The sequence below is a fragment of the Lipophrys pholis genome, assembly GCF_963383615.2.
Source record: "Lipophrys pholis genome assembly, chromosome: 18".
NCBI lineage: Eukaryota > Metazoa > Chordata > Actinopteri > Blenniiformes > Blenniidae > Lipophrys > Lipophrys pholis.
This window is the reverse complement of record NC_137646.1, coordinates 8,643,267-8,787,445: the sequence shown is the minus strand read 5'-3', so window position 1 is coordinate 8,787,445 and position 144,179 is coordinate 8,643,267. Positions and strand designations below refer to the sequence as shown.

Sequence of the window (144,179 nt, the reverse complement as noted above, 5' to 3'; positions counted from 1 at the left end):
TGGATGAAACAGAAGGAAGAGTTAATAAAGCGGAAGACAAAATTCGGCAGCTTGAAAAAAAAGTAGCTGAGCTAGCACCCTACAAGCGGCGGTGGAATATGAGGCTGCGTGGGCTGCCAGTTGAAGAGGGAGAAGATGTGAGGATGGCCGTGATAAACATCTGCGGTAATATCGCTCCAGGCTACAAGGACAAGTTTGTAGAAGTCATCGACTCGGTGGACAGGCTGGGGAGACCAAACCCAGCCAAAGCATATGCACGGGAAGTCATCACATAGTTCTCGATGAGGCACTACCGTGATGCCATTTGGAAAATGTCCAAAAAATGCAACTATCTGAAAGAACAGAACCGGCGCTTCAAGGAAGATCCGACGCCCAAGGACTGAGAAAAACAGAATCGTCTGTGGCTACTTGGGACTCGGGGCTCAGGAAGAGAAAAAGATGGCCGACTTCGTCGAAGGAAGAGTTTACATTAACAATAAGGAAAGACACTAGATGTCATGATGCTGCTGGTCATCACTGTTTTATGGGAAGAAGCTCTACCTTCCTTTGTTACTACTCCACCTCAAAGTTAAGAGAGTATTGTTCGGAATTTTTCACTTTTTTGTTCATGCAACTATTTCGTTGTTAAAAGTTAGTTCAGTTAATGCTCGAGGCTGGAGAGACATTACAAAACGCAAGGCTGTCAGACATGAACTTGACATTGTCGCATTGAAAGGACCGATCTTTAAAAAAATGTTTTTGAGACGTAACGCTCATTGTTCTGCAACTTTCTGATTGTTTGGCATATTGAGGTATCTTTGTTTTACCGGCAAACAAATGCTATAGTGCCCATCAACCAGTTTAACTGAATTCGAGACTGACGCCATGAAGCCCTCATCCTCTTTAGATTATCCATGTCGCTCATCTTGTAGGTTTTCAGGGAAATCGACCTTCAGCTGCTTTTCCCAGAGCTCATCCAACCTCGCCACTGCGATGTGATTTACTGTAACATCAGGCTGTAAACATTCATTGTCCATGTGGCAATCCCCTCTGAGCGGACCATTCACCGTCCAACCCAGGATGGTCTTGATGGCATAAGGGGGGGGGGGGCTGCACGTCCACTGCACGAATCACCTGCCAGGGCTCCAGAACATGAGGTACATTGGTGTCAATTAGGAGATTGACATCTGCCGCGACCTCTGGTATTCGTATGTGCCTCAGATGTGGCCAGTTTTGGAGGTCCTTTGTCTGTGGAATGTTTCCCGTGAGGACTGGCATGCTCCTTCATGTGAAGATCTCAGGCAAGTCACAAAAGTTGTTGGATTCCAGACCGGCCACTTCCTAATCTGTCAACATGTAGCTGTCCACAACTTTCTCTTGCCCCATCGTCCTGAGGAGGATTCCAAGTTTCCTCCCTGTGAGGTTGAGCCGGTTCATGAGTCGTTTGGTGCAAAATGAGGCAGTGCTCCCCGGTTCCAAGAACGCATACGAGACAAGAGTCTTTTGTCCCCCTTTGGACTTCACCTGGATGGGCAGTATTGGCAGTGTACAGTCCTGTTTACCAGCCCCAGTTAAGCCACTAGAATGAACAGACACCACAGCACCTTCTCTGGCCCCTTCTGAGCCACCGCTGGCCTGCGCAGAACTTGTTTGCTTTTTTTGGAGTGGATATGCAACAATGTAGGGTGCTTCAGATTGCATATTTTGCACGTCAGACGTCTTTTGCATTCTCTACTTCTGTGCCCAATGCACAAACAACCAAAGCACATCCTGTTTTCCTTCAAAAAAGACATCTTTTCATCTTGCATCTTCTTATCCAACAGAAGGCATACATCCAAAGAATGTCCAGCTCCACAATACAAGCACACCTTTCCAGGTAAGTTCTTACTTTAGTTCACAGGCTCCACTTTCCTCACAGCAGGTGCTACAGTGGTGGCAAAACTACTGCCTCAAGGTTTTATACCAGTCCGGGACATCCCAGCTTAAGACTCTAAAGGAAGAAACCAGTGTTCTGAGTGATCAACACATTAGTTTGCATAGCAGTATAATCCGTTTGTATCTCTTCTGCTCAGAACTGTTAATAACATGACCATATATGTAAGAACCATCCGGTGTGTGAGGCAGAACAATTGAACTATTGAGTCTTAGGAATAAGCAGACAACTGACCTTGGTTCACAGGCAGATAACGCCATGCTGGAGAGGGGAGTTAGGGAATCTTAGAGGAAAACCAGCTGGAGAAGGTAGTAAATCAAGAAGTCCCTATTTTAAAGCCGGGAAGATGTAAAGCCTTGCACCATTATGAGATCACAAATCTTCCCGGGACAGAACAATAGAGATGTGTTCAGTTTCGGTAAAAACAACTTGTGGCATCCACATCATATGTGCAGGGAGGGGTGAAAGAAAATGCTTATAAACCAATGTTTTTGGGGACTCGGGGTTCTTCCACTCTGATGCCTGGTCCTTCCGGACAGTCTGATGGTTGAGCCCGAGATCTCGCTGTATCCCATGTATTCTGCCTGAAGGTAATTATCAATAAACGTATTGTGAACAATATCTTTCTGTTCCTTCATCAATTTAAAGAACACATTAATGATTGCATTTCCTTCAACTCTTTTCTTGCAGTGCCAGGCCAGTCTTGAATATCTCCAAAGAGAGAATCACTTGTGATCTTAACTTGCCACTCGACAAACTCCACAATGTCATGAAATGTAGCACTGTGATTAAACTCTTCCTGCAGATCGCAGGCCACACTTCTCCACCGATCTCGTAACTTATAGGGCAGCTTTTTCACAATGGTCTGCATGCTGGTGGGCACGTTGAGGCCACCCACTAAGTCTCCCATAGAGTTACAGCACTCACGCAGCAATAGACTGTAGGCCTGCAATGCCTTGAGGTCTTCTCCTTTGATTAATGGCCATGAGAGCAACCTGTCCATAAAGCAGAGGCTACCTTGAATGGGTCTCCAAAATGCTCTTGTAACAGTGCTTTCGCCTTCATGTATCCACGAGCAGGTGGCAGGTGTTGACAACTTCGGACTAAATCCTGTGACTGGCCTCGGGTATACTGCTCGAGGTAATACAAACAGTCTTTGTGGCTGGGAGTTCTGTCTTCAATGTTGTGTTCAAAAGCTCTCATGAAAGTTTGATATTCCAGTGGATCTCCATTGAAAACTTGCAGGTCTCGTTTGGGTAACAGGAAAACTGACTGTTGTTCGACCAGTAAAGATGTAACCTCATTCTGCTTCTTCAGCACTGTAATCAAACGCTGATCAGAAGTGTTCTCTGTTATAGGTGCAGTAGTGCCATGCTGGATGCGAGGAATGGTTTGATGTAATTCACCTGCTGGTAATGCCAGCAGACTGACCTCAGTCCTAGCAGAGTGAAGCTCGGTTTGTTGACTTGTTTTAGGCATCACAGCAGCATGGCCTGTAGGCACATCTTCCAAGGTGACCTGGTTCTGTGGTGGCTGGGTGGTATTTTACGCACAGAGTGAATAAACTTCCACAGTCCCAAAACAAACAAATCAGCGTTTCACTTTCTGTAAAAGCACCGCTTAGCAGGGGGAAAGAGCGTGTTGGCCAACAATCCAAAATGTTGATGAAACATGCAGTACTTTTAGTAGAGGCGCTTGTGCTGTTGAGGTGTGTAGGTTCCAGACGTGCATATTTTTGAATGGATGAGCTCCATGTGAAGTCCATGCGCATTCACGTCTATCGTTTACAACTTGCGAGCCCTTTCAAACATCCAGAGTTGCTCTGCACTTTGTTTGAATCCGCGCTTCATCAACTTCCTGTTGACAAGATATTGTGGCGTAAAAAACTAAATATCAATACAAACGCCACGTTGGGCTAAGACGAGGAGGGTGTAACACTGATGACGCTCACGCAGAACAATTGAACAGGCTTCCGCCTTAATTGATCTGATCGCAGATGCAGTTGCCACTTACTTGTTGCCGTTCCATGATTTGCCAGCTCGCAGTTTCACTGTACCGGCCATGTGTACTTAGACTTGCATGGTTTAGTCTTTGAGACAAGCATATGCTACTGGCAGGATCAACCAGGTACATCTCAAGACAGTGCAGACATTTCTTTAGCGACAGCAGTCAACAGAAAGTTTCTCCCCCGAGCTCACCCCACACAGCCATGATGCAGGTCTGACAACACACCGGGACAGGTGAGCATGCGCACTAATACCAAAACACCACTCCCACAGTGCCACCCCCATTCACCGTGGTGCAGAAGCGGATGCACTTCGTGCGCATGCATGTTGCTCGTAAATAAAGGCGAAACAACAAAATCCCTGTGGCTCCTACATCACCTTTTGTAAATTGTATTAAAAAAAAAAAGAAAAAAAGAAGAAAGAATCATTTTTAACCGCATAACTGCGCCAACTGCACTAACTGCACTGTCTGAAAGGAAAAAAGAGGGAGGGATTATAGATATATGTGTATATATATATATATATCCATCCATTTTCTCTTAGCTTATCTGTTTCCGGGTGGCGGGGGTGACAGTCTGAGCACCATCACCCAGATCACATTGCACCAATTAAGAACCTTCCTGCAGGTGGTGAGCCCACGGGAAGGTGGCGCCCTGCGTGGGACATGCACAACTTTGGGCCTAAAACCATTTTTTTTTCTTTTACTTTCCTCTACCTGCAACCTCTGTAAAGGTGACAAATACCCCTTGAAGATCTTTATGGACACAACCAAGGGTGTAGGAATGAGTTTAACATTGGGGGGGGACACATGTTGGAAACCTGACACATCCGTAAATAGTTTAAGCAGAAATGTCAAATATTAACTCCATCGCAAACCACTTTGAACAACTGTTCTTTTTCCACAACAAAATGTCTTGAGACTTAAAGCATAAAGCTTCTGTCATCACAGGACTGTACACTCACTAGCAAGCTAAATATTTCAGTAGAACAAAGACAAATTTAGTAGCACACATAGTTAGTGAAAGGTGTGAGGAGGCTTCCTAAAGGAGTTAGTGAAAGGTGTTAGGAGACATCTTAAAGGTGTTAGTGAAAGGTCTTAGGAGGCTTCCTAAAGGAGTTAGTGAAAGGTGATCACCTTAGTGTGGCAGTTGGACAGCACTTTCACTTTGTGACGTGGGACAAATGCGCAAGTCTCCAATTTTGCTGGGGACATCTCCTCCAATCCCCCCAGGTTCCTACGCCTATGGACAGGGGTGGACTGGGGCAAAAAATCAGTCCTGGCATTTTTGGCTCCAACCAGCCCACAAATCTGCTTAAATAAATAATATATATTTATTAATAAATAATTTTTCCTGCACATATACACTCACTGGCCGTTTCATTAGATACACTTAAATACAATGTAATCCAGTCAAATACATCAGCGCTACCATTGATTCCACATTAACAAAGCTTTATCATTTTCAGTTTTTGTTGAAATTGTTGCAAAGGTTATAGTATTTCGTAGTGTTTGTTATTGAGGTTGTAATGGGTGGTGGTGGCATACTGGAGTGAAATGTATAATTAAGTGTTCCTAATAATTTCTCCCTGTTGATGTATGTTAATGGCTTGAAGTTGGACAAAAGTAAAAGGAACACACAGCTCAATATCATGCACTCAAGTACACCACCCCCATCCACTAAGGCCCTGTTTACACGACAACGTTTCACGTGACAACACCTAATCCGCTAAAAAAAAGGAGTGCGTTTACAGTGCAGCAGCGGAGACAACGATGTAGTTAGTATGCCGGGCCACTGGAGGGCACTGTTGCTTGATTTTGTAATGAAAGTAGACAGACGTGTGTGGAGAAAGCAATACGCTATAAACGTGAAGAAAATGGAGAACCCGACATCCGCATGGACTGATGACACATCAGATGCTACCAGGGGAGAGTCTCAACTATTAAACTACTGATCTGGATGATAAAACTAGAATATGGACCGCGGGTCGTACCGCTACGCAGCCGCCATGTTTGTTTACAACTGAATGAGCAGGAGGGAGGGGGAGAGATGTGCATGCGCAGTAACAGGCTCTGTAGCCTCCATCAGTCTCTGCAGGAGGGATTTCCGCCGTGAAAGAATCTTTCCACTTTGGGAGCCGGATTAAAAACTTTGCGGATACAGTGGATCCGCTAACTGGTGTCGTGTAAACAGACCCCCCCAAAAGTGAAGAAAGTTTTGTGGATACACTTAAATTCGTTGTCGTGTAAAAGGGGCCTAAGACACATGTTTCAAACTCAAGGCCCGTGGGCCAAATGTGGCCCGCGACGTTATTTTATGTTGCCCGCGAGGGCTTAAAGGTCTGATTGTCTTTTAAAAAATACCGTATTGTTTTCAATAGACGCACAGAGCACGCCTTGGGGTGTGCGTCTATTGGAAACATTACGGTAATTACATGTGCCTTTATTGAGGCGGTTCTGAATAGTTCTGAATTTGTGCATATCCAGATTAAGATATTCCCCGCGCCGACCCGTGTTCCACCCAACGAAAGACAACCTCCGTGAGAACCACACGCAGCGGCGAACCCCCGAGTAAAATATAAGTCCACACCTTGACACCAAGTATGGTGGTAAGTATGACAAAGTTAGACTGAACAGAGCAACGAGCAAATACATATTTTTATATCTATGCAAATGCATATGTAATATTTGTAATATGAGTAAGTAATAAAGTCAGAGTTATTTAAAATTGAGGAGCAGTTACATTTATTTTACATTATATTTGTTTACATTAAGTTACATTTATACTGTCTTACAGTTACATTTGGCCCTTTGAGGGCTGCCATGATGCTGATGTGGCCCGTAGTTGTATATGATTGCATTAGATCGCACAGGTACCCAACGCAGTGACTTGTGAGTGTTTATCTACATATAAGGGAATGAATTAATTACTAAATCTATGCTAAAATATTTAAGACTGATAGCATCAGCTTGCAAAAGATTTGACTGGTAACTACATAACTCAGTGACTCCCAAGCTGCACATGACAAAGCAATAGGCCTGTTTGCTCTTTGACATTAATAAATAGTGACACATGAGTAACGTGTCTGCATGCAAAAACACCATTTTTGTTTTTGACCTAAGTGTGTCTTTAAAATGTAGCTCTCTCAGATAACCTCACAAGTAGTGCTGCTTACAGATCTGTCATCTTACACACTGTCTCCTCACCTGACCTCGGCTAACTTGTGGTGTGATTGAAGGTGACTCTGTTAGCCCCGCCCATCCAGCAACTGGGTGATTGACAAGCCCCTGACTGACCAATAACCAATGGGCTGTGCTGTAACACTGTCAGCCCACAGTAGTGCGGGCCGATTGGCCAGCCAATTATGTTAGGTGGGATCTGCTGACCAGCCTGAAACACCGGCCCACAGAGACACCGGCCCACCGGGATTGTGCCCGGTATGCCAGATGGCCAGTCCACCCCTGGACATGTGTTTATGTTTGTGTATGTATGTATGTATGGATATATGAAAGTGTGGGTATGTAGGGGTGTGCATGATATATTAGTATGCATACATATCTTTTATCATCAGTAGTAAATGGGAGAGAAAAGGATAAGGAAATATAAAGAAAGTGACATTTTGGTTGAAGATATGTTTAAGTTTTCATTTGCTTCATGCTTTTGGAACAAAACCAAAAAAAAAGCCATTGTACACCAGTTGTTTGCAAACTTTTGTTTATAAAGTTCAATTATAAAATATAATATAAACATTTTTTTAAATATCAAAACGTGCAGCTTGTTCATGAGATAACGGCTATGCAAATTAGATGGGAGAGGCACCCCATCGTGATCAAAGGCGATCAAAGGAGCTCTAAAATATGTGTATAATGGCCATCACTGTTGGTCACAGTCTAATTTTGCCTGACTTCATCTTTTTTGATGAAATATAGCAAATTATCGGCTCATGTACACAACGCACAACTGACTTCTGGTGTTGTATTACGCCCAGTAACGAGCAACGTGATTGGTCAATTCATACCATGTGGTCTATACCTTTTGAAAGGCCCTCAATGAGGACCCCCTCAGTGAGGAGCCCCTTGATGGTCAATCCCAAGACCTCATCAATGAGGACCCCCTCAGTGAGGAGCCCCTTGATGGTCAATCCCAAGACCTCATCAATGAGGACCCCCTCAACGAGGAGCCCCTCAATGGTCCCTCTCAGGACCCCCTCAATTAGGACCCCCTCAACAAGGAGCCCCTCGATGGTCCCTCTCAGAACCCCCTCAATGAGGACACCCTCAATGAGGAGCCCTTCGATGGTCCTTCCCAGGACCCCCAGGACTCCACCTTGTGCAGTTCTCAGCTCTCGGGGACCCTCCTTGACATCGCCGCTGTCATTTCCATCATACAACAGCGAGTCGATGTCGAGGAGGAAGCTTCTGATTCCTCTGAGGAAGCATCTGAAGCTGAAGACGTCCCTCTGCGATCGACCTCCACCAGTCGGTCCAAGAGAGTGAGAACGACAATCCGGAGAGTTTTTAAGACAATCCGCAACACCTTGTGTTGTTGTCTGAAGCCTCAGATTGAGGAGTGACTCTTGTTTAATCCCTTTTGAAATATATATAAATTATAAACTTCAGGCCTTGTCCCAACATAGGTGGGTCTTAATTAAAAATTTACATAAATACTCTAACTACTATTATAGATATAGATCTTATTTATTTTATGTTTTGTTTGTTTCCTTACCATTGTTGGTATTTTGTTTTTTTACCATTGCTGGTATTGTCTTGTTTATTTTATGTTTTTTTTTGTTTCGTTACCTTTGTTGGTATTTTGTTTTCCTGCCATTGTTGGTACTGTCTTGTTTATTTTATGTATTTTTTTGTTTCTTTACCATTGTTGGTATTTTGTTTTCTTACCATTGCTGGTATTGCTTGTTTATTTTATGTTTTTTTGTTTACTTACCATTGTTGGTATTTTCTTTTCTTACCATTGCTGGTATTGTCTTATTTATTTATTTATTTATTTATTTATTTATTTATTTATTTATTTATTTATTTATTTATATATTTATATATTTATTTATTTATTTCATTTTCTTACCATTGTTGGTATTTTGTTTTCCTACCATTGCTGGTACTGTCTTGTTTATTTTATGTTTTTTTTTTGTTTCCTTACCTTTGTTGGTATTTTTTTTTTTTTTTACCATTGCTGGTATTGTCTTATTTATTTATTTATTCATTTATTTATTTATTTCATTTTCTTACCATTGTTGGTATTTTCTTTTTCTACCATTGCTGGTACTGTCTTGTTTATTTTATGTTTTTTTTGTTTATTTACCATTGTTGGTATTTTGTTTCTTACCATTGCTGGTATTTTCTTGTTTATTTTGTGTGTTTTTTGTTTCTTTACCATTGTTGGTATTTTCTTTTCTTACCATTGCTGGTATTGTCTTATTTATTTATTTATTTATTTATTTATGTTTTTCATTTTCTTACCATTGTTGGTATTTTCTTTTCCTACCATTGCTGGTACTGTCTTGTTTATTTTATGCATTTTGTTGTTTCTTTACCATTGTTGGTATTTTCTTTTCTTACCATTGCTGGTATTGTCTTATTTATTTATTTATTTATTTATGTTTTTCATTTTCTTACCATTGTTGGTATTTTCTTTTCCTACCATTGCTGGTACTGTCTTGTTTATTTTATGCATTTTGTTGTTTCTTTACCATTGTTGGTATTTTGTTTTCTTACCATTGCTGGTATTGCTTGTTTATTTTATGTTTTTTTTCTTTACTTACCATTGTTGGTACTGTCTTGTTTATTTTATGTTTTTTTTTGTTTCCTTACCATTTTTGGTATTTTGTTTTCTTACCATTGCTGGTATGGCTTGTTTATTTTATGGTTTTTTTTGTTTCCTTACCATTGTTGGTATTTTGTTTTCTTACCCTTGCTGGTGTTTTCTTGTTTATTCTTATATTTTCTCTTGCTGTATGATTTATTAAATAATGTGTATCGATGATTGCCATTCAGTTTTGAATCCACACATACAGAAAAATGGAAGATGTAACTGTGATGTTAATTATGTAAATATTAATTGAAAATGGGGGTGGGGTTTAATAAGTTTTCTTCTTCCCGCTCCCTTTCAGGCAAAACTGGAATTTTCTTTCTTTCCTGTTCCAGTTCAGATTTTATGTTAGATGTGAACAGTTAAATTTTTTGGCCTGAAATACAAAAACAACAAACAACAAAAAACAAAAAACGTCAAAGTACATATAGTAGTGGCAGTTTTTTGGGGGTATCGATCGGCAGCAGGAGGCAGGCACAAAAACTTTCCTTTCTAGTTAAGAGTTATTCTTCAATGGACGAAGTCAGAGTTTCAATGATTTATCACCATTTATCATTTCTTCTGCAAAGTGTTAGTAAAATGGAAAGTAGATTCACATATTGAAATATAATGGAGTAAAACTTTTGTAATTAAATACTCGTATAGGAAGATATGAAAATGTTGACAGAATACAACATGGGAAAAAAATGTAACTCAAGTAATGGAGGTATTGATTTGAGAGATAAAGGTGACTGAATAAATAAATAAACAAATGAATGAATGAATGAAAAAGAACATAGAAAACTGCAAAAATTAAATAGACAAATGTATTGATATTAATAACAAGCAATAGGTAACAAAAAAAAAGTTAAAATGAAGAAATAAAGATTTTAATTGTTAGGTTGATTAGGTTTATTTTCATTTTTACAAAGATGTTTTACAATCACACTGGACTGTTTTGCACGTGATGAACCTGCCTAATAAATACATTAATCTAGTGATATGTGAGTTAATGAGTATGTGTAAGGTGGCCTTGGGCTCAGACTGAATGCAGACACATGTTTGAGTCGGCACCCTAATCCCAGACAGACGAGCATGAACACAAGTGCATGAGTGGGTATGTTTGCGTGTGTGTTTTGGGACAGTAAACGTATGTCAGGTGCAGAGACGAGCGTGCATGCATGAATGCATGTATGTGACCTATCCCACAGAACTGTTTCCACAGGGGGACACAGCAGCTGGTGTGTGTATGCGTGTGTGTGCGTGCGTGCAATCAGACAAATGATTTTTTAGAATTAGACATTTTCTAGTTTTTATTTTCATGAATATTTAAGAAAAGGGTTATTCACAGTGGAAGCTAAGTACAACACATTAGTCTCAATTAGTGATGGGAATTGATAAGATTTTTCTGATTCCATTTTCGATTCTGTTTAACGATTCAATTCTTTATCGGTTCTCTTATCGTGTTTTTTTTTTTTTTTTTTTTTTTTAAAGGAGAATAAACATGTAGATTAGTACGGGTGGGAATTGATAAGATTTTATCAATTTCAATGCCATTGTCAATTCTGCTTTTCAGTCCAATTCCTTATCAATTCTCCTAACAATTATTATCGAGTATTTTTTTGAGGGTAAAAAAGTAGTTTTACAGTCATCTACACCAAAAGGAACAATTTTATTTTTTCCAAACATGAAACTTGAATTATAATTTTTCCCTTAAAAAAGAACAGTCAAATGTGTATTTGCCTACATTGTTTGCCCCCTGGAATTTACACTTTTTCAAATTTTGCGCTGTTGACAAGCTAACCCTCTCTGGGAGGTCGGAGACTGGAGAGGAATGAGGAGTGACCTAGGAGAAGGAACTCGTTCTCTCGGTCTGCAGGGAATCCTGTGTTTTCATATTGTGTTGGTGCTTTTTTTGAGGGGATATTCAACCCAGAATGATGGAATACATAGGCATACAGTAGTTATCCTCTACTAGATTGTGTATGTCTACACAGTAGACATACTCTAGTAGATCGTTCTCACTATGATGTGAAAACTAGAGGCTCTAAACCAGTCATTCTCAAAGTGTGGTACGCGTACCACTAGTGGTACTCGGGGCTCCCTCTAGTGGTACGCCAAAGGATCACTGAAATAAATATAAATTTCCACCGGAAAGAACCAGGTGCTGGTTCGGAGCCAGGGCCGGACTTAGCACCAGTTCTTTGTCTTTCCACTGCCAAAGCCCCGGCCAAACAGAGGCTAAACTGCTGCTACGCTGCCCCACTACATTGCTGGGCCAGAGAGGAGCCAGAATGGGACCCGACGTGTCATCAGCTGGGGGCGGAGTTATCTCTGGAGTTATCGCTCCCTAAAAGGCGGAAGCGAGGCTGAACCAGCTTTCTGAAAACTACAGCGAACACGGAGCCCTAGAGTGGTTATAGAGAAAAAAATTTAAAATACGCGCGGAAACGATATAATAAGTCGCTTCCTGAAGTTAATAATACGAGGGAACGGGATCATTTAATCCGCGTTCGCGGAGCCGCGGCTTTCGAGATGCTGCAGAGCTCCACCTGTCAGTCAGCTACGTCGGCTATAATTTAGAAGCAGTTTTCCATTGTCATTTATTTTTCACACTTTTCATGGTGACATTATTAGAACTAACGTCACGTCCAGGTCTTGTTTCACGTTCTGACCGCAGGCTGAGGAGCTGCAGCCGCTGAGCAAGGCAGTGTGAGGCTGCAGGGGGCGCTCCGCTCCACTCCGAGACGCTAAAATATTATTTTATAACCACAGAACTTCTTTATAATAAATACTTTTGGTTCATCAGCAACTAAAAAACAAACTACATACTACTGTAAATGAAAGCTTGGATTTTATAGGCATGAAATGAGCGTTTTAACGGCGCTTCATGTGAAAGAGCTTTAATCAGTGTGTTTACGTAGGTTGCCATTGGAGACAGCTTTTAGAGCTTCGCTCTATCATTCTACACCTCCATTCCACCATGTTGAAGCATTTGATTCAGACACGTCCAGAAATAAAGTGAAAGGAGCAGAAATTCACTATGTAATGCACAAATGTTGAAAAATATGACCCAAACTCAAACACGCGTTATTTTATTCCCCTCTATGTCTAAAACAAGACGGACGTGAACAAACACCAATAGAGAAACGAAGAGACGTAATGTTTTCTGGCTCTTTGGTGCATCTGAGGTTCAGACCAAACTAGATGGAGCGACCCGGACTAAACCGTTGAATACAGTCCGTCTCCTTGTACCTGGATGAGCGCTGTCAGCGCCAAATTGGTGAAATCAGTGACGTATCACGTTTTGGAGTGACACAATGACGTGGCTCTCACTTGGCTCCTCTGACGGTGGAAAAAGAACCGGTTCTTTGGTGGTGCTCATTTAAGTGGTGCTCTGGCACCGGTTCTGAACTAGAACCTGGTTCTTTTTGGTGGAAAAGCCCTACAAACACACACACACACACAGAAAGCAGCCATACAGCAGTGTGTGAAGTTCAGACAGCCTGTTTCGATTTTTTTTTAAATTAAGTACAGTACATTGTTTACTTAACATTTAAATACAGTTTTATTTAATCTTTAAGAACAGTTTTTTGTTCATTTGTTTTTCATTTATTTAAGTACAATGTTTATTTAACTTTTCTGTGCAATATATTTTAACTGAATCATTATTTAAGTACAGTCTTTTATTTTCCTATATTTAAGCGTAGTGTTACTAATCTAACTGTGTAAAATGTTACAATGGTTGACAATATTAAATATACTTCTTTAGGAGTAAAACCTCTGCTTTGTTTTTGATGAATGCTTCGGCTCACTAGGCTACTGTATAGTGTTGGTCATTATGGTGGTACTTGGAGAGCCAAGTATTTTCTGGGTGGTACTTGGTGTAAAAAGTTTGAGAACCACTGGTCTATACAGTGAAGATCTACTAGCATATGTCTACGCTGTCGGCTCGTTGGAGCAGACATTCACTACACGGGACAGATTGACGGCAGAGGTAATTTATTCAAAGTCCCTCATTTGTCCTCCGACAGGACATTTCTTCACTAAATGGACCGTCTTCAGCAGCCACACAGTGCAGCGTTCTGGGGAGGTGATGGAGCTGAGGGTGGAGCTCAGGGAGCCACGGTGCAGGTTGTTTTGACGATGAGAGTAAACCGGAGTACCGGAGGAGAACCAGCACACAGAGAGAGAGAGAACATTAAAACTCCACACAGAAAGGCTCCTGCCGGGATTTGAACCGAGACTTTTTTTTTTAACTGGGACCTTCTGGCTGTGAGGCGAGAGGCTGTGGACTCTGTGGATTCAGGACGTGGTGAGACGAACATGTATTACCATATTGTATTATTTAGTCGTTTATCGTTTCCCACTTTAGACCTTCTTCCTCTCCATGTTTTCTACGTATTCACAAAGCAGCCTAAGGCTAAAAGTAGTACGTAGTGACGTCACTCTTAAGAAAAAGTCGTAGAATTCCTAGAAATTTAAGACTTTTCTTAGAATTTTCCCTTACTAAGATAAAAGTAATTCACAAAGCATCTTAAGCCCTAAAAGTACGGAAGAGTTTAGGGCCACTGAAGAAAAAATTAAATTCGGAGGCTAAAAAAAAATAACCTTTGTGGCCCCAGAAAAAGTCGGAAATCAAATTCGAGATTTATTTTCTTTCACAGAGAGACGTCTATCTATCCCTCATCATTTGCCCGTAGATGTGAAATCACATTAAATCACTTAATTCTGACTATATCGGGTTGCTTACTGCTTATGGACATGTGCGTTTACACAGGATTTCCTTGATTAATAAGAAGACATTTAAATAAGCAGCCCGGGACCCGTGCCTTTGTCCTTCGTATTCGATGAACTTCCACGACAGAACAAGGCAGCAGGCTGCTCTTGTCTCTTCTAGTCCTGATACTGATGATAACTGCACCGTGTTTATGAGCTACATTCTGTCCTGAAGCATCTTTTCATGACTTTATTAAACTGCCTGATATACATTTTGAGGAAGCAGTCACACCCGCTGGCATGTGGATGGACGGACTTTTTTTTCCACCGTGAAAAAACAAAATCTCGACTTTGATTTTCGACTTTTTCTGAGGCCACAAAGGTTTTTTTTTTTTTTTAGCCTCCAAATTTTTTTTTTCTTCAGTGGCCCTAAAACTCTTCCGTACTAAGAGAGCTCCTGAGGCGGAAAACCGCTAAGAGTAGTGAGGAAGACTTTTAAGAAGACCTAAGAGTTTCTTAAACAGACAAGATGACGGAAAGACAAAGAGAAAGGAAAGATGTTCTCCGTTTGTTTAATCAGTGGTACTTTGTGCGTACAATATTTTTGAAGGTGTGAAAAAAGTAAATATTTGAAAGGGGTGTTTGTTTTTGTCTCTGCTTAATGTTTTACACCAGACTTCACCTGCTTTCTTTTGGGCTTTTTAGTTTTGGTCTTTTTTGTTTTTATATTTTCTTGTGTCACCTTGTTGTTGTTTATTGAAGAAAATATGAATAAATGAGGAGTGAGGAGAAAAAAAAAAGGGTATTGGAAAATGGCCTTCGAGTTGGTCATAGTGGCGGCTGGCCAATAGAGGGCGCCAGGGCCTCCCTGCATTCTTGAAGATTTAAAAAAAAAAAAAAATATATATATATATATATATTAATAAAATGCAATTATGTCAAAATATGTTTATGCCGACAAACTAATAATGTTCCCTGAATTGTAGTCGCTTCATTTTCTATAGATAATCTTCAATAAAAGAGAGAATTTCTTGAATTGTGTGTGTGTGTGTGTGTGTGTGTGTGTGTGTGTGTGTGTGTGTGTGTGTGTGTGTGTGTGTGTGTGTGTGTGTGTGTGTGTGTGTGTGTGTGTGTGTGTGTGTGTGTGTGTGTGTGCAGCCAGGGGCGCAGAAAGCCGCCCCAAGGAGGCGGGGTTTAGGAGCGATCTCACCAATGACTGATCAACAATATGAGTGACTGACATGAAATTAAACTGGTCAGCATCATTTCATGTCTGAGACTTTGGGTACTTTTTAAAGCACCTCTCGCCCAGTGATTGGCTTAAAGTCACTTCTGGCTTGTTGTTCTGAGATGTTGGGATGAAGACAACAAGCAGTGAGTCTCTGATAGGGCTTTTCCACCAAAAAGAACCAGGAGCTAGTTCGGGGCCAGTGCCAGAGCCAGTTCTTAAATGAGCACCACCAAAGAACCGGTTCTTTTTCCACGGTTAGCAGAGCCAAGTGAGAGCCACGTCACTGTGTCACTCCAAAACGTGATACGTCACTGATTTCACCAATTTGGCGCTGACAGCGCTCATCCAGGTACAAGGAGACAGACTGTATTCATCGGTTTAGTCCGGGTCGCTCCATCTAGTCTGACCTGAGCCTCAGATGCACCAAAGAGCCAGAAAACATTACGTCTCTTCGTTTCTCTATTGGTGTTTGTTCACGTCCGTCTTGTTTTAGACATAGAGGGGAATAAAATAACGCGTGTTTGAGTTTGGGTCATATTTTTCAACATTTGTGCATTACATAGTGAATTTCTGCTCCTTTCACTTTATTTCTGGACGTGTCTGAATCAAATGCTTCAACATGGAGGAATGGAGGTGTAGAATGATAGAGTGAAGCTCTAAAAGCTGTCTCCAATGGCAACCTACGTAAACACACTGATTAAAGCTCTTTCACATGAAGCGCCGTTAAAACGCTCATTTCATGCCTATAAAATCCAAGCTTTCATTTACAGTAGTATGTAGTTTGTTTTTTAGTTGCTGATGAACCAAAAGTATTTATTATAAAGAAGTTCTGTGGGTTAGAAAATAATATTGGAGCGTCTCGGAGCAGAGCGGAGCGCCCCCTGCAGCCTCACACTGCCTTGCTCAGCGGCTGCAGCTCCTCAGCCTGCGGTCAGAACGTGAAACAAGACCTGGACGTGACGTTAGTTATAATAATGTCACCATGAAAAGTGTGAAAAATAAACGACAATGGAAAACTGCTTGTAAATTATAGCCGACGTAGCTGACTTATAGCGGAGGAGCACGGCAGCGCTCTCGAGAGCCGCAGCTTAAATGATCCCGTTCCCTCGTATTATTAACTTCAGGAAGTGACTTATTATATCATTCCCACGCATTATTTAAATTTTTTTCTCTATAACCACTCTGGGGCTCCGTGTTCGCTGTAGTTTTCAGAAAGCCGGTTCAGCCTCGCTTCCGTCTTGCAGGGAGCGATAACTCCAGAGATAACTCCGCCCCCAGCTGATGACGCGTCGGGCCCCATTCTGGCTCCTCTCTGGTCCAGCAATGAAGTGGGGCCAGCGTAGCAGCAGTTTAGCCTCTGTTTGGAAGTGGAAAGACAAAGAACTGGTGCAAAGTCTGGCCCTGGACCAGAACTAGCACCTGGTTCTTTCTGGTGGAAAAGCCCCCTGATTATTGACTCTGTTACGTCTCTTCTAATTTACTGTTTGAAAGGAGAAATTTGGCTGAAAAGCTGCAGGTCAGGTTCAACTTTCTCCATCATAGTTATTTTTAAATTCACACAAACAGAAATGTGTTCAGGTTTGTTAATGTTTATCTTCGATATGCTCATATTTATTAATGACTGAAAATATAAGAGCTTAAAAAAGCATTTTTTTTTTTTTTTTGCGGTTTCTTGCAAAGTTTTCTAAAATGCTTTGAAAGATGACTTGATGTGTTGTTTGAAAATATACCTGATATACCTTTTGTTTTCCCTAACCTCAGATTAACTGTCATTTCAAGTAAATCAACCACAAAACCCATTTATTTTCTAAAAGAGACGAATGAAGCTTGTATTTCTTTACAAGTATGTTAATAAAAGAGTCTTAATAAGTGTCTCTGTTCACTAGCTGTTTCACAGAACTATAATGTTTCATCACTGGGGGCCTCTCTCAATCTAAAAATGGCAAGATTGTTGTAATGTGGTTAATAAACACACTGTATTTAAATTAAGTTAACAATGGCTGAAATTGAATAATAATGAAGAGCCCCATGTAAGAAATCTATCACCAGCCGCCACACACACACACCGAGAGAGAGAGAGAGAAGAGAGAGAGAGAGAGAGAGAGAGAGAGAGAGAGAGAGAGAGAGAGAGATGAGAGAGAGAGAGAGAGAGAGAGAGAGAGAGAGAGAGAGAGAGAGAGAGAGAGAGAGAGAGAGAGAGAGAGAGAGAGAGAGAGAGAGAGAGAGAGAGAGAGAGAGAGAGAGAGAGAGAGAGAGAGAGAGAGATGGATGATATCTATGTGAAATAGATCTATGATTCTACGTGTAGTGTATCTATGGTGGGTGGTGTTTGTTTACAGGAAGCTGAATGTTCCGGTTTGAAAGTTCTGGTTCTAGATGCTCGAGAAGTTTTGTCGGTAGAACCGTTCTGTCCTCGTGCTGTCGGTAGAAGTTCCGAGCGGTTATCCTGGTGCTCCGGTGCCGCCTCCCATGGGCGCTCCGGGGCTCCTGACCCCGCTGCAGGTGCTCTCTCTCCGGACTCAATGATGGAGTCTCACTGTGAATATTCATGTACTTTCCTGCCGCTCCAATATTCAGCCTGTCGGACGCAGCTCAGTATGCGACTCTTCCCGGAGGAAACACATCTACCTCGGGGAGACCGTGCAGGGTCCTGCTGGTGTTGCGGTCCCGCAGCGGCGGACAGTGCCGGTGCTCCTCCCTGGAAGGGCCCGGCGGGCTCTCTGTCTGCTCTGGCCAGTGTCTGCGACGCCGAAAGCTGGCAGCGGAGCTCCGGCCAGGACCCGCCGGACTTCGAGAGCAGCGGCAGTGAAGACAGCGGGGAGGAGGAGCCGGAGCCCGGGAGCACCGCGGGGACACGGCCCAGAGTGAGCCGAGTTCAGAGCATGTAGCCCGCTGCTCAACACACACAGCCCCGCTGAGGGGCGCTGCTCCAGCCCGGGAGGTGAGACTTTACCGCCCGAACACACGCTAGGGAAGCACCGATCCACGTTGTTTCACTTCCGATCCGATCCGGATCCCCGAATTTGGAGATCTGCCGATACTGATACTACTCAGATACCAGAGCTCTGTTTGCTTTAATATTAATATCATTATTGTTGATTTTATATGAGGCTGTAATAAACGCCTCTCTACAGGCAAGTATGAAATGTTACTAATGTATACATGTATTCTCTCAAAAGACAACTTGAGTTAGGATCAGTACAGAAAAGGAAGCAGTACAAAGTATTTTTGTTCAATTTGGACCATGTGGGGGTCTGTGTGACGTCATCATCTCATAATAAACTAGTTCTATCTTTAAAACCTCAGAATAACTTTATTAATACCTGGAGAAATTCTTTAGCAACGCAGCACAAATGATTGGGGACTATTTTCAGGGAGTTTAGCGTGGAGTAGGGACGCAGCTTCACGGGAGGTGTGAATCACCTGCTACAGCCTGGAGGAGCTGCTCTTCATTGTTTTGATGCCGCGGTCAGCGCCGATCTCCTCGGAGAGCTGGAGTTTTAGAATGGTGACGTCTGGCTGCAGAGCGCCGCCTCTCTGTACTACGGCTTAGCAAACATCCATGCTTTGTGGTGTTTTGAGTGTAAAATCCGTCCAAACAGCAACATGTTGTCATGAAAAGTTGGATAGCACAGTGCTGCTATGCTAGCCTGCTCGCTGGCTGCAAACTGTGGACTGGATTTCCTGACTCATTCCTGACACAGTCCACAGTTTGCAGCCAGCGAGCCGGCAACTTTATTAAATTGAAAGAGTGAAGATTCACCCTCATTTCAGCAACAGTAAAGACAGACGAAGCTCATCGATCAGAAATCTCTGCAGGTTGGATCGGAAATTTACAATCCGTGAAATACGTTGATATTGGAACCCGATACTGGATCGGATTGACCCCATCCCTAACACACGCTGCACAACTTTTCAAGTGATTATGATAACCACAATAATTTCAGAGTGATAAATCATCTGTTTTTAACATGTGTTCATTGTTACTCAAATATAACTCAGGTCATACTTGAAGATCTCTGAACCACACATGCACACAAAGAGTAATTTTGCCTGAAAAGAATTGAGGAATTCTAGAAGTTTCTTAACTTTAAATGTGGCCCTGAATCCCTGAAAGACCTGTTTATTTCACTACTCACAATATTCAGTTAGAGTTGCATCGTCGAAGGAAACCAAACTTCTGTTCGTATTCTATACTACCTCTGCCCGCCCATCCATCCATCCATCCATCCATCTGTCCATCCATCCATCCATCCATCCATCCATCCATCCATCCATCCATCTGCTCAGCCCCCCTTAAGACTTGAGTTGTGAAATTTTGGGGGTCTCTAAAATGTTGGTAAAATGCTGTTTTTCCTATACATTTCTATTTAGTTTTTTGTTTGTTTTCAGTTTTGTCATGATCATTTTTATTTATTTCTATTTGTACATGAGGGTGAATCTTCACTCTTTCACTTTAATAAAGTTGCCGGCCTGCATGCAGTTCTTGTTCTCACCATTGAAGTTTGGGGGCGCTCGTCTTAAACGTCACTTTAAATCAGACAGCCGCTCAATTTCAAACAGGGAAACTGGTAGATTTCTGATTTCCTAATTAAAAATAATGTGGAGGACTCTGAAGAGCAGCAACTTGAGCTGATCCAGGTCTGTGGTGCTTCTGTCTGAAGGTAAAGGCTATAAACTGTATTATTAATATTCAGCACTGGGTTGTATATGATGGTACTGAGACCTTTTTCTTTCTAATTCTGATGGTCATGTGTGTTTGGTGTCAATTGTTGGTTTGTTGATGCCTGTTAAAGTATTTCAGAGGTTATTTTGCACATGTTAATGGGGATTTAATTCCCGGTGGAGTCGCACTTTTTTTTTCCCTAGACGTTCATATGACGAACAGACAAGACGTCCATGCAACGCCCAGGAATATCATACAAAAAACTTTAACTCTGGCCTTTTGTGTCCAATTGTGCCCCCTGGCTGCAGACCTCTGGTCTAGATTCTCTCTGAGAGGAAGTAAACTTTACCTGTTCCCTGAGCAAACAAGAAAGCTCACCCCGTGGCGAGCTCTTGTCTGAGCTTCCTGTTTTCACTGGTGCGTTCTGTAATCTCTCTGCTGTTGAAGCCTGCGGCAGGTCGTGTGTCTGTTTGTAACCTTTCTGCTGCAGATGTGTCCAGACAGGACAGCTGAGTCCTGAGGGCTTTTAAACTGGTTCCAGAGACCGACACAAACTGAAGACACACAGAAGAGACATCTTCTCACACAACCTGACAAAGTGTTTAATAACAGTCAGCCTATATTGGCAGCTGAGTATTTGACCTTCTCTATCCCATTCAGAGAGCTCCTTCTAACCACTTCATATTGTCACTTAACAGGATTAAAAAGCGTTTTTAGAAAAATTGATTTCATCAACTTGAACCTTAAAGTTCATCAGTCTGAATGGCTCTAAAGTTCCCCCGTATAGGCTGTGACTCCTGTGACTTTCAGTTTTGTTGCATTGAAAACAGTCTTTCTAAAGGACTTTTATCTCACAGTTCAAGGTGACAAATGTGAAATCCATCCATCCATCCATCCATCCATCCAGTTTCTCCCTCTTATCCGTTCCCGGGTGGTGGGGGTGTCAGTCTGAGCACTGTCACCCAGATCACATTGCACCCATTAAGAACCTTCCTGCAGGTGGTGAGCCCACGGGAAGGTGGCACCCGGAGTGGGACATGAACCCTCTACCTTGAAATTGCAAGTCTCATGCTCTGCCAACTGAGCTCGCCGGGGCAAATTTGAAATATAAATCCAAAAATGACTGAAATCGTAACATGTGCAGGCTTCTCAGTAAGATACCCAGAAAGAACTGGGTACACACTCATTTTAGTCCAATGCTGGTTGGCCTGGATGATCGATATGTGGAGGAAAATAAGCAAACAAACAAAAACAGTAGATTTAATATCTTCAATGACTAAAATAGACCAAACGTGTTAGTGCCTAAATTGGTTTATAGATACCTGCTGTATATATACAATTATCATAAGCTCATATTGTCTAAAATAACTTCAAACTGGGTAAATCTGCTTAAATGGCTCTCCACGCGGAAACAAAATGTCTTCAGTTCCTAACTCCACTTCTTCAGTTCCATACATGCCCATATGTTCCAGTTTTCAAGCTTTAGCTTCACTTTGAAGGCGTACGACATCTTTCAGCTCCAAATGAATTTTATTTGGTGAAACATATTCTCTGGTCATGGAGGGTATCTAAGGGAGGCTTTTGGACGTTATTAGCACTCTTGAGCTGATTTGTCTGGTACTGAAGCTTTTCCTCCCGTGCTCAGCTCTCAGTGAAGCTGTGTCTCCTCTGTCTCCTGCAGGCAGCGCTGCTTTTGGACGACCAGGCCGTCTTTTGTCTGACTGTGTCTTTGGACAAGCTGCCAGTCAACACACGCAAAGCCAAGGTCAGACCCATGGAATTAGTGGACATGTTAGATCTGTGATTGTAGACTGTCACCTTGACACCCCCCCCCCCCCCCCCCCCCCCCCCCGCCCCCAATCCCCAATCTATCATCAGGTGGTCGTCACTGTGTGGAGGCAGAACGAGGACAGGGGGGAGTTGTTGGAACATGGCTACCTCACACTTCTGCAGTTTCAGAGTCCAACACACACCTTCCAACAGGACCGCAGCGCCTTCAAGACACAGGGTACACACACACACACACACACACACACACACACACACACACACACACACACACACACACACACACACACACACACACACACACACACACACACACACGCAGGATCTGAGCAGTGTTCAGTCTGACCGGTTGTCTTTGTCCTCAGTCAGCACCACCCTGGATGTTCTCCCTCCACCCAGCGTTCATTGTCAGCAGATGACCGTCTCTGGAAAATACCTGACTATCCTCAAAGGTAGGCCACCAATTTTCTCTAACACCGCACACCAGCATATTCACACCTTTATGAGACATTACTCCTATTTAAATCAGTTTCCCTTAAACCTATTGATTGTGAACTATGAACTAAAACAGCCTCTGGTATGAACATCTCCTGCAGCTGCATGGTTTCATGTTCTGTCTGTCACATTACAGAAAAATCAGTTACGGCATATTTGCTGAAGACTGATATTGATAATGGTGCACAGAGAGGCAGAAATATTTGTCAGTACTGGTACCATGTCCATACTTAGGACCAAGTTTCTTAAGGCTGGCGAAGTCAAAGACAGACCGAGAAGTGGGCGTCCCAGGAAGACAACACCCCAGGAAGACCGGTTCCTCATCCCAGCTTAACTGAGGAACCGTAGGCTTTCTTCCAGAGATTTACAGGGAAGATTTGCACAACGGCACCACAGACAGATTTCTGGTCAGACAGTGAGGAACAGACCGCACGTGGCCAGTCTTCCAGGAAGGCTTCACCGTCAGGCCCGTTTGCTCTGGTGTCGACAGCACCGACAGTGGAGCCTAAGAATGTGAGGCGCCATCATGTTCAGTGATGAATCAGGGTTCTGTCTGCAGAAGCTGGATGGCAGGATCAAAGCCTGGATACAGGGTTGACAACGCTATGCAGATTGCTGCACAGATCACGTGACATCTTTCAATGGGGGCAGTGTGATGGTGGGGGGAGGGGTCTCTCTCACGGGCAAAACACAACTTGCCATCATTGAAGGTCAATCTCTGTGCAGTGAGATATCGGAATGAGATTCTGCAGCCAAGGCCAATCCCATATCTCCAGGATGACAACGCTCGTCCCCACAGAGCCAGGATCATCACAGACTACCTCCAGAATTTGGGCGTGTCGAGGAAGGACCAGCCTGCCATGACACATCTTTGCATTCAGCCAAATACTTTCACTCTATCCATGTATCTCTTATCCTTCGCCGCCACAGATTTATTACATCTGCTTTGGTGTTGCTGTGTCAGTCGTGGTCATACAGGCCTGCCTGCCTGTGAGTCTTGTTCACCAGAAGCTCTTAGCCAGAGTCGGGACTCTCCCCCAGGTGCCTGACCTGCATTTGAACTTCATCTACTGTCCTCTCTTCTCACTCTGACTCTCCCCCTCCTCTTGCCTCTGTGCTCAGGCCTGTAGCCTCTGACAGGTTGTAACTCACTTCAGTGGTGGTCACTCTGCTGCATTCTTTTTCTCCTCCACACATCCCACAACAAATTGTGGCTCGGTTGGTGACCAGCATGAGGAGGAGGTGCCAAGCTGTTGTGGCTGTGTGGCTCTTTGTCATGCTATTGAGCTCCCTGACCGTGTAAAATGAATAAAGTGAAAAAATGGCCAATTTGTGTTGTTTTTTCTTTATTGCTGTGGGAGAGTGCGATCATCCAATCCACCAAGCAACTCTTAACAAGAGTAAATACCAGCAGGAGAATATTGCAGGGGAGTTTGGCACATTTTTGGGGAGTGCTACCCACACGTTTGGCTGTATTGCTCATTTAATATTTTATTTAATTCCAAGAAAGCACAATCCTTACAAGTGATACCTTGTTGTAAAGGTGACTAATCAGGCTTTCCAACTATACTTCATAGAAAACTAATATTATTAATGGGGAGAAATAATTGACTAAAATAATGTTTTCAAACTTCTAGTTTCCTCCAGAAAAAACAGTCAATTAGTTCACTTCTTTCTCTCAGCAGCTTTCAACTTGCAGCTCAAGCTTCAGGCTCCTCACTACACAAACTGTCTGATACAATAAGAACACTCATTTCTCATTTTACAACATATTAAATCATTCTCATCTATGAGGGAAATGAACTGAAACACATTCCTCCATCATCTTCACACAGACTTTTAAGTTCAACCCATTCACAGTGTAAGCAAGTTTAATGATCACACCACACACACACACACACACACACACACACACACACACACACACACACACACTATGTGACGGGAGCTGGGCTGATTTCAGAGTTTTTCCTGTATGTTTTTCTTTTTCATCAGTGTTGAACTGCAACTCTCAGGAGGAGATGTATATTCGAGACGTGAAGATCCTCCCAAACTACAACTCGTCCTACCTCCCCATGATGCCTGATGGCTCAGTTCTCATAGTGGACAATGTGTGGTAGGTCCAATTCTACAGGTTTTCTTCTTTATTTTCTTCCTCTTCAGTCGTTAAAGAGTTTGGCAAGCAAGTAGCAATGAAGATAATCTGCCAAACATCTATTTTACAACCTTTTGCCTAGAAATGAATAATATAAATACAAACTAAATGCATGAATGTATAAACTCTATACAACTGTATTTTTTTGGGGAACATTGCACAATACTATACCATTCTTACCATGTGATCCGTGAATCTCGCCCCCCCTTTAGGCCACCCTCCAAACATCAGCTCAATTGAACAAACTTTGTTAGCATGCTGTGATCTACCTGAAAATCACACAGGTTACTCCCCAGGGCCCCCTGACCTGGAATTTGGTCTTATTTCACATGCTAATCAGCTAAGCTAACTAGCATAGCATTAGCATTAAAAACCATGCTCCCTTGGATACTGTGTGCGTGCGTGTGTGCGTGTGTGTGTGAGAGCATTGGCTGGTAAACCATGACATCACATGTCCACTTTATCATAGGAGCACTGTCTGTTACCAGGCAGATTAGGTGCAGCGTTGTGTGTTGCCATGGCTCAGCACTTGTTACTGAGTTGCAGAGTCTGGTTCACATACAGTCACCAAATGTGATGCACGTCTCCCAAACAACTGATTATAGTTCGAGAACTGTGACACTTGGTTGAAAAATTTCTTCGGCGTCAGAAGAAGTTGAAGGACTTAAAGTGAGCTTCACATGTTTTGAAAATGTTCCGTCTCTTCGTGAGGAGTTGAGACAAATGTCTCAAATTTTGGGTTTGAGTGAGAAAATGTCTCACCAAAATACACATGTGCACTTGCTGTCAATTAAGTCTTTTTTTGAGAGAACCATTCATCTCCCAGACAAAAGGGGCCCCTTGTTAGAAGCACAAGGCCTGTAGCTATGTTTTTGTGTGTACTATGATGACAAAGAGGAAGAAATGTGGCCATGGCCATCTTGCCGCCTCTAAGAAGAAGAGTGAAAAGAAAAAACTGTAATCATAGGAAAGTTGTCTGTGTTTAAACTTTCATTGTTGGGACACATTTTGCAGCTTCAGATGAATTCCGTTTGATTGAAAGTGGCCTCTTTTATTCCTAAAAGTTTCCCTCCACTGTTTCAGTTTGGATGTCTTTTTGAAATTGTCCTCACTAACACATTGCTGTACTTCTCTCTGAAAGCCACCAATCAGCTGAAGTCACCATGGCTTCGTTCTGTCGGATCGACAGTGAGTGCTCCCGTTTACCCAGCATGCTCAGCGCCCTGGAAGAGCAGAACTTCCTGTTCCAGCTGCAGCTTCAGGACAAAGTGGACAAGGACTCGAGTGAGGTGACCAGACCTGATGGGACCTGTTTGCTTCCTTTCACTCTGATTCACTTTGTTTTGAATATTAAAATATTTGGACAGAGTTTTTATGTTTTGCATTTATATTTGTCTTAAATATCAGAGTAAAGTTTTCTTGAAAATCTATTGAGCCGACCAAACTAACAAGTGGTGTCCTCACCTATTTCACCTATTTCCAAAACCATTACTTTATTAAAGTAAATGGAAGCACAAACCAAACACCAGACACTGCTGCCTCTTTCAGGCTCCTTTGCGTGTCTTTCTGTTCACTGACGCCTGTCACCTCTTGTGTCCGGGCGGCTCCTCCTTTATGGGCAGAGAGGTGAGGCAGCACACCTGATTCACATCACATCACCTCTCTGCCACAGGGATGTTGTAGAATAACACATTTTTTGTTCTGCTCATAACATTTGCAGTCAGTACAAATGTCAGAACATCACAATCTTCAATCAATTGAACCAAAAACACACGTATGAAGCCATAGTTGTATTCCCATGTTGTGATGTAGGTTATAGAAAATACCAATTGCAGCTCCTTCTGGTCTACATGTATTAAACAGGCCAGTCAGTTGGCTTTTAGAGATAATAGATAATAGCTGTGTGCTTGCTGCTTTTTAATTGAATCTACTGTGATCTTTGTGATATTTGGCTGAAACAACCATGTTTGGTGTTCTAAGTATGGGTTCTAACACAGAGCCCTGTGGAACTCATTGAATAGCTTGAGTTTGAGCTGAAGAACCACAGGTAACTGTGTGATGTTTCTGCAGGGTCTGGAGATGAAGCTGCTGGCTGTGCTACAGTGGTACACTCCCACACTGCCTCTTACCAGGTGAGTGGAATAACACCAACAACTGAGAGAATGCAACACTTCATGTCTGTGAGCACGATCCTACTACACTGCTTTTTCACTTTCGTTTGCTCATTTTGTAGATACATTTCTACGTGTTACACGTTACCCAGTATCTGCTTGGATCGTCCTCGACTGGTGATGACGGCCTCCTGTCCCAGGACTGTCAGGCCTCTGGAGACCTTCTGGGTCAAATACACTCTGATGAATGACCTGCAGGACTTCTTGGCGGTTCGTCTCATCTGGAACTCTAAAAGTGAGGAGCTCTTCACTCCCTACCCTTCACTGTCGTCATGAATCATTTGATCTATCGCGTCTAGTTCAACTGGAACTCACAGTAGTACAGGGAAAATTTGAAGGACATTTCACCTCCTCCAGCTAAAGTTTTGAAAATATTCAGGTGAAATTTATGTTTTGTTACAAATCAGGGAGAGAGTTCCTCTTTCTTCTGCTCTTTTATTTGAACCACAGATGGATAGAATCTCCCTCCGCTGAGCCTGATTTATTATGATCCTATATAACAAATGAGTCAAACATAATTTTATGTGGTCTGAAAGAGCTTAATAAAAGAAATGTCTGTCAAATTATTAAGTGTAATTTAAAGCTGCAAGCAGTGATGAGCAGGCCCTCACACACTCATGCACGTTGGAACCTGGCGCATGCCCAGGTTTGTCAGAGTGCAATGGAAATGTGGACGAACAAAAGAACATCAAAGTGTCAAAAATGTCAAATTCCTGACCAGAATGTGGTGCTATGACTGAATGGACATTAGCCTATGGATGTGATCAGGGTTAGACTTCGATGAAACATTTCAAGTTTTAGGCAGATTGCAGCATGTAGAGCAGAGATACACATCATTTCTTCATTCATGGCAACACCTCGGAAATCCTATCAGTCTGACAAAACGTCCAAGCACCCAGATGTGTACATCTGGGCATGTTCTACAAGCCTCCTAAATTCCATCTTTCAAGGTCAAACCATTGAATTTTCATGAATTATTCAGGTTTTGTAGATGACGCTGTAGAGCCGTTTTGCCTCGCCGATGTCTGAAACTGCTGAAATACATACATTTTCACCCGGCCTGATTTTTGTGCCAAATTTGGTGACTTTTTAAACATGTTCAGCCCCCAAAAAGCCCAGAAGAAGGCAATTTAGCACATCGAAATTCGCAGTGCCACCACAGACACAGCCTGGAATATACGTCAATACGCCATAATCACAGTATGTCATAACTAAAGGTCTATAAAGGTAAAGACTGTCCTTATTATATCTGAGTCTGCCTGGCTGAAAGTATAAAACAAGTATACAACAAGACATTTCCTTTTCTTTTGCCATTTGGTGGCGCTATCAACCATCGAAACATATCTCCATATGGATGGGTAATGACATTTGTCCTGTGTTCTCCAAAAGGAGCTTCTGGAACTGTGAGATCCTGCTTGCTGGGGAAAGAGCAGAAAGAGTTTGTGAATTGTGGTCTTCCTGATTCGGCTCCCGGGGGAAAACTGGGCTTGTTCTTACCTGGTGTTGTGGCCAGATTTTGGGTGCTGGACTCTGTAGTCTTGGCAGGGTCAGGAGAGGAGCACCTGAGCTGCTGAGGTTGCAGGCCGATGAGCAGTGAGTAGGAGAGGGAGTATCCGCCAAAGGCTTTTGTTAAGGTTGGGGGCAGTCAAAGATGTCAGCCCCTGGGAGGTCTGACCAATCACTTCCAGTGACTGGCTTCATGACATTGTGATGCCTTGAGGTTAGAGAGAGGGGAGGAGTCAGACCCCTGAGATGATTTTTTGCAGCCAGATGTTGAGACACACACATGATCTTAACATCATAAACAATGAAGATCATCTGTGTCTGGTGAAATCTCAACATCGGATCCATGTCATAATCTCTGACAAATGTCATTAGCACAGACCAGTGCTAGTTACAAACCAGCGTACGTCAACAATAAATACACAATCACCAGGAATCGTTTAGTTCAGCTAACCAGCGTTTATTAACCAAAATGTATTAATTCAAAATGTATTAATGTTTTATTTAATAAAATATACATCTCGAATATACATCTCCTCCTGAGAGTTGCAGTTCAACACTGATGAAAAAGAAAAACATACAGGAAAAACTCTGAAATCAGTCCAGCTCCCGTCACGTGTGTGTGTGTGTGTGTGTGTGTGTGTGTGTGTGTGTGTGTGTGTGTGTGTGTGTGTGTGTGTGTGTGTGTGTGTGTGTGTGTGGGTGTGTGGGTGTGTGGGTGTGGGTGTGGGGGTGGGGGTGGGGGTGGGGGTGGGGGTGGGTGTGGGGGTGGGGGTGTGGGTGTGGGTGTGTGGGGGTGGGGGTGTGTGTGGGTGTGCGGTGCTTTGAGTGTAAAATCCGTCCAAACAGCAACATGTTGTCATAAAAAGTTGGATAGCACAGTGCTACTTCCCTAGCCTGCTTGCTGGCTGCAAACTGTGGACTGGATTTCCTGACTCATTACTCCACGTCTCATTGAGACCCGCCTCCCAATTGTATTTTAATTATTAATTAATTAATTCTCCATTAAGTCACCTGAAAATGATACTAAACTGCTACTGTACAAACATACAGACCTGTACACCCAGCAGTGTTCCGTTAATGGCTCTGCTGTTTTATGAAGAAGACAGCGTATTACCAGGGATCACCATGGCCTTTTTTCAGACTTCTCTGTCCACAGACCAACACACACACAACTCCGCCCGGAGTAAAATGTTCATATGTGTATATATAATATAATCTGCTTAATGCACCTTTTTATTGGACATCAATACACGAGTATTGTCGGACAATAGGCTGAAAGTGAGGGGTAGCGGAAAAGCGTCCACCTTTGGAGCAGTATTTTCTGGAAAATCCCAAATTCTTATGGTGGAAACCCGAACCGTAACAGACTATAACAGTCCATTCCCGCACCTTTTGTGCGGTGGATACACGCCTTTAGTATTCTCAGTCTTAGAGTCAGCATGAGGCGAGTCTACAACCAACACAAGTTGCTCAGGTTGAGCAGCTCACCCAAGATGGAACATCAATGTGAGCTGTGGCAAGAAGGTCTGCTGTGTCTCCCAGCACACTGTCCAGAGCATGGAGGAGACACCAGGAGACAGGCCAGTACACCAGGAGACATGGAGGGGGGCGTAGGAGGGCAACAAGCCAACAGCAGGACCGCTACCTCCTCATTTGAGCAAAAAGGAACAGGAGGAGCACTGCAAGAGCCCTGCAAGATGACCTCCAACAGGTCACTAATGTGATGTTTCTGCTCAGACTGTCAGAAACAGACTTCACCAGGGTGTGATGAGGGCCCACGTCCACAAGGGGGGGCTGTTCTTACAGCCCAACACCCCGCAGGGCCATTGGCATTAGCACCAGAGAACATCAATATTGGCAGATTGGCCATTGGCGCCCTGTGCTCTTCAGATGAGAGCAGCTCCACACTGAGCACATGTAAAAGATGTGACAGAGTCTGGAGAACGTGGAGAACATTCTGCTGCAGCAACATCCTCCAGAATGAGTGGTTTGGAGGGTGGGTCAGTAATGGTGTGGGGAGGCATTTCTTCGGATGGCCCTCAGCCCTCCATGTGCTAGAGGTACCGTGACTGCCATGAGGTACCAGGATGAGATCCTCAGACCCATCGTGAGACCAGATGCTGGTGCAGTGGTTCCTGGGTTCCTTCTGATGCAGGACAATGCCAGGCCTCATGTGGCTGAAGTGTGTCAAAGGTTCTTCCACGATGAAGGTATTGATGCTCTGGACTGGCCTGCCCGTTCCCCAGACCTGAACCCAACTGAGCACATCTGGACATCATGTCTGGTTCCATCCTCCAACCACACGTTGACCACAGACTGTCCAGGAGTTGACTGATGCTTTGTTCCAAGTCTGGGAGGCCATCCCTCAGGAGGTCATCCCTCAGGAGAACATCCCTCAGGAGAACTTCCCTCAGGAGAACTTCCCTCAGGAGAACGTCCCTCAGGAGAACGCCCCTCAGGAGAACATCCCTCAGGAGAACATCCACAGCCTAATAAGAACCATGCCCAGGCGTTGTAGGGAGGTCCTACAGGCAGGTGGAGGCCACACACACTACTGAGCCTCATTTTGACTTGTCTGGAGGAATTATACCTGACGTTGGATCAGCCTGCAATGTGATTCTCGACTTTTATTTTGATAGGATTCCAAACCCAGACCTCCATTGGATAATAATTTTGATTTACATTGATCATTTTTATGTTATTTTGTTCTTAACGCACTCTACTATATATTGAATAAAGACTTTTAACTGCAATATTTCATTCATTGAGATTGAGGATGTGTTGTTTTAGTCTTCCCTTTATTTTTTGGAGGTCCATTCAATATATTCAAAGATTAATTTCCTAAACGGCATGCCATATGCCATTTAATTGTGTGTGGAAAAGGGCAATTTAGTGAAAGTGAAAATTATTTATTTATTTATTTTGTAATTAACTTTTTTATTGCTTTTTGAACATTGATAACCATACAAAACATATAGATAACAAAGAACAGAAATAATGATAATAAATATATTAACATAAAATGCCAGCTTTTAAACAAATAATTTTTTTATAAATAAATTCCACAGGGTAAGCATTGGTGATGTCTATCATATCTCAGCTGTCACACATTGGCAATGTCCTTCATATTTACTTTCATCTTAACCTCCTTTCACATTTGGCTTTAGAATCTTTATCATAGTCATCGTGATTTTCATATATTACATACCATTCCCATATAAATATATACACATGCATATATACCCATATACAGTATATACATCCACATACATACATACATACACACGTGTTGCGATAACCATATCCACTTCCTATCAACCATTAAGTGCTCTGTTCATAAAAGGGCCCCATATTTTCGAAAATACCTCTTGTGTATTGCTCAGTTTAGAAATTAATTGCTCGTAACTAGCTATTTTGGTTATTTCTGCCAGCCATTCACTAAATGGAATGATAGTTTTTGTTTTCCAATGTCTGAGAATAATCCTACAACCTGTGGTCAGGGCCAGTCTGCACTCTGCATGTTGGGTATAATCACAGAAGGAGTGGCTTTATCCACTCAACAAAGTGCAGGGCTCTGGACCAAGTTTGTTCCGAGTATTTTGTTAGGAATAAAAATGATGTTTTCCCATAACATCTGTGTCAATTAGTATTCATATAGCATATGTATAAATGTACCTCTGTCGTTTTCAAATCTCCAACACATATTCGATTCCCTCAATTTGAGTTCAGCGATCTTACAGGGAGTCCAGTAGCTTCTATGAATACTCTTGTAGTTTAGAAGTCTCGTCTGTGCCTCCCGTGATGTCTTACACCAGGACCCCGCAAATTCCTTCCACTTGTCTTCAGTTATCATCCCTCCAAGATCGTCTTCCCATGCTCCTTTGAGACCTTCCAGCTTTGGTGGGAGACATTGTCTCATAAGACTATAGAACTTCGATGCTCTTCCCCTAACCAGCTGACTTCCCAGAAAAAGCTCCTATATTGCTGTGTACAATGTTATTGGGAGTTTTTTTTTAGTAAAGATAGACTACAGCTTCTTAGTTGTAGAGATTTCCAAAAGCCTTTTTTAGGGATATTGTATTTGGCCATCACCTCTTCAAAAGACATAAAATTATCACGCTCAAAAACATCCTCAATAAATATCATCCCCACCTCGACCCATGTCTTCCAGTAGAAAGTTTTTTTACCCACCTTCAATAACTTGTTATGCCAAAGAGAAGACTTATTAGTGAAGGAGGGTTTTTCTTTTACAATCTGGTGTGATGTTCTCCAAGTTTCCAACAGTGGATTCTTGAATGGGATTTCACCCCGTTTGTGAAATCAAAGCCTGAACTGGTAGGGGATTAGTGAGTTCCCTTTCAGTTTAAACCCATCCTGGAGCTTTATCCTCTGTAATATTTATTTTGCATAGCTGATTGAGAGAGAAAGCGTAGTGGTACCAGTCCACCCTTGGCAGACTCAGACCTCCATCTTTTTAGCGGCACATAATTTTGTTCTATTAAAAAGAGTTCTTTTGCCTGCCAATAGAAACTTGTCTATTTCCTAATTCAACCTCTTCAGTAGCCTAATAAATAAATAAATAAAGGTAAATAAAGGTAAATAAATTTCACCTAATAAAGATAAGCCAAGTTTGGTCCAATTCTCAAAGGTACTTTGAATTTTCTCTATAAGGGGGAGGAGGTTTTCTCGCATTATAATTTTAGGCCTGGGGTAACTTTGATGCCCAAATACACTATACCTGACGGAAGCCACTCAAACCTCCAATATTTTCTAATATCAGGTGCATTGCTTCTGGCTTACCCCAATTTATTCTACGTATACCCAGAGATAAGGGAGAAAGAGTCAATTAATGTTAGTATATCAGGTACAGCTGGTCAGTAATAATATATATCGTCGGCATATAAAAGTAATTTGTGTTCCATCTTTCCTGCCTGTATATCTTTAACATTCTTTTCATTCCTAATTGCAGCAGCTAAAGGTTCTAGTGCCAGAGCAAAGATGAGTAGGCTCAGGGGACATCTCTGTCTTGTACCCAGAGACAGGGGGAAGGATGGGGACTTTTTCCCATTTCTTAATACTGATGCTCTGGGATTACAATACAACAGTTAGGCTTAGTCAGCATGCAGCAAGCCGGTTGTCATCTTCTCACTGCCCCTGCCAGCAGTTTCTTCTTCAGGATTCTACACGTGTGATCAAGAGATTGACGTTTATCAAATTGAAGTTTATCAGATCTGCAAGTTTCACTTCATGCAGTGTCCCATTGTTTTTGGATTTCAGGTTAACCTCTCTAGAGACTTTGTTCTAGTTGTTTCTGTCTTTGTTGTTGAGGCATACAGTACTCATTGAATATCTGATGTGTATCCTGCTCTGATCCTCCTCCTCTCATTCATTCCTTCATCCTGTTCCCTGCAGAGGGTCAGGAGGACCCTGGTGGGCCAGCAGTGGTGTGCAGGTCTCCCCTCAATAACCTGGGCCAGTGCAGGAAGGGTTCGAGCCTGTCCATCACCGTCACCTTCCAGATCCTCCGCACAGGACTTTATGAGGTACCAAAGAAATGGGGCCTTCTTTCTTCTATTTTTCCTTTTGTTTCTCTCCTGCTCTCTTTTTGTGTGTCATTTTTTTTCTTTCTCTTTCTGAATCTCAATTTCTGTTTCAAACACTGGAGAGTACATTTAAAGAGCTTATGACACCGAAACATTTTTGAAAAAAAGCTAAATAAAATTATTTTCATAATAAAACATTGTTGTCATACTGCCGTCATCCGCTAGTGAACAACTATGAAAGACCATCGAAATTAATTTGTGATTCTCGATCGCTGCAGAGCGAGCTTTCTCATCCTCCTCCAACTTGCTGTGACGTCAGAGGAGTAACAGACTCCAGCAGTAACAGGCTCCAGCAGTAACAGGCTCCAGCAGTAACAGGCTCCAGCAGTAACAGACTCCAGCAGTAACAGACTCCAGCAGTAACAGGCTCCAGCAGTAACAGGCCCCAGCAGTAAAATACTCCAGCAGTAACAGACTCCAGCAGTAACAGGCTCCAGCAGTAACAGGCCCCAGCAGTAAAATACTCCAGCAGTAACAGACTCCAGCAGTAACAGACTCCAGCAGTAACAGGCTCCAGCAGTAAAATACTCCAGCTGTAACAGGCCCCAGCAGTAACAGACTCCAGCAGTAACAGGCCCCAGCAGTAAAATACTCCAGCAGTAACAGACTCCAGCAGTAACAGGCTCCAGCAGTAAAAGACTCCAGCAGTAAAAGACTCCAGCAGTAACATGCTCCAGCAGTAACAGGCTCCAGCAGTAACAGACTCCAGCAGTAACAGGCTCCAGCAGTAACAGGCTCCAGCAGTAACAGGCTCCAGCAGTAAAAGACTCCAGCAGTAACAGTCTCCAGCAGTAACATGCTCCAGCAGTAACAGGCTCCAGCAGTAACAGGCTCCAGCAGTAAAAGACTCCAGCAGTAACATGCTCCAGCAGTAACAGTCTCCAGCAGTAACAGGCTCCAGCAGTAACAGGCTCAACGCGGTGTCGGACACACAGAAAAGTGAAGAAACGGAAATATTTTGTGACATTTCACACCGTTCAGTGGTAGTTGAAGACTTTTAAAGAAGAGTTAGAGAGAGTGATGGAGGAGCGTTGGAGGTCAGACCCAATCGATTTGGGGGAATTTTGACGATCAACCCAGCAACAGATTCAGACAGTCTGAAGACAAGACGCCAACAACGATCATCAAGGCAACGTGATTGAGTTTATATCAGTTACCGTGGAGACGACAGAATAAAGACTGTAGATCTGATGTGATAATACATGTTCCACTCTCCACATCCTGAATCCACATCGCCTCACAGCCACAACGTCCCATAGAAACAAAAGAAAAAGAAAAAAAGGTCCCAGTTCAAATCCCTGCAGGAGCCTTTCTGGGTGGAGTTTTCATGTTCTCTCCGTGTGTGTGCAGGTTTCCTTTGGTACTCTGGTTTACTTCCACAGTCTAAACAACCTCCACTGTGACTCCCTAAGCAAGACCCTCGACCCCCATTACCTCCCCTTGAGCGCCACGCTGAGTGGCTGCTGCCAACGGTCCGTTTGGTGAAGAAATTTCCCGCCAGAAGACTAATGAGGGACTAATATTAAATTAACTCAGCTCCAACAAGCCTACAGTGTAGACATATGCTAGTAGATCATTCCTCTAGAGCCTCTAGTCTGCACAGGCTATAATAACGTTCTACTAGAGTATGTCTACTGTGTAGACATCCACATTCTAGTAGAGTTCTACTACAATATGTCTATGTATTAGGTCCTTCTGTGTTGGAAACCCCCCCCCCCCAAAAAAGCAGCACAACAATATGAAAATGCAGCATTCTCTGCATGACCGGGAGAAAGCGCTCCTCCCGCGACCTCACTTCCGCATTCCTCTCCAGGCTCCGCCCTCCTGGACAGGGTTTGCTTGTCAACAGTGCAAAATTCAATAAAGGGTTAATGTGTCAACATTCCAGGGGCCATTTGATAAAGGTAATTTTGCCTTTCACTGTTTTTTTTAAAGGCGAAATGAATTCAATCAACATGGATTTCGGTGTCATAACCTCTTTAAACATTGACTTAATGTAGAGAAATCAAACATAAGGCCATGGGCCAGAACCGGTATGTCTGAGGGTCTGGTTTGGCCTGCTGAATGACAAATGTAAGAATTACATGAACACTTGGACCTGAAGGGAAGAAAACATTTCTGAAGTAAGACAGATTGCCGCCTTGAAGCTACCTTATTGCTCGCTAAATGGCTTTAGCATGGAAGCCATACTGTGAGAGTGAGCTCTGAAAAGATGTTTTGAAAATAATGTAGAGATTGTCTTTTTTGCTGTGACCTCTGACCTGGGCTGTGTGGTCAGATAATAAATCGTGTCAAAGATGGATGAAAGTACGTTCATCTCTTTCTGCAGTTGAGTCAGCACATGAAGATGAAGCTGCAGTTCACAGCGTCTGTGTGCGCTCCTGCCGTGGTTCCCCCGTCCAGCCCTGCAGTCAGAGAGCTGCTGGACTCTGCTCACAGCTTCTCCCACCAGCAGACATCCAGGTCGCAACGCTTCAGGTACGGAGGCTGACCGTGCTGCAGGAGGTAGATTAACGCGCCACGAAAGACAAAAGTTGGGGCTTCTGATCTGGTTTAATTAATTAACTCTTGAAACAGCAGGCATCAGAACTTTGTTTTGAAATCTTTCAGTTTTCAATCGTTGGGCAGTGTTGGTCACTGGGCGTTGAAATGATTTAATGTGCATATAAATCACAATGATGGACAGTGTGGTCTCACTGAAGACCATGACTATGTTGTACGTGGCACTATAGAAATAAAATTGAAAGAATGTAAAAGTGTTGTACTTGGGACATGGGATCACATAAAACATTTAATGTACAAAGTAATCTCAGACACTCCAGCTATTCACAGTCCACAGATGGACCAAACTAGTCCGTGGTTACTCGATAGAGAAGCAGTTGTCCTGCCAAGTTAGCGTCACAAAAAACAGTCAGTGAAGTTAAAACAAAGCAAACGGATCCTCAAGCGGTCATTATTTCCTGGCTCCTTATCCGTTTCCCTGCCACTGTTCAATATCTGTAATCAATGGCATTAAATATCAGAAGAGTTTTTGTATCACAGTGAGTACATTGTGTTTGTCTATTCCTGTGGGACTGGTGCAGATCAGACAACATCTGGGACATTTTCTTTCCTGCCAGTAAGTAAACACAACAGCTCATTCCTGTCTGCTTCAGGTCTGGCAGCATGATGGAGGACGGCGGGTCTGTCCTGTGTCCTGAACATCCAACTATTCCAATGGGGAAAGTAGCTAAGAGAGAGTGTAAAGTGTTGGTGTTGGAGCCAGTCCAAGAGACACCCAGCAGGTAGGCAAACAGCTTGTACAGCTCCTCAGGATCTACTTTGGTTATCTAAGCTTGTAAATGTCAATATGTGATGATCCTGTCATGCTGGGAGTGTTGTTAAACTGGGTCAAATAGGAGTGGGATTTTAATCCCTTCTTTCTGCTTTCTTTTTAACTTTAAGTTCAACTTTATTATTTATCCATTGAAGGGCCATTTGTTGTGCAGCAGTTACTACAAATGTAAAAAATGTAAAAGTAAAAATGGCACACACAGTAAAAACACAGTAATATCACACAAAACACAGCAATCTTGGTCCTTTAGGCAGGTGCAGTTTAGTGCAAACAGTTGTTAAGATGTGTTCACGCATAACGATGACAAGTCGGGAATGGCATGGATCTTAATTCCTCACCGCGGATCACGGACTTGTGAGCGGAATTATATGATTCGGGGCCGAGGCGTCACACGCCGTTACGGACAGTCGCGACATGTTATCATCCATTGCAAGGAAGAGCAGGAAACGGTGGCGGATCATCAGGAGTCGTTGCGCACGGCCACCAACGTTGTTCCACCATTGTCGCTTCCTCTCGCCAATCTGTCAGGAATGTGGCGAATCGGGAGGATTGAGCAGCCGGTCAGGGTGCGATCTGTGAAGGGGTGCATGGTGTTCACCCGGGGCGTAAAACAAGCCAGGTTCACCACTGAGTATATACGTATGTGACTCCACACACCCCAGTCATTCTACACTCAGCTGCTGAACACTTCACATAGTCCACATCGCTCTACATCGCACCACATCGCTCCAGATCAATCTACATCGCTCCACATTAATCCAGATCGCTCCACATCGCTCCAGATCATTCCTTATCGCTCCAGATCGCTCCTTATCGCTCCAGATCGCTCCGCATCGCACCACATCGCTCCAGATCGTTCCTTATCGCTCCAGATCGCTCCTTATCGCTCTACATCGCTCCGCATCGCACCACATCGCTCCAGATCGCACCACATCCCTCCAGATCGCTCCGCATCGCTCCACATTAATCCAGATCGCTCCGCATCGCTCCAGATCGCTCCACATTAATCCAGATCGCTCCACATCGCTCCAGATCGCACCACATCGCTCCACAATAATCCAGATCGCTCCACATCGCTCCACATTAATCCAGATCGCACCACATCGCTCCACATTAATCCAGATCGCTCCACATCGCTCCACATCGCACCACATCGCTCCAGATTGCTCCAGATCGCACCACATCGCTCCAAATCGCACCACATCACTCCACATTAATCCAGATCGCTCCACATCGCTCCAGTTTGCTCCAGATCGCTCCACATCCAGAGAAATGACATAGATTTGCGCAGAGAGGAGGATGTGGCAGCGCCACGAATGCTGTTGTAGCCGGCGTGTCTGTGCTGACCGACGAGAAACCGTCTGCGTTGTGTGATAGAAGAGCTGAGCCACACGGGGGTTTAACATTCAAGTAGGTGATTTACTGTGAAACACAAATAAAAACCTCAGTACAGCCACTCCAGATCTCAATCCCACACAAGTTCTGCAAGGAAAATAAAGGAAAAAGTGCCACAGACACGTGAGACCGCACAAATTCATTCTAATACACGTGCTAACCAGAGACTTTTCTAAGAGTTGTATTACAAAGAAATGTCATTTCACACATCAACTATTAACAGAAATAATGGCGAAGGCCTTATAAAGTACAAACAGGGTTTGAATATAACCTATAAGAACTCTTATTTGAACATTTTAACATTTAAGCCAGGAGAGCTGGCACAGCTGATTACCTCGAATAAAGTGCGCTAAGTCACAGGAAGTAGGGGCACCGCCAAAATAAAATTCTCCAGACATAACATTACAAAATCAAACCATAAAACCAAGTACACTTTTTTTTAATCAAGGAAATGGGATTTTGGTGAAATTGATAAACAATAATGCCACATAGGCTACACTGTCACGCTGTATAACGCAACACCACACATCACAACTAATGGACACAATCAATACTGAACTTCATTTATCAAGGCGAGTCTTGTTATTCTTGGAAGTTTTTTTGGCAGCCAAAAACATGTTCCGCAAATATCAGGAATGTCACGCACTGATACGCCCATTTAAGAACCTTATTTAGATTGACGAAGTCACATAAAGAATGTTAGGAATGTGACGGGAATGACAGGAAAATGATATTCGGAGCTCGTCGTGACGATGTGTAAACGCACCTTTCGTCAGCAGCATCAAGACATGATGAGACATTTCCCCCAGGGATAAATACAGTACTTCTGATTCTGATAAGGTAATGTGCATCAGCACACAGGATAACGTGCAGCATAGTACATGTTAAAGTACAGCAGCACATACAGAACATTGCCTCCTTCTCTTCTAAGCGTTTATTGCTCGCATGACGGTACAAAGGAGAACTTCTACCTGTTTTTATGTCCTGGTCTTCTGCCAGACGAATCCCGAAAGGAGCAACTTATACTCCTGATGAGGAGGATGAGTAGCATCCATAAGAAAAGACCTGAGCTTTCTTTTGATAGACTGAGCTTTTATTTTTTACACTAAAACAAGTGCGCCTTAGAAATGTTCCTTTCAGTTCCTGACATCAGTCACACAATGCAGCAGAGCATCAGACACACACGCACACACACACACACACACACACACACACACACACACACACACACACACACACACACACACAGTGGTGACAGCTAACAGCAGACTTTTTTGCTCAACGATGCTCGATGATAAATCCAAATGAAATCCAACCATCAAATTTGTGATCGGACCAATCTGCTATATTTTCTTTTCTTTTCTTTTTCTCTATTCCTATAGTAGACAGCTTGTCCTTTTGTTTCTTGTGTTGCTTACAGGTGACAATGAACTTAACTATTCTATTTATTGTGATTAGAGCATTAAAATTCAAGCCTGAGTTTTTCTACTAAATAGTTTCAGTTGGATTGGAATTGACTTTAAATGGTTTTAAATTGGCTTTAAGTGTCTTTCTATCATTTAAATAGATTTGAATTGCTCTTAAATGGATTTAAATATTTTTCAACAATTTTAATCATCTTTTTATAGTTTTCAATTGGCTTAAATATATTTAAATGGTTTTAAATGTCTTGTGGCTCTCCCTCTGTTTCTGGTGTCAGATGACCAGATGGCATGGCAGCGTCCGTCCAGGAGATGTTCCTCTGTCACAGTTCTTTGTCCACCAACCTCTTCCTCATCTTCTGCCAAGAGGAGGAAACATGCAGCTGTGATGAAGAGCGGGTGATGGAGGTCCACCAGCCTGAAGCTTGCGGAGTAACTCCTTCAAGTCTTTCTCCTGCTTGTACTTTTCCTTTTACTGTTGATATCCCTACATTCCTCTCAGTATTTTCTTCAAGGATGAATTGAATTATTTTGACCCTTTCCATGGGTAAGAACATGATTGTTGGTGTCAGACTGAGCCGTGAACTTCACTGTAATTTAAATCTGCTCCTGCACAAGCTTCAACGTCACTCAGAAAAACCTTGTTATGTCAGGAAAGGAAAGATTCCCAACCCCCCCATTCCCACAGCTTTAATAATCGATAACAGGGGTGTCAATCATCCCGTCCACAGCCCAACACCGGCCGAACAAAGAGCCCAATCTGCTGTCCTGTCTTTTCTGGAGAAGGCAAATGATCAATGTTGCTGTTTCACACATGTCCACCAGGAGTCACTCTGTTCCATTAGCATTAGAAAAACTGATTTTATTTTACTTCTCTCCACTTTATGGCCATCCACTTTCCTTCAGCATTAAGCTCACAGTGAGACGGGGATTTTGTTCACACGAGATTATGGAAACGTGGACTAAAAACAAACATTTTCTGAGTATATGTGTAAGGTTTCACTCTAAAGGGGCGAAGACTTTGACTTGGCTCAAAGTTTTTATGGGATTATTTTTACTGATCCAATCCAAGTAGGAACAACCGACAGGAAAGACTTGGATTAGAAGAGTCCAGGTTGTTATAGGACATGTCCAACATTTGGCGGGGTGTCCAGCCTGTAGGATGAGCTCGCGTTGAGTCAATATTTGAAAGAAGACATGAGCAGCAAGTGTTAAAATGTCTTCCCAGGGGGTCACATATCGCTCAAGTAACTGAGTTCCTGAACTGAACATTCAATTGCAGCAACATTATTATTAATCCAGTAAAATATATCAAGATGGTAAATTCTTTTAATCCTGAGTTTTGAGAAGAGACAGGCTTCTTTAAGTTAGGAGAGAAAACTTAAGCAGGTAGAATTTCAATTGAAGATAAACTCCTTTAAATCGAATCAGCTGTTTGTGGTTGGACCCCCTGTTAGAAGAGCACAGCAATGATCCTCACTGTTTTTAGTTGTTTAGAATTGGTGATGTACTTTGAGGATGTTTCCGGTCCACACTGACATTTGAATGTGAAAGACCCTCGGGGTGGTCCTTACACTGGATGTTTACATGCATTTGACTTGAAGCTCATTGTTTGTTCTTCATGTTAGAATATAGAAGGTTTAACTTGTGTTTTCTGTCCTTTGGGTTCATACTTTGCAAGTTTATGTGTTATTGTTTATCAACTCAAAAATATTTAGCATTTCGTTTTTATTTACCATAAAGTCATAAAAGCACTCGATATGAGAACGTGGAAGCACAGAAGCTGCTGTAGGAAATGTCCAAGTATTTATGTGAGAGCCATTTTGTTCTTGAATGTCAAGATATGTGACACTTTTTTTTTTTTTCTCCATTTTTGTTCATCCAAATCATTTCAAGAAAAATAAAGTGCTGGGAAAACAGGTTGTTACCACAACAACGAGTGAAGTGATTGTAGAGTCAGCTTCAATAAGCAACTGGTTTGAACCTTTTTTTAACCCTTTGTGCGTGCGCTGAACTGCAGTGCCCTCTCTCTGACTCAGTGTGTCAGGTTGTGGCTGTGGCTTCCAGGCTGAAGCCAGCAGCTCAATTGCATCAGGTGGAGGTGATCTGCTAGTCAAGGAGGTTTGGAGTAGGGAGTAGGGAGCAGGGAGTAGGGAGACGGGAGCATGGAGTAGGGAGTAGGGAGTAGGGAGCAGGGAGGAGGGAGCAGGGAGCAGGGAGCAGGGAGTAGGGAGACGGGAGTAGGGAGCAGGGAGTAGGGAGTAGGGAGTAGGGAGCAGGGAGGAGGGAGACGGGAGTAGGGAGCAGGGAGTAGGGAGCAGGGAGGAGGGAGCAGGGAGTAGGGAGCAGGGAGGAGGGAGACGGGAGTAGGGAGCAGGGAGTAGGGAGTAGGGAGCAGGGAGGAGGGAGCAGGGAGTAGGGAGCAGGGAGCAGGGAGCAGGGAGGAGGGAGACGGGAGTAGGGAGCAGGGAGTAGGGAGCAGGGAGGAGGGAGACGGGAGTAGGGAGTAGGGAGACGGGAGCAGGGAGTAGGGAGCAGGGAGTAGGGAGCAGGGAGTAGGGAGTAGGGAGCAGGGAGCAGGGAGTAGGGAGCAGGGAGCAGGGAGTAGGGAGACGGGAGCATGGAGTAGGGAGTAGGGAGCAGGGAGCAGGGAGCAGGGAGGAGGGAGCAGGGAGTAGGGAGACGGGAGTAGGGAGCAGGGAGCAGGGAGCAGGGAGTAGGGAGTAGGGAGCAGGGAGACGGGAGTAGGGAGCAGGGAGTAGGGAGTAGGGAGTAGGGAGCAGGGAGGAGGGAGCAGGGAGTAGGGAGACGGGAGCAGGGAGTAGGGAGCAGGGAGTAGGGAGCAGGGAGTAGGGAGCAGGGAGTAGGGAGCAGGGAGTAGGGAGCAAGGAGACGGGAGCAGGGAGTAGGGAGGAGGGAGCAGGGAGTAGGGAGCAAGGAGTAGGGAGACGGGAGCAGGGAGACGGGAGTAGGGAGACGGGAGTAGGGAGCAGGGAGACGGGAGTAGGGAGCAGGGAGTAGGGAGACGGGAGACGGGAGTAGGGAGACGGGAGTAGGGAGCAGGGAGACGGGAGTAGGGAGACGGGAGTAGGGAGCAGGGAGTAGGGAGACGGGAGTAGGGAGACGGGAGTAGGGAGCAGGGAGTAGGGAGCAGGGAGTAGGGAGCAGGGAGCAGGGAGTAGGGAGCAGGGAGACGGGAGCAGGGAGTAGGGAGTAGGGAGCAGGGAGACGGGAGCAGGGAGTAGGGAGCAGGGAGTAGGGAGCAGGGAGACGGGAGTAGGGAGCAGGGAGCAGGGAGTAGGGAGCAGGGAGACGGGAGCAGGGAGTAGGGAGTAGGGAGACGGGAGTAGGGAGCAGGGAGTAGGGAGCAGGGAGTAGGGAGTAGGGAGCAGGGAGCAGGGAGTAGGGAGCAGGGAGCAGGGAGTAGGGAGACGGGAGCAGGGAGTAGGGAGCAGGGAGCAGGGAGCAGGGAGGAGGGAGCAGGGAGCAGGGAGTAGGGAGACGGGAGTAGGGAGCAGGGAGTAGGGAGCAGGGAGCAGGGAGCAGGGAGTAGGGAGCAGGGAGGAGGGAGACGGGAGTAGGGAGCAGGGAGTAGGGAGTAGGGAGCAGGGAGGAGGGAGCAGGGAGTAGGGAGACGGGAGCAGGGAGTAGGGAGCAGGGAGTAGGGAGCAGGGAGTAGGGAGTAGGGAGCAGGGAGTAGGGAGCAGGGAGTAGGGAGCAAGGAGACGGGAGCAGGGAGTAGGGAGGAGGGAGCAGGGAGTAGGGAGCAAGGAGTAGGGAGACGGGAGCAGGGAGACGGGAGTAGGGAGACGGGAGTAGGGAGCAGGGAGACGGGAGTAGGGAGCAGGGAGTAGGGAGACGGGAGCAGGGAGACGGGAGTAGGGAGACGGGAGTAGGGAGCAGGGAGACGGGAGTAGGGAGACGGGAGTAGGGAGCAGGGAGTAGGGAGACGGGAGTAGGGAGACGGGAGTAGGGAGCAGGGAGTAGGGAGCAGGGAGTAGGGAGCAGGGAGACGGGAGTAGGGAGCAGGGAGTAGGGAGCAGGGAGACGGGAGCAGGGAGTAGGGAGTAGGGAGACGGGAGTAGGGAGCAGGGAGTAGGGAGCAGGGAGACGGGAGCAGGGAGTAGGGAGCAGGGAGACGGGAGTAGGGAGCAGGGAGACGGGAGCAGGGAGTAGGGAGCAGGGAGTCTGGACTGCAAAATCTAGAGGACACGGAGACTGCGACAGAAAACTTGCATTAAAAACAGGAAGAAGGAGCCGGTGAGCTTTGGTCATGAGTGTTTCTTGCACGTTGACTGCCATGAGCTGTTGTTAGGTGTGTGTTTTAAAATGTTATGGTAACATGTTGGTGGGAGAGACATTAAAAAAAAAAGTGTATCTTTAAAAGTAATTTAATATGGATTTATAAGAGTTAAAATCTGCCAAAAGTTAAAATCAATATTGAGCTGTGTTTTAAAATGCATTTCAGTTATTTAGGGTATTTTTAGGTATGGGACATGTCTACTTAATCTTACCCATTTCTTACTTAATTTAATGGTTATTTATTAGTCTAAGTAATTAAGTATTGGATTCTTGAGTTGTATTTAAGTCTCTTTGTTTGTATTTAAAGGTTTTTCACCTGTTTGGCCAGGTCAACTTTCAAATAAAGGAAAGAAAGGAAACAAAGTGGTGATTGAGTGAATTCCAGTCTGTCTTCTGAAGCAAGCTTCTCTTTCAAGTGGGGAAACTGTAAACTTAAACCTCACAGAAGTGAGGAGGACATGACAGCGTGCATCCGCGTGCAGAGTTGGAGCGAGAAATAACATTGGAATGAATTCAGTGGTGAAAAGTCTGATATATGTCAGAGTGCATACTGAGTTGGAGTGAATGAAAAAGCCAAAAATTATTTTTGTGTGTTGGAGTTTTATTTTTATATGTAAAAAAATTACAATAGAGGAAATGTGGTGAACTGGACCAGCCTCACAAAACCCAGAGCAACATGATGCTACAGTTGAGGTCAATATTAATAGCCCCACCTTTGAAAATTGACTCTTTTCTTTCAAAGAATTCTCTAGTGCCTTGATCTGTTAAACTTGCATTTTTAACACAGCTTTTCAAAATATCCTAGTTTTATTTTGGATGCTTACATTATTTTGCTTTACATACAGAAACAAAATTCAGAACTGAGGTTTTAATTGAGCCAAAAAACAAACTGCGATTGGGATTCCTGGGATTGGCTGGCGACGTCGACGCCTCACTCACCTGATTGGCTCAGCGTCTTCCCGAAGAGCCAGTTGGAGCTCCCAGGTCCATATTCACAAAGCTTTCTCAGGCTAAAAGTCGCTCTTAGTTTAAAAAAAAAAATCTTAGAATTCCTTGAATTTTAAGATTTTTCTTACTAAGATAAAAGTAATTCACAAAGCATCTTAATCCCTATGAGCGCCCCCAGGTGGAAAACTGCTAAAAGGAGTGAGGAGGACTTTTAAGAAGCCTAAAAGTTACTTAAACAGTAAAGTAAAAGGAAAGATGTTCTCCATTTGTTTAATGACAATGATTTAATGACACGCTACAGGAATAATGTTTGTTGTCGACCTCATTGCGATACCTGTCTACAGGTGAGCTGCAGCAGTGTAGCGGTGCTGACTGGTCCGTCCCAGGCCTCCGTCAGCAGCGTGTCAGTCTGACCACTACGGTGGTTTCACAGCCCCACACTGGTGGTAAATCACAGACATTGGTGACACTGCGTCTGCGTCCACCTTTAGTTTCAAATACTTTAAATGGTCAAAATAACCAGCGAGGACAGAAACAATAACAATAATCAAATCAATATAATAATCGGCATGTCAACCAGGTGAGTTCGGTCATTTTTAAGCTGTGTACAAATAAAATGAATTTTCATCATCATGACATAAAATTTTTTTCATGATTACATATTTTTAATAAGCCCAAGATATTTGATGGGTTAATTTTACTCTCCATTCATTAGGAGGAACACAGAGGCTTTTTTTCTTTTGATACTCTTTTCATTGGAAACGACTGTTGTGTATATAGAGTCCAAATTTGAGGTCTCTAGACTTTTTCCTATAGGAGGAGTTCAATATGACAATTTCACAGTTTAACGCCAAATGGCTGACTTCCTGTTGGGTTTAGAGGTTGGGTGTCATGACAATTGTATGTGTCCTGATCAGCTTCATATCCCTACTAATCTCAAGGATAATATCAAAGTTTGAGGCCGTGGTATGTGAAAATATAATTCCTTAAACTTCCTCATACCACAAGGTGGCGCTATGACTAAATGAACATTAGCACATGGATGTGTTCAGGGCAGTTTCAGGCCGACTGCAGCATGTAGAGCAGAGTAAAGGCCCCTGCATACTCCCTTTATAAACCCATAAGAACAAGAAGAAAATTCGGCAGTAACATCAGCCAGCTGCAGACAGAAAAGCTTTTTCTGCAGGACTGTTCATACCCCAATAAGAAGCTGCTCACAGACCACGCCCCCTCGCAGCAGGCCACGCCCCCTCACAGCAGTCACGCGTCTGTGAAGCGGCGTTTAAATTTTTCAACTGCAGTTTATTTCTCGCCTCCAGTGCTTTCAGAAACACATTTCTCTGAACTGTTTCAGTAATAAAAGAGAGTTTTTGTCCGAGTCGCCTTGTTGGTCCAGTTTTAACTGCAGGAGCTGACAGCTGTTCGTGATGCGTTCAGGTGCATCACGTAAGCCTGCACTCCGATATTTTAATGAGCTGCGGCGTTCGTACAGTAGCGATATTAAAGCTAAATATGATTAAAATATGACTGATAGTCATGAGCGAACTGGAACACGCATGCGCAGCACACGGCAGTGCAGAAGTTTCGGCAGTGTGGCTCCTACACAGTTCGGTCAGGGCGGTTGGCACAGCCCAAACAAATTTCAACAAATGACGTAATTTTGTTCGGCAGGATCCCGCACTGCCTAACTTTCGTCTTGTTCTTATGGAGGATGAAGGGGCCTTTACACATCACTTCCTGTTTCATGGCGAGCCATCAGATATTCATTGGAGCATCATGGCCACGTCCTTTGAGTTTTCAGGAACATTTTTGATGTGTTCCCATCAGGTAGGCCAGTTGTCTATACTGGCCAAATTTCTGCTCTCTCCGACTTACCCTCTAGGACAGGGGTGTCAATCTCAGGTCCTGGAGAGCTGCAGCCCTGCATATTTTCTATGTCTCCCTTCTTTTAATACACCTGAATGTCATGATGCGTTGAAGTAGGGAGGTATAAATAGTTCTGCTGCGAAACTCCGAGTAAAACCTCATTTAGCTTTCACTTGACAAAGCATCATGCCATTAAAGCTGTAAGCAGCGTTGAACGGGTCCTCGCACAACCACGCACTTTGGAAGGTGGTGCAGGTCGAGGTTTTGTCCACATCAGAGTGCGATGGAAATGATGGAAGATAATATATAAAAGTGCCTGTTACAGCCTCTAGTCTGTGCCTCCTCTCCTCATCCTGTGTGTGTGTGTGTGTGTGCGTGTGTGTGTGTGTGTGCGTGTGTGTGCGTGCGTGCGTGTGTGTGTGTGTGTGTGCATGTTAAAACAAAGACAAACACATTTTCAGTTTCTTTGCATGCGTTTCATTCTGAAAACACACTGGAAGCACAAAAAGAATGGCATTATGATAATTAAAGGTCACATTTGATTTAAAGACATTTTTAAAAGTATAAGTTAAAAAGGCAACACACAAGTACTTAAACAATATCTAAAATATTCACTTCTTCAGCACAACAAAGTATTTCTTTCATTTAATCCAGTTTTATTTGGGTGGTGGGACAGGAGGCTTCAGGAGAGCGTCGTCCTCACATGCGTGTCACTTTTTCTCTTTTCTCTTCGTCCATGTTGGAATAAGGAACATCTACAAGAGAACACACATTTAGGAATCTTTCAAAAACTGCATCGCAGGCACATTTAGACAGATTCATCAATAAAGAAACTGTGTGTGTTCACTGGGGGGGACAGTCCTTTGGTACAGTTGTACTTCTTTAAATGCTTTAAGTAATATTAATGTGTTCTAAATGTACGACTGTGAAATAAAACAGCCAAACTTGTACTGGTGTGTGCAGTCCTGCATCGTTCACCACACACTCACATCCATCAGATAAATGGAGAAAATGGAGATTGCAATGCTTCGGTTCTGTTAAAAAGTATTTCTTGAACTACTTTTTGACTGTTTGAAGTAAGTCTGAAACACAAGTCCAAATTACATTGTATTTCTCAGCACGTGAACTTAAGTTTAAAGTTAAATGACAAAAATTTTCTCTTCTCTCTCTCTTTGAGCGTTCCCCCCCGGTCGTGTACGGCAGCCATGCCATCTTCTGACGGAGAAGGCAACAGGAGGAGACTCCAGGTCTCTCCCTGTTGCAAGACCAAAATCTGTTCTGACTCCGAAGGCTCTCAATCACATCATATTGTTGGCCCAAGCTGCCGAACAGGACAAGGGCAAAAAAAAACAAGAAAAAGAAAAAAAAAAAAAAACAACTTTAAACTTATAAGTTCTGAAGTAAGAATATAACTCTACATGTGCTAAAAATGTGACTGGACGTCTTCAACAAAGTTCTGTTGATGCATCTTAACCACCCCATGGTGGCAGTATCCTGTAAAACATGTTTTATGGGGATGACACGGCTCTGAGCGGCATGATTCAATCCAACGTTTGACGAGCACCAATAAAATGACAACGCCATGCAGTGTGTGCACTAAGATGATTTACTAAAGTTAAGTGTCGAAACACTGTGGGGGCTTTATGATTATAAGAAATATGACAAAAATGACTTTCAAAGTCAATAATTATTTCTTCTCTTCATTCTAATAATTTCTTCTCAAATTGTTAAAGTTGGACTCATCATGTGCTCTGTTGGGATCTAGTTCAGTGGCGTTCTATCTCGCAGGTGAAAACGTCCTCAGTGAGAAGGAATTCTTACCTGTGGATTTCATGCTGTGTTGTTGGAGCTTCTGCTTCTGTTTCCTGAGGAGAGGAAAGAGAGGAGGATGAGGAGGCTGAGCAGTCTGTAGCAGTTGGCCGAAGCACAGGCGAGGCACATGAACACAGACTGAAGTCAAACTACCGCCGTTCTCTCCCAGTGCCAGTACTGACTTTTCCCAGAAATGTTCCCAAAAGAAATGACCACTTTGTCTCACCAGCTGTTATGTGTCTGCTGCTACTGAATTACATCACCCTGTGGCCTGGAGGAAAACCTTCCTCCCTCTCTTACTGCTCACACCAGTTCTGTTAGAACAAGGTGCAATAAACCAAAACCATCAAAGTCACTCAATCTGCCCCAAAATGACTTGAAGCCTCCTATTGTAAACCCCTCAGGATGTCTGTGTGGGGAAAACACAAACACACACACACACACACACACACACACACACACACACACACACACACACACACACACACACACACACACACACACACACACACACACACACACACACACACACACACACACACACACAATGCACACGCACTACTTACTTGGTTTTGCGTTTGCAAACACACACAGTGATGACGATGATGAGGATGACAGTTACTGGGACTAAAACAGCAATCAGGATGATCCACTTGGTTTCTGTAAAACAGTTTCACTCTTCGTCAGACTCAGATTTCATCATGTCAATAGCACAAGCTGCTATTTGGTGTTTGTGTACAATCAAAACAAAAATGCTCTGTTGTGTGACTTTGACTGAGATGAAGAGGGTCTAACAGACGTGGAACCACATGAGACCCTACAGCTCCTCTGTTTCACTGCCAATGATGCTGCATGTTTGATATGTGGAGAGAAACGATCTAACAATAAAATATAGTGGGAAAACCTGCTGAAAGAGCTCAGCTAAAATCACCCAAAAAGATAAAAGGGTGTGGTTACATGGACCAAATTAAACCTGATTAATTTTGCACCATATAAACACTTTAATCTGATCATATTTGCAAAATCCGGTAGAAATTCTGATGGACTGGAGGAGGTGGTGTGGTCCGGGGCCGATCACGGTTCATGGGGTTATTTGCTCCAGTCGGAGCTTTGAGTGACATCAGTTCACCTCACGTCATGATGTGAGTGCGTACGCAGTGTGAGGTGGGACATGAAGCAGCAGCATACGAGCCACATCGCACACTAAAGCGTCTCTTCTTCATTCTACTTTGACCACGAGAAGGAAACTTTTATGTTACAGGTTCAAGAATAATGAAAAAGAAGCACCACAAGTGTGATAACTCTGCTTAATTCCAGTTTTGATATTGGTGGACTTCTGAGTAAAGTCGGTTGTGGGATTCTATGCGCGTGTCACAGACTGCAAACGCCACGGTGCAAAGCATTATGGGATTGATCCACTGAAATTTATCGGGTAACATGTTGCTTCATATAAACTGGTACAATATTCAGATTATTTTATTCAGTCTTCATGTAAACTGATACTTTAATCATAAAGAATTGAATCTGATTGACAAAAAGTGAGCATGTAAACGCAGCTAATGACTAAAATGGATGAGACAGTTAATAAAGAACAACTGTAAGAACCTCCACAGATCTCAATTCAAGTTCTACTTCATAATTGTAACACAATGCAGTTTTGATGGATGGATGGATGGATGGATGGATGGATGGATGGATGGATGGATGGATGGATGGATGGATGGATGGATGGATGGATGGAGATGAAAGGGAGCAGACTCACCCAGTCCTCCATCGTCTTCCCCTCCTGTTATCTCCACCTCACAGTTGTTGCCCTGGAAGCCGTCGGGGCAGATGCAGGTGTAGCTGCTGCTGCTGCTCTGCTCACACTGTCCTCCATTCAGGCAGGGGTAACTCAGGCAGGGGCCCGCTGCAACAGCCAACAGCAGCACATGAAGTATTTTCACATTTTCACGATCAGACATGCACTACCAGTCAAATGTTTGGACACAGCTTTGCTGGTGACACTGTGAAGGATTTGTTCCAAATTGAAGGTACACTAAACCAGCATGGCTCCCACAGCATCCTGCAGCGACATGCCATCCCATCTGCTTTGTGTTTAGTTGGACCTCCATTTATTTCTCCACAGGATAACGACCCCACACACACCTCCAGGCTGTGTGAGGGCAGTGACACAGCCTGGAGGTGGAGAAGGAGATGGAGTGCTGTGCCAGGTGACCTGACCTCCACAGTCACCTGACCTAAACCCAATCCAGATGATTGGGGATGAGATGGATCGCAGTGTTTTGACTTATTTCAGAGTTTTTGGTTTACTACATAATTCCATATATGTTCATTCATTCCTTGATGACTTCACTGAGAATCTCCAATGTAAATAGTCAGAAAATGAAAAAGCTTTGAAAGAGACTTGTGTGTCTAAACTTTTCAATGGTAGTGTATTTTTTGGGTTTGAAAGTGAGTGCCGGTTTTCAAAACAGAAACATTTCACCTGTATTGATAGCGAGCCTTGATAGCCGGAGAAAGTCCGATCTGATGTTGTGATATTGTGACAGCACAGCGATACTCATAGTGAGTTTTCTTGTGGGTCAAACACACACACATGCACACACACACACCTCTGTAGCAGTCCCGTCTCAAGTCGTAGATGGTGCACACGTCGCCCTCCTGGCAGATCTTGGGTGTGCACACGGCCCCGGTGGTGGTGCATTCACAGGACTGAGAACAGTCCTGCGTCACAAACGTGGCCTTGAGCTGCGAGATGGAGGCAGAAGAGAGAGTGAGCAGGAGGCGGGCGGACGCCGTGACCAGTGGCCTGGTGATCCAGGAACACTTACAGGGTAGTATCTGTCGAGGAAGGTGCAGCCGCACTGTGTGTACGGAACGCACAGGCCCTCGCTCATTACGAAGCCAGCGGCGCACTGGCAGCCTTCGATGCAGGGGGCGTCACACTCTGAGGGGGCCGCCAGGTCGGCACAGGAGGCGGGGCAAGATGTCATGCAGGGGGAATAGGTGCTGTTTGCATCACAGGTGAGGACTAGAAGGGAGGACACAGTTCAGAAGAGCTCGGGCACTCGAGAACATCATCAATAATAATTAATGGTAATTCATTCACTCTTAAACAGTCTAATGACTTAATATGATGATGATAATAATGGTGTAAAAAATCACACACACACAAGCCAAAACAACTGTTATAAAAACAACCAACTCCAGAGCAGTGGTTCTCAAAATGTGTGGCGGGCCACCCACTGGGGGCGCCGGAGAGCTTTCAGAATTCCTTCATAACCTTACTAGCAGATTGAGTGTTGAAACATTAATGTATCACACATTTTATACAAAACACAAATTTAAAATGGTCACAACCACTATGACAGATAAACGGGTGTGTGCACGTGTTGGAGCATCTTACCACAGCCAAGCTGCTGCCTCCAGGTGTCCACTTTCACTCCAGCCTGCTGACAAGCTGCCGCGTACGATTCCAGGCTGGCACAGCGCAGCTCTTTACTGCCTTGCTCAGCACACAGGTCATACACACAGTCACTGCACACACACACACACACACACACACACACACACACACACACACACACACACACACACACACACACACACACACACACACACACACACACACACACACACACACACACACATGCTGAGCATTAGCAAAGCCTGCCTCCTGCCTTCACCCCACACATGGCGTTGGAGTGTTAACGGTGTAAATCTCTGGTGTGGAAAATGCTGTACTCACTCCTGGAAGGCCTTCGGAGGCAGGAGGGCATGGCAGGCACTGAATGGCCCGGCGGCGTTGGACATCACTCCACACTGACTCATACTGTTGTAGTTGTCGAGCTGGGCTTGAGAGCATTCTGGGGTCAGAAATCCTGAATCTGGATCCGTCTCCACCTCTCGTCTGAGATGCAGAGAAACACTCAGTGAGGACGCTGTGACTGACCTCAAGTTCTATCAATCACAGCACACGTATTTATATCAGTACAATGTGAGGCTGCCATGTCCGAGTCAAAGTCCATGTCTGGTTTTCACTTTACAGGGCAATCTTTATAGAACTGAAGTTTACCCCCCCCCCCCCCCAAAAAAAAAGGAATACAAACCTTTAACAACCTGCTCTGGAGGAGTTTTGATGGTTGGATTCATGTTTAAAAGAGTGTATTCCTACCTGTGAATGTGGACTGTGATGGGAAACTCAGAGGTCTTCAGAGATGCCGCCTGCCTGTCTGAGACTCTCCAGCTTTCCCCGAATGAGTTCAGATTTTGGACCACGGTCCCGTCGGGTTTCATGTACTCATTCCTGGTGATGTCGTCATAGTTGCCACATAGTCCTCTGACAGAGTTTTTGTAGGTCTTGGGCAGTGTGATTTCTGATGAGGAAGGAAAACAGTCATCAATGAGCCAGCCTGACAGGTTGAGTCAGTGAGTACATGATCGTCTTCGTCTTTTACCTCCGCGACTGTTCCCGTCAAAGCGAACAGTGAGTCCAAATGCAGTGGTGAGCTGGACCTGCCTGGAGTTCATTGTGATGGTCAAACCGTCGACAGGACTAAGAGGAGGAGCCACACGCTCCCCGTTCACCTATGAGTCATACACAATGATTTCAATTTAGTGTCTTCACAATAACAAACCAACTCTTCTTCATCGATGAGAGACCCACCAGGACAATCTTCTTCTGCAGGAAGCGAACGTTGACTCCATAAACATCGATGTACATCTGATCCAGGAAAGACACCCTCCTGTTGCCTCCACGCCGGATGTTCTTTCCTCTCACCATCAGCTGTTCCTGTGAGCTCTGCAGGTTGTGACCCTGAGTCAGGACGTAGGTGTAGGGACCCTGGAAGTGGTGGGTGAAGCCATCAAAGGTTCGGTGGTGAGGATCCCCAGAGATGGTGCACCTATCAAACCCTGCCAAGGAAGAAACGACAAAACGACCTCTCCTCAGAATACAGAGACAAACTCTTCAGAAGTGTTTGAAATTGATTTTCAGACTGACGTTCTGTCGCTGTCAGACCTGATGACAGATGCAGATGACAGATGGTGAACTCACCAGTAGGTTTGCAGTACAGGTCTCCATTCTTGTCCAGCTCACAAACGGAGTTCGGGTTACAGCTGTGATCTGTGCATGTGATTGTACCTCCGAGGTTACAGTCACATGACTCAGTACATTTATCTGTCAGCCAGGAGTCTCCGACCTACACACACACACGCACATACACACACCAGTTATATCTAGAGATATGGTTCTGCAAAGGTTTCTTCCTGTCAAAAGTTTTTTCTTTCCTCCGTCTCCTCTGCTTGTTCATGTGGAATTGTTGGTTTTTCTCTGGAAAAGTGCCTTAAAATGAGTGATTGAAAATCTAATTGAATTGAGTCCTGACCTTTCCTCATCTGTCCTGTGAAGGTTTCTATATACAGCGATGGTTCTGAATGTACTGTGGTGGTTCTGAATTTACAGTGTATGATGTGTCTGTGGTCAGGGGCTTCTCAGTTGTGGTCACAGCACCGTCAGCTAATTACCTTCAGTGATTTTAGAGATTAGGAATGGATTGACAGATGTTGAACCTTTCTGACTTTCAGACCTCATTTGGTTTTTACAACCACAAATATTCATGCTTCACATCATATTCGTTTTACATTACAAACCCAGTGATTATTTGGGGAAAAGTCTATCATTTAATCTCTCATGTGTTTCCATCTTTGTCTTGCACATGCTGGGCTTTTCAAAACTAAGATGTTTGTTCGGTTGATCTTCACTTATTGATGCTTTTGTCCTCACTGAGGATCTGTGTGGTGGAGGAGTGCAGAGCCACCTATTGATGACTGCAGTGATCATCTTGTTCCCTCTTGTACTGATTTTGATGTCTTTTTCCTCTCACACTATTTAAACCAACCTGCCGAATGAGGGTGACATAAGAGTTTTGCTTCCATGAACAGTGAGATGTACCATGAAAATCTCTTATAGAGTGTACTTCTGATTGAATCATATTTGTATACGTAGCTGGCTTTGCAAATATACACGAGAATGTATATTTTGTAGGGTTTATAGGGAAGCAACTGTTTTATTCCTTTAATATTAACCTCAAACTCAGCATGTAATTCAGGTATGTAGGGTTTTAATTGTGTTTATCTTAAAAACAACCTGCAGTGTTGGAGAGAAACCTGCTGAAGTTATCCAGATAGCCATGTAGCTTTGGCTTGATCTGTATTAATATATCACTTTGAGGCTGTTCTAAGATTTGCACTGATATGTTGAAATCATTACGTGATTGAGGAAGAGCCTGATTATTGATCCAGATAGAATTTGATCGAAATTTTCTTCGTAATTGTTTCCTTCAACATGGAGATTTGACCCATTACAACCTGTCTTCAGAATCTGAGTCCTCTAGGACATCACATCTTGTATTGGTGAAGTGCATCACTCACATCATGGTATTCTCCGTCTGGGCTCAGACAGCCACACTGACCCAGAGGAACACAAGTCTTGTCACTGAGGACGAAGCCGGCGTCACACTGGCAGCCCTCCACACAGGCCGTGGGAGGGAGGTGGCAGAAGATGGGGAAGAGGTCAGAGCAGGTGGGGGGGCAGGGGGGAGTGCAGTCCGAGTAGTGGCTGTTAACAGGACATGGTATGGCTGCAGGGAGAGGAAGAACGTGGTTATGAAGATAAAGAAGAGGAGATTGTTTGTGTGTGGGCTCCTCATCAGTGACGGTGTAACTCACGGCAGAAGCTGCTGTTTCTCCAGCTGATGGTGACCCCAGCGCTCTGGCAGGCCTGAGCGTACGCTTCCACGTTGTCACACAGGGTCGCCTGCATGCCGTCATACTGGCACATGTCATAGATGCAGTTACCCAGAAAAGCGTCGGGGGACACCAGCGCGTGGCAGGGCTTGAAGCGGTCGGAGAGAATCACCTCAGCACACTGAGCCTCCAACAGCTTCTCCTCCTCAGCGGTGCAGTTGGGGTGGATGTCTGGACGAGTGTCAGGCTGACAGCTGCAGAGGACAATCTCAGTCAGGCTTCACAGAGCTGTGTCTTTCAGCCAGATGTGCTAAGATCCTGGATCAAGCAGGCTAAATCATAAGGCCTTTTAAGAACAATCTGTTGCTGTTGTGTCCCTTTTCATTTGCTGGAGTTCTCCATGTGGTGATTGGATGGAGCTCTGACCCTCCACAGGCACAAACTTAAATGAACCATTTAACAATCCAGATCAATTAGTTGACTGCACCAGTGCTCTTGCCCCTTTGGAAATCTATAGTTGACCCCTGCCAAAAAATCTAGGGGTATTTTGGACAGTGTGTTTCAATTTGACATACATAGTTCTGTTGTCACACCTGGCTTCTTTCAATTGAGGCTGTGGGCCAAAGTAAAGTCCTATCTCACCAACAACAACTTTGAGAGAGGCATACATGCCTTTATCACATCTGGGCGAGACCACTGCTACCCTCTGTATGGGTATTGATCACAAGATCTCTTCGTCATCTCCAGCTGGTACAAATGGGTTGGCACTTTCTTCTCTATCTGAGCTTTTACATGTACATACTCCAGAGTTTTCACTGAGGTTGGCTAATCCAATGGTCCTTAAAGTCCCCAGATCCAGACTCAGAAATAGAGGTTTCTATGCCTTTTCTGTGGCTACACCCCAAATGAGGAACTGCTTACCAGTTCAAATTAGAACCACTTGGCTCCTTGATACCTTCAAATGCCTACTCCACACACATATGTACTATCTCGCTTTTAATTCTAGTTGAGCGCTGACACTTTGATATGTGGCATTGTTTAATTTACTCTGTATATTTCATCACAGATTATGTCTTGTTTTTCCATTTGAACTGTAAATCACTTTGGTTGTTTTTAAAAGTGCCATTAAAATAAAACTGGCTTAACTATTCTGACATGTTGGTGAAGGAAGTTGGCAGATACAGTATATCGTGACAAAAAAAAGCACAATTCAGGAGGGGATCTGTTATAAAAACAAGAACAACTGAAGAGATATAACACTTGAAATGGTGAACAACACAGAAATCAAGTCCCCAATTGAAAGTCAAGCTGATAAAATGCTTCTCAACACAACAGCAGCAGCATCAGCTGGTTTACACCTCCTCAGTCCTAAATATCACTTCGCTTATGGGACTTTAATCTAGTGGCATAAACTCATCCCAATATCACAAATATGTGATCGATATTTGTTGATCATGAAGACAAACATTCTTCATTGATTGTGTGTGCTCTCAGTGCATCCTGTCATGAGATTCCCCACAAGTCTGCATGCATTATCATTTTTGCAAGAGCTTTGGGAGATCGGGCCCATAGTTTGCTCAAGCGTCATAATGTTGGTAAAGTTTGTTTTCCATATACAGTATTCACATACATTGGACAAAAAGATGTAACTCCTGATTTCTACCAGTGTTAATTTAGCCATGAAATTCAAAACTGATCCTAAAAGTACATACATATTATATAATTTAGTTGGTCGGTTACTAAAAGTCAAAGGGATTTTTCTTACTTATTTTATATGTTGGCAATTTTCTATAAAAAATAAAATGAATATTCAGAAATATTTGTGTTGGCTAGCTTTTTTTGGCCCATTTTTGACAGCTGCCATCAAATCAACACATTTACCTTGATATCATAAAATGTCTTACTTTCACAATAAATGGATTGTTTGTGGTACTGAGTATTGAATTTAGGTTTCACGCTCTGTGCAGACCTTCTAGGAATTGTTTTTGTACTTCTTAAGAAGTCATATTTGTCAGATGGAGCGGCAGCAGAAGCACTGACCCAGGATCACTGTCTCCTTCAGACTTCCAGCTGTTTCCCAGTTCAATTGCATCCTTGGCCGGCTTTTTGTTGGGCATCAGGTTGTCATCAGAGGAGTTGTGATTGTAGTTTCCGCACATGCCACAAACCTAAAGAGTAGAAACGGTCCTTTAGTTTGGAATATGCAGTGTTTAATATCCAACAAAGTTAAGAAAGAAGTCCATTCAGATAGTATAGAGTCACGGTCTGCTCACTGGAGCGATTTTAAAACAGATCCATACAGATCAATATGCTGTTTCACAAAGAACCTGAGATGAGGGTTGTGTGAAATCTGAAGAATGTTTGGAAGAATGGTGAAGAAGCTGCTGAATGCTTGAAAAAGGCTGTAGGTTTGAAAAAGGCTGCCTGTAGTGAGACAGATCCTGTTCAGATGGCTCATAATAAAGCTCTTTTTCTGAGGGACACAGCTAGAAAGACTTTGGATCTCCCTATAAATCCTTGTAAAGGAGGATCTCTGTTCTCTGTGACTTGATTGCTTCATACACTACATCAAACCTGTGAACAAAAGGTTTATCAGTACGTCTTCATCTAACCATTCCTCAGTGAAAAAGTAGACCACAAACAGCTTTTACAGTAGGAAACCTTATAGTGTATAACCAAGAAATAGTGTTCTGTGTTTTTACCTTGTCGAAGTATTCTCCAGGAATAGTAATTTCCAAGTGATGGACACCGTCAAACTTCACCTGCAGACCAAACTCAGTGTCCAGCAGGCTGTAGACGCCGCTGTTTATGACTTTAGCTCCAACTGATGTGATGGTGAGAGGAGTTCGCACTCTTCGTCCGTTCAGCTACAACAAAGAAAGAAACAACGTGTCATCATGTGATTGTGTTGTATATTTATTACTTTATAATTCAGTTTCCTGGCCTGAATTCTGATACACACCAGAACTCTGCGGCCCTTCTGCAGCTCCACCACAGTGTCATGAGGCAGGTAGACGGTGACTGAGCGCACGTATGAGGCCTGCGGCTGACCACGCTCCTCATTCTTGGCTACTACTTTGAAGGGAGTTACATTTGTGCTGTTGCACATCTGAAAGAATCAGACAACACATTTTTCACTTTTAGATGGACAGCAGGCCGAGGAACAAAAGTGAAAGATGCATGTTTAAGATGTAGTGAAACTCTTCACAAACCTGGACCAGAGTGTAGGTGCAGGTACCCATGAAGGTGTGCATCAGCCCATCGAACGTGTAGTAGTGAGGGTCTCCAGCGACATGGCACACTCCTTTACCTGAGAGGGGAAATGAGAAAAATCTGTTTGTCATGTGCAGAGCTTAAAGTAACAAACCAGTCCACTCATAACTCACTGAAGTACAGTCACAGGTGAGTTCACACCTGAATGTTCTGCAGGTTCAAATATCAATACTGATACCAGCAGGTTTCTCAATATTTGTATTTAAGATTCAGAGATTTTTTCATCAAAGTTACAAGTTATTTATCTGCTGTTTCCAGCTGGTTAGTATAACTCCTCTTCCTCCTCCTCTTCATCAACAGGCTGCATAGTGGGGCAGCGGTTGGTGCCCTTGTCTCACAGTGAGAAGGCCCTGGTTCAAATCTAGCTGGGACCTTTCTCTGTGAAGTTTGCATGTTCTCTGTTGTGAATCCTGAGCAGGACCCTCAGCCCCCACTAGCTCTCCTCTGAGGGATACACTGTGTAGCTGCTACTGATAGGTCAAACTTGCCTCAAGGGGATCAATACAGTTGTTAAACCATTTTTTTAAGTCCTCCTCTTCCTCCCAGCTAATCCTCTTCCTCTCAGTGGTGAGCAGTAATGCCAACATATAAAATAATCTAAATGCTTCAAACATGCTCAGATGATCATTTCAGAGGATGAGATGTTGAGGAGGCAGATGAACACCCACAGTCATGTTCATAGCTCAGAAGGAAAAGAACACTTTTTGTCTTTGTGGCTTTTTAATAGTTTGTCTTTAGTTTTATGACGTGACTGAGGTGTGGACCCTCCTTCCTCACCTGTTGAGTGACAGTCCAGAACTCCCTCCACCACTTTGCACTCCTGTGCGGGGCTGCACTGCCACGGCTCGCAGGTGATGTTGCGATGGCCGTCACATTTACAGCGTTCAGAGCAGTCCGACTCTGTGAACCAAGTGTCTCCAACCTGTACATGCACAAAAGAAGCAGGTCACTGATGTTTACTGATGAGCCTCATGATCTCTCATTCAGCATTTAATTTAATTTAAGTCATTCAACACAATCTGGCTGAACTTGTAAAAATTAAATCAACAAATCTCATTGTTATAATAATGGTTTGTCATCTCGTTACCACAAAATGTCGTCAAACTCTTTATTATAGTCTGATTTATCCTCATCAGTTTTACAGTCCATGCTTAAATGAATTATTAGGGCTTTTCACCTCTCTGTATTTGTTTTGTTGTGTTTTATACTGTGCAAAAATAGAAGATACTTTCAGCATCAGGTTTGTGACTGCCAGTGAAGCACACTTACCGGCCGGTAGTTCCCGTCTTCATCAGTACATCCACACTGGTCCAGAGGGACACATTTGTCTCCGCTGTGGACGAGGCCCTCGTTGCAGAAGCATCCCTCCACACAGGGCTGGTTACAGGGACCGCCGGGTCCTGCAGGGTTCTGACAGCTGGGCTGGGAACAGGCCGGTCCACAGGGGCGGTAATGACTGCCTGAGGGGCACTTCACAGCTGGGAGGAGGGGAGAGGTTTGGCTCAACTGCTGACTTCAGTCTCCTCAAAAACTAAATCATGTCACTAAACTCAAATGATCTTGCGTCGTTGGTAAGCTTGCACAGTGATGAGCTGACCAACACACAGTCAGACTTACGACAGAAGGTGTTGTTTCTCCATGCGATGTTGACTCCTGCAGCGGCGCACAAGTCAGCGTAGGTCTGGACGGCCTGGCACAGTGCCACCGTCTCACCTCCAGTGGCACACATGTCGTACACACAGTTTCCAAAGTAAGGCTCTGGAGGTACTACGGCATGGCAGGGCTTAAAGATGCCTGAGGACGAAGAGAAGAGGTGAACGACATGAAAAGGTGTGATTAATTGATAGTCGGTGGTTGGATTTCATTTCGATTTATGTTGAAGGGTCCTTGAGCAACACCGTGAACTCCCAAGTTTCTGTTATGTGTGTGTGTGTGTGTGTGTGTGTGTGTGTGTGTGTGTGTGTGTGTGTGTGTGTGTGTGTGTGTGTGTGTGTGTGTGTGTGTGTGTGCCTGTGTGTGTGTGTTTCATACCATTAGGATCAGTGATCATTCCACAGCTGGTGGGTTTCTGGGCTTCTTCCTCCACTTTGTCGTCACAGTCTTCCTCTCCTCCTCCGTGAGAACAACTGGAGAGAAAGTGGTGTGTTATTCAAAGCTGATAAAAGTCATTTTCTACGATTGTTAAATATTTTCTCCTCAATGATGAGTGTCAGTCACACGTCAGACTGCAGCATCACGTCTGCTTGTAGTTTCATGACCATCACACATAGATCCTGTGTACCGTGATCAGAAGTCGACTGAGTAGATTTAGCAGGAAATTTATGAAAAGCCTCCTCCAGAGCAGAGACACAACTTTTCACTAATGCTAATGCTAATGCTAACACCGCAGGGCTGGACATGCTCTATAAGTTTCACAAATGTCGAAGGGTCCTTGAGCAACACAGTGAACTCCTAAGTTTCTGTTATGTGTGTGTGTGTGTGTGTGTGTGTGTGTGTGTGTGTGTGTGTGTGTGTGTGTGTGTGTGTGTGTGTGTGTGTGTGTGTGTGTGTGTGTGTGTGTGTGTGTGTGTGTGTGTGTGTGTGTGTGTTGCGCTGTGATGGACTGGAGACCTGTCTCGGGTGTATCCTGCCCTCACCCATAGTAAGCTGGGATTGGCTCCTGGACCCTGTGACCCTGCACAGGTTTATGCGGCGGTATAGAAGATGGATGGACGATGGTTGATCGAAAAAGTACAACCCAGAAATATTTGTTTCATGCACTTTCTTTATAAAATGAAAGAAAAGCTTTTGACTTGTCACTTTTTGTAGGTTATTATACTGAAGCTGAAATGAGTTTGTGAGTTGAAATGAGTTTGATATCTGATCCACGGTACAGATCATAGGGTGGTGTAGATGAGCAGGTGAGCAATGAGAGACTCACTCTGGCCGGGGGTCAGGAACCTGCCAGCTCTCTCCAAGCTCGTTGGTGTTAGCAGCAGGTGTATTATCTGGTTTCAGGTTGTCGTCTTTGGAGTTTCCATTAAAGTTTCCTGTAGGAGCAGCAAACACTGAGATCAGTCAGGAAAACGACATTCAGGGAAGCCTGTGGAGACGTTTTCTGATTCTCTTGGAGCTTGAGTGGAAGCAGAAGGAATCACTTCATGTGGTCAATAAGTCATGATGAAATGAAGATCTCATTGTGGAGCCGCTCATTCTTACCACACAGGCCACAGAGAAGGCCACTGTAGGACGTTGGCACAGAGACGTCAGCGTGGTGGTTCCCATCAAATCTCACCCTCAGGCCGAAGGTTGTCTCAAGGACGACAAACTTTCCACTAAAGTAGATCTTAACTCCACTGATGGAGGTGACCGGTGGTACGACTGCTGTACCATTGACCTGGAGAACAGCACAGTTGATTACATTGAAGCTGTTTCTCCCCAAACAGCAGGAATAATGCAGAGCTTCAGATGCACAGCGGTAGATCCTCTCTGTCAGGTTATACACACCTGAACTTTACGCCCTTTACCCAGAATGAACTCGATGCCGTTCACGTTGACCACCACAGCTCGGACGTAGGAAACCTTCCTATTGCTTCCTCGGTGCTCGTTCTGAGTGTCCACGGTGAAGTAGGGCATGTCCGAGGAGACGTTGCAGGGTTTGGTGAGCGTGTAGGAGCAGGCACCCATGTAGTGGTGAGTGTGTTTATCAAAGGTGTTGTAGTGAGGATCACCGCTTGCTGAGCATATTCCACTTCCTGTCCAAAGAAATGAGAAATCAGCTGAACTGTGCCTGAAGTTTCTCACATAAAGAACAACAAGTGGCTTCAAGCACAATTCAAGCTGCTTTATTTTAGACATTTCACGCTGTGCAATAGATACCAATAAAAGAAAGTACTTCTGGAGTGTCTCGGCGGAACAGCTCCTGATCATTTTGTTTTCATGGGTAAAGTTCTCAAAATACAGTGATGCAGTGGTTAGCTCTAAGTAGTTTAATACATTTGTTATTTAGTTTGTGTGTAAGACATGAGAGATGGTGTCCATAAAGTGGAAAGTACATTGAATAAAAGAACCCTACATGTTGGGGTTGGAGTTGTGCTTTGGCTGTGAAAATGTCTCATATGTTTTAGAGGCGGAGGTTTCTTATCCTCCTGCTATTTAACCTCTCACACAGCTTTATTCTATATTATGGCCCAAGATTTGCTGAGGGGGAAAGTCGGGGAAAGTAAAACACAGAAGATGTAGTCATGTCCAGTTTTAGGAGGAACAGAGGAGCTGAGAACTTTGGTCATATAACAGTTGACAAATGATCATTTTAGAAAAGGCATAAGTTACTCAAACCAACAACATTTTGAACCCGAGTCTGTGAAGAACTATGTTTGCATGTCACTTAATTTTAATCTGACTGAACAGTTTCTGACCGAGAGCTCCCACTGTCCCATTTCCATCAAGACGGAATAAAGTGATCAGGTTCATCTGCACCAACAATATCAATCCCACAATGCTTTGTGACACGGTCACCTGATCCCACATCCAGCTTTAGCAGGAAGTACTGAAGACGATTTGTTAGTTTGTTGTGTTTCTTTAGAAAATGGAACACTCAGAAACTTTCTTCTTGCTCAGAGTCCTCCAGTCCAGTTCTGACTCCATTTCTTTCTCTAAACAGCGTGAAGCATCACGTGATGACGCTACCTAGCAGACATGCACAGTGAGGAGAATCTGACTCCAACTATGGAGACCTGATCAGAAGCAGTGAGGACATGGACTCTGTTGAGAAACACATGAACCATGACTCTGGTTCTTGCTGGATGGGCCCCCTCAGACCAGGATCAAGTGACAGACCTTTTTACAGGGAGGTTGTTACTGGGATCGTTGGTGTGGATGTGGTCACAGCCTGTGGGTGTCTGAGTTGAACGTACCGAGAGGTCGACAATCATATTGTCCGTCATGCAGCTGGCAGCTCTCAGTCATTGGTTTACAGGTGGTGTTCTGGCACTGGATCAGACCTCCACTGAGACACTCACACTTCTGCTCACAACCCTCCAGGTACCAGTCGTCACCCGCCTGACAAACACACAGCACGAATCAGAAATGACCACACATCATCAGCTGAAAGAGTTCTGACATGTCAGCACAGGCTCTGTGAAGCTGTATACCAACAAACAGCTGAGCTTCATCCACAGATACATTTTCTCTGGAGCTTCTTTGTTCTTTTCATCGGTCTCTCTGCTCCTGAACATGTAACTTCATTTTTACAATAAGTTTCTCTCACTTTATTATTATCTTTATCTCATCACTAAAGAGCTTCTGGTCTCTTTTTGAATGTTCAACAAGAAACTGCCAAAGACTTACAGAGAAGTTCTAGATATTGCAAAGCTGTTCTAGGTACTTCTGAAAAAGAACGCCAACTGGAAATATTACATTTACTTCAACTTCAATAAAAAGATATTCTTTTTTTTGGCCCACAATGTAAAACGTATGAATATAAACCTTCTGAGCTATGTTATTGTCTTTTTGAGATGAGACATGTTGTAGAAAAAGGTAGAAAGGACTGTTTTGGTCATCAAGTTGCAGAGCTGTGGTACAGACGCTATGAGGAATGGCACACATTTACAGAAAGGTATATGTTTGATATACAGGAAACCAGAACAACCAGGGAGGTAATGTCTGATGTCAGAAGACATTTTTTAAGATCTGCTCTTTGAATCTTTGACACGTCATTCACCTGAAACTGCAGGACTCTTCACCAATGAATGTGACGATAAGTTACTGTATTTTTTTAATCTCTTTTCACAGTGTTGGTTGGATGTTCCTTCATTGATCTCTTGTATCATACAGCCACCCTGTCACCAGTGGGCTGTGGCAGGGGGAACCTGAGGTGTGTGTGGGGTGTTGTTTGGGGCTGTTTCCACTCACAGGGTGATAACTTCCACTGTGGTCCACACAGCCGCAGTCCTTCAGTGCCACACATTTGTCATCGCTGAGGATGAAGCCTGGGTCACACTGACATCCCTCCACACACACGTCCTCACATCCTGGTGGTCCCACCACACCCAGACACGTCTCCGGACACGAGCTCACACACAGGGAGTAGGAACTATCGGGAGGACATTTCAGGGCTGCGAGGGGACACAAGAGGAAAAAGGTGAATCAGTGAACTTCCTCTGTTCAACACCTGAGTGCTGTTAGCTCTTGTGCTAATGCGGGGAAGGATATTCATAACTGACTTCAGTTCTGAGAACACAAGTCAGAATAACACATTTGAAGAATTATTTGGGACAAATCTTTGTCCGTAGGTATGCTAGTAATGATGCCATCGCTATGTTATGTGCTGGAGCCTTGAACCAGATGGTTCAGGATGGTTCAAGATACCTAATAAAGTCATTTTAACAACAACCCATGTTCATTTCTTTGTAGATTTCTTTTTCCACTATGGAGTTATTCCTGCAGAATATGAGGTTGCACAGTAACTTGGAGTGATGTAAAGAGGACCTTGCTGTGCGGGGGACTTACGGCAGAAGTCTGGAGTCCTCCATGGGTGGACTTTGGCTCCGGCACTCAGGCAGACGTCCGTGTAGGCCTGCAGCTGGTCGCACAGCACATGCTGCTGGCCGAAGAACTGACACATGTCAAACACACAGCTCTGGAAGAACGGAGTGGGATCCACCACTTTGTGACACTCCCTGAAAGAGCAGAGGAAAACCATCCAGGTCACAACCTTCTCATTAAAAGTTCCCAACTACAGCATGACATGGCGCTTTTTAACACCGGTTGTTGTCAAAGTTAACCAATCTTTTTCAAAACTCTGCAAGATTTGAACAGTTTGTTGTAAGAAATGCTTCATGGACAGGGCGTTCTCCAACGGGAGTGTGCAGGAGTAAAACATGTACTAAATGACCACTGAGGCATTCTCACTCAGTCAGATAGCCTTTGTCCAGTGTAATACGGACCCACCTTCCAGATAAACAAGTGCTGACGCTGCTCAGATCAGCTCGGGCCTTTGGACCCAGAGCTAAACAAAGTCATCTGGAAACCACCAATTTCAAAGTTCAAACTACACGAGACTTCTCTCACGTAAAAACTCTCACGTAAAAACTCTCACGTAAAAACAATCAGGCGTCACCTTGCGCGTGCGACCAGCCTGTGATAAGCTTGAATTCATGCTGCTGCAGGTGGATCATTTCTGTGTTTCACCAAACCTTCAGAAAATGCTTCTTCTTTAATAAAACACAGAAACACACTTTAACATTGAGTGAAACTGCGTTATGGAGCCTCTAATGGAGGTTTCTCTGAGGGGTTGGAGAAGTTTGGGACCTTAACAAAACGGCTGAACCACCAAGGTGAATCGGTGGAAAACACAATGTTTTGGTGACTTTGTTTTTTCACTCAGACTAAAAACATTTGTAAATAAGAATACAATTAAAGTGGTCATGTCGAACAGAGTGACGAACTCAAGATGTTTCTGATTTACACTCCAGAAGTTCCTCATAGGTTTTATGAAAAGCGGATGAAGTGAGAACATTTTCATTTTGGTTCACAAAGGAGCTGTCAAGATTTTAAGGTCATTTGCTCTGAAGTTCTGTCATAAGACTTTTTATAACACGCTAAGATCCTGTATAAATCACAATCAGCTGAAAATAACATTAACAAGAATAATGAGAGTGACTTTGGGCAGACACAGTAATTAAAGGAGGGTTTGGATGCGTTATTCCTTGAGTTTTCTTTGCAATGTTTGGAAGGTCTGAGCCTCAGCAAGTACAAAGTATTATATTATGGAGTTCAGTGGAGGAAATGAAGTGCAATAAGAAAGTAGAAATAAAAATAAAAAGAGCAGAAGAAAAGGTTGTGGCTGGTTTAGATGTACGTCAGGTGTCTGGAGCAGGTGAGTTCGGGTCTCACCTGAAGGGTCCAGTAGTGGCAGTAATTTTGCCACATTTGTCCGGTTTCACCACCTCAGCCTCCAGCTTGGGGTCACAGTCGGGGTTAGGCTTGGACCCTTCGGTACACCTGATAAAACCAAGACAAAGCAGCAGGAATCAAAACCAGGAGGAGTTGAAGGAGGATTTACAGCTGATGAAGACCGAACACAACAGATTTCTTCTCAATCAATTCTGACTGCAAAGTGATTTATTTAATCTGCATTGTAAAAGCTCCAGAAAATCCACACATATAATACTTATATCGCTCAATCTTTATTCTCTGAGAATTACTGACAAATAGAAAGTTGTTGGATATTTTGTAAATCTCAAAAACAAAGGCTTTCTGACATTTTCAGTCACAGCTTGTAGAAACAATAAAAACGAGTGTGTGTGTGTGTGTGTGTGTGTGTGTGTGTGTGTGTGTGTGTGTGTGTGTGTGTGTGTGTGTGTGTGTGTGTGTGTGTGTGTGTGTGTGTGTGTGTGTGTGTGTGTTCTATGGTGACGTGCAGCTGGGCTCCATGCTGCCTCTCATCTGAACCTGTTGGCACAGATTACAGAATAAAGGTTTGGACACTCACGAGTCGTCTTCGTCCTCTTCTGTCTGCCAGCTGTTCCCAAAGTCGTTGGCGTTTCCCACCACGGAGCCATTCGGTCTGGAGAAGTCGTTCTCTGGTTTCCCATCGTAGTCTCCACACAGGCCGCACATCTGGTCAAAGTACGAGCTGAAGGCACAGACACCAGAAGGATTAGCAGCTTTCAGGAAGACGTCTTAAGAAGATTTACAGGACCAAACACTGATATTCTAACAAATATGTGCTCCTGTTCAGGAGTAATCAGTGAGCCATACAGAACCATGGCAGGATCCAGAGGATTCATTACAAAGAGATGAACTCTGACATTTCAGCTGCTTTGCACTGATGCTGGGCTCATTTTACACAAACTGCATATTCTGTTATCCATTTTAAAAGTAGGAGCACCAAATAATTTGGGTAAATACTACAGTACAATACACTTTATATTCCTGTTTTGTCTTTTTGACTCATTCATATGCTTCCTTTCAACATTTTCTAGCGGTTTTAACAATTTTTACTGACTTGAACCTTTTTACTGATTTTGGCAGTTTTGGGTCATTAACTAATTTTGGGAGATTTTTATTCTTTAGCTCTTTCTGCCCTATTTTGTATTAATCTGAGAACAAATACATCATTTCAATAGTTCTTACTGTTCCAAAGTAGAAAAAAATACTTTGGAAGTGTTTATAGCACAAAACCAACAGCTAAAGAAATTCAAAGTGCTTCGTTCATCTGACACAATCAGACACTTGATGCTCACCTGGGCACTGAGATCTGGGCGTAATGGTTTCCATCCCAGCGGACCCTCAGACCGAAGGTGGTCTGCAGGGTGACAAACTGGCCGGCGATGCTCAGAGACATGAGGGGGGACGGGGAGTGAGGGAGGGCCACCCTGATCCCATTCACCTGTCCCACCGAGACACACAAACAGGGAATATTAAACTGGGATCATACAAACAATCGTCTCATGTTAAAGTCAAGCTGGACATTGAGAAATGTACATGTTGTGCAGGATTCTGAAAACATGTCACACTTCTCATAATAATAGAAACTCCTTTGTTGTTGTCCCTTTGGCACCAAATTCCATTTTATGATTTGTTCACGGAAAAAAGGCAACGTGAGAAACAAAGGCATCTTCTCTGACAGAAAACATGAACTAAAGAACGTGATTTTGGTTCCCCTTTTCATCAATAAGTGGTACATAGTTATGTTTGTTATTGCTGTTTCAAAGAATCTGCTAAAATTAAACGGTTTGATAACATTCTATAACAACAGGGTTCAATTTTCCAATTTCCAAGGATTTCAGACTAAGGGAGTGACAGTGAAATCCTTTGATCTCACCACAGATCAAACAAATGAGGCGAGGAAAAGCTGGAGACTTCTGGGATTGTGGTATTGAAGAGGAAGAAAAGAACAGGATGAAGTGAGAAGGTGAAGAGAACAAGGCTTTGAGATGTAATTTAAAGACGGAGCAGGATTAGAGCTGATGGTGAAGGAGCTCCAGCTGCCAGCTCTGCACATGTATCAGCTCACAAGTTCTCTTATTGACAGCTTCTAAAAGGTTTCTGCTCGTATGGAGATAAAACGGCTTCACGTGCTGCTGGGATTCTTTCCAGTGTTTCTGTGATTACTGACCAGAGTTCTCCGGCCCTTCATCAGAGTCACTGTGACTCCATCCACGGTGACGTAGAGCTTCCTCAGGTAGGACACACCTGCTACTCCCCTCTCCTCGTTCTTCCCCTCCACAGAGAACCACGGACCTGCACAGGAACCAACAAGACCCCATAAAAACACTGTGTGGAATATGATTATGAGGGTTTTGTTTAAGTATTCCAGTCGGACTTGAACTGCTTGTTGTGATAAATGTGGAGATTAGACTTTGACAGAAACGTTTACGATGTTTTTTTTAATGTGTCGTTGAATGTGAATCTACACTGACACAAGATACTGATGATCATCTTGTGTAAAAACATGTCTGTGTACCTGTAACATCTACTGTGGTTTAGAATTTCCTTCTGTTTTTAATTATGACGCCACACGTATGACGTATGATATTTTTCATGGAAACATGTCGTAGGTTTGTTGATGATAAATTCTATGAATCTATGAATAGATTGAGAACCTTTCTTACCTGTGTTATTTTTGCAGGTTCTGGCCAGTGTGTATGTGCAGGTTCCCATGAAGGTGTAGAACTTCTTATCAAAGGTGGTGTAGTGAGGATCTCCAGAAACCACACAGTCCTGGGAACCTGAGAGAGAAAGAGAGGAACAAGGTTCCTCAACTTCACCAAGCTGCACCCACCTCCTGCATCCATTCCTCAAGCCGTGTAATGAGCCTTCAAGATTCACTGTTCACCAAAAACCCAGCTAAACTGTGGAGTCATCAGAGACACTGAACTTCTCAAATACTCCTGAAGACGGAGTACCTGTGCTGTTTTAGAACAGATTAAGTCCAATCTCAGCTACAATCCCACGGTTCGTATGAAACAGGATTCATACTGGAAATCTCCACATTTAATGTTTTTTGTGCAGTCTGACATCTGTAAGCATCACTACAGTGTATCTCCTCAGACTAATGCTAACTTCTTGGGATAAAGACATTTAATTCAGGAAGAACATCATGGTTTGTATTTCATGCTACCAGCAGCAGCAAGCTAGCTAGCTAGTTTGCACTGTTCTGCTCTTGTAGAAAATGTGCCACAAATTAGGAACAGCAGACACTTAAAGCTTTTCTTATCACGTCATGAGCCTGATTAAACTGACTTTAGTTCAAAGGACGCCCAAGTTTAGCCTGGTCTTTGTTAAGAATACACTTTGATGCAGTCAACATAATTGTATTTGTGATTGGGGAACTGTTGACGATGACTGGAGCTCCAAGCCCTAAAAGTGCCCGTCTGGTCTTATTTTACCCTCAGTACAGGGGTCAGAACACAAGCTGATCTAGATAATACTGTGTACATTTGGTGGACAGAGCTCAGAGACCACCTGTCTGCCGGATCGAGTGAAACTTACCTGTGGGATAGCAGCCCAGGTCCCCATCCTGTAGTTTACACTCGTGCATTGCGGGGCAATCAAATTCCTTGCAGGTAATGAAGGGAGCATCACATCGGCATTTGAGCTTACAGTCTTCCACATAAAACTCCTCTCCAGGCTGAGACACAAACAACACGGCAGACATTTTGTTATCTGTATCAACATTCCCGGGATAGAAAGTGGAACACTTACTATGATCACACACACACACATGCACACACGCACACACAGGCCCACTGCTGTGTACCTGGTAGTATTGTCCGTTGGAATGTTTGCAGCCACATGAATTCTTCTTCACACACTTGCCGGCACTCAGGACGTAACCAGGATCACACACACAGGCCTCAGAGCACTTCAGCCCACTGCAGGAGGGAGGTATCCCAGAGCAGGTCTCCTGACATGGGTCCGCACAGGACTCGTAGTGGCTGTTAGGAGGGCATGTGTATGCTGCGAGACACCAGGTGGAGGTCCATGTTAGAGTTACAACTCAATGCCTCAGGCCTTGCTTAAGAGAGGTTAAAGCTTTCCTGCTAGCACAAACCTCAAGGACCAAACATTTCAAGGATACCTAATCAACTGCTTTCCAGTTCTTGCAAGATTAAAACCCATCACATCACTTTATCCAGTCAGTAATCCAACACTCACGGCAAAAGGTCTCATTCCTCCAGGGTCCGATGGTGACCCCTCGGTCCTGACACTCGTTGACATAAGCTTCGATGGCTTCACACAGAATGGGCCTGGCTCCATCCAGCTCACATAGGTCAAAGACACAGTCTTTAAAATAGTTCTGGGGACACACAGTCAGTTTGAGTGACACTTCCTTCTAAAACCACAAAATCTGACTTTGTCATCAGTTCTGGTTTCGATCTGACTTTACAGCCTTATCTGAAGGAATGAAACTCCTCCTGCCTCCATAAATACAATCACTCCATTCTGATGAGCCAACACTGACTAATACATGCGTGTGTGTGTGTGTGTGTGTGCGTACATTGGGGTTGACTCTGCGGTGACACACAGCGAATGGTCCGTTCTTGTCCAGCAGGATGCCGCAGTATCCCGAGCTCTCATAATCGTCCTGCTCATCTGGAGTGCACCCGGGGATGGTCGTGTTGGGTTTCTTATTACACCTGTTTGTGCAGATATCAGCTTAATGAAGCTCTGTGAAGCATTGTAACTATTTTACAGGAAAAGATTGTTCAAACTAAAGATATAATGCCTTAAAGTTTATTAGATCAATAGACAGATAGACAGAGAGACAGATATATAGACAGACAGACAGACAGACAGAGAGACAGACAGATAGATAGATAGATAGATAGATAGATAGGTAGATAGATAGATAGATAGATAGATAGATAGACAGAGAGACAGACAGAGAGACAGACAGAGAGACAGACAGACAGACAGATAGATAGATAGATAGATAGATAGATAGATAGATAGATAGATAGATAGATAGATAGATAGATAGACAGACAGAGAGACAGACAGACAGACAGACAGACAGATAGATAGATAGATAGATAGATAGATAGATAGATAGATAGATAGATAGATAGATAGATAGATAGATAGATAGATAGATAGATAGATAGATAGATAGACAGAGAGACAGACAGAGAGACAGACAGACAGACAGACAGACAGACAGATAGATAGATAGATAGATAGATAGATAGGTAGATAGATAGATAGATAGATAGATAGATAGATAGATAGATAGATAGATAGATAGATAGATAGATAGATAGATAGATAGATAGATAGATAGATAGATAGATAATTTACAGATGTATACATCCTCTCATATTTGTAAGCATGCAGTACTTACTCTGGGTCAGTGTTCCAGCTGTGTCCAAATTCATTGGGGTTGGTCGTCAAGTTTCCATCGGGTTTACGGAAATCATTTTTCCCATTTAAATCATAATCTCCACACAGTCCACAGAGCTGGTTTTGAAAGCTGCCAATTCAAGGAAAATAAGTCAGTGTGACTTTATTGGACGTGAGAGCAAAAATTCGTTCAGACCTCCATGTTATGATCGTCTACTACAAACAGATATCTCTGCCTGGGGTAAGAAGGATGTGGTAACACAGCGTGAAGAGGAATCTTCTTCAGCTTTCACTCACTCTTTAATGACTTTGATGTCCATGTAGTGATTGCCATCATAGCGAACAGTCACACCAAAGTTCAGGGTCACAGTGTAGTGCTTTCCTGACTTCAACACTGAAACACCAGGAGCTGGACTCACGGGTAGGTTGACATTGGTTCCATTCACCTGAATAAGAAACGTAAATGTGAATTACATGATGTGGCAAGACAGGAAATAACAATCAATTTAAAAAAAAAAAAAAGATAAAGACATTTTAGTCACTCATTTCAAACTTTGATAAGAAGTAAAAATGGACATTTCTCAAATCTATTAAGTTTTTATCAAGAACATGAGTCTTCTTATGTTTGGGGATTTCTGTTGGGGGTTACCCCAGCAGATGTCCTCCAGCCTCACATCAGTCTCTGTCATGTCCTCCATCACTCCATCCACAAACCTCCTCACTGACTTACTTCTAATCCTCTTCATCTTCAGCAGCCTTTTCCCTACACAGCTCTCACCTCTCCTCCCTACATGACCAAACCATGCTCTCTCACTTTAACATCAAAGTGTCCACCATGAGCTGTCCATCTGATGTCCTCATTCCTCATCCTGCTCAGTTCCAGAGAAACCCTCCTCATCCTCAGCTCTCACAGCTCCAGTTCAGCCTCCTGTCTTGGAGTCAGAGCTGCCTTCTCTATAGCAGACCCCAGAGTTGCTCTCACTCTGTCCTGTAGACCTTCTCCCTCAGCCTACCTGGACCTTCTACCACAGATCACTGCTGACACTGATCTCCATCCAGTCCTCCTGACTCCACACTGTTCTTCACTTCTCTTTACTTCTTCCTCTTGTTTGGATGTTGACTCCAAGCATTTAAACTCCATCTTTTCATCACAATTAGTTTTTCTTGCTCTATTCTCTCTCCCTGTTCTGCATCAGAGTCTGTTCTGCTGAACCTTTCTTCCAGTTAAAAGACAGAGAGTTTGTTTCTTTACACTGTTGCCAAAGTTTTAGTTTTTTGTCTTTTAGACTATGATGTGTCACTTCCACAGTTCCTCCCCTCATTTCTTACCTGCACAGTGCCACCTTTGAGAATGGAGATCTTTACTTCGTGCACGTACACGTGTACAGCTTTTACATAGGAAATGGTGGGTCTATTAAAGCGATTCTCATTGTCTGCATGGACTTCAAAGTAGGGTACAGCTGTTTTATTGCAGGGCCCAGACATCAGGTAGCTGCAGTTGCCCATGAAGTTGTACTTGCGTCTGTCAAAGGTGGTGTAGTGAGGATCACCAGATGCTATGCAAATGGAAGTATCTGAGAAAAGAAGAAATGAGAAACTGCATCACGAAATATTTTGAGATAACTATGTCTCAGTGACTGGATTGGTTATTTAGTCCATCCATCCATCCATCCATCCATCCATCCATCCATCCATCCATCCATCCATCCATCCATCCACCACTTTACTGTACTGCCACTCAAAACAAAAACTAAAACGACTTGAGAAGTTAGAAAATACCTTTTGGATAACATCCTGCAACGCCATTTACATCTCTGCATTCTTCTGTGGGTTCACAGGCGTTATCAACACAATTCAGAGTGTAGTTTCCAGCACAGCGACACAGCTTGGTGCACCCATCTCCAAACACAACCTCACCAGGCTGAAACAAAATTTAACAATGTGTGCAGAAATCACAAGTTATTCAGTCTTTAAATCAATATGAATGAGAGTACTTCGCAATAATAGGAAGGATAAGGGACCTCATAATAGTTGTTCTCGTCATCAAGACAGCCACATTGCTCCAGTGGCACACAGCGACGACCCTTGAAGACAAACCCTGGTTTGCAGAAACAGCCACTGATACAGGAGCCAGTGCAGTTGGTAGAGGGTTCCTGACACGTAGGGATGCAAGCTGGACCACACTCTATATACTCTGCGTTAGGAGGACATGGGTCTGTACACAAAGGGAACAAAAACAACACATTATAACTGGAAGAACAAATGTATGTATTAAAGAAAAGACGGTGAGTCATCAATTTAAAAATGCAGTTATAAAAAGATTTACTTGGTGGCTTGGTTGTTGTGGGTGTTGGTGTGGTGGGTCCAGGACTTGGTTTAGGAGTGGTGGGTCCTGGACTTGGTTTAGGAGTGGTTGGTCCTGGACTTGGTTTTGGTGTGGTGGGTCCAGGACTTGGTTTTGGTGTGGTGGGTCCTGGACTTGGTTTAGGAGTGGTTGGTCCAGGACTTGGTTTTGGTGTGGTGGGTCCAGGACTTGGTTTTGGAGTAGTTGGTCCAGGACTTGGTTTAGGAGTGGTGGGTCCTGGACTTGGTTTAGGAGTGGTGGGTCCAGGACTTGGTTTTGGTGTGGTGGGTCCAGGACTTGGTTTTGGAGTAGTTGGTCCAGGACTTGGTTTTGGAGTAGTTGGTCCAGGACCTGGTTTTGGAGTGGTGGGTTCAGGAGTTGGTAGACCTATGAATAAAACATTTGCATGAAAAAAACCAACACATTTATACTGGAAGAAAATTTTTTGGGGTAAAAGCAAAAGACACCAGTGAATCATGAAACTATAAATCTGCATTTAAAATGAAGTTAGAAAAAGATTTACTGAGTGGCTTGGTTTTGAGTTTTGTTGTGCTTGATCCCTCCCAACCCAAACATGGGTTTGAACAGCAGCTACTTGTGAGCCTGGTTCTACAGAAAATCTTCACCTCTCCGTCTGGTTTTGCAGGTTTTGTCCTGCTAAAAGGGATTTCTTTCCTTTCCACCGTTGCTTATAATTCCTTATTTGGAATTGTTGGTTTTTCGGTTAAATTTCCATGAGAAGACTGTGTTGTTTTTGATGACAAATGAAATTAAATTAAAGAGTCCCTCACACATCAGGCATTTGTTTAAAATATCTGTATTTTTCCTTGTGAGCTTTTGATTGTTTTCACGTTTTGTATCCACTCATGTGTCCTGTAGTAATTATATTTCCTGTTGTCCTGAGTTCAGTTGCGTTCTTACTCCACCCTCGTGCCACCCTCTGTGCTCACTTTTCTCCTCCAATTACCCTGATTAATTGAGGTGTGGACCCTCCTTCCTCACCTGTGGGGTAACAGTCCAGAACTCCCTCCACCACTTTGCACTCCTGTGCGGGGCTGCACTGCCACGGCTCGCAGGTGATGTTGTGATTGCCGTCACATTTACAGCGTTCAGAGCAGTCCGACTCTGTGAACCAAGTGTCTCCAACCTGTACATGCACAAAAGAAGCAGGTCACTGATGTTTACTGATGGGCCTCATGATCTCTCATTCAGCATTTAATTTAATTTAAGTCATTCAACACAATCTGGCTGAACTTGTAAAAATTAAATCAACAAATCTCATTGTTATAATAATGAAGGTTTGTCATCTCGTTACCACAAAATGTCGTCAAACTCTTTATTATAGTCTGATTTATCCTCATCAGTTTTACAGTCCATGCTTAAATGAATTATTAGGGCTTTTCACCTCTCTGTATTTGTTTTGTTGTGTTTTATACTGTGCAAAAATAGAAGATACTTTCAGCATCAGGTTTGTGACGGCCAGTGAAGCACACTTACCGGCCGGTAGTTCCCGTCTTCATCAGTACATCCACACTGGTCCAGAGGGACACATTTGTCTCCGCTGTGGACAAGGCCCTCGTTGCAGAAGCATCCCTCCACACAGGGCTGGTTACAGGGACCGCCGGGTCCTGCAGGGTTCTGACAGCTGGGCTGGGAACAGGCCGGTCCACACGGGCGGTAATGACTGCCTGAGGGGCACTTCACAGCTGGGAGGAGGGGAGAGGTTTGGCTCAACTGCTGACTTCAGTCTCCTCAAAAACTAAATCATGTCACTAAACTCAAATGATCTCGTGTCGTTGGTAAGCTTGCACAGTGATGAGCTGACCAACACACAGTCAGACTTACGACAGAAGGTGTTGTTTCTCCATGCGATGTTGACTCCTGCAGCGGCGCACAAGTCAGCGTAGGTCTGGACGGCCTGGCACAGTGCCACCGTCTCACCTCCAGTGGCACACATGTCGTACACACAGTTTCCAAAGTAAGGCTCTGGAGGTACTACGGCATGGCAGGGCTTAAAGATGCCTGAGGACGAAGAGAAGAGGTGAACGACATGAAAAGGTGTGATTAATTGATAGTTGGTGGTTGGATTTCATTTCGATTTATGTTGAAGGGTCCTTGAGCAACACAGTGAACTCCCAAGTTACTGTTAGGTGTGTGTGTGTGTGTGTGTGTGTGTGTGTGTGTGTGTGTGTGTGTGTGTGTGTGTGTGTGTGTGTGTGTGTGTGTGTGTGTGTGTGTGTGTTTCATACCATTAGGATCAGTGATCATTCCACAGCTGGTGGGTTTCTGGGCTTCTTCCTCCACTTTGTCGTCACAGTCTTCCTCTCCTCCTCCGTGAGAACAGCTGGAGAGAAAGTGGTGTGTTATTCAAAGCTGATAAAAGTCATTTTCTACGATTGTTAAATATTTTCTCCTCAATGATGAGTGTCAGTCACACGTCAGACTGCAGCATCACGTCTGCTTGTAGTTTCATGACCATCACACGTAGATCCTGTGTACCGTGATCAGAAGTCGACTGAGCAGATTTAGCAGGAAATTTATGAAAAGCCTCCTCCAGAGCAGAGACACAACTTTTCACTAATGCTAATGCTAACACCGCAGGGCTGGACATGCGCTATAAGTTTCACAAATATCCCTACGTACAATGTTAAGTTTGGTGACCCTAAATTGCCCTAAATTGTGTGTGTGTGTGTGTGTGTGTGTGTGTGTGTGTGTGTGTGTGTGTGTGTGTGTGTGTGTGTGTGTGTGTGTGTGTTTGCGCTGTGATGGACTGGAGACCTGTCTCGGGTGTATCCTGCCCTCACCCATAGTAAGCTGGGATTGGCTCCTGGACCCTGTGACCCTGCACAGGTTTATGCGGCGGTATAGAAGATGGATGGACGATGGTTGATCGAAAAAGTACAACCCAGAAATATTTGTTTCATGCACTTTTTTTATAAAATGAAAGAAAAGCTTTTGACTTGTCACTTTTTGTAGGTTATTATACTGAAGCTGAAATGAGTTTGTGAGTTGAAATGAGTTTGATATCTGATCCACGGTACAGATCATAGGGTGGTGTAGATGAGCAGGTGAGCAATGAGAGACTCACTCTGGCCGGGGGTCAGGAACCTGCCAGCTCTCTCCAAGCTCGTTGGTGTTAGCAGCAGGTGTATTATCTGGTTTCAGGTTGTCGTCTTTGGAGTTTCCATTAAAGTTTCCTGTAGGAGCAGCAAACACTGAGATCAGTCAGGAAAACGACATTCAGGGACGCCTGTGGAGACGTTTTCTGATTCTCTTGGAGCTTGAGTGGAAGCAGAAGGAATCACTTCATGTGGTCAATAAGTCATGATGAAATGAAGATCTCATTGTGGAGCCGCTCATTCTTACCACACAGGCCACAGAGAAGGCCACTGTAGGACGTTGGCACAGAGACGTCAGCGTGGTGGTTCCCATCAAATCTCACCCTCAGGCCGAAGGTTGTCTCAAGGACGACAAACTTTCCACTAAAGTAGATCTTAACTCCACTGATGGAGGTGACCGGTGGTACGACTGCTGTACCATTGACCTGGAGAACAGCACAGTTGATTACATTGAAGCTGTTTCTCCCCAAACAGCAGGAATAATGCAGAGCTTCAGATGCACAGCGGTAGATCCTCTCTGTCAGGTTATACACACCTGAACTTTACGCCCTTTACCCAGAATGAACTCGATGCCGTTCACGTTGACCACCACAGCTCGGACGTAGGAAACCTTCCTATTGCTTCCTCGGTGCTCGTTCTGAGTGTCCACGGTGAAGTAGGGCATGTCCGAGGAGACGTTGCAGGGTTTGGTGAGCGTGTAGGAGCAGGCACCCATGTAGTGGTGAGTGTGTTTATCAAAGGTGTTGTAGTGAGGATCACCGCTTGCTGAGCATATTCCACTTCCTGTCCAAAGAAATGAGAAATCAGCTGAACTGTGCCTGAAGTTTCTCACATAAAGAACAACAAGTGGCTTCAAGCACAATTCAAGCTGCTTTATTTTAGACATTTCACGCTGTGCAATAGATACCAATAAAAGAAAGTACTTCTGGAGTGTCTCGGCGGAACAGCTCCTGATCATTTTGTTTTCATGGGTAAAGTTCTCAAAATACAGTGATGCAGTGGTTAGCTCTAAGTAGTTTAATACATTTGTTATTTAGTTTGTGTGTAAGACATGAGAGATGGTGTCCATAAAGTGGAAAGTACATTGAATAAAAGAACCCTACATGTTGGGGTTGGAGTTGTGCTTTGGCTGTGAAAATGTCTCATATGTTTTAGAGGCGGAGGTTTCTTATCCTCCTGCTATTTAACCTCTCACACAGCTTTATTCTATATTATGGCCCAAGATTTGCTGAGGGGGAAAGTCGGGGAAAGTAAAACACAGAAGATGTAGTCATGTCCAGTTTTAGGAGGAACAGAGGAGCTGAGAACTTTGGTCATATAACAGTTGACAAATGATCATTTTAGAAAAGGCATAAGTTACTCAAACCAACAACATTTTGAACCCGAGTCTGTGAAGAACTATGTTTGCATGTCACTTAATTTTAATCTGACTGAACAGTTTCTGACCGAGAGCTCCCACTGTCCCATTTCCATCAAGACGGAATAAAGTGATCAGGTTCATCTGCACCAACAATATCAATCCCACAATGCTTTGTGACACGGTCACCTGATCCCACATCCAGCTTTAGCAGGAAGTACTGAAGACGATTTGTTAGTTTGTTGTGTTTCTTTAGAAAATGGAACACTCAGAAACTTTCTTCTTGCTCAGAGTCCTCCAGTCCAGTTCTGACTCCATTTCTTTCTCTAAACAGCGTGAAGCATCACGTGATGACGCTACCTAGCAGACATGCACAGTGAGGAGAATCTGACTCCAACTATGGAGACCTGATCAGAAGCAGTGAGGACATGGACTCTGTTGAGAAACACATGAACCATGACTCTGGTTCTTGCTGGATGGGCCCCCTCAGACCAGGATCAAGTGACAGACCTGTTTACAGGGAGGTTGTTACTGGGATCGTTGGTGTGGATGTGGTCACAGCCTGTGGGTGTCTGAGTTGAACGTACCGAGAGGTCGACAATCATATTGTCCGTCATGCAGCTGGCAGCTCTCAGTCATTGGTTTACAGGTGGTGTTCTGGCACTGGATCAGACCTCCACTGAGACACTCACACTTCTGCTCACAACCCTCCAGGTACCAGTCGTCACCCGCCTGACAAACACACAGCACGAATCAGAAATGACCACACATCATCAGCTGAAAGAGTTCTGACATGTCAGCACAGGCTCTGTGAAGCTGTATACCAACAAACAGCTGAGCTTCATCCACAGATACATTTTCTCTGGAGCTTCTTTGTTCTTTTCATCGGTCTCTCTGCTCCTGAACATGTAACTTCATTTTTACAATAAGTTTCTCTCACTTTATTATTATCTTTATCTCATCACTAAAGAGCTTCTGGTCTCTTTTTGAATGTTCAACAAGAAACTGCCAAAGACTTACAGAGAAGTTCTAGATATTGCAAAGCTGTTCTAGGTACTTCTGAAAAAGAACGCCAACTGGAAATATTACATTTACTTCAACTTCAATAAAAAGATATTCTTTTTTTTGGCCCACAATGTAAAACGTATGAATATAAACCTTCTGAGCTATGTTATTGTCTTTTTGAGATGAGACATGTTGTAGAAAAAGGTAGAAAGGACTGTTTTGGTCATCAAGTTGCAGAGCTGTGGTACAGACGCTATGAGGAATGGCACACATTTACAGAAAGGTATATGTTTGATATACAGGAAACCAGAACAACCAGGGAGGTAATGTCTGATGTCAGAAGACATTTTTTAAGATCTGCTCTTTGAATCTTTGACACGTCATTCACCTGAAACTGCAGGACTCTTCACCAATGAATGTGACGATAAGTTACTGTATTTTTTTAATCTCTTTTCACAGTGTTGGTTGGATGTTCCTTCATTGATCTCTTGTATCATACAGCCACCCTGTCACCAGTGGGCTGTGGCAGGGGGAACCTGAGGTGTGTGTGGGGTGTTGTTTGGGGCTGTTTCCACTCACAGGGTGATAACTTCCACTGTGGTCCACACAGCCGCAGTCCTTCAGCGCCACACATTTGTCATCGCTGAGGATGAAGCCTGGGTCACACTGACATCCCTCCACACACACGTCCTCACATCCTGGTGGTCCCACCACACCCAGACACGTCTCCGGACACGAGCTCACACACAGGGAGTAGGAACTATCGGGAGGACATTTCAGGGCTGCGAGGGGACACAAGAGGAAAAAGGTGAATCAGTGAACTTCCTCTGTTCAACACCTGAGTGCTGTTAGCTCTTGTGCTAATGCGGGGAAGGATATTCATAACTGACTTCAGTTCTGAGAACACAAGTCAGAATAACACATTTGAAGAATTATTTGGGACAAATCTTTGTCCGTAGGTATGCTAGTAATGATGCCATCGCTATGTTATGTGCTGGAGCCTTGAACCAGATGGTTCAGGATGGTTCAAGATACCTAATAAAGTCATTTTAACAACAACCCATGTTCATTTCTTTGTAGATTTCTTTTTCCACTATGGAGTTATTCCTGCAGAATATGAGGTTGCACAGTAACTTGGAGTGATGTAAAGAGGACCTTGCTGTGCGGGGGACTTACGGCAGAAGTCTGGAGTCCTCCATGGGTGGACTTTGGCTCCGGCACTCAGGCAGACGTCCGTGTAGGCCTGCAGCTGGTCGCACAGCACATGCTGCTGGCCGAAGAACTGACACATGTCAAACACACAGCTCTGGAAGAACGGAGTGGGATCCACCACTTTGTGACACTCCCTGAAAGAGCAGAGGAAAACCATCCAGGTCACAACCTTCTCATTAAAAGTTCCCAACTACAGCATGACATGGCGCTTTTTAACACCGGTTGTTGTCAAAGTTAACCAATCTTTTTCAAAACTCTGCAAGATTTGAACAGTTTGTTGTAAGAAATGCTTCATGGACAGGGCGTTCTCCAACGGGAGTGTGCAGGAGTAAAACATGTACTAAATGACCACTGAGGCATTCTCACTCAGTCAGATAGCCTTTGTCCAGTGTAATACGGACCCACCTTCCAGATAAACAAGTGCTGACGCTGCTCAGATCAGCTCGGGCCTTTGGACCCAGAGCTAAACAAAGTCATCTGGAAACCACCAATTTCAAAGTTCAAACTACACGAGACTTCTCTCACGTAAAAACTCTCACGTAAAAACTCTCACGTAAAAACAATCAGGCGTCACCTTGCGCGTGCGACCAGCCTGTGATAAGCTTGAATTCATGCTGCTGCAGGTGGATCATTTCTGTGTTTCACCAAACCTTCAGAAAATGCTTCTTCTTTAATAAAACACAGAAACACACTTTAACATTGAGTGAAACTGCGTTATGGAGCCTCTAATGGAGGTTTCTCTGAGGGGTTGGAGAAGTTTGGGACCTTAACAAAACGGCTGAACCACCAAGGTGAATCGGTGGAAAACACAATGTTTTGGTGACTTTGTTTTTTCACTCAGACTAAAAACATTTGTAAATAAGAATACAATTAAAGTGGTCATGTCGAACAGAGTGACGAACTCAAGATGTTTCTGATTTACACTCCAGAAGTTCCTCATAGGTTTTATGAAAAGCGGATGAAGTGAGAACATTTTCATTTTGGTTCACAAAGGAGCTGTCAAGATTTTAAGGTCATTTGCTCTGAAGTTCTGTCATAAGACTTTTTATAACACGCTAAGATCCTGTATAAATCACAATCAGCTGAAAATAACATTAACAAGAATAATGAGAGTGACTTTGGGCAGACACAGTAATTAAAGGAGGGTTTGGATGCGTTATTCCTTGAGTTTTCTTTGCAATGTTTGGAAGGTCTGAGCCTCAGCAAGTACAAAGTATTATATTATGGAGTTCAGTGGAGGAAATGAAGTGCAATAAGAAAGTAGAAATAAAAATAAAAAGAGCAGAAGAAAAGGTTGTGGCTGGTTTAGATGTACGTCAGGTGTCTGGAGCAGGTGAGTTCGGGTCTCACCTGAAGGGTCCAGTAGTGGCAGTAATTTTGCCACATTTGTCCGGTTTCACCACCTCAGCCTCCAGCTTGGGGTCACAGTCGGGGTTAGGCTTGGACCCTTCGGTACACCTGATAAAACCAAGACAAAGCAGCAGGAATCAAAACCAGGAGGAGTTGAAGGAGGATTTACAGCTGATGAAGACCGAACACAACAGATTTCTTCTCAATCAATTCTGACTGCAAAGTGATTTATTTAATCTGCATTGTAAAAGCTCCAGAAAATCCACACATATAATACTTATATCGCTCAATCTTTATTCTCTGAGAATTACTGACAAATAGAAAGTTGTTGGATATTTTGTAAATCTCAAAAACAAAGGCTTTCTGACATTTTCAGTCACAGCTTGTAGAAACAATAAAAACGAGTGTGTGTGTGTGTGTGTGTGTGTGTGTGTGTGTGTGTTCTATGGTGACGTGCAGCTGGGCTCCATGCTGCCTCTCATCTGAACCTGTTGGCACAGATTACAGAATAAAGGTTTGGACACTCACGAGTCGTCTTCGTCCTCTTCTGTCTGCCAGCTGTTCCCAAAGTCGTTGGCGTTTCCCACCACGGAGCCATTCGGTCTGGAGAAGTCGTTCTCTGGTTTCCCATCGTAGTCTCCACACAGGCCGCACATCTGGTCAAAGTACGAACTGAAGGCACAGACACCAGAAGGATTAGCAGCTTTCAGGAAGACGTCTTAAGAAGATTTACAGGACCAAACACTGATATTCTAACAAATATGTGCTCCTGTTCAGGAGTAATCAGTGAGCCATACAGAACCATGGCAGGATCCAGAGGATTCATTACAAAGAGATGAACTCTGACATTTCAGCTGCTTTGCACTGATGCTGGGCTCATTTTACACAAACTGCATATTCTGTTATCCATTTTAAAAGTAGGAGCACCAAATAATTTGGGTAAATACTACAGTACAATACACTTTATATTCCTGTTTTGTCTTTTTGACTCATTCATATGCTTCCTTTCAACATTTTCTAGCGGTTTTAACAATTTTTACTGACTTGAACCTTTTTACTGATTTTGGCAGTTTTGGGTCATTAACTAATTTTGGGAGATTTTTATTCTTTAGCTCTTTCTGCCCTATTTTGTATTAATCTGAGAACAAATACATCATTTCAATAGTTCTTACTGTTCCAAAGTAGAAAAAAATACTTTGGAAGTGTTTATAGCACAAAACCAACAGCTAAAGAAATTCAAAGTGCTTCGTTCATCTGACACAATCAGACACTTGATGCTCACCTGGGCACTGAGATCTGGGCGTAATGGTTTCCATCCCAGCGGACCCTCAGACCGAAGGTGGTCTGCAGGGTGACAAACTGGCCGGCGATGCTCAGAGACATGAGGGGGGACGGGGAGTGAGGGAGGGCCACCCTGATCCCATTCACCTGTCCCACCGAGACACACAAACAGGGAATATTAAACTGGGATCATACAAACAATCGTCTCATGTTAAAGTCAAGCTGGACATTGAGAAATGTACATGTTGTGCAGGATTCTGAAAACATGTCACACTTCTCATAATAATAGAAACTCCTTTGTTGTTGTCCCTTTGGCACCAAATTCCATTTTATGATTTGTACACGGAAAAAAGGCAACGTGAGAAACAAAGGCATCTTCTCTGACAGAAAACATGAACTAAAGAACGTGATTTTGGTTCCCCTTTTCATCAATAAGTGGTACATAGTTATGTTTGTTATTGCTGTTTCAAAGAATCTGCTAAAATTAAACGGTTTGATAACATTCTATAACAACAGGGTTCAATTTTCCAATTTCCAAGGATTTCAGACTAAGGGAGTGACAGTGAAATCCTTTGATCTCACCACAGATCAAACAAATGAGGCGAGGAAAAGCTGGAGACTTCTGGGATTGTGGTATTGAAGAGGAAGAAAAGAACAGGATGAAGTGAGAAGGTGAAGAGAACAAGGCTTTGAGATGTAATTTAAAGACGGAGCAGGATTAGAGCTGATGGTGAAGGAGCTCCAGCTGCCAGCTCTGCACATGTATCAGCTCACAAGTTCTCTTATTGACAGCTTCTAAAAGGTTTCTGCTCGTATGGAGATAAAACGGCTTCACGTGCTGCTGGGATTCTTTCCAGTGTTTCTGTGATTACTGACCAGAGTTCTCCGGCCCTTCATCAGAGTCACTGTGACTCCATCCACGGTGACGTAGAGCTTCCTCAGGTAGGACACACCTGCTACTCCCCTCTCCTCGTTCTTCCCCTCCACAGAGAACCACGGACCTGCACAGGAACCAACAAGACCCCATAAAAACACTGTGTGGAATATGATTATGAGGGTTTTGTTTAAGTATTCCAGTCGGACTTGAACTGCTTGTTGTGATAAATGTGGAGTTTAGACTTTGACAGAAACGTTTACGATGTTTTTTTTAATGTGTCGTTGAATGTGAATCTACACTGACACAAGATACTGATGATCATCTTGTGTAAAAACATGTCTGTGTACCTGTAACATCTACTGTGGTTTAGAATTTCCTTCTGTTTTTAATTATGACGCCACACGTATGACGTATGATATTTTTCATGGAAACATGTCGTAGGTTTGTTGATGATAAATTCTATGAATCTATGAATAGATTGAGAACCTTTCTTACCTGTGTTATTTTTGCAGGTTCTGGCCAGTGTGTATGTGCAGGTTCCCATGAAGGTGTAGAACTTCTTATCAAAGGTGGTGTAGTGAGGATCTCCAGAAACCACACAGTCCTGGGAACCTGAGAGAGAAAGAGAGGAACAAGGTTCCTCAACTTCACCAAGCTGCACCCACCTCCTGCATCCATTCCTCAAGCCGTGTAATGAGCCTTCAAGATTCACTGTTCACCAAAAACCCAGCTAAACTGTGGAGTCATCAGAGACACTGAACTTCTCAAATACTCCTGAAGACGGAGTACCTGTGCTGTTTTAGAACAGATTAAGTCCAATCTCAGCTACAATCCCACGGTTCGTATGAAACAGGATTCATACTGGAAATCTCCACATTTAATGTTTTTTGTGCAGTCTGACATCTGTAAGCATCACTACAGTGTATCTCCTCAGACTAATGCTAACTTCTTGGGATAAAGACATTTAATTCAGGAAGAACATCATGGTTTGTATTTCATGCTACCAGCAGCAGCAAGCTAGCTAGCTAGTTTGCACTGTTCTGCTCTTGTAGAAAATGTGCCACAAATTAGGAACAGCAGACACTTAAAGCTTTTCTTATCACGTCATGAGCCTGATTAAACTGACTTTAGTTCAAAGGACGCCCAAGTTTAGCCTGGTCTTTGTTAAGAATACACTTTGATGCAGTCAACATAATTGTATTTGTGATTGGGGAACTGTTGACGATGACTGGAGCTCCAAGCCCTAAAAGTGCCCGTCTGGTCTTATTTTACCCTCAGTACAGGGGTCAGAACACAAGCTGATCTAGATAATACTGTGTACATTTGGTGGACAGAGCTCAGAGACCACCTGTCTGCCGGATCGAGTGAAACTTACCTGTGGGATAGCAGCCCAGGTCCCCATCCTGTAGTTTACACTCGTGCATTGCGGGGCAATCAAATTCCTTGCAGGTAATGAAGGGAGCATCACATCGGCATTTGAGCTTACAGTCTTCCACATAAAACTCCTCTCCAGGCTGAGACACAAACAACACGGCAGACATTTTGTTATCTGTATCAACATTCCCGGGATAGAAAGTGGAACACTTACTATGATCACACACACACACATGCACACACGCACACACAGGCCCACTGCTGTGTACCTGGTAGTATTGTCCGTTGGAATGTTTGCAGCCACATGAATTCTTCTTCACACACTTGCCGGCACTCAGGACGTAACCAGGATCACACACACAGGCCTCAGAGCACTTCAGCCCACTGCAGGAGGGAGGTATCCCAGAGCAGGTCTCCTGACATGGGTCCGCACAGGACTCGTAGTGGCTGTTAGGAGGGCATGTGTATGCTGCGAGACACCAGGTGGAGGTCCATGTTAGAGTTACAACTCAATGCCTCAGGCCTTGCTTAAGAGAGGTTAAAGCTTTCCTGCTAGCACAAACCTCAAGGACCAAACATTTCAAGGATACCTAATCAACTGCTTTCCAGTTCTTGCAAGATTAAAACCCATCACATCACTTTATCCAGTCAGTAATCCAACACTCACGGCAAAAGGTCTCATTCCTCCAGGGTCCGATGGTGACCCCTCGGTCCTGACACTCGTTGACATAAGCTTCGATGGCTTCACACAGAATGGGCCTGGCTCCATCCAGCTCACATAGGTCAAAGACACAGTCTTTAAAATAGTTCTGGGGACACACAGTCAGTTTGAGTGACACTTCCTTCTAAAACCACAAAATCTGACTTTGTCATCAGTTCTGGTTTCGATCTGACTTTACAGCCTTATCTGAAGGAATGAAACTCCTCCTGCCTCCATAAATACAATCACTCCATTCTGATGAGCCAACACTGACTAATACATGCGTGTGTGTGTGTGTGTGTGTGCGTACATTGGGGTTGACTCTGCGGTGACACACAGCGAATGGTCCGTTCTTGTCCAGCAGGATGCCGCAGTATCCCGAGCTCTCATAATCGTCCTGCTCATCTGGAGTGCACCCGGGGATGGTCGTGTTGGGTTTCTTATTACACCTGTTTGTGCAGATATCAGCTTAATGAAGCTCTGTGAAGCATTGTAACTATTTTACAGGAAAAGATTGTTCAAACTAAAGAAATAATGCCTTAAAGTTTATTAGATCAATAGACAGATAGACAGAGAGACAGATATATAGACAGACAGACAGACAGACAGAGAGACAGACAGATAGATAGATAGATAGATAGATAGATAGGTAGATAGATAGATAGATAGATAGATAGATAGACAGAGAGACAGACAGAGAGACAGACAGAGAGACAGACAGACAGACAGATAGATAGATAGATAGATAGATAGATAGATAGATAGATAGATAGATAGATAGATAGATAGATAGATAGATAGATAGATAGATAGATAGATAGATAGATAGATAGACAGAGAGACAGACAGAGAGACAGACAGACAGACAGACAGACAGATAGATAGATAGATAGATAGATAGATAGATAGATAGATAGATAGATAGATAGATAGATAGATAGATAGACAGAGAGACAGACAGAGAGACAGACAGACAGACAGACAGACAGACAGATAGATAGATAGATAGATAGATAGATAGGTAGATAGATAGATAGATAGATAGATAGATAGATAGATAGATAGATAGATAGATAGATAGATAGATAGATAGATAGATAGATAGATAGATAGATAGATAGATAATTTACAGATGTATACATCCTCTCATATTTGTAAGCATGCAGTACTTACTCTGGGTCAGTGTTCCAGCTGTGTCCAAATTCATTGGGGTTGGTCGTCAAGTTTCCATCGGGTTTACGGAAATCATTTTTCCCATTTAAATCATAATCTCCACACAGTCCACAGAGCTGGTTTTGAAAGCTGCCAATTCAAGGAAAATAAGTCAGTGTGACTTTATTGGACGTGAGAGCACAAATTCGTTCAGACCTCCATGTTATGATCGTCTACTACAAACAGATATCTCTGCCTGGGGTAAGAAGGATGTGGTAACACAGTGTGAAGAGGAATCTTCTTCAGCTTTCACTCACTCTTTAATGACTTTGATGTCCATGTAGTGATTGCCATCATAGCGAACAGTCACACCAAAGTTCAGGGTCACAGTGTAGTGCTTTCCTGACTTCAACACTGAAACACCAGGAGCTGGACTCACGGGTAGGTTGACATTGGTTCCATTCACCTGAATAAGAAACGTAAATGTGAATTACATGATGTGGCAACACAGGAAATAACAATCAATTAAAAAAAAAAAAAAGATAAAGACATTTTAGTCACTCATTTCAAACTTTGATAAGAAGTAAAAATGGACATTTCTCAAATCTATTAAGTTTTTATCAAGAACATGAGTCTTCTTATGTTTGGGGATTTCTGTTGGGGGTTACCCCAGCAGATGTCCTCCAGCCTCACATCAGTCTCTGTCATGTCCTCCATCACTCCATCCACAAACCTCCTCACTGACTTACTTCTAATCCTCTTCATCTTCAGCAGCCTTTTCCCTACACAGCTCTCACCTCTCCTCCCTACATGACCAAACCATGCTCTCTCACTTTAACACCAAAGTGTCCACCATGAGCTGTCCATCTGATGTCCTCATTCCTCATCCTGCTCAGTTCCAGAGAAACCCTCCTCATCCTCAGCTCTCACAGCTCCAGTTCAGCCTCCTGTCTTGGAGTCAGAGCTGCCTTCTCTATAGGAGACCCCAGAGTTGCTCTCACTCTGTCCTGTAGACCTTCTCCCTCAGCCTACCTGGACCTTCTACCACAGATCACTGCTGACACTGATCTCCATCCAGTCCTCCTGACTCCACACTGTTCTTCACTTCTCTTTACTCCTTCCTCTTGTTTGGATGTTGACTCCAAGCATTTAAACTCCATCTTTTCATCATAATTAGTTTTTCTTGCTCTATTCTCTCTCCCTGTTCTGCATCAGAGTCTGTTCTGCTGAACCTTTCTTCCAGTTAAAAAACAGAGAGTTTGTTTCTTTACACTGTTGCCAATGTTTTAGTTTTTTGTCTGTTAGACTATGATGTGTCACTTCCACAGTTCCTCCCCTCATTTCTTACCTGCACAGTGCCACCTTTGAGAATGGAGATCTTTACTTCGTGCACGTACACATGTACAGCTTTTACATAGGAAATGGTGGGTCTATTAAAGCGATTCTCATTGTCTGCATGGACTTCAAAGTAAGGCACAGCTGTTTTATTGCAGGGCCCAGACATCAGGTAGCTGCAGTTGCCCATGAAGTTGTACTTGCGTCTGTCAAAGGTGGTGTAGTGAGGATCACCAGATGCTATGCAAATGGAAGTATCTGAGAAAAGAAGAAATGAGAAACTGCATCACGAAATATTTTGAGATAACTATGTCTCAGTGACTGGATTGGTTATTTAGTCCATCCATCCATCCATCCATCCATCCATCCATCCATCCATCCATCCATACACCACTTTACTGTACTGCCACTCAAAACAAAAACTAAAACGACTTGAGAAGTTAGAAAATACCTTTTGGATAACATCCTGCAACGCCATTTACATCTCTGCATTCTTCTGTGGGTTCACAGGCGTTATCAACACAATTCAGAGTGTAGTTTCCAGCACAGCGACACAGCTTGGTGCACCCATCTCCAAACACAACCTCACCAGGCTGAAACAAAATTTAACAATGTGTGCAGAAATCACAAGTTATTCAGTCTTTAAATCAATATGAATGAGAGTACTTCGCAATAATAGGAAGGATAAGGGACCTCATAATAGTTGTTCTCGTCATCAAGACAGCCACATTGCTCCAGTGGCACACAGCGACGACCCTTGAAGACAAACCCTGGTTTGCAGAAACAGCCACTGATACAGGAGCCAGTGCAGTTGGTAGAGGGTTCCTGACACGTAGGGATGCAAGCTGGACCACACTCTATATACTCTGCGTTAGGAGGACATGGGTCTGTACACAAAGGGAATAAAAACAACACATTATACCTGGAAGAACGAATGTATGTATTAAAGAAAAGACGGTGAGTCATCAATTTAAAAATGCAGTTATAAAAAGATTTACTTGGTGGCTTGGTTGTTGTGGGTGTTGGTGTGGTGGGTCCAGGACTTGGTTTTGGTGTGGTGGGTCCTGGACTTGGTTTAGGAGTGGTTGGTCCAGGACTTGGTTTTGGAGTAGTTGGTCCAGGACCTGGTTTTGGAGTGGTGGGTTCAGGAGTTGGTAGACCTATGAATAAAACATTTGCATGAAAAAAACCAACACATTTATACTGGAAGAAAATTTTTTGGGGTAAAAGCAAAAGACACCAGTGAATCATGAAACTATAAATCTGCATTTAAAATGAAGTTAGAAAAAGATTTACTGAGTGGCTTGGTTTTGAGTTTTGTTGTGCTTGATCCCTCCCAACCCAAACATGGGTTTGAACAGCAGCTACTTGTGAGCCTGGTTCTACAGAAAATCTTCACCTCTCCGTCTGGTTTTGCAGGTTTTGTCCTGCTAAAAGGGATTTCTTTCCTTTCCACCGTTGCTTATAATTCCTTATTTGGAATTGTTGGTTTTTCGGTTAAATTTCCATGAGAAGACTGTGTTGTTTTTGATGACAAATGAAATTAAATTAAAGAGTCCCTCACACATCAGGCATTTGTTTAAAATATCTGTATTTTTCCTTGTGAGCTTTTGATTGTTTTCACGTTTTGTATCCACTCATGTGTCCTGTAGTAATTATATTTCCTGTTGTCCTGAGTTCAGTTGCGTTCTTACTCCACCCTCGTGCCACCCTCTGTGCTCACTTTTCTCCTCCAATTACCCTGATTAATTGAGGTGTGGACCCTCCTTCCTCACCTGTGGGGTAACAGTCCAGAACTCCCTCCACCACTTTGCACTCCTGTGCGGGGCTGCACTGCCACGGCTCGCAGGTGATGTTGTGATTGCCGTCACATTTACAGCGTTCAGAGCAGTCCGACTCTGTGAACCAAGTGTCTCCAACCTGTACATGCACAAAAGAAGCAGGTCACTGATGTTTACTGATGAGCCTCATGATCTCTCATTCAGCATTTAATTTAATTTAAGTCATTCAACACAATCTGGCTGAACTTGTAAAAATTAAATCAACAAATCTCATTGTTATAATAATGAAGGTTTGTCATCTCGTTACCACAAAATGTCGTCAAACTCTTTATTATAGTCTGATTTATCCTCATCAGTTTTACAGTCCATGCTTAAATGAATTATTAGGGCTTTTCACCTCTCTGTATTTGTTTTGTTGTGTTTTATACTGTGCAAAAATAGAAGATACTTTCAGCATCTGGTTTGTGACGGCCAGTGAAGCACACTTACCGGCCGGTAGTTCCCGTCTTCATCAGTACATCCACACTGGTCCAGAGGGACACATTTGTCTCCGCTGTGGACGAGGCCCTCGTTGCAGAAGCATCCCTCCACACAGGGCTGGTTACAGGGACCGCCGGGTCCTGCAGGGTTCTGACAGCTGGGTTGGGAACAGGCCGGTCCACAGGGGCGGTAATGACTGCCTGAGGGGCACTTCACAGCTGGGAGGAGGGGAGAGGTTTGGCTCAACTGCTGACTTCAGTCTCCTCAAAAACTAAATCATGTCACTAAACTCAAATGATCTCGTGTCGTTGGTAAGCTTGCACAGTGATGAGCTGACCAACACACAGTCAGACTTACGACAGAAGGTGTTGTTTCTCCATGCGATGTTGACTCCTGCAGCGGCGCACAAGTCAGCGTAGGTCTGGACGGCCTGGCACAGTGCCACCGTCTCACCTCCAGTGGCACACATGTCGTACACACAGTTTCCAAAGTAAGGCTCTGGAGGTACTACGGCATGGCAGGGCTTAAAGATGCCTGAGGACGAAGAGAAGAGGTGAACGACATGAAAAGGTGTGATTAATTGATAGTCGGTGGTTGGATTTCATTTCGATTTATGTTGAAGGTCCTTGAGCAACACAGTGAACTCCCAAGTTACTGTTAGGTGTGTGTGTGTGTGTGTATGTGTGTGTGTGTGTGTGTGTGTGTGTGTGTGTGTGTGTGTGTGTGTGTGTGTGTGTGTGTGTGTGTGTGTGTGTGTGTGTGCGTGTGCGTGTGCGTGTGCGTGTGTGTGTGTGTGTTTCATACCATTAGGATCAGTGATCATTCCACAGCTGGTGGGTTTCTGGGCTTCTTCCTCCACTTTGTCGTCACAGTCTTCCTCTCCTCCTCCGTGAGAACAGCTGGAGAGAAAGTGGTGTGTTATTCAAAGCTGATAAAAGTCATTTTCTACGATTGTTAAATATTTTCTCCCCAATGATGAGTGTCAGTCACACGTCAGACTGCAGCATCACGTCTGCTTGTAGTTTCATGACCATCACACATAGATCCTGTGTACCGTGATCAGAAGTCGACTGAGTAGATTTAGAAGGAAATTTATGAAAAGCCTCCTCCAGAGCAGAGACACAACTTTTCACTAATGCTAATGCTAACACCGCAGGTCTGGACATGCGCTATAAGTTTCACAAATGTCCCTACGTACAATGTTAAGTTTGGTGACCCTAAATTGCCCTGAGGTTTGAATGGGAGTGTGAGTGTGTGTGTGTGTGTGTGTGTGTGTGTGTGTGTGTGTGTGTGTGTGTGTGTGTGTGTGTGTGTGTGTGTGTGTGTGTGTGTGTGTGTGTGTGTGTGTGTGTGTGTGTGTGTTTGCGCTGTGATGGACTGGAGACCTGTCTCGGGTGTATCCTGCCCTCACCCATAGTAAGCTGGGATTGGCTCCTGGACCGTGACCCTGCACAGGTTTATGCGGCGGTATAGAAGATGGATGGACGATGGTTGATAGAAAAAGTACAACCCAGAAATATTTGTTTCATGCACTTTTTTTATAAAATGAAAGAAAAGCTTTTGACTTGTCACTTTTTGTAGGTTATTATACTGAAGCTGAAATGAGTTTGTGAGTTGAAATGAGTTTGATATCTGATCCACGGTACAGATCATAGGGTGGTGTAGATGAGCAGGTGAGCAATGAGGGACTCACTCTGGCCGGGGGTCAGGAACCTGCCAGCTCTCTCCAAGCTCGTTGGTGTTAGCAGCAGGTGTATTATCTGGTTTCAGGTTGTCGTCTTTGGAGTTTCCATTAAAGTTTCCTGTAGGAGCAGCAAACACTGAGATCAGTCAGGAAAAAGACATTCAGGGACGCCTGTGGAGACGTTTTCTGATTCTCTTGGAGCTTGAGTGGAAGCAGAAGGAATCACTTCATGTGGTTAATAAGTCATGATGATATGAAGATCTCATTGTGGAGCCGCTCATTCTTACCACACAGGCCACAGAGAAGGCCACTGTAGGACGTTGGCACAGAGACGTCAGCGTGGTGGTTCCCATCAAATCTCACCCTCAGGCCGAAGGTTGTCTCAAGGACGACAAACTTTCCACTAAAGTAGATCTTAACTCCACTGATGGAGGTGACCGGTGGTACGACTGCTGTACCATTGACCTGGAGAACAGCACAGTTGATTACATTTAAGCTGTTTCTCCCCAAACAGCAGGAATAATGCAGAGCTTCAGATGCACAGCGGTAGATCCTCTCTGTCAGGTTATACACACCTGAACTTTACGCCCTTTACCCAGAATGAACTCGATGCCGTTCACGTTGACCACCACAGCTCGGACGTAGGAAACCTTCCTATTGCTTCCTCGGTGCTCGTTCTGAGTGTCCACGGTGAAGTAGGGCATGTCCGAGGAGACGTTGCAGGGTTTGGTGAGCGTGTAGGAGCAGGCACCCATGTAGTGGTGAGTGTGTTTATCAAAGGTGTTGTAGTGAGGATCACCGCTTGCTGAGCATATTCCACTTCCTGTCCAAAGAAATAAGAAATTAGCTGAACTGTGCCTGAAGTTTCTCACATAAAGAACAACAAGTGGCTTCAAGCACAATTCAAGCTGCTTTATTTTAGACATTTCACGCTGTGCAATAGATACCAATAAAAGAAAGTACTTCTGGAGTGTCTCGGCGGAACAGCTCCTGATCATTTTGTTTTCATGGGTAAAGTTCTCAAAATACAGTGATGCAGTGGTTAGCTCTAAGTAGTTTAATACATTCGTTATTTAGTTTGTGTGTAAGACATGAGAGGTGGTGTCCATAAAGTGGAAAGTACATTGAATAAAAGAACCCTACATGTTGGGGTTGGAGTTGTGCTTTGGCTGTGAAAATGTCTCATATGTTTTAGAGGCGGAGGTTTCTTATCCTCCTGCTATTTAACCTCTCACACAGCTTTATTCTATACTATGGCCCAAGATTTGCTGAGGGGGAAAGTCGGGGAAAGTAAAACACAGAAGATGTAGTCATGTCCAGTTTTAGGAGGAACAGAGGAGCTGAGAACTTTGGTCATATAACAGTTGACAAATGATCATTTTAGAAAAGGCATAAGTTACTCAAACCAACAACATTTTGAACCCGAGTCTGTGAAGAACTGTGTTTGCATGTCACTTAATTTTAATCTGACTGAAAAGTTTCTGACCGAGAGCTCCCACTGTCCCATTTCCATCAAGACGGAATAGTGATCAGGTTCATCTGCACCAACAATATCAATCCCACAATGCTTTGTGACACGGTCACCTGATCCCACATCCAGCTTTAGCAGGAAGTACTGAAGACGATTTGTTAGTTTGTTGTGTTTCTTTAGAAAATGGAACACTCAGAAACTTTCTTCTTGCTCAGAGTCCTCCAGTCCAGTTCTGACTCCATTTCTTTCTCTAAACAGCGTGAAGCATCACGTGATGACGCTACCTAGCAGACATGCACAGTGAGGAGAATCTGACTCCAACTATGGAGACCTGATCAGAAGCAGTGAGGACATGGACTCTGTTGAGAAACACATGAACCATGACTCTGGTTCTTGCTGGATGGGCCCCCTCAGACCAGGATCAAGTGACAGACCTGTTTACAGGGAGGTTGTTACTGGGATCGTTGGTGTGGATGTGGTCACAGCCTGTGGGTGTCTGAGTTGAACGTACCGAGAGGTCGACAGTCATATTGTCCGTCATGCAGCTGGCAGCTCTCAGTCATTGGTTTACAGGTGGTGTTCTGGCACTGGATCAGACCTCCACTGAGACACTCACACTTCTGCTCACAACCCTCCAGGTACCAGTCGTCACCCGCCTGACAAACACACAGCACGAATCAGAAATGACCACACATCATCAGCTGAAAGAGTTCTGACATATCAGCACAGGCTCTGTGAAGCTGTGTACCAACAAACAGCTGAGCTTCATCCACAGATACATTTTCTCTGGAGCTTCTTTGTTCTTTTCATCGGTCTCTCTGCTCCTGAACATGTAACTTCATTTTTACAATAAGTTTCTCTCACTTTATTATTATCTTTATCTCATCACTAAAGACCTTCTGGTCTCTTTTTGAATGTTCAACAAGAAACTGCCAAAGACTTACAGAGAAGTTCTAGATATTGCAAAGCTGTTCTAGGTACTTCTGAAAAAGAACGCCAACTGGAAATATTACATTTACTTCAACTTCAATAAAAAGATATTCTTTTTTTTGGCCCACAATGTAAAACGTATGAATATAAACCTTCTGAGCTGTGTTATTGTCTTTTTGAGATGAGACATGTTGTAGAAAAAGGTAGAAAGGACTGTTTTGGTCATCAAGTTGCAGAGCTGTGGTACAGACGCTATGAGGAATGGCACACATTTACAGAAAGGTATATGTTTGATATACAGGAAACCAGAACAACCAGGGACGTAATGTCTGATGTCAGAAGACATTTTTTAAGATCTGCTCTTTGAATCTTTGACACGTCATTCACCTGAAACTGCAGGACTCTTCACCAATGAATGTGACGATAAGTTACTGTATTTTTTTAATCTCTTTTCACAGTGTTGGTTGGATGTTCCTTCATTGATCTCTTGTATCATACAGCCACCCTGTCACCAGTGGGCTGTGGCAGGGGGAACCTGAGGTGTGTGTGGGGTGTTGTTTGGGGCTGTTTCCACTCACAGGGTGATAACTTCCACTGTGGTCCACACAGCCGCAGTCCTTCAGTGCCACACATTTGTCATCGCTGAGGATGAAGCCTGGGTCACACTGACATCCCTCCACACACACGTCCTCACATCCTGGTGGTCCCACCACACCCAGACACGTCTCCGGACACGAGCTCACACACAGGGAGTAGGAACTATCGGGAGTACATTTCAGGGCTGCGAGGGGACACAAGAGGAAAAAGGTGAATCAGTGACCTTACTTTGTTCAACACCTGAGTGCTGTTAGCTCTTGTGCTAATGCGGGGAAGGATATTCATAACTGACTTCAGTTCTAAGAACACAAGTCAGAATAACACATTTGAAGAATTATTTGGGACAAATCTTTGTCCGTAGGTATGCTTGAAATGATGCCATCGCTATGTTATGTGCTGGAGCCTTGAACCGGATGGTTCAGGATGGTTCAAGATACCTAATAAAGTCATTTTAACAACAACCCATGTTCATTTCTTTGTAGATTTCTTTTTCCACTATGGAGTTATTCCTGCAGAATATGAGGTTGCACAGTAACTTGGAGTGATGTAAAGAGGACCTTCCTGTGCGGGGGACTTACGGCAGAAGTCTGGAGTCCTCCATGGGTGGACTTTGGCTCCGGCACTCAGGCAGACATCCGTGTAGGCCTGCAGCTGGTCGCACAGCACATGCTGCTGGCCGAAGAACTGACACATGTCAAACACACAGCTCTGGAAGAACGGAGTGGGATCCACCACTTTGTGACACTCCCTGAAAGAGCAGAGGAAAACCATCCAGGTCACAACCTTCTCATTAAAAGTTCCCAACTACAGCATGACATGGCGCTTTTTAACACCGGTTGTTGTCAAAGTTAACCAATCTTTTTCAAAACTCTGCAAGATTTGAACAGTTTGTTGTAAGAAATGCTTCATGGACAGGGCGTTCTCCAACGGGAGTGTGCAGGAGTAAAACATGTACTAAATGACCACTGAGGCATTCTCACTCAGTCAGATAGCCTTTGTCCAGTGTAATACGGACCCACCTTCTAGATAAACAAGTGCTGACGCTGCTCAGATCAGCTCGGGCCTTTGGACCCAGAGCTAAACAAAGTCATCTGGAAACCACCAATTTCAAAGTTCAAACTACACGAGAGTACTTCTCTCACGTAAAAACTCTCACGTAAAAACTCTCGCGTAAAAACTCTCGCGTAAAAACAATCAGGCGTCACCTTGCGCGTGCGACCAGCCTGTGATAAGCTTGAATTCATGCTGCTGCAGGTGGATCATTTCTGTGTTTCACCAAACCTTCAGAAAATGCTTCTTCTTTAATAAAACACAGAAACACACTTTAACATTTCGTGAAACTGCGTTATGGAGCCTCTAATGGAGGTTTCTCTGAGGGGTTGGAGAAGTTTGGGACCTTAACAAAACGGCTGAACCACCAAGGTGAATCGGTGGAAAACACAATGTTTTGGTGACTTTGTTTTTTCACTCAGACTAAAAACATTTGAAAATAAGAATACAATTAAAGTGGTCATGTCGAACAGAGTGACGAACTCAAGATGTTTCTGATTTACACTCCAGAAGTTCCTCATAGGTTTTATGAAAAGCGGATGAAGTGAGAACATTTTCATTTTGGTTCACAAAGGAGCTGTCAAGATTTTAAGGTCATTTGCTCTGAAGTTCTGTCATAAGACTTTTTATAACACGCTAAAATCCTGTATAAATCACAATCAGCTGAAAATAACATTAACAAGAATAATGAGAGTGACTTTGGGCAGACACAGTAATTAAAGGAGGGTTTGGATGCGTTATTCTTTGAGTTTTCTTTGCAATGTTTGGAAGGTCTGAGCCTCAGCAAGTACAAAGTATTATATTATGGAGTTCAGTGGAGGAAATGAAGTGCAATAAGAAAGTAGAAATAAAAATAAAAAGAGCAGAAGAAAAGGTTGTGGCTGGTTTAGATGTACGTCAGGTGTCTGGAGCAGGTGAGTTCGGGTCTCACCTGAAGGGTCCAGTAGTGGCAGTAATTTTGCCACATTTGTCCGGTTTCACCACCTCAGCCTCCAGCTTGGGGTCACAGTCGGGGTTAGGCTTGGACCCTTCGGTACACCTGATAAAACCAAGACAAAGCAGCAGGAATCAAAACCAGGAGGAGTTGAAGGAGGATTTACAGCTGATGAAGACCGAACACAACAGAGTTTTTCTCAATCAATTCTGACTGCAAAGTGATTTATTTAATCTGCATTGTAAAAGCTCCAGAAAATCCACACATATAATACTTATATCGCTCAATCTTTATTCTCTGAGAATTACTGACAAATAGAAAGTTGTTGGATATTTTGTAAATCTCAAAAACAAAGGCTTTATGACATTTTCAGTCACAGCTTGTAGAAACAATAAAAACGACTGAACTTATAACTTCAAAAATAAAATAAGGCTCTAATATCATTCTCCCTCAAACATACAAACATAAAGCAGTTGGAAGAATGAAAACATTTTGAATCCAGTAGTTCCAGATCAACTATTAAGAAATATTCTTCTCTTCCATGTGACACAAAGGAAACATATTTTTAATCTAAAATACAGACATGTGAGCTCTTTACACATCCATCCATCCATCCATCCATCCATCCATCCATCCATCCATCCATCCATCCATCCATCCATCCATCTTTGATACAACTTAATCCTGTTCAGAGTTGCTGAAGCCAGATCCAGCTGACTGTGTGTGTGTGTGTGTGTGTGTGTGTATGTGTATGTGTAATTGTATGTGTATGTGTGTGTGTGTGTGTGTGTGTGTGTGTGTGTGTGTGTGTGTGTGTGTGTGTGTGTGTGTGTGTGTGTGTGTGTGTGTGTGTGTGTGTGTGTGTGTGTGTGTGTGTTCTATGGTGACGTGCAGCTGGGCTCCATGCTGCCTCTCATCTGAACCTGTTGGCACAGATTACAGAATAAAGGTTTGGACACTCACGAGTCGTCTTCGTCCTCTTCTGTCTGCCAGCTGTTCCCAAAGTCGTTGGCGTTTCCCACCACGGAGCCATTCGGTCTGGAGAAGTCGTTCTCTGGTTTCCCATCGTAGTCTCCACACAGGCCGCACATCTGGTCGAAGTACGAGCTGAAGGCACAGACACCAGAAGGATTAGCAGCTTTCAGGAAGACGTCTTAAGAAGATTTACAGGACCAAACACTGATATTCTAACAAATATGTGCTCCTGTTCAGGAGTAATCAGTGAGCCATACAGAACCATGGCAGGATCCAGAGGATTCATTACAAAGAGATGAACTCTGACATTTCAGCTGCTTTGCACTGATGCTGGGCTCATTTTACACAAACTGCATATTCTGTTATCCATTTTAAAAGTAGGAGCACCAAATAATTTGGGTAAATACTACAGTACAATACACTTTATATTCCTGTTTTTGTCTTTTTGACTCATTCATATGCTTCCTTTCAACATTTTCTAGCGGTTTTAACTTTTTTTACTGACTTGAACCTTTTTACTGATTTTGGCAGTTTTGGGTCATTAACTAATTTTGGGAGATTTTTATTCTTTAGCTCTTTCCGCCCTATTTTGTATTAATCTGAGAACAAATACATCATTTCAATAGTTCTTACTGTTCCAAAGTAGAAAAAAATACTTTGGAAGTGTTTATAGCACAAAACCAACAGCTAAAGAAATTCAAAGTGCTTCGTTCATCTGACACAATCAGACACTTGATGCTCACCTGGGCACTGAGATCTGGGCGTAATGGTTTCCATCCCAGCGGACCCTCAGACCGAAGGTGGTCTGCAGGGTGACAAACTGGCCGGCGATGCTCAGAGACATGAGGGGGGACGGGGAGTGAGGGAGGGCCACCCTGATCCCATTCACCTGTCCCACCGAGACACACAAACAGGGAATATTAAACTGGGATCATACAAACAATCGTCTCATGTTAAAGTCAAGCTGGACATTGAGAAATGTACATGTTGTGCAGGATTCTGAAAACATGTCACACTTCTCATAATAATAGAAACTCCTTTGTTGTTGTCCCTTTGACACCAAATTCCATTTTATGATTTGTACACGGAAAAAAGGCAACGTGAGAAACAAAGGCATCTTCTCTGACAGAAAACATGAACTAAAGAACGTGATTTTGGTTCCCCTTTTCATCAATAAGTGGTACATAGTTATGTTTGTTATTGCTGTTTCAAAGAATCTGCTAAAATTAAACGGTTTGATAACATTCTATAACAACAGGGTTCAATTTTCCAATTTCCAAGGATTTCAGACTAAGGGAGTGACAGTGAAATCCTTTGATCTCACCACAGATCAAACAAATGAGGCGAGGAAAAGCTGGAGACTTCTGGGATTGTGGTATTGAAGAGGAAGAAAAGAACAGGATGAAGTGAGAAGGTGAAGAGAACAAGGCTTTGAGATGTAATTTAAAGACGGAGCAGGATTAGAGCTGATGGTGAAGGAGCTCCAGCTGCCAGCTCTGCACATGTATCAGCTCACGAGTTCTCTTATTGACAGCTTCTAAAAGGTTTCTGCTCGTATGGAGATAAAACGGCTTCACGTGCTGCTGGGATTCTTTCCAGTGTTTCTGTGATTACTGACCAGAGTTCTCCGGCCCTTCATCAGAGTCACTGTGACTCCATCCACGGTGACGTAGAGCTTCCTCAGGTAGGACACACCTGCTACTCCCCTCTCCTCGTTCTTCCCCTCCACAGAGAACCACGGACCTGCACAGGAACCAACAAGACCCCATAAAAACACTGTGTGGAATATGATTATGAGGGTTTTGTTTAAGTATTCCAGTCGGACTTGAACTGCTTGTTGTGATAAATGTGGAGTTTAGACTTTGACAGAAACGTTTACGATGTTTTTTTTAATGTGTCGTTGAATGTGAATCTACACTGACACAAGATACTGATGATCATCTTGTGTAAAAACATGTCTGTGTACCTGTAACATCTACTGTGGTTTAGAATTTCCTTCTGTTTTTAATTATGACGCCACACGTATGACGTATGATATTTTTCATGGAAACATGTCGTAGGTTTGTTGATGATAAATTCTATGAATCTATGAATAGATTGAGAACCTTTCTTACCTGTGTTATTTTTGCAGGTTCTGGCCAGTGTGTATGTGCAGGTTCCCATGAAGGTGTAGAACTTCTTATCAAAGGTGGTGTAGTGAGGATCTCCAGAAACCACACAGTCCTGAGAACCTGAGAGAGAAAGAGAGGAACAAGGTTCCTCAACTTCACCAAGCTGCACCCACCTCCTGCATCCATTCCTCAAGCCGTGTAATGAGCCTTCAAGATTCACTGTTCACCAAAAACCCAGCTAAACTGTGGAGTCATCAGAGACACTGAACTTCTCAAATACTCCTGAAGACGGAGTACCTGTGCTGTTTTAGAACAGATTAAGTCCAATCTCAGCTACAATCCCACGGTTCGTATGAAACAGGATTCATACTGGAAATCTCCACATTTAATGTTTTTTGTGCAGTCTGACATCTGTAAGCATCACTACAGTGTATCTCCTCAGACTAATGCTAACTTCTTGGGATAAAGACATTTAATTCAGGAAGAACATCATGGTTTGTATTTCATGCTACCAGCAGCAGCAAGCTAGCTAGCTAGTTTGCACTGTTCTGCTCTTGTAGAAAATGTGCCACAAATTAGGAACAGCAGACACTTAAAGCTTTTCTTATCATGTCATGAGCCTGATTAAACTGACTTTAGTTCAAAGGACGCCCAAGTTTAGCCTGGTCTTTGTTAAGAATACACTTGGATGCACTCAACATAATTGTATTTGTGATTGGGGAACTGTTGACGATGACTGGAGCTCCAAGCCCTCAAAGTGCCCGTCTGGTCTTATTTTACCCTCAGTACAGGGGTCAGAACACAAGCTGATCTAGATAATACTGTGTACATTTGGTGGACAGAGCTCAGAGACCACCTGTCTGCCGGATCGAGTGAAACTTACCTGTGGGATAGCAGCCCAGGTCCCCATCCTGTAGTTTACACTCGTGCATTGCGGGGCAATCAAATTCCTTGCAGGTAATGAAGGGAGCATCACATCGGCATTTGAGCTTACAGTCTTCCACATAAAACTCCTCTCCAGGCTGAGACACAAACAACACGGCAGACATTTTGTTATCTGTATCAACATTCCCGGGATAGAAAGTGGAACACTTACTATGATCACACACACACACATGCACACACGCACACACAGGCCCACTGCTGTGTACCTGGTAGTATTGTCCGTTGGAATGTTTGCAGCCACATGAATTCTTCTTCACACACTTGCCGGCACTCAGGACGTAACCAGGATCACACACACAGGCCTCAGAGCACTTCAGCCCACTGCAGGAGGGAGGTATCCCAGAGCAGGTCTCCTGACATGGGTCCGCACAGGACTCGTAGTGGCTGTTAGGAGGGCATGTGTATGCTGCGAGACACCAGGTGGAGGTCCATGTTAGAGTTACAACTCAATGCCTCAGGCCTTGCTTAAGAGAGGTTGAAGCTTTCCTGCTAGCACAAACCTCAAGGACCAAACATTTCAAGGATACCTAATCAACTGCTTTCCAGTTCTTGCAAGATTAAAACCCATCACATCACTTTATCCAGTCAGTAATCCAACACTCACGGCAAAAGGTCTCATTCCTCCAGGGTCCGATGGTGACCCCTCGGTCCTGACACTCGTTGACATAAGCTTCGATGGCTTCACACAGAATGGGCCTGGCTCCATCCAGCTCACATAGGTCAAAGACACAGTCTTTAAAATAGTTCTGGGGACACACAGTCAGTTTGAGTGACACTTCCTTCTAAAACCACAAAATCTGACTTTGTCATCAGTTCTGGTTTCGACCTGACTTTACAGCCTTATCTGAAGGAATGAAACTCCTCCTGCCTCCATAAATACAATCACTCCATTCTGATGAGCCAACACTGACTAATACATGCGTGTGTGTGTGTGTGTGTGTGCGTACATTGGGGTTGACTCTGCGGTGACACACAGCGAATGGTCCGTTCTTGTCCAGCAGGATGCCGCAGTATCCCGAGCTCTCATAATCGTCCTGCTCATCTGGAGTGCACCCGGGGATGGTCGTGTTGGGTTTCTTATTACACCTGTTTGTGCAGATATCAGCTTAATGAAGCTCTGTGAAGCATTGTAACTATTTTACAGGAAAAGATTGTTCAAACTAAAGAAATAATGCCTTAAAGTTTATTAGATCAATAGATAATAATAATAATAATTTACAGATGTATACATCCTCTCATATTTGTAAGCATGCAGTACTTACTCTGGGTCAGTGTTCCAGCTGTGTCCAAATTCATTGGGGTTGGTCGTCAAGTTTCCATCGGGTTTACGGAAATCATTTTTCCCATTTAAATCATAATCTCCACACAGTCCACAGAGCTGGTTTTGAAAGCTGCCAATTCAAGGAAAATAAGTCAGTGTGACTTTATTGGACGTGAGAGCACAAATTCGTTCAGACCTCCATGTTATGATTGTCTACTACAAACAGATATCTCTGCCTGGGGTAAGAAGGATGTGGTAACACAGTGTGAAGAGGAATCTTCTTCAGCTTTCACTCACTCTTTAATGACTTTGATGTCCATGTAGTGATTGCCATCATAGCGAACAGTCACACCAAAGTTCAGGGTCACAGTGTAGTGCTTTCCTGACTTCAACACTGAAACACCAGGAGCTGGACTCACGGGTAGGTTGACATTGGTTCCATTCACCTGAATAAGAAACGTAAATGTGAATTACATGATGTGGCAAGACAGGAAATAACAATCAATTAAAAAAAAAAGAAGATAAAAACATTTTAGTCACTAATTTTAAACTTTGATAAGAAGTAAAAATGGACATTTCTCAAATCTATTAAGTTTTTATCAAGAACATGAGTCTTCTTATGTTTGGGGATTTCTGTTGGGGGTTACCCCAGCAGATGTCCTCCAGCCTCACATCAGTCTCTGTCATGTCCTCCATCACTCCATCCACAAACCTCCTCACTGACTTACATCTAATGCTCTTCATCTTCAGCAGCCTTTTCCCTACACAGCTCTCACCTCTCCTCCCTACATGACCAAACCATGCTCTCTCACTTTAACACCAAAGTGTCCACCATGAGCTGTCCATCTGATGTCCTCATTCCTCATCCTGCTCAGTTCCAGAGAAACCCTCCTCATCCTCAGCTCTCACAGCTCCAGTTCAGCCTCCTGTCTTGGAGTCAGAGCTGCCTTCTCTATAGGAGACCCCAGAGTTGCTCTCACTCTGTCCTGTAGACCTTCTCCCTCAGCCTACCTGGACCTTCTACCACAGATCACTGCTGACACTGATCTCCATCCAGTCCTCCTGACTCCACACTGTTCTTCACTTCTCTTTACTCCTTCCTCTTGTTTGGATGTTGACTCCAAGCATTTAAACTCCATCTTTTCATCATAATTAGTTTTTCTTGCTCTATTCTCTCTCCCTGTTCTGCATCAGAGTCTGTTCTGCTGAACCTTTCTTCCAGTTAAAAAACAGAGAGTTTGTTTCTTTACACTGTTGCCAATGTTTTAGTTTTTTGTCTGTTAGACTATGATGTGTCACTTCCACAGTTCCTCCCCTCATTTCTTACCTGCACAGTGCCACCTTTGAGAATGGAGATCTTTACTTCGTGCACGTACACATGTACAGCTTTTACATAGGAAATGGTGGGTCTATTAAAGCGATTCTCATTGTCTGCATGGACTTCAAAGTAAGGCACAGCTGTTTTATTGCAGGGCCCAGACATCAGGTAGCTGCAGTTGCCCATGAAGTTGTACTTGCGTCTGTCAAAGGTGGTGTAGTGAGGATCACCAGATGCTATGCAAATGGAAGTATCTGAGAAAAGAAGAAATGAGAAACTGCATCACGAAATATTTTGAGATAACTATGTCTCAGTGACTGGATTGGTTATTTAGTCCATCCATCCATCCATCCATCCATCCATCCATCCATCCATCCATCCATACACCACTTTACTGTACTGCCACTCAAAACAAAAACTAAAACGACTTGAGAAGTTAGAAAATACCTTTTGGATAACATCCTGCAACGCCATTTACATCTCTGCATTCTTCTGTGGGTTCACAGGCGTTATCAACACAATTCAGAGTGTAGTTTCCAGCACAGCGACACAGCTTGGTGCACCCATCTCCAAACACAACCTCACCAGGCTGAAACAAAATTTAACAATGTGTGCAGAAATCACAAGTTATTCAGTCTTTAAATCAATATGAATGAGAGTACTTCGCAATAATAGGAAGGATAAGGGACCTCATAATAGTTGTTCTCGTCATCAAGACAGCCACATTGCTCCAGTGGCACACAGCGACGACCCTTGAAGACAAACCCTGGTTTGCAGAAACAGCCACTGATACAGGAGCCAGTGCAGTTGGTAGAGGGTTCCTGACACGTAGGGATGCAAGCTGGACCACACTCTATATACTCTGCGTTAGGAGGACATGGGTCTGTACACAAAGGGAATAAAAACAACACATTATAACTGGAAGAACAAATGTATGTATTAAAGAAAAGACGGTGAGTCATCAATTTAAAAATGCAGTTATAAAAAGATTTACTTGGTGGCTTGGTTGTTGTGGGTGTTGGTGTGGTGGGTCCTGGACTTGGTTTTGGAGTGGTGGGTCCAGGACTTGGTTTTGGAGTGGTGGGTCCAGGACTTGGTTTTGGTGTGGTGGGTCCAGGACTTGGTTTTGGAGTGGTGGGTCCAGGACTTGGTTTTGGAGTGGTGGGTCCAGGACTTGGTGTTGGTGTGGTGGGTCCAGGACTTGGTTTTGGAGTGGTGGGTCCAGGACTTGGTTTTGGAGTGGTGGGTCCAGGACTTGGTTTTGGTGTGGTGGGTCCAGGACTTGGTTTTGGAGTAGTCGGTGCAGGAGTTGTTGGTTTGGGGGTGGTTCCAGGTGGTGGAGAAGGCGTTGGTACACCTATAAATAAAACATTTGCATGATACCTTCGTCTTACTCTCTGGTATTGCAGAAATGAACTCAGTCGTCGGTTTCTCACCACTGCAGCTCACAATGCACACAGCATCAACAGCAATATCTGTTTGAACGGTTTCTCCATAGGTACCCACAATCACAAACTGAAATGCATCAAAATGTGAGAAATGAATGTTGGCCCACAGCCCTGCACAAATACACAGTAAGTGAAACATAAAAGATCAGTGTTTACCTGGACAGAAGCTGCTCCCAGGTGTTGGACTTGTGCAGACTTCCAGCCCTTTCCCTGGTTACCTTTAACATTGTAAAGAGCCGGTCCCATGGCTCCTCCTGTAGAGCCGCAAAATATATACAAATCCGATCAACTTTCTCATGCTGTCCATTTTTCTGTGAGGTATTTCGAGATTTATTTACCTGAGGTCATGGCATGAACCGAGAGCTGCATGTTTTTGCTGGTTCCATACATGTAGTAGTGAAAGTTGAGCTGCAGGCATCCAGAAGAGGGAGTCACTGAAGGGCTTCTGATCTGAGCACTTTCTCCAGCAATAGAGTCAAGGGAGTCCATCAACATATAAAGGCCCACTGCATTTGTAAGGATAGAAAAGGCATTTTAAATAACAATAAAGACGTATTTGTCTTCTCATGCAGTGTCCGGACTGGACACTCTGGTGAAAATTTCATACAAACAAATCGCTTACGTCCAGGTTTAGAGAAGTCGTCATCAGGTCCAGTGCCTTCGGTGTCTGTTTGCCCAGTCCACTGAGAAAAGCCGAACACAATCTCAGCGTGTGTGGTCCAGTCACACAGGTCATCCATTGTGTCAAAATCACAGGCGTTGAGACACGCTACGGAAGAAAAACCCGACAATCACTGATATGGTCTCTGTGTGTGTGCGTGTGTGTGCGTGTGTGAGCTTTCGTGCGTGTGTGTGTGTGTGTGTGTGTGTGTGCACGTGCGTGCATTCATACATTCACAGGCTCCTTCACTGATGACGATGTTGTCGAGAGCCGAGTCACCGGAAGAGGAGAAGCCTCTCTGAGCCTCGAATACGATCTGCATTCACAAAGGAAACCCAGAAACATGAAGCTTTTCTGTGCGTCTCAACAGTGATGGTGGAAGCAGGACTTTATGCACTTCTTAGTATCAAACAGCTTAATGGCCTCTGCAGTGATCACTCTACAGCAAGTACTTCAACCCTTTGATGAGAGAGGAGAGAGATTTATGAATAACCTCACTGTTAATACCTGAGAAAGTTGCTTCTTGTTCCTGCACACAAGTGATGTTATCATTAGCAGTAAATTTATCTGCGTAAATACTAGGTCAGGGGTCCGCAACCTTCAACACTCAAAGAGATATTTGGACCCATTTCCCACTGAACAGAACCGCCCTCATCACTATAATATTATTAAATCGGCTCATATATGCTTGAGCTGAGTGTGAGTAGTGTGGCTTTCGATGTTATTCAGTAGTAGTTATTCCGGATTATTTAGCATTAAATGACTAATTACCGCTCTCTGTGGCTGTGAGCATGAAACATGAACCATGAAGCATGGTTCCTTCACACGTCTGTTGATTGGTGGTGACGATCGTCACTCTCATCAAGTCAGCAATATCAAAATATCTCTTCTGTCAGAAACCCTCCTGTTATTGTTCACATACGCCGCTTTGCACACACTGGCTGTTTTGCTGACTGGGTTTATTAAAACGTTGTTGCTCCACAGCACTGCAGTCTTTAAACGAGGTTCAGACGCTCCTCTCAGTAACAGGAGTGGAGGTCCAGCAGGCGATGGACGCTGCAGTTAAATTGAGAAAGTTTTACGCTGTGTCATAGATAAAGGAAGCTCACGGCTTCGGACGACCGCAAAACTGCAGCTCACGTGAGCTGTGGCCACAACTTCTGCGCTCTTCGCGCCACTATTGTTGCGTAATGACGTTACATCCCTGTGTCGTTCACAACCCCGCCTACATTTTACCGCACTCTGTGGTGGGACTGCGCAGCACAGCTGAGTCTGGGTGTGCTTTGCCTTACCGCACCGTACCGCCTCAGGGATGTACTGCAGTGGGAACGAGGCTCAAGGAGTTGCGGCAGAAGGACCAAAGAGCTGCATGCGGCTCCGGAGCCGCGCGTTGCCGACCCCTGTACTAAGTGGTGCCACAGAAGTTAAAGTGGCTATAGATAACATTTGAAATAAATAGTAGGGATACACTGATACCACATTTTTAAGGGATGAGTACTAACCTTTAGCTACTTGATGACCAATCAGGCTAGTGACCATATTACCGACATATACATCCCAATATACAATGATAAACTGAAATGTAAATAATATAGTGTTTGAGATATGTGTTGTTTTACCACATTTTCAACATAAACACCACAGGATTCCGCTCCTTTAATTTAATGAACACTTTCCTGTTCACAGCTGACATGCATTTATTGTAAATACATGAAAACATGTGAAAACTAACAGAAGACAACTGCAACCTAACTCCAAACATTCACAGAGTAGGTCTATTAGTCACATCTGCTTTATTTTTTTTATTTTTTATTGTATAATACATTGGATTGAAGAAAAGTAGTACTGAATAGTGTATAGACCATCTTTAATCATTTTTCATGAGGAATAATATATGTGATTTGCGAGAGATAAGATGGAGTAGTTGCATATAAAGGTGTATTTGAAGTCTTTAAGTATAGAAATATCCTTCACGAATACTTAAATGTTAACCTTTTTAGTTTACACATATTTTAAAGGGCGTTCTTTCAAGGGTTAATTCAGTCAGCAGATAATAGAACTGAACGTTAGTTTTAATGTGCCTGTTTCTTCTCTTTCTTGGAGGAGATAAACCTGCCCTGATGGGGGGAAACTCACTTGGATGTTCTGACCGCTGGGTTTGGCCACAGTGACGGAACCCTTGAGCCAGGATGGACTCTGGAAGCCGGTCTTCTTCCAGACCTCGGTTTCGCTGGATTCAGACTGTGACAGCACTCTGAGTGTATTCTGACTGTCCGCGCCATACATGTAGTATTGGAACTGGACACAGATCTGAGAGGCTGAGGTTACGATGTCTGGGCTCAGCAGACGAGCTTTCTGTTGATCGGCCACATTGTCACACTCATGGTAGATGTAGTAACCCTCTGTGGACAGAATGACACAGCAGAATCATGACTGGACGTTTCTCAATGCTTCCTGACAGCCTGGTGAAGAGAAGCACTCACTGCCATCAGGGTAGTCTCCACTGGGGCCGGTTCCATTGGTCGGGGTGGGTCCTCTGTGTCGGATCCAGTCGCTGTGGTCTGAAGTGCCCTGACGGAAGCTGCAGAATGGCGCGCTGTTCTGGTTGAAGTCACAGGAGGTCAGCACCGGAGCTGGAGACACAAACACAAACACAAAAAAAACTCACATTCATGTGCCACTATTTACAAATAGAAGAAGAAAAAAATCAGGATCAAGAAAATCTAAATCCAAGACACAGTCTTTATATAGTTTAGCTTTATTTACCAAATCTTGTGTTTAATAATAACATTTAAGAAAATATATTGAGATCTGGAAAAAGTCTTCTACTTCTAATTTTTTTTTCATTTGTTTCTCTTTTTTAGCTTTTTTCGTGAATTCAGCCATTTAGTTGTGCATCAATTATAATTTCAAAAGGTCTTAGCTGCTCAGGGATTTTTAAGACAGCGGTTAAACTTCTGATCAACACTTTTTCTGTATGTACACATATTCTTTCCATATATAGTTATCAACACCTAAGAGGAAGGTGCCTGGAGGGGCGGCCCTCGCGGTGACGATGCTAACTCCAGATCAAGCCTGAAGAACCATTTTTAGTCTCATGTAGACTGTGAGAGAGGACTGCCCTCTCAGAGTATGAATATGCTGAAGCTGCGTCATTCTAGGCTCTTCCTACTTCCCCAGGACAAAGTCCTCAGCTGAGGCCTTGTGTGACTGCCTTGCAATTCAAGAGTAAATCTTTGTGAGGTTAATATTCTGCATCTCAGCAGTTCTTTGTCCGTCTGGAATCTGAACACGCATCGAGTCCAGAAGAACAAGACTCGGCAGCTCAAAATGGTTTTAACTATTTTACACTTTGAGCCTTTTTTTTTTTTTTAAGTTGGACAAGTTCAGCTGTTTTAGTAGTTTAAGAGATTGTAGCTGTTTTAGCTATGTTAGCCTTTTTGGCTGCTGTTAAAACACTTAACAGTTTGAAGCATTTTAATAGATTTTAATTTTTTCAGCGAAACCTGCATTGAGTGAGTCTACATACTAATATAGTTTAAATTTATTTTTATTCAGGAGTATCTTTATGAAAGGTTTGAAACGGAAACTTTATCAGCTGCAGGTAAAGACAAGGTGCAAGTGAGTCACCTGATCTGTAATAAAAATATATACTGGAAAAATGGCTTTGGTGCTTAAAGTGGGATTAAAACAGAAACAGACGACTGGAGTACATACTATGAACTTTATATGAGGACTATACTGTGGCTGTGAAGGGAAAAAAATACTTTAAAGGAGCATCAACAAGATGATGTGCTGCTCATTTCATTGCTGTACAGATATCACAGGAAAGAATTACAACAAAACCAAATTTTCTGATAAAACACTGTTTAAGTGAACTATCAGAGAGCTGTGACAGCTGAGGCAGTTTGGACTGTTTTTCCTCTTTGGGAAGTTGTTTCAATCCACACATCAGGTAAGCTGATGCTGTGAAGACGTGCTACAATGATTATGGCACAGATTAATATTGTTATGTAAACCATTGTCGTACAAAAAGATTGATTGATAAAACAACTGATAAAAAAAACTAACATACCATCTCTCTTTGTTCTTTGCAGCCTGTAAAAAGAAAGATACAGGAAGAAATGCTGGTTAAACTTTGGTCAAGACTAATAAATGTACAGAGGCTTGAGAAGGGAATTTCTTATCATGAATAATCTTTTAATAACAGTTAAAGGAAACAGCTTCAATGGATGTGGGACAAAGACAAACATACATAAATATGACAGTGTAAATTTGAAGTATTTAATCAGGTGTCTATATCTCAGCTTCTCTCACTGGTGCTGCTCTGAATACAATCCTTTTCAGAGTGAATTTAGAAAACGTACGTATATATAAATCAGTCAGTGTCCGGCTCTACTGCAATGAACTTATCGTTGGTATGATCATGTGTCCAATTAAAAAATTAAAGACAAAGCTGTCACATGACACAACACAACTGAAATAGTAATTTAAAAGTGTAATAGTATTTAACCACCATCTCATTTTGTAATGAGAGCTGTAAGTTCTGTAACATGAAATCAAAGCACCACATTATATCCCGCAGTCACCGTTCTAGAAAACTACTGCAGTTGCTTCCGATGATAACAAGTTAGTGAGTGTGACCAAACATTATGATTAACATAGTGGGTGTGCATACGTTCTAGAATTCCATGACAATGTCTGAAGCTTCTGCTTTGTACTTCTCATAATAAGAAAAATAATGTTGCCTTAGCTTTGAAGAAGTCTGTGTTACTCGCTTCCAATTTGAAAATGTGACAATCAACACAAGACTAAAGACCAAAAGACCATTTTCAAACACCTGATCTGCTAGGTATTGAAGACAGCGCACAACTACCAATATCCAGTAAGAAATCTGGGCAATTTCGAGATAAATAAATAATAAAAACAAAAACTATACCTTCTGAAAAAAAAGTGATTTTAGGTCTTAGAATATCCTCCAACAACATAGTAGAGTACAAACATTCACTACACAGGGCTCAGTCATAAATTCACGTGTCATGTCCAATCATGTATATAAATGACAAAACAAATATTAAATTGAGTAATTTTTCCAAATATAAATGAGGCAGTTTGAACAATTAGCAAATCTACATAAAATAATTCTTCAATTCAATATGTCATGTTCCAAACGTGTATTAATCCTGGATATAAAAAATGTGAATTATTGTTCTGATTCCGATTGTTGGTGGTATAGAATTGAATGAATTTGGAGTGAATATGGACTCACCTGAGCTGTGTCTGTCCTGCTTGGCAGGTACACATCCACAAGAGCAGAATTAAAAACTTTAGCGTCTCCATTGCTAACACTCAGTTAGCAGAGGAAGGAGACAGAAGGACGGATGGGAGCACTTTATAAAGAGGCTGAGGATGGGTGTGGACGCGACGTGGACACGGGGTGGATGGATGCATCCATTGAAGTGGAGGCTGGATGCTGAATTGCTGCGTTTCTTGATGTTGCAAAATATGTAAATAAGTAACAGTGAGTGATATGAGCAGGGTGTGTTCACTTCAGCGTGAGCGCGATTGTGGGCTTGTTGACCTCTCAGGAGTTCATATCAGGGTGGGGATGCCCATCAAATCCTGCACTGCAAATAAGAACACGTTCTGGGATGCAGTACACACTTTATTGTGTAATAAAGAGAATACTTTGATCACATGGACACACCTTTTCAGCAGGTCACGATTTGTATTACATGTGTGTGGAGGGAAATTCTTGTTTTTTGGTGACATTAAATATGTTTGCATGGCAGCTGCCTCCATTGGTGTATGAATGGGTGAATGTGATTTACAGTTTAAAGTGCTTTGAGGGCTGCTCAAATGGTCGGAAAATGAAATCCCTTCACCATTTTAGAAAATGAAGCAGCAGAGCTATGATGACTTGTATCTGATTGGTCAAATTTCAGAAAAGCTTCTGCTGGGTCATTTTTTCGCCTGTTATGAAGCTTCTGTTGTGAAGCATCCTCACCTTTGTTACAGTGAGCTATGGAATCATGTTGTCATCTAACTTTGTTGTGCTTAGCAACCAGTCTGACTTTATTTTCCATGTGTACTTTGACCACCACATTACTGAGCTTTATCTGGAAAACGTGGACAAGCTTTCAAGTCTGTAACTAGTATGACTCATTAGATTGAAACCATTGGCTTTGCCCTGCCACAAATATTTGTCAGAAGTATTTATAAGTTACACTGATTTTATACCTTGAATGACAGGTAATGTGGAAAACCTATGGACAAAATAATGAGAGAGGAACTGCTATGATCTCAGGTGCCTTGATTTCTGTTGATTCCTGAATCTGAAAAATCTTTGATGTGCAGACTCATATCTGTCAACTAATAGCAAGTGATTAACAGGAAACAGAAAGTTGGGGGTTCACAGTGACATCCCATTGAGCGTCGAAGGAGCTGGTTGGTGAAGTATGCTGGAAGTGGGCTCTCAGATAGGGCTGACATTGGTCCATATCAATGACAATAAAGTCAAACTAACCTTTACTGAGCCACCATCTGCAATATAGCAGGGGTTTACTTTTATTTGGACCCCTATTTGTAGCTAGAAGGTAGGCTCTCAGAGCCAGCTGACCACATTGTCCACATCACTGAAGGCAACCACAGTTTGAAAACCCCTCAGGTATCAACCACAGGTTGGAATCTCTAATGAGGACAAATACTAGCCCTTTACTGGAGTTTCTGATGAGAAACTGGTTGAAAAGTAGCACTCAGAGGGAAAAGCAGAAAAGAGAGAGAACATCGATGTTAAAAAGTCCCAGTCCAGACTTTTCCTGATCACAGCTCCACCTGTCTGAAGGTCTTTCCACATGAAATGCAACTTCAATCTATGAGGCAAATTACAGAGCAGATTTTAGTCCCAGCTCACTCTGCTCCAGTTCAAGGCTTGGCATGCTTGCTGAATGTCTGACACTATCCTGTTAGTTTATAGAGGCTCAGTGTGAAACTGTGTTGGTTAGGAGGTTTTGTTTTCAGTCAGAAGGCATCAACAACAGACTGTAGCATGTAGCATGTAGCATAGCACGGCTCACAGTAAAATCCTCCTGGATCCACGAAGCAGCTAAAGCAGTGAGTAGGGATGCTCAAGGTTCAATGTGATTCACGAAGCGATTGATACTATGTCCACGATAGGATTTTTTCAAGATTTTTTTAAATAAAATAATTTTCCAGACAAATTGTGGCTGAAATCTATTTATTGTTTCTGTTATCCAATATTGTATTTCCTCATTTTCCTTTTAATACTGTATGAAATTAAGCTTTTATTCCTGACTGCAAGGTAGGATATTTATTTGGGGCGGCATGGCTCGGTTTGTAGAGCGGGCATCTTCCAATCGGAAGGTTGCAGGGTCAATTCTCATCTCTGCGTGCCTGCGTATGCTTGGGCAAGACACTGAACCCCAAAAACTGCTTCCATCGGAGTGAGAGCACCTTGCCCAGGTGCAGCCCCAATGGTGTGTGTGAATGTGATGAATCATGTAAAGCATTTGGGGCTGCTCTCAGCAAAAAGATGCTATACAGTATAAGTGAAGTTACCATTTTCTTTGTAAAAGAATAACTTAGACAAATAACTAATACGTTTTTTGTCTTAACAAAAATAAAATAAGTTAACTGCATATTAAAACAAATCTCACATAAAATAAACTACGAAAATATTTCTAATAAAGTTTTAAGTTCCCAGCTTGTCATTTTTGGCCGTGGGGGGTCAACCGGAGCTTCTCACTATGAAGTCGGGCTACATGCTACATCATGTTGATTGTAAAGTAGGGCATCACAAAATTTCTGTCCAAAACCAAATTTTCTAAGAGCTGCACATAAATAATTGTACTCCACCCTCTCAAAGGCTTTGTGTGCATCTAATGATATTAGTACCTCTTGTGTGTGATTGTGGTTTGGTGTAAATATTATGTTAAAGAGGAGAAGTAAATTGCCGGCTAGTTGCCTGCCAGTCATGAACCCTGTTTGATCTCTGTGGATTATATTGTGCATAGCTGGTTCAAGTCTTGCTGCAAGGGTCTTTTTTGAAATGTTCTAATCAGAGCAGAGCAAGCTGATTGGCTGGTAGGAGTCACATTTTAGTGGATCTTTACCCTTTTTTTCCCCACTCTGGGACTTGTGTTCAAAAGAAAACCTTTTTGGGCTTCTAAAACACCGCCTCGTGTGGATGATCGGCCAAAAACGGTGAGTTTACGTGAACCAGCGTTCTCGTGTGGACGGCCCCTAAAACCCCTAATTTACCCTCAAAATCTATAATTTGGTTCTCATACATGTCACAAAACATGACTGTCACTATTTGATGCAGTTTTTAACAGGATCTACCACCTTTCACATCGATTAGTTAGAAACAATGGATCAGCATGGGTTCAGTTTCAGCACACCTTACCACCAGGCACACGCAGCTTTAACGTATGCATGTGTGTAGCGTGCATTGTTAATTAATGTCCCCCGCGCTACAGCAGGTGGAACTATTTCAAGAACTTTGTACATAAACATTTTAAACTAAAATGATACAGAGGCAGCCCGTTATATTGGCTTTTAAGGCAGAAAATATTACAAAGCAGTTATGAGAATATTTACAGAATTAAATTGAATAATATTTCAAAGTAAAATATTTACTCAACTGTGCTTCCCTGCACAAGGAGATCAGATGCTGGACTGTGAGCTACTAACGACAGGACGAAGACATCATCGTAAGTTACCACAATCCACTTTCTCATGCCGTCCTCTGAGGTCAAAATTAAGGAAGGATGAGGCAACATGATGCCTCGTCCGATTGTCCCAGCTCAGTTTTTATGTGTTCCCACTTTAATATCCTGGCAGCAGATTGTTTATTATGTTTTATGATAGTTTTATAGACGAGGTAAAAACACTGGGCTGTCGTCCACCACAATGTAATTTGTCGGTAACCGGAAATGCCGACACAAAACACGGAAGAACAGAGAATTGAAAGTGGGCGGAGAGAAATAAGATCAATAATGGAACTTAATTTGTACACTGTGTTCAGACTCAAAAGTAAGAACAAAGTTCTGATGGAATATATAAGAAAAAAGCTTAATACGCTGATGACATAGCCATCTCCAGTGATACACCAAACGGACCTCAGACTTTGCTCACAGCTTATAAAAATCTTGCTAAAAAGATGGGACTGCAAATCAATACAACCAAGACAGAGACCAGGTGCATGGGAACCCAAACTGATTTCCATACAGATGGTGTCAGACTCTCTAATGTCAGTTGTTTCAAGTACTATGGTAGTTTTGTTGCCGATGATGATTGCGGGATGAAAGAGGAAGCAACAACAGGCATACCGGCAGTATGTTGTGGTTTTGGAAGGCTGCGGCAGCGGGTCTTTGACTCACATGATCTGACAACATCAACAAAAATTAAGGTCTATCATCAGTGCCTCATGCCCCTACTCTTCTATGGTAGTGAAAGTTGGACTTCGTACCAACATCAAGTTTGCAAATTGAGAACAGTGCAACAGCAGCATTTGAGGATAATTATCAAGATCCAATGGGATCCTATGGTCAGTAATGAAGGAGTCTTAACAAGAGCTGGATTGAAAGACGTAGAACTTTTGCTTGTTGCCAGTCGGCTTCGATGACTTGGACATGTCAAACAAACAACAGGCCGGAAAATGCAAATGGTACCCACAAAACTGGAAGACCAGAACTACACTACAGGGATACTTGCTAGAATGTCCTTAAATGTGGAGGTGTCAATGAATGGAGAGGAAAAATTACCACCAGAGCGGAATTTAGAAAATTGGTGTGTGACACTTGCATTACAGCGGACGAGAAAAGAAACAAAGAGTATGAAGAAAGGAAACAAAGACAGAGCAATAGATGGACATAATCAGTCAAAACCTCATCCAATGCGTTGGACTGTCATTTCTATACTGTTAATATTCATGTTGAATAAAGGTAGCGTTATTATGACAAGCATATAAACTAAAAGGTGCTTGACTTTGTTTGGTCCTGGTTCTGGAAACACCCAGTAGACCTGTCCCACACCACCTGAGGCAGGCCCAGAGTGGCTAATCGGGAGACAATTTCCGGTGGGCCGGTCCGATGTTTGAGCCACCAGGACCGGTGGTTTTTTTCGGTGGGTGGTTTTTTATCTTCACAGCACTGGGTTGGACACATGCTGTTTCCATCGGTTCCTGGGCCTCCTCCACCTACCTCCACTGACAGCTTCTTTTTTTTTTGCAGACGCACCCTGATGCACACGTCTGTGCACTCAGTCAGTGGATTTTTTTATTTATTTATTTTACTTTATAGCACTGTATTAATCCCCGAGGGGAAATGTTTACCGATTGACCCATTGGTAGCAGCCGCACAGAGCATCGCTCAAGGGGCGCTGGGGGGGCCAGAGGTCTTGCTCAGGTACCCCCAGTGCATGTTTTTGGGAATGGATGGATAGAAAGAGCAAGGTGGAGCAGAGAAGGCTGGAAATAAAAAGAGCAAAGTTCTGGAAACAGATGCAACAAAATGTGCAAAAATTGGCAACTTTTTCATTAAAACCAGCTCACGGTTAGAAACAAGAAATGCCGATGGAACGGGTAAGATGTTTAACTTTGCCTCCAAACCACTGTTCAATTTGATTATTAAGTCAATGAATTCTGTGTCTTTGTGCCATATAACATGAAATTATATCATTTGAATAATAGTATGACGTGACGCCACACAACTGGGAAAACTTTGTCTTTTAGCTCCTCAGAATCCAGATCCAGCAGCACCAAGCAAGTCGGACTGATCTCAGGATAGATCAGATTATTAGATTCAGTATAATGAAGAGTAAGATGGAGACCTGCTCCATATGAGAAATGTCTTTAGATTCTAGATGATTCAGATCTACATTAATGAAACTGACCTGAACTTTGTGAAAAGGCGAGATTTGTGCTGAGAATTTAGATCAACTGAGTGATGGTGCTCAGACTGCCACCCCCGCGATCCGGAAATGGATAAGCGAGAGAAAACGGATGGATGGATGGATTTAAATCATTTTTAAAAAGGGATTTAGTGTGAGAAGCAGAGCCAGTGGTGATGAGGGGATTGATCCCGTCACCATGGAAGGAACAGCTGAGCTGTTGGAACAGTGTGTGAACAATCAAGCAGTACTTCAATATAACTACAATCTATGACAAGTTTCTCAACAGTACATTTAATTAAAAACAGACTCAGGAGAACTTTGACCAGAAGAAACTTGAGGCAGCCATGGTCATGAGCACTGAGGAAAGAATCCTCATGTCTTTGGAAAATGATATTGTCATAAACAAAGAGGCAGAGACCAGTGCACTGCTCAGGGTTTATTCATGTTTTAGGGTCAGTCATGTTTCTTTGAAAAACATATGATCGTGTTATAAGAAAGTTCATTGATTAATTCTATATTATGTATCTAATATTTTATGTTTTTGTTTCATTTTTAAGGTTCGAATATCTGTTAACACTTATTTGAAATATAGATTCTGAAATTATAAATTAGAAAGATGTTTTGAATAATGGTGCACTTGTGTTGAACAAAATTTTCATTATGAAGCAACCCTTACTTGCAATGAAAGGGAAATGTTTATTTCCCTTAAAGGGAAAATATACTGAATTACAAGGCTTTACAGAACAGTGCTGATTTTAATAGGTGGTTATCTAAAGTGGGCTGGTCTGAGGTATGAAATTCCACGGATGAAAATGAGTCAGACTCCGGCCCTGACCTGAGGAGTCTGGATGCTTCCTAGGGTATTAATCAATCTTGCATGTATTTAGGTCCAAGACCATGAAGTGCTCTGTAGACCAGCAGTATTCAATTTAAATTTACTAAATGACTCCTTCTATTGAAGTAAAATTACACACAGCATCACACAAAAGATAAAACATGTTTTTGTTCTGATTTTTCATTTCAAATCATTGGGTTGTATCAGTTTTGACTGGATAACTAGATTGAACCATAAAAAGATAAGACGAACACAGATCAGCTCTGTTGGTTCATGGGTGTGTATGGAATCTCCACTGTCATAAAGATACAGTGACATGGGGAAAGTCCTCAGTGTGGGGGAGATTTGTATTGGTTTCCTTGTCACTCAGTGTGCACTATTTCATTTCTGAAGTGTGGCAGGTACATGGTGATATTTTGTTCCAAGTTATGGATGTCATGGTTATTCTCAAGTATTCTCTGATGAAGCAACATTTCACCTTACACGAGATCAAATGTGAGGTGTGTGTGAAGGACAAAGTATGAGATGAGTGAATGTAAAGGAAGGTGACAGATGTTTGTACACACATTGTAAAGAAGTGACAAAATAGAGACATGAAATCAGTCTGTAGTTCTTTTTTCAAAATGAGACAATAAAAGAGATAAGAATGGAGCTGATCACAGCTGGGTGTGGACTTTCAAGGTTATAGTCCTTGCTGATTTCTGTTGTTCCCATAGAGTAGCACTGGATGGAATTACTTTGACCTCCAGTTGCACTGTGAGGAACCTGGAGTTACTTTGGACCAGGAATTATCCTTCAACTCTCGCATTCAACCGGTGTGCTGGTCTGCTTTCTTTGACCCGGAATGTCTCTAAAATCAGGAACATGTCGGCTCAGAGTGACGCTGAGAAATTAATCCATCATTTGTTACTACCAGATTAAAAGTTTTATCAGGGTGTCCCAATAACTGCTTCAGAAGTCTTCAATTAGTTTAAAATGCTTCAGTGGGTTTACTGAAAGGAACTAGAAGGAGAGATCACATCAGTTAATGGAGTTAATCAGTTCTATCTGATTTCTGTAGTGGAGGGAGGTGACAGATGTCTAATATAGCTTTCTTTTTCTATTTTTCTTCTTTATGACACCTCAGTTTCACATTTCCATCTCGCCAAGCTCTCGGAGAATCAGTGATCATCATAGGTGTTTTTTTTGTTTGTTTGTCTAATATTGATTAGCCTCTCTTCAATGGCTGCATGTTGAATCTGGAATACAATTTAAAATCCTTATTTTAACTTAGAACTACTTCATCATATCTTAAAGACCTGTTAGTCCCATATGATTCAGCAGAACACTTGGTTCTCAAGTGCTGCCTCCTGGAGGTTCCTAGGATTTCTAAAAGTGGAATGGGAGGCAGAGTTTGAGTAGTGACTTCAGAATCTTCCTTCTGCTCTAGAAAGTTTTGAATGGTCTCGGCCTAAATCCATCTCAGATTGACTTGTAGAAGATCAAAGCTCCAGACCTCTGAGGTCATCAGGAAGAGGTTGATTCACTGTTCCTACAGTCAGAAGAAACAAGGTGAAGCAGCTTTTAGTTACTAATCTTAATAAATCTCTTACCTTTTATATTCTGCTATTCTTCATTAATTGTTTTAATGCATTTCTTCTAAAGCTTTAATGTATTTCTTTATTCTGTATTTCTTTAATGTCTTTTATTTCTTTGTAAAGCACTGTGAATTGCCTTGTGTTTGAATTGTGATTTATGAATATATTTGACTTGCCTTGCCTTGCCTTGCCTTGCCTTGCCTTGCCTTGCCTTGCCTAGTAAAGGCCGATTCATCCTCCATAAGAACAAGAAGAAAGTTCGGTACTCTGGGGTCCTGCCAAAATAAAATGACGTCATTTCCTTCTTCCAGCTCCCTCTGGCCAAAGAAATTTGTTTCGGCTTCTGCACTGCCATGTGCTGCACATGCGTGTTCCAGCTGGCTAATGACGATCGGTCATATTTTAATCATATTTAGCTTGTAGCCTCGCTATTGTACCAGCTCCGCAGCTTGTTAACATGTGGGAGGGTGGCGTTACGTGATGCACCTGATTGCATCACTTAGCTCCTGTGGTTATACCAGAGACAAACGTTCTCTTTTATTACTGAAACAGCTCAGACAAATGTATTCCTGAAAAGAATAAAGTGAGAAATAAGCTGCGCCGTTGAAAAGTTAAAACGCCGCTTTACAGATGTGTGTCTGCTGTGAGGGGGCGTGGTCTGCTGTGAGGGTGTGTGGCCTACGAGTTCGACAGCTTCTTCACTGAGTATGAACTCTACTGCCGAAAAAGCATATTTTTCAGGAGCTGGCTGACGTCACTGCCGAACTTTTCTTCTTGTTCTTATGGGTTCTTATGGGAGTCTGCAGGGGCCCTTAGCTTCCATAGAAAAGAGCCACAGCAGGCCTGTTTCCTGTCCGTGGACGTCACCACAGACTTTGAGTGGAGCGTCCAGCACCAGAAGGATGAGCTGATTGAGGAAGATCTCGCAGGACTTGATGCAGAGGCCGCACACTTCCACCTCCATAATCTGGATAATCTTCTCTGGACGACTTCCTGGCACCTCTAAAAGCCTAGAAATCAGCAAGTCGATTTCCAACCGCCCCCTCCACCATTTCTGTAATAAAGTGCAAAGACATGTCAGCCCGGGAACCCAAAAACACCACAGTCTCATTTATTTATTTTGATAGCTTCTAATCCTGGAGGAGCTGCAGATAGTGAACAGAGAACAGCTCATGTTCATGATCCTCCCAGAGCTTCTTCTGTCACCATTGAGGAGTCTCAAAGCTCAAACAGTCAGAGTCCAGTAAGAAATGACAACCAAGATGATTTTCATTTCATGCACCATGAAGAGCTCAGTCAGAAATTTGAATGCATCTTTTTGTTCATCATTACATATATATTAACAAGGTTTGATCGTGAACAACTTCCTCCTTACATGAAATCCACAGAAATAAGTGAGATTCACACTTTTTATTCCCACTTGCAGATGTTTTCCACAGGAAACTATAGGAGATGATACGGCAGCCTCCACTGAAAAGGAACTATTTCATCTAAACTCATGCAGATACAAGAAAATAGCTTCAGAAGAGCTGTGCTGTAATGACCTCTGTGTGTGAAAGGGTTGACAATATTCAACCCTTTCACACACAGAAAGGGTTAGGGGAGCGTGGGAGTCCAGCAGACTGCTCAGGGACTGGTTGTAGAAATCCACAGAGTCAGTAACAGAGAGGGGGTCAGCAGAGCCGGAGGACAGATGCTGAAGGTCGAGTGTCCATGAGGCATCCGTGTTGATGTTTTTCAGATTTCTGAAATGAATCTGCCGCTTCAGATTGGTATGGGGGGAGGGAAAGGGCAGCTCTATTGACACGATCTTGTGGTCGGAAACACCAAGGTCGTAGACCTGTAGGTTTCTGATGGGGGCGGAGTTGGAGATGACCAGGTCAAGTATGTGTCCCCTGGAATGTGTGGGAACATCAACGTGTTGTTGCAGGTTAAGGGAGTCCAGCAGCTGCAGAAAAAATCTGCAGCAAAATGGCATGAGGGGGTGTTGACATGGATGTTTAAATCACCCAAGATTATGGCATTGGCAGAGGTGGTACAGAGGGTAGAGGGGACATCAGATATGAGTGCCCCTGTCATTATGAGTTCCACCTGTGTCTCCCTTTCCTTGTGTATTTAAACATTCTCCCCCTGTTGTCTGTGTCAGCTTGTCTTCTCGCTTCCGTTTCCATGTGTTCCCTGGACTTTGGCATCAATAAACTTTTATGGAACCTTGGAAGTCTGTGTTTGGGTCCATCCTCACACGCCCTGACAGAATGAGCCAACCACTCATGGACCCAGCAGACTCAACCAGCACCTTGCCACTTCAAGGCTCCTGTGAAGCCTGTTCCTGTCCGGCCGGCTCCCTTGAAGCCTGTTCCTGTCTAGCTGTTCCACCTCTCTGCTTCACCGGGAGGGCGCAGGATACTTCCTGGCCCTGGCGGTGTCCAGAGCAGCTGTGCAGTGGGGGAAATCAAGATGCCCCCGAGGACTGGATGGCGAGCCCAGCTGTTGCCGGAGGAGTGGAACTGATGCCTGGCTCCTTGTCAAGCACTGGTTTACCCGAGTCCTTGGTTTCCTATGTTCCATGAGTCCTTGGTTTCCCGTCCACCCCGAGTCCGAGCTTCCTAGAGCCCTCCGAGTCACGAGTTTTTTGTGTCCCGAAGTTCCTGTGTCCTGAGTGGACACTGTCGATGAGCTGGTGGAGAAGAGGATGAGGAGCATGATGCAGGCCATTCTCTAGAACAGTAGCCACCCCCTGCACAATACTCTGGTTGCATTAAGAGGATGCCGCAGTGACTGACTCCTCTCCATGTGCTGCAGCTCTGTGAGGTTCAGGAGGTCGTTTGTCCCGTCGGCCATACGACTGTACCACAAACTTTTGTCATGTACATTTTATATCACTACTGCTTTTTCACAAATTTTTTCTATATTATTACTATTATTTTTCTTTTTAAGTCTGTACTGTTGTGAAAGTGTTTAGTTAGAGATGGCACACACTGGATGATGCTGGACATCTAAATTTCCCCAATTGGAGATGAATAAAATTATTCATCTATCCATCTATCTATTTTCTACTGTAACGCCGACAATATGCGCACACCGCACGCAACAGTCGCACAAATACAGTAAAAACTCCGCTATTTTAAACAATACTATGCAACACAATACACAAGATATTTAGCCAAAGTGATAAAGATAAAAAGTTTACAAGTCTGCCACTTAAAGGAGACATATCATGCTTTTAAATCCTTCCTTTTTACATATAAATCATACAGTTGTGGTCTATACAACGCGAAACTGCAATGCTTGGGTCTGAATTCCTCATTATTATAGCTCCACAGGCCCCTTTTCAACCCCTTTTCTGATGCGCTTCTGAGAGCAACTCGTTTTGGGGCGGTCTCTTCAAATGCAAATGAGACACTTCATACCCCGCCTCCTCTCCAGGTTGCAGAGGTGACACTCGGTTCAACGTCACCCTGTTCGGCCATCTTTGTAGTTTGATAGAACAGATACAATTATCTAGCGGCGCAGAAACTTTATATTCACACATTATTTACAAAATGTCAACAAGGGAAGATTTGTCCATCCAGCCATACATGTTGGAGCCAGAGTCGGACCCGGCGGAGCGAGATGAAAATGACGATGATGCACCTACAGAACAACGTCTTCATATGGATGTAACACAATGGTGTGTTACTATATTTACACTAACTTCTCCATCCATGCCCACTACTACAATACTGCCTGTATTACAACGACTATTTAACACAGAAGTTACATTATAATCTAAAACGAGCACACAGCGCTAACATATGAAGACGGTGCAACTGCTAATGCTAACAAAACAATGACAGGGACGTCTTATCATCACACTTTTTAGCGTTATATACAGCTTACCGAAGTGCTCTGTTCGTCGTCTCCATAGATAGAAGGAACTGACCGCTCAATCAGACCAAGTCTTTCGGCAAATCCTTCTTTATACTGGCGGAGGTTGCTGAAGCAGTCATCCTTAAAGTGATTCGCTCACACAAAAATGACCTTACCCACAGATGTGGGTACATTTCTGTGAAAAATAAAACTCAACCAGGCACTTCGAAAAGGTTCTGATGCTGGGAGACGGTGTAACGAAACTTGTGGGTGACTACATCCAACAACCGAACATTTCGACTTATCCTCTCGTAACTTCGGTTGGACTACAAAATCGCAGCGAGAAACAAAAATGGCGGATTGCTCGAAATGTCGATGTCCTAATTTGGCAGTTCCGCTGAGAATACTGTGACGTCATTGTTCAAAAAACGTAATAGAGAATAGAAAAATCGAAACCGATCGCAAAATATGACCAAAACAGAATATAAAGATATCAACGGAGCACCTGAAGAGACTACTTTGAACTTTTCTGTACTTCTAAACACTCTAAATATACAACAAAATGCATTTAAGGGCTAAAAAAGTGGATTTAGCATGATATGTCCCCTTTAAACATACTACGGAAATTTTAACACAGTAAGGAAACTTTAACACAAGTATTTCACTGATGGAGTCTCAAAAGAAGCAGGAAGCAAAACACACAGCAAGTTTTCATTTTGGCCTCAAACACAAAAACACTAACTCCTGCTGCCAGTCACCAAAACCTCCAGTGAAAGAAAAATATTTGGTTCAGTGGATCTAATGACATATTAATAAACACTGCATGGCGAGAACCAGAAGTCACAGTTTGGATCTCAAACACCAAATAGGCAATAATCATCACTCACCATGAGACGTCATGATAAAACGATACATCGGTTGTTGTGGTTTAGATTAAAGACATCAGTGATTTTGTCACTTTTTTGTTGTTGCAAAAAGCGCTCCATGTTTGCCCCCCCCCCCCCATAAATACACGTTTTATTCGTGTATTTATTAATTAACCAGGCAAAAAATTATAATCACACAAAAAAAAATCTGAATAAAGCACATTTGTTTGGGATGCTATGAGCCCCCCCCCCCCCCCCCCCCCCCCCCATTTATATATATATATATAAATAGAGAGATCTATTACTTTTATATAAACATAGAACACAAGAAAACATCAGGATCCAAAAGATTTATTTATCTTTCACGCCCTGTTCAGGGTTGCTGGTTTCACTCTTTACTTATCAAATACTGCATAAGCATTCAGAAAAACATGTTTGGTCAAACTGCAACTACAACAAAGTAGAGCTTGTTCAGTTTTATTTGAACATTTTTTTTATTCTGCGTCTGAGCCCAAAGTTCAGAGAAAACTGAAGGACACACCAAGAGCAAACAGGGAACAACTCTGAGTCACAACCTAGAGCTCTCAGCAACATTTCCACCATATGTCAACTATACACGTACATTTGCTTCATGCCGACACGTCACCAGGTTACACGAGATAATCTCCACAATATCAAAGAAAAGTATTCTGAGGTTAAATGTCTTACATCTGCTCAGTTTCTTTTATATTGTTAATATTTTTTAAAGATTAAATTGTCTGTTTGGTCTGTGTCCACTTAGTCCCACAGAACCACGAGTCATCATAATGGGAGTGAACTGGGTGCATCCGGAAGGAAATGGAAATACGTGCAGATTTACAGTAAAACTTTATATGGCTAAGACTTCAAAATGTTCATTGTCATACATGACAGTACATTTTTAACATTTTGTTATTATCATTTGCTTTTTTTTTTTTTTTTTAAATGTTCGAAATAAAGATATATACCATACCACGAATTAGGATGGCTAAAATAGACATCCATCTTCTACATCACTTTATCCAGTTCAGGGTCAGACTGTTACTGTAGACCCAACTGACAGTGTGTGAAGACACACACACACACACACACACACACACACACACACACACACACACACACACACACACACACACACACACACACACACACACACACACACACACACACACACACACACACACACACACACAGCCCCAGAAATATTGGTTGATTAGTTTTTTTGTTTTATGTGTGACAGAGAAACATTTAAAGCAAAGCAAGTTTATTCATATAGCACATTTCAGCAGCAAGGTGATTCCCAAATACATTAAAGCAGTGGACAGAAACACATTAGAAAACACATTTTTAAAATCATTAAAATAAGTCATTAAAATTGAAGAATAAAGAAGATTAAAGGGATTAAAAACAGAAAAGCTACAGTGCAGAGTTTGAGTTAAAAAAAGCCAAAGTAATTGATAAAATAATTTAGTCAAAGGCAGCTGAGAACGGGTGAATCTTCAACCTTGACTTAAATGTGCTGAGAGTTTGAGCTGATCTACTTTTTTCTGGGAGTTTGTTCCAGATATATAGAGCATAGAAGCTGAACGCACCTTCTCCATGTTTGGTTCTGACTTTGGGAACTGATAGAATTAGGATTACTATTGCAACAACACATCATCAGTAGGGTAAAACCTGATCCAGATGACCTGAGTGGTCTAGTTGGTTTAAACCGAGTTAGGAGGTCACTAATGTATTTCTGTCCTTAACCATTCAAAGCTTTGAAGACCAGCAGCAGGATTTTAAAATCTCTCCTCTGACAAACAGAGAGCCAGTGCAAAGACCTCAGAACTGGAGTGATGTGATCTACTTTTTTAGTCATAGTGAGGACTCCAGCAGCAGAGTTCTGAATCATCTGCAGTTGTCTTATTGATTTTTTAGGTACACCTGTAAAGATGCCGTGACAGTAATCGAGCCTACTGAAGATAAATTCATGGACGAGCTTTTAAGCATAAAGCAGCACACGAAAGAAGTAATGAACCTTTATTTCGAACTTACCAACAGAAAAAGAAAGAAGAAAAAACATTGAGATGAATAAAACATGTAAAAGAAACAACACAAATCCACTCAATCTACATGTGCCTGAACGAAAAGGAGTAGGAAGAAGTAAAAGACTTAATTAATCCTACCCCTCAAATAGTCATATATCACTGTCAACCCCGGATATTCCCCGGTAATAAATTGTTCTTTATTATTATTATTTCTTTGTATGTTATTTGAATGGTTTTTAACTCCACCAGATCAATGAATTTTCAAGTTTTTGCTTGTAGAAATAATGAATTAGTGTACTCACAGAAACCAACCTTGTGAACAACTCTTATTGCTCTTTTCAGTAGTGTGATGATTAAATGTAACAAACTTGCATATGTATTTCCCCAGAACTCCACACAGTGCGTTAAATAAAGCAACACCGGTGAATTATAAAGAATGTAAAGTGATATATGGTCAAACAGATCTTCAGCTTTGGCTAGGACTGAGATACTTCTGGACAGTTTGTTTTCAACATGTGTTATATGAGGTTTCCAGCAAATTTTGTCATCAATAATTACGCAAAGAAATTTGTTTTGATCCACCTTCTCTCACCTTCGTTTTTGTTAACAGAGAGGGGGAAATATCAGTTTTTGTAAAAATCCGAGTGCGTATTAACGTGGCCTATATCTACACGCTCTATCTGTACATTTACCCGATTGATAGTTGTCAGGTCCCTGTCTGCGGCCACGTTTACACGTACCTGTGTTCTTAAGAACGGATATTTCCCCCTCTCTGCTTAAAAAAAAAATCTTGATTGACACAGACCCGCATCCACACCTTGTTCAGAGCTACTATGAGCAGCCAAACCTGTAGGGGGCAGTGTAATGAGAAACAAAAAGCTATAATAATCAATCAGGATCCTGGAAAAAAACCACAACGTCACGAATTGTGATGTCAGTATCCTGCTACCCCCCTTTAGATGCAACTGGAGACACAGAGTTTATCCAGATCTCCACTGTGGCTGGATTTTTCAGGAATCATCGTTTGTGGTGAGTCGGAGATGCGTTTATGTGTACCCCGTGGAGCAGCGACATTGTGCTGGCATTTTTTGTCTGGTGGCCGACCAGAGGATTTAGGGGGAGCTCCACGGAGCGACCCACTATGAGTATCACAAGGTGACCGGCTTCCTTGAGCGTCCCCTTTTCATAGCAGATATTAAAAACTCGACCAAAATCCGTAGCTGTCCTGGTGAACGTCATTTAACCACATTTCCATTAAAGTTTAAAGTATCGTACCGTTTGTTTGTCTTATTTTAACATCAGCGGCTGTTAATGGCTGGTCGCAGAAGTCACCAGTTAACAGGGGCACCAGTGAAACCGAAACACTGGACAGTGACGCACAATCATAACAATTCACATTTTGTGATAATTTCACTAAATGAATAAAAATGTTTACTATTTAATATGTTATTTGAGCTGATATCCAATGTACGTTTAGTCCGCCTTATATCGGGGGTGATTACTTGTAGGTGACGGGGAAAATTTGAGATGACGCCGAGCATGCCGTTGTGGTAATATATTGTGATGGTAAATGACCAAGGCTGAGTCGAGTAGAGGCGAGGCGAGTAGAATCAAGTCAAGTAAGGCAGAGTAGGAGCTAGTGGAGAAGCGTCACTAGCTACAAGAAGTCATTAAAAGTGCGAGGCTGCTCACTATCCTGGCTCTCAAAAGAGTTTGACTGACTGTTATTATTATTATCGTTATAATACTCCCGTGGGCTCACCACCTGCAAAGAAAGGTTCTTAATCGGTGCAATGTGATCTGGGTGACGGTGCTCAGACTGACACCGCCGCCACCCGGAAACGGATAAGCAGGAGAAGATGGATGGATGCAATCTATGTTACCACTGCGGCAGTACAACACAGAGAGAGAGCAGTACACATATGCCGACTGACATTCTCGGTCGAAGTCCTGCAAGTGGAGTGGACCCGTTCAAGGCTGCTTGCAGCTTTAATTTTTTTTTTTTTATTATCATTATTCAAAGAGTGTCAACACAGAGCTTCTTTATTTACAGTGAGAGACAACATGCTAAATCACATCATTCAAAAATACATCCAGTGTTTGTTTTAGTTGAACCGAGCAGAATACACTTTTTTAAGAAGATTCAGTTTTATTAACCCTCATTTTGCTTTCTTTGCCCTTTATGTAGCCTACAGTTTATTTTCTATACTTTCTGTCTCTTTAAAAACTCGTCTAAAGGAGCCCAAAGCATGACTGGAATTTGACACCAGCCTTGTGACTTTCAGAAGAGTGTGAGGCCTGAATTCATACCTCCATATATATATACTGTATATACATGACAAAAAAACAAAACATACATGATCCCACTCAAATGCATTGATTTCTTCAATGATCACTGTGATTCAGTTGGTCTTCTCAGTCTGGCTCGGAGCCATATTATTATTTCTTTAATGTAATGACTCCTCCATTACACCAGTAGAATCAACCATTCTTTTAATTCTGCTTACAACCATCAACTAATGCATCTTAACAGTCACGTTATCGATCAGAAGAAAACCAACTGCAACTTCAGCGAACCCGAGTAGTTCAGTCCTTCGTCTCGTCTGACAGCGACACCATTTCAAAGCCGCACAGGGTTTTATCGTGTGTTTTTAACACACATTGATTAAAAAACATGAAAGTTTCAGCACCAAAACATTTGTACAGAATCACATTCGTGTGGCATAACGCACACGTTTCAATTTCATTAAGATAACCAACTTATAAACCGATTTATCATATTTTCTGCAGATTTAAATGAATTAATGATACACTTATAGACACATTTATGTATTTAAGTCCAAATGTAATTAACTATTGACACTTTTAAGTAAATATTTAATAATGTATATATTTATTTCTTTTTGGCACTTCTAGTTTATCAATTATTTTTGTCAAACCACAATTTTATGGTGATTAATTCCAAAAGGTGCTGCAACTCCTCATCAGTACATAAGATTGTGTCATCTGCAAATAACACAATTTTCACGAGTGCAGACACTTTACATATGTCATTGATATAAATTATGAAGAGTTTAGGTCCCAACACTGACCCCTGGGGGTCAGTGCTACACATCATTTTAGTTAGCAAAGTTGGTAACCTAAGTTTCCTGTACACTTATTTTTTTTTGGCCCTTCCCAGCAATAGAATAATTTATGTTAACTGTGCATCATTTTAACGATTGTAATGTCGACCCATTTTTTAAATTGACTATTTCAAATAAAGTTGTCCGCTTTGCAAACACGTCTCCAGCCCTTATCTGTGCATGAATCTGCATGACCTTTTATTAGCTGCTTACGTCTCAAAACTATTTCCTGTCACGAAATTCCCCTGGTGGCATTAGCTGCATTTTTCTTTTCTCAAAAAAAAAAAAACCCTACCACCCTGCCACATGTGTATACACTGCTCAAAAACTAAAGGGAACACCGAAACAACACAATGTAACTCCAAGTATATCACACTGGTGTGAAATCAACCTGTCCAGTTAGGAAGCAACACTAATTGTGAATAAATCTCTCCTGTTGTCCAAATGAAACAGACAACATGTGGAAATGAGAGGCAATTACAAGAAAACTCCTATAAAGGAGTCATTCTACAGGTGGTGACCACAAACCATGATGCTGTTCTCCTGGTTCCTGGCTGATGTTCTGGTCACTTTTGAATGTTGTTAGTGTTCTCAGTCTTCGAGTCAGCATGAAGCGAGTCTACAACCAACACAAGTTGCTCAGGTTGAGCAGCTCATCCAAGATGGCCCATCAATGTGAGCTGTGGCATGAGGGTCTGCTGTGTCTCCCAGCACACTGTCCAGAGCATGGAGGAGACACCAGGAGACAGGCCAGTACACCAGGAGACGTGGAGGGGGGCGTAGGAGGGCAATAAGCCAACAGCAGGACCGCTACCTCCTCCTTTGAGCAAGAAGGAACAGGAGGAGCACTGCAAGAGCCCTGCAAGATGACCTCCAGCAGGTCACTAATGTGATGTTTCTGCTCAGACTGTCAGAAACAGACTTCATCAGGGTGTGACGAGGGCCCACGTCCACTAGGGGGGGCTGTTCTTACAGCCCGACACCCGGCAGGGCCATTGGCATTAGCACCAGAGAACACCAATATTGGCAGATTGGCCATTGGCAGCCTGTGCTCTTCAGATGAGAGCAGCTCCACACTGAGCACATGTGACAGACGTGACAGAGTCTGGAGAACGTGGAGAACATTCTGCTGCAGCAACATCCTCCAGCATGAGCGGTTTGGAGGGTGGGTCAGTAATGGTGTGGGGAGGCATTTCTTCGGATGGCCCTCAGCCCTCCATGTGCTAGAGGTACCGTGACTGCCATGAGGTACCAGGATGAGATCCTCAGACCCATCGTGAGACCAGATGCTGGTGCAGTGGTTCCTGGGTTACTTCTGATGCAGGACAATGCCAGGCCTCATGTGGCTGAAGTGTGTCAACAGTTCTTTCATGATGAAGGTATTGATGCTCTGGACTGGCCTGCCCGTTCCCCAGACCTGAACCCAACTGAGCACATCTGGACATCATGTCTGGTTCCATTCACCAACACATTGACCACAGACTGTCCAAGAGTTGACTGATGCTTTGATCCAAGTCTGGGAGGCCATCCCTCAGGAGAACGTCCCTCAGGAGAACATCCCTCAGGAGAACGTCCCTCAGGAGAACATCCCTCAGGAGAACATCCGCCGCCTCATCAGAACCATGCCCAGGCGTTGTAGGGAGGTCATACAGGCATGTCAGCTTTATGTTATTTTGTTCTCAACGCACTCTACTATTTATTGAATAAAGACTTTCAACTGCAATATTTCATTAATTGACATCTAGGATGTGTTATTTTGGTGTTCCCTTTATTGGTTTGAGCAGTGTATATTAGGGATGCAGGGACACCAGTATTCAGTCCGAGGCTGCATGGAATACTCGTTCTTGTACTTGTAAAAGCTCCCTGACACAACTTAGCGAGTATTACATCACGTCATGTGTCAGCAACATTGTCCGCAGGAACACGAGAGAATGAGCGATGTATGCTGTTTGGAGATTCTTTAAAATGAATAACTGAGAATGAAAAAAATAAGACAGGCTTTAAATTATGTTCGGACAAAATTTCAAGAGGAGGCAAAGATAGACGCTAGGCCCTGCGTTATGCGAACTATAAGTTGTATGGCTATGCGATGCAGAGACTATGCAGAGGTGGTTTGCAGCAACGCACAGCCTTCACGTATCATTTGCATATGGCGTATGAAATAGGCTTAATCACATTTAATAGGTACTTGTATCAGTACTCGGTATTGGCAAGTAGCTAAAGATTAGTACTTGTACTCATCTGTTATTAAAGTCGTATCGGCGCATCCATATATATATATACATATATATAAACAACAAAAAAAACTACTAATTAATTGCACAAATTTCTGTAATTAATTGCGATTAATCACATTGTTTTTCTACTTAAGACTGAAGCTTGTAATGGATATTTATTCAGGAAAAACCACGGAATTAATGTCGACTCAACACACAGAGACTATATTTAAAATCAAAGACTATTTTTATAACGTCCTTTTAGCTTAGCATTAAACTGTTTCTCTCTAAGATTAGCAAAATAATCAAAACATAAATTAATAAACATCTAACATAAGTTTGGGTTTTGTTAGAGTGCAGGTCCACCACTTTGAGAATTTGAATATTTCCAAACACAAAGTTGTAAACTTATTACATGAACCAAGTGGCAATAACACACACACACACACACACACACACACACACACACACACACACACACACACACACACACACACACACACACACACACACACACACACACACACACAGAAATTAGTATTTTTCCAGTATTTCCTCCAGCTTTAGCAGTTTGGTGGCTGCTGGTCAGCCAACATGGCAACCGGCTGTTTTGCTGCAGAATTACTTCTGTGGTCGTTAAATTCGACTTTCCAAAGTAAAGCTAATGACTTTTATTTTCTCAATCAGCCGTCAGATTACTTTGTAAAGTGAAACTTTCTACCTTAATATTATTCCACTGGGTTTTTATACTGCTCTGTAGTCACAGTGCTGCGCCCCGAGACGCTGCACATGCTGCTCCAGTAAGGGAATTAAAAAAACACACCAAAAAAACAAAAATAAACTAAACTGTGTTAATTATGTTACATTTTTTTACGAATGAAACTTTCAAGTCAATTGATTAAATTAACGCTTTATTTTATGACAGCACTAATACATATATACGAAACACTTTTTGATACATTAGAGTTCTTTATAGAGTCCACACCCTTGGTTTCCAGGAAAACTTAGTCATTCAGGTTGAGATGAGGAAATAATGGAACAAATACTGTGTGCTTATCAAGGTGTGACTCATGATTTCACTGAAATAAGGAAGACTTATCTGAGTGTCAAAACCAGACATCAATATTTCTTTATTTTAAGATGCTGTCAGTTTGATGATGTTTGATTGTAATCGAAATAGCAAAACTGCAAAGCTAAACTACACATACATGAACTGAACTTTCACTAAGGTTTTATCAAATTAATGTTGATTTGATCAATATGCCACATAAATAGCACACATAGTAAAATGTTGTAGTAATACTTCATATTGGATCTCTTCCATATGGACTCAGACTGGTTATTGTCACAGACCAGGACGGGACCCAAATGCAGACTCAAACACCAGAGATGAGCTCAAAAGAGTTTATGTAGAAATCTCAGCAAGGCAGCAAACAAAGGTTTCCAAGGGGAGATCCAAGCCGAGGTAATGGCCCAGGATCGTCAGGATATTGCTGATGGAAATCAGCAATGAGTTGAGGATGGCAGATGTTACTGTTGGCTTCCCAAGAGCGTTCCTCAGGGCTATACCCTTCCCAATTCACCAGGTTCTGCCTCCCATGCCCCTTGCGCTGGACTGCCAGGAGTCTCTTGACTGTGTACACAGGCTGTCCATCCAGGCGGAATGGACACACAGGAATGAGGAGGAAGCAGAGAGTTGTGGGCAAACTCCACCCACAGCAACTGCTTGGACCAAGAAGAGGGGTTCCTGGAGGCCAGGAGCCTAAGGCCAGTCTCCAGTTCTTGGTTGAGCCTCCCTGCTTGCCTATTAGACTGGGGGTGGTACCCGGAGGAGAGACTGACCCGGGCACCCAGCAGGTTGCAGAAGGCCCTCCAGAACTTGGACACAATCTGAGGACCCCGGTCCGATACCACATCTGAAGGAAATCCATGGTTCCTGCACACATGGGAAAGCAAGACTCATTGGCGGAGGGGAGTAAAGGCAGGGGGACAAAGTGAACCATTTTAGAGAATCTGTGAGGGTGAGAAAAAACAGTGTTACCTTCTGATTCTGGCAGACCCGTGACGAAATCCAAGGCGAAGTCAGACCAAGGCCGCCGGAGAATCAGAAGGGGATGCAGGAGACCAGGAGAAGGGAGCCGAGAAGACTTGTATTGGGTGCAGGGAGGACAGGCCGCCATAGTTCTTAATATCCTTTCTCATGGAGGCCCACCAGAAGCGTTGTTGAGAAACGAAGAGGGTCCTCAGGGCCCCGGGGTGGCCGAATATGAGTGTGGCATGAGCCCAGTGGATCACAGCGGACCGGAGATCCTCTGGAACGAAGAGGCGGTTAGGAGGACAGCCACGTGGAACCGTCAAACCCGCCTGGGCCTGTTGGACCCTCTCCTTGACCTACCAGGTAATGGCCCCAATGAAACAGATGGCTGGTAGGATGGTGTCGGGGGCCTCAGAGTCAGGAGAGGGGTCGTACAGCCGAGAGAGGGCATCAGGCTTGACGTTCTTGGACCCTGGGTGGTAGGACAACATAACGTTGAAGTGGTTAAAGAACAAAACCCACCTGGCCTGCCTAGAGTTCAGCCGCTTTGCCATGCACAGGCACTCCGAGTTTTTGTGGTCCTGCCAGGTCCTGTAGACCTGCACTGGCATCTCGGCTCCCTCGAGCCAGTGACACCACTCCTCATAAGGCGACTTTAACCGCCAACAGCTCCCGTTCTCCCACGTCATATTTGCGCTCAGTAGGGGACAACTTCCTGGAGACGAAAGCACAATAGTGTAATTTATTGTCCTGGGTACGGCGCTGAGACAGGACTCCCCGAACCCCCACGTTGGAGGCGTCGACTTCCACGATGAACTGGAGAGCCGGGTCTGGTACCACCAGAGTGACTTCAGCTTCTGGAAGGCGACATCGACCTGAGGGGTCCAGGAGAAACTGACCTATCAGAGGAGAGTCTCAACTATAAAACTTCTGATATGGACTAGAAAACTAGAATACGGACCACGAGTCATACCACTATGGGGACCACCATGTTTGTTTACAGGCACATAAGCAGAGGGAACTATTGATCACGGGGATGGGATGCCCAGTAACAGGCTCCGTCGCATCGGGAGTCTCTGTAGGGTGGAATTGCGACTGTGAAAGAAACATTCCCCCTTGAGAGCCCATATGAAAACTTCACGGATGCCGTGGATCCGCACACTGGTGTCGTGTAAACGGACCCCTGAAAAGCAAGGAAAGTTTTATGGATACACTCGTATTCATTGTCGTGTAAGCGGGGCTTGCGGTACTATTCACAAAACGCTGAATGGAATCAGCCTTAAATACATCACAGATTTTCTGTTATGTGAAGATCTGAAACTATCATGTGAACAAACCTGCTTCCAGTCCTCAAAGTCAGAAAAAAAACAATAGAAAAAACACTGTGGGTACTTTTCATGCACCAAATATTAGAAAAAACCTTCTGTTTGCTTTTATCCCTTATTCATTTTAAACTGGATTGTACTTTCAATGGATGTTTTTTGAGTAGATTTGATATTGTTGTTTTTCTTCGCCTGATGTGATACTTTAATTCTGTGTTTGTTGCAAAGTTCATGTTTAATGAATTTAAGCACTGTGACTTGGGCTTGTTGTGAATATGTCCTAAAGAATGTAAGGTACTTTTCTGTGGATATTGCAAATAACAAGTAGGTAGTTACTGAGAAAATAATTGGTTGTGAGGAGACTAGTTGATTGAGAATTAATGATATAATCTTTCTGCAGTCATTTAGTAACAGTGACTATTTATTGGCGTTTCCTCAAATATTGCCACCACTATTTTTTACCAATGTAATAATGAGACACTAACACATCAGTTACTTGACTTGGTTTGGTATATCTATATTTTGAACATTAAAAAACAAACAAACAATGAAACAAATAAATAAATGAAAAACTTTTTTTTTTTAGTAATTCAATAAACAATCATCAATAACCAATAATAAATCTTCAATAATAAGAATAATAGTGTATATTTGCTGTCCATAAAGGAATAAGGACAAGTGACTTGCTTATCCAGCCCTACCTTTATTCTATCTTAATTATCTATTGGCATTATGTGACTGATCGGGATGAACCCAAACGCAGACTCAGACGCAGATCAGATAGTCCACAGTGTTTTTTGAAGAAACAAGAAAACAAATCCAAAAGGGGGGGATCCTCAAGTGAGTGATCAACAAACTGGCAAACGTCCAAGCATGAAAAAGTAGAGGAACACACGAAGAAAAGGGCTGGAGTCATGAGGCACGCCTCAATGAAGATCGAGCAACAAAACATGAGGCAAAAGGGCTTAAATACACAAGGGAAGGGGAGACACAGGTGACACAAATCAACACTTATTAGACACACAGAGGGAGGATGAACTGGAGCGGCAAGTTACTTCAAAATAAAACAGGAAGAGACAAACATCTAGGAGACACAGACGCACAAGGAACCCTTACAGTACCCCAACCCCCACAACAGACGGCACCCGATGGCCCAGGAAGGTCCATGTGTTATTGGTGGAAGTTGCTGATGAGTTGGGGGTCCAGGATGTTCCGAGGGGGTGCCAGGGTGCTATAGTGCAAGGGTTTCAGATGGCTGACTTTAAAGGTCGGGTGGACACTCATGGAGCGGGGCAGCCTGAGCCCATCAGCAGAGTCATTATTAACACTTTGGACAGGAAAGGGACCAATGAATCGAGCTGTCAACTTACAAAACATGTTTTTTTTTTTGAGTGGAGAGCAAGACCTGCTGCCTCACCCGATTGAGGGGTGTATGGGAGTGACGCCTGTCAGCCGCCTACTTGTATGCCGACTACTTGTATGCCGACCCCATGTACAGCAGCATCCAATGAGCACATTCCCAGAGACGTCTACTGCGGTGGACATTGGCCACCGCAGAGGGGACCACCACCTTGGACTCCAGGGCAGGGAACAGGGGGGGTTGGTCTCCAACAACACACTCAAATAGGGAAAGCCTGGTGGGGGAGTACAGGAGTGAGTTGTGGGAAAACTCCACCCAACTGAGGTGCTTGGCCCAGGAGAAGGGGTTCTGTCAGGCCAGAATCTGGAGCCTCATCTCTAGCTCCTGGTTGAGCCTCTCTGCGTGGCCGTTAGATTGTGGATGGTATCCAGAGGAGAGACTCACCCATGCCCCGGATGGGTGGAGGAAGAGGAGGTCATCAAGAAGCTGTGCTCCTCAACTTGACCATCCCCGAATGCGATACCCGGACGAGTGTGGTGTGGTGACTCAACCACCACAGTAACTGTCTGTTGAGGGCTGGGGCTGAGAGGACTCTTGAGTGGCTCCCTCCTCAGCTTGAGCTGCTCCACTAGGGACTGGACCAACAGGTCGGCAACTGCCCTGGAATCAATGAGCACCACCTGCAGGAGAGAGTTAGAAGCAGAGGAGGGAATTACTGTGGGTCTGGGTTTAGTAGAAATCAAAGGAATGTGTGTCTGTAGGATCCCCAGATGACCTATAGTCTGGCCCCTGAGGGGACAGTGTGTCAGCCTGTGGCCATATCAGCCACAGTAGAGGAAGAGGCAGTTGCGAATACATTTTTCTCGCTCTTCTGGGGAGAAACAAGCGCTCCCCATCTGTATGGGTCCAATGCCATCCGGGTCAGGAGTGACGTCAGTAACAGGTGATTGGTGTCCGAAGCTCGGTGGCGGCGGAAGAGGATTCAGGACCTCAGTCAGAGTGGAGCCAGTGCACTCGCGAAGACGTTCCCATCCCCGATTGTGCTGCTGGCGGTCGATCCAGGTGGCCATGGCGTTGATGTCCTCCAGCCGGTCAGACATCTCCAGTGGAGACAACAAGTTCTTAACCGGACCAGATAGGCCGCTGATGAAGATGTTTATGAGAGCATCTTGGTTCCAGTTGGCGGTGTTGTGCCTGAATGAGTTCAGTGAACGCTCGTTCATGAACTCGTTCATATTTTGGGCTAACATGAACTGAACGTTCTGTATTTCTGCCTGATGAACGTCACTGTGAGCGACGTTCATTCTGGCGATGGTGAACGGCGCTCTTACAGTTTAAAGTTTTAGAGAGTTGCCAGATTTCCGAGCCTTCCAGTCGAAAACCAGGCTAAAGCTCACGATAAACGGGCCTTAACATGCAGGGTTGGGGAGTAATGGACTACATGTAACGGCGTTACGTAATTAGGATACAAAAAAAAATTAACTGTAATTCGTTACAGTACATAAAAAAATGTGTAACCTCGTTACAGGTATATTAGATAAAAACTGGGATTACTTAGCGGGATTACAATAGAAAATCAGATCGCATAAACTAGAAATGCAGCTGACACATGGGCCGTCCACTGTCATTGTGACACTTCCCGACGCTTTCAGGCAGACTGCAACAACAAACCCAGGCCTGAAACGATGCGTTGCCATGGATACTGCCGGCATCTGCTCTGGTCATGGCTGCTCTCGGGGAAAGAAACACATTTCCTGGAAACTTCGTTATCATTTTGTTTTGAAGTGAGAGAAGGATCTTAACCTCTCTGGACAATGCAAATGATACTTCCCAGTAGTGAAACTGTGTCAACGTCTCACCTGAAGAAACATCTCCAGGGAGGAAACAACCCGCTCACTTTTACTGACACACACCTGGACTCTGTCAACTAGTTTTATTAGCTCGCTAACCTGTCAGTAACCTACCAATACCATTACTAGTGTGGATGGTAGTAAGCCATTCTCAATACGTTTAGAGGATCTCATGTTTTAGGTATTAATTGGGGCTGAACTTGCTATAACTTTTTACAATTTTTTTTTAAGTCTGCTCATTGGCTCAGTCGCGGGTTCAGTGGGTTGTTCTCTTATTATCAATCAGTGATTTATGCTGCCAGACACAGCCTCTCAAACCCATCAAACAGTTCGGTTCGGAGAACAAATATGGCATTGGTGAAGATCTGCTTCATGGAGTGCTATTGAATTCCTCTCAGGGACTGTAGTTTTAGAGCATTTGACATTACAAACTGGTTATTTGCATGTTCGCGGTATCCCAGGTTCTAAACAATCCACAATCCTTTTTTTTTTTTTTTGAGAAACCATAACTGATACAGGTTGGTTTTATAAGTGTTTACTTATACTTATACACTCTAACCTAAATGTAGTAAAATTAGACAACAGTAGAGAGTGTACATTGTTCTTGGATCCAGGATGTGCTGAGTTTTGCCTAATACTCTGATGTTTCTTGCCAGTTTTATACTTAAGTGTGTTATGTGTGGTTTCCAGGATAATCTATCATCTATTGTGACGCCTGAAAAGTTTCTTTCACTGACTTTTATAATTTTCATATTATCCATCAGAATTTTGACTTTGTCTCTTCTTCTGATTGGTAAATAACATTTAAGTTTGTCAGACACTGAGGTGGATCCAGAAGCTGACTTGAAAACGGATGGCAAGTTTAACAAAGTTTATTGGCGAGCAATGTCTTACAAACCCAAAGAGGAGATCACATGCGAGTCGAAAGTCCAGGCCTGTGTCAAAAACATGAAAAAAGTACACAAAGGAAACACTGTGAAAAGGCTGGGGTCACGAAGATGACCAACGATGACTATCAAGCACTGAGACAAGAAGAAGAGGGCTTAAATACATAAGGGAAGGGCAGACAGGTGATACAGATCAACACTAATCAGACACACAGAGGGAGTGAGAACAGGAAGAGTAAAGGCCCCTGCATACTCCCTTTTTGAACCCATAAGAACAAGAAGAAAATTCGGCAGTGACGTCAGCCAGCTGCTAAAAAAAAAGCTTTTTCGGCAGGACTGTTCATACTCCGATAAGAAGCTGCCGAAGTCGGAGGCCACGCCCCCTCGCAGCAGCCACACGTCTGTGATGCGGCGTTTAAACTTTTCAACTGCACAGTTTATTTCTGTCCTCCAGTGCTTTCAGAAATACATTTCTCTGAACTTTTTCAGTAATAAAAGAGAGTGTTTGTCCAAGCGCCATGTTGGTCCGGTATTTACTACAGGAGCTGACAGCTGTTCGTGATGCGTTCACGTGCATCATGTAAAAGCCTTGACATTTTAACGAGCTGCGGCGCTCGTACAGTAGCGATGTTACAAGCTAAATATGATTAAAGTATGACTGATAGTCATGAGCGAACTGGAACACGCATGCGCAGCACACGGCAGTGCAGAAGTTTCGGCAGTGCGACACCCACATAGTTCGGCCAGGGTGGTTGGCACAGCCGAAACAAATGTCAAGGCAAATGAAGAGGCCTTAAAGCCGATTCATCCTCCATGAGAACCAGAAGAAACTTTGGCAGTGTGGGGTCCTGCCGTACAAAATGTTGTCATTTCCTTCTTCCAGCTCCCTCTGGCCAAAGAAATAATTTTTTTCTGTTTCAACCGCCCTGGCCGAACTGTGTAGGAGCTTTAATCATATTTAGCTTGGGAAAATAAATTACAAAAAAAAAAAAAACTAAGTATTTAATTGAAGTGTATTTTATTTGTGTTAGTTCTTTAATATTTTACTTCTAAATTGGAAGATTATTGTGATCTTGACAGATTAGAATAAATATATTTTATTGTTTTTCGTCGCTCAAAATAAACGTCATACTCGCGAAAGCCGGTATACCCGCCAAAACGCCATCCATTTGTCGCGACTTTCAACCTCAGCAAGGCCAGGTATGGAGAAATGTAAGAAAAGAAAAATATCTGAAGAAAATAGAACATTCCTGCGCCTCACAGATGACAGCTTACAGTCCTGCGTAAAGATGAGAGTGACTTCGTACAGCCCCGATTTGCAGACGCTGTGCGCAGAGGATCAGGAGCAGAAGTCCCATTAACCAGGTAAAATAAATATTTATGCAGATATTTTGCAAATATTTATTTTTCATTGTTTAGTGACACAGTGCTCTTTTCCCCAATTAATTTTTTAAATTCAGGTCAAGGCTCCGCTACTTGCTCTGAAAGCCCAAAGGCGATATAAGGATGACGGCTCACGGCATTTTTTTGCTTTTGTTTGCTACATGGATAATTTAAGTTCAGCTTTTTAATTTATTTGAAAGAGACATTCAGACATTGTATTATTTTTTCAACAATTCAAAATGTTCAAAATGTGTTCATTACATAGATAAAATTGAATTTTCTCTGTAGCACTTCGTGGATTTCATAAGCAACACACTTTAGTTGTTTATACAAAGTGTAAAGGTAAGACGTTTACACTTTGTATAAAGTGACGTCGTATAAGGATGTTACAGTCCGGAGCCGCGGGTTGCCGACCCCTGTTCTAGTGTGTCATTCTACGAGATAACAAGCAGTGAGTCTCTGATTATTAACTCTGTTACATCTCTTCTAATTCACTCATTTCAAAGGAGAAATTTGGCTGAAAACCTGCAGTTCAGGTTCAACATTCACCATCATAGTTATTTTTAAATGCACACAAACAGAAATGTGTTCAGAATTTTGCACATGTGTACAGGTTTGTTAATGTTTCTAAATGTTTAGATATGTTCATATTTATTATTGACTGAAAATGCAAGAGCTTAAAAAAGCACAGTTTATTTTACAATTCTTTTTTTGAGGTTTCTTTCAAAGCATTCTAAAATACTTTGAAAGCTGGATTGATGTGTTGTTTGAAAAAAACCCTGATATTCTTTTTGTTTTTCCTAGACTCAGACTAACTGTAAACCCTGGTGGAACACTGGCTGAAATTGAATAATAATGAAGAGCCACCTAAGAAACCAGTACAGTATATGATCAGGCGTCATAGCCCACATGAGTACACGGTCCTTTACTGCCACCTGCCGGCACGTACATTTAGATAAGTCTTATATATATATATATATATATATATATATATATATATATATATATATATATATATATATATATATAGTATATTTAATTATATACAGGGCCAACTGTCGAAGTGTTTCACTGTCACAGATACAGCAAATGTCACTCCATCAACTGATATCTGCCATTTTAAAATATAAACCTCATAACGCAGCTTTGCTTTGGAAAAGCCTCAAATAAGCAACTTACGAAAATTCCAGACAGGTTGCTGCGATGGCCGAGTGGTTAAGGCGTTGGACTTGAAATCCAATGGGATCATCCCGCGTAGGTTCGAACCCTACTCGCAGCGAACAATTATTCATTTATCTTTTTTTTTTTTTTTTTTCACTTGCGTGAGAAGCACATGCGTGAGCATAAGGGAGATTGCGATAACTCTGTACTTTCCGATGCCGAGTGACAGAGAACGATTTTCGTGTCAGCGTACCTCAACAACAACGTCGCCATGGGACTGGCGGTGGACAAGTACGAGACCGCTCTATTGGATGGGGCATCTTACTCTCAGGAACCACCACAGTCGACAGGAGTTACGCAGAAAGAGCAACTTTACCCGTGTTTTGTTTACGAAAACTTGAACGATGCTGAAGAGAGCCGACCAGTGGACCTTCTTCGGCATTTTTTCTGACAGTGAACATCAGACTGATGATGTGAGTGTTTTCACGTGACATGTCTCATATACAGGTGTGTTCATCATGAGTCTGCACTTATTCATGTTATGTTATGTTATGTAAGTTGTATTGTGTGCAGGTTGGAAATAAAATGATTTACTAACTGACTTACTTACTCATATTAAAATATCTCCCTAGTTTCTGCAACTCCTCTCACACAAACTCACATATACACTTGTTAGAAGTAAATATTTGACATGTGAGAAGAAGATAAATGAATGAATGAGTAAACGAACGAATGAATGCATAAATGGATGAATGAATTAATACCTTAACTCATACACAAGCCCTTTCACTGACACACGCACACACGCACACACACGTATATATGTGAAAGGGGTTGTGTATTTATTTATTTATGTGTTTGTTTATTTATTTAACATGTAATAAATGTATATGTCTGAAAAGAGTTGCAGAAACAAGGGAAGGGTTTCAATATGAGCAGATTCATGATGCTCACAGCTTTATCCAACATATCAAACTGTCACATCATCCATCTGAGGTTCACTTTCAGGGAAATGCCATGAAGCAAAAAGGGATATCAGTTGTCTATTTGGCATATTCTTTTTTGACAAAGTTACGGGGAAATGTTACTGTCCAGCATCTAGAAATATCATTGAAGAGTGGAAAAACACCCTGTAAAAATGTACATAATGTCTTACAATAAGTCAAATAATTTATTTGAAGTGGTAAATCATTTGCGATTTGAATTTTGCAGCGTTAAACAAAAAGGGGGTTCAAACAGGTGAAAGTTGACAATATGTCAAAATAGAGTTGTTTTAGAACAACAAAAACATCATAAAACAAACAAAGAAAAAAACACAACTCATGTGATGTGACAGAAATACAGCCACCCTTTCAGTGGAAGATTCCAGGTGCAAATCCTTCAAGAGTGTGCAACTTGTTATAATATAATTAAAAATAATAGTAGGGTATCAATAATAATGGATTAATAGAACAACAAATACTTAATAGAACACTGATACTTATTTTTGATAAAGAATATCTGATACTATAAG

The 144,179-nt window shown here is 43.1% G+C and overlaps 2 protein-coding genes across 2 annotated transcripts; one reads left to right on the top strand and one right to left on the bottom strand.

The window, feature by feature from the left end:
- The first annotated feature begins 18,070 nt into the window (after positions 1-18,070).
- Positions 18,071-42,138, top strand: trappc14 (trafficking protein particle complex subunit 14). The gene is given in 16 exon segments (XM_080486683.1): positions 18,071-18,216; positions 18,219-18,281; positions 18,284-18,318; positions 18,320-18,349; positions 18,351-18,545; positions 22,020-22,103; positions 22,217-22,346; positions 22,492-22,578; positions 24,617-24,737; positions 25,918-26,065; positions 26,847-26,908; positions 27,010-27,182; positions 33,866-33,996; positions 36,386-36,534; positions 37,212-37,340; positions 40,485-42,138. Coding segments are annotated over 16 exon segments (1,563 nt in total). The 5' UTR covers positions 18,071-18,194; the 3' UTR covers positions 40,489-42,138.
- A 5,642-nt stretch (positions 42,139-47,780) lies between these two features.
- Positions 47,781-138,689, bottom strand: zanl (zonadhesin, like; the record flags this gene model as incomplete). The annotated part of the gene is made up of 106 exons (XM_080486682.1): positions 47,781-48,077; positions 49,144-49,187; positions 49,701-49,794; positions 50,897-51,043; positions 51,750-51,885; positions 51,969-52,168; positions 52,544-52,674; positions 52,886-53,047; positions 53,312-53,513; positions 53,595-53,724; positions 53,804-54,051; positions 54,194-54,338; positions 55,570-55,778; positions 55,867-56,138; positions 57,925-58,052; positions 58,587-58,751; positions 58,847-58,993; positions 59,097-59,194; positions 59,935-60,079; positions 60,427-60,635; positions 60,775-60,951; positions 61,189-61,283; positions 62,078-62,186; positions 62,356-62,533; positions 62,644-62,891; positions 64,053-64,197; positions 65,050-65,252; positions 65,647-65,816; positions 67,033-67,140; positions 67,631-67,774; positions 68,385-68,530; positions 69,260-69,384; positions 69,756-69,872; positions 70,636-70,774; positions 70,904-71,103; positions 71,302-71,443; positions 71,645-71,783; positions 72,488-72,616; positions 72,784-72,932; positions 73,816-74,060; positions 74,266-74,407; positions 74,508-74,701; positions 74,813-75,217; positions 75,833-75,977; positions 76,328-76,536; positions 76,676-76,852; positions 77,080-77,174; positions 77,919-78,027; positions 78,197-78,374; positions 78,485-78,732; positions 79,894-80,038; positions 80,891-81,093; positions 81,488-81,657; positions 82,874-82,981; positions 83,402-83,545; positions 84,156-84,301; positions 85,031-85,155; positions 85,527-85,643; positions 86,407-86,545; positions 86,675-86,874; positions 87,073-87,214; positions 87,416-87,554; positions 88,279-88,407; positions 88,575-88,723; positions 89,606-89,850; positions 90,044-90,185; positions 90,286-90,479; positions 90,591-90,752; positions 91,368-91,512; positions 91,863-92,071; positions 92,211-92,387; positions 92,658-92,752; positions 93,547-93,655; positions 93,825-94,002; positions 94,113-94,360; positions 95,520-95,664; positions 96,517-96,719; positions 97,114-97,283; positions 98,517-98,624; positions 99,483-99,626; positions 100,238-100,383; positions 101,113-101,237; positions 101,609-101,725; positions 102,489-102,627; positions 102,757-102,956; positions 103,155-103,296; positions 103,498-103,636; positions 103,813-103,941; positions 104,109-104,257; positions 105,139-105,383; positions 105,577-105,718; positions 105,819-106,012; positions 106,124-106,486; positions 106,566-106,688; positions 106,916-107,083; positions 107,200-107,346; positions 107,470-107,554; positions 109,375-109,640; positions 109,722-109,871; positions 122,188-122,459; positions 134,386-134,604; positions 135,064-135,418; positions 135,462-135,578; positions 137,559-137,659; positions 137,830-138,065; positions 138,375-138,689. 106 exons carry the CDS (start codon positions 138,687-138,689, stop codon positions 48,022-48,024), a joined length of 17,592 nt encoding a protein of 5,863 aa, XP_080342808.1. The 3' UTR covers positions 47,781-48,021.
- Between the last annotated feature and the right edge of the window lie 5,490 nt (positions 138,690-144,179).